Genomic DNA, 144179 nt, shown 5'->3' with positions numbered 1-144179 from the left:
GAACAGCAGCGTGAGATGCACTAGGTTGCTATACACACATTAGCAAGCGATAAGCCATGGGGCAATTAGCCATCCAGAAGTTAGGTTAGGTTCATCGAATGTATGTATTGCATCCCATTATGAAATTCCTCCAGCTATTTACAACCAAGTAAGAAATACAATAAAATCGCATCAACATATTAAAAATGGTTTTAACAATGCAATCCAGGAAAATATGTATTTGCTTGGCATCAAAATTGATGCCTGGTGGGCCTAACATGGGAGAGAAAAGGCCCCAAACCACCTGTGGAAGGCTTTTTTTAATGTTTTTAAAATGTTTTAATATTATTCATTATATTTTAGACACTTTGCTGTTTTGTTAATGCTTGGATTAACTGGCCAGTTTTTAAAACAACAACACTGTTATCTAACTTTTTTTTTACATTTTTCTTGTTTGTAACATGCAATTTTGTGTCTTATTATATTTAAGTGCCTTCCAAGGCATATACCCAAAAATAAGGCCCATAAATAAATTTATAGCCAAATAAAATAATAATAAATGTATTACAAGTGGCACATATTCATTACCATTTTCACCTTCCTGGGGGAGAGGAGAAATCACAAGCATATATAAACCATGAAACATGGCCCCAGGGTCTTGTGATGTTAGAGGCATTGCCCAACAGGTGCTCTTTGCAGCTAGCTGCTCCCAAGTTGATACTCAACGGTGTCAAAAACCTGCAAATCCATCCATCCCCACCTACTGAAAAACAAACCCTCAGGATGAACAATATACACCTAACCTGTACTACAAGGGTAGCAATGTTGCTATCAAATTACTCCAACATGTAAAAATACATTTTTGCCCTAAGCCATATTATATTTTCACAGTCTTCCCCATAAACTGTTCAAATAAGAGCCACCTTTGTTACAAGGCAGTAATAAGTGAGAAGTAAAATACGTACAAGTCACTTGGTTACCAATGACTCACCTGCCGGACAGGTTGGAACAATACTAGCCCATTAAAAATTTCCTCTTGGAAAGGCCAACCTGCCTCCCTATTGTTCCACCTCTGAATCAGGTGTGTAGATATTTATTATCAAAATTGCTGGTGGTTTAAGAGAGAAAGCAAGGGTGCCACCCCTGATGCTTAGTTTTACCAGCTGACAAAAACCAACCGTGTTGTCACCCTGCATTTGCAAATTACCTTTTGGGAAAAACCTGAGAGCGGTGTTTGATCGCGTTTCTTTTTCACCCTGGCTCCCAAAGCGTTCCCTCGTTCTGCCATCCTTCACTAAGAAGCCTTGCTGAACTGCTGTGGCCACCGGTCTCATCACTGCACACTCTGGTGACAGACAAAGCCCAGCAAAACATCCATGTCCGTGGACAGGAAAGCCCAGTTGAAGAGAAGGGATGGGGAGGGGAAGGGAGGGAAAGGCAGGGGAAGGGAAGAAGGGAAGGAAGGGGGAAAGACACGGGAAATAAAACGGATTCTCTGCTCTGCAGGGAACACTAAGCTATGTTGCCATGGAGAAGCGGGGAGCTGTAAAAAATGAACAGAGGTACTCCTTGGAGAGCGAGACTCTGAGGCGGCTTGCAAAGGCACCACTTTGCAGGGGAATAATCCTGAGTGAAAGGCAGGCAGCAAAAGAGGCAATGTCAGAAACAAAAAGAGTCCCAGACTGCAAGAACAAGAGGCTGGAAGGATGAAACAGTGCCCCAAATGGTGCTAATATCTGGAGCACTGGCACTGCCCGTGACAAAAGGTCGCCTTTTGCTTTTTCACCTGTGGGACTTTTTACTAGTTTGCAAATGGTGGGAGTGGGGAGATGACAAAGGGAGGGCAAAGTTTCTACAATCAGACATAGTGTGGAACAAAGTGGGTATTGCTTTATTTTATTTATTTGCGTACCTTCCATTTAACAACGTCTCTAGGCAGCTAATAATAAAAAGTTACAAACCACTAAAAACGAGCCAGTGCGTGAAAAGATTAAAAAATGGAGCAAAACAACCACAGTATTAAAGTAAAAGAACTAAAGAAATAAAATCAGCAACGGCAAAACATAACCCAGCTGAACCTGAAGATGCTGAAGTTTTGTGCTTTTAAAAAAAAAAGATTGGAGGTTTGTTCTTGCTACAGCCAGACATCAGGGTGCTCATTTCTGATCCACTGTGGGAGCCTAATCTTACTGGGGGAGAGTCAAGAAGGGGCAGCCCCCACCACTCCTGCGCCACCCTTTTTTAACACCCCAGGGTCAGGCAGGTAGTGTACTAAGGTGGAGCCCAGTAGTAATGGATAAACTAAAAAAGGTGGTGATACCCACAAATGAATCCTGTGTGCTTAAGGAACTACTGCAGCAGAACTTAAGAAGGACCAAACTGGAGGAGGAAGGGAGGCACACTGCAGGGAGAGCAGAAATCTGAGAATACCTAAGCAGCCAAGGCCCAGCCCAGCCTCTCTCAGACACAGGGAAGCCTTACCCAAGGGCACGGATCTGATTTTCCAGAGCTAAGAGTCACTTGCTCTTCTCCCTACCCACTGAACTGCAGACAGGTACGTCTTCCAGAGCTTAAGAAAACTGGACCCATCGAGTCCAACATCCCGTTCTCACAGTGGCCAGCTCCATGTCCATGGGAGGCCAGTGGCTTTATGAAGAGAATCAGCCAGCCTTCCCCAGCTGCCACATCAGAACTGAAGTTTGGGGCAGCTGCAGACTTGCTGGCAAGCTGCTAAGCATAGGTGTGGAGGATGGCTTCCTTCTCCCTTCTCAAAACAGTCAACCACAAAAATGAAGAACATTCTGTCCAACATTTCTCCCATGAAAATAGGAATGTCCTATTCTATTATTATTATTATTATTATTATTATTATTATTATTATTATTATTATTTCTTCTTCTTCTTCTTCTTCTTCTACTACTACTACTACTACTACTACTACTACTACTATTATTATTATTATTAATTATAATACCTTGCCCATCTGACTGGGTTGCCCCTGCCACTCTGGGCAGCTTCCAACATATATAAATCATAGTAAAACTACCCAGGGCTACCTTCCAATGTCTTCTAGAGGTTGTATAGTTACTTATTTCCTTGGCTTGGGGGGTCACATAACTCTATATCCTCCAACGTTTCTCCGATTAAAATAGGGACTTCCTAAGGAAAAACGGGACATTCCAGGATAAAATCAGAAACTGGGACGGCTTCTGTAAATCCAGGACTGTCCCTGGAAAATGGAGGCACACTTGAAGGGTCTGGAAGAACAGGCATGTGGCTTGCAGTGTTAATATATAAAGTCTGCTGCATGCCTCTAATATGCCGCAGGGAGCCTGGGGTGGGCCACTTCATGCTTGCGTGGTTATATTTGACAAAACACACTGCCTGCACACTCCTGCGTTTGAATCACAAAGAATGAAACACAAAATTTCATTTTAGGTTTCCATACAATGATGTCAGACTATTCTTGTTCCTCCAGGCCAAATAAGTAAGCTAATGAAAAGGCAATTGCTGTGTGATCTTCAATTAATACTTGCAGCCATAGCTTATCTTTGTGGCAGTTTCCGTAACTCCTGCTCTCCCACAGGGCAGGGCAAACTTCCTAACCCCAGGAAACTCTATGAATCCCTCAGCCAATAAACCCCAAGCGTCTTTTGCAGAACCTTTGCACACTTGGGAAAGGGCCAAGGCGCAGTGGCAGAGCAGGGTTTTGCATGCATGATTGAGAAGTCTTATGCAACAAACCTGCTTCCCCAAAAGATCTGACTTTTCGCAGTGAGGAAAGCGACGCAGAAAAACCCAGAAGTGTGAGGTAATACTGGTTTTGAACCAACAGCATTTATCCTCCCTGCAAACAAGTCGGCATCAATGCTCAATAAGCAGGTCACCCTGTGTTCTAATTCAGAGGACTCTGTGACATATTCTAGAGTGTACAGACTCCCATTCGACACCACAACAATCCCCTGTGTTTGTGTAATGCAGGGGGAAGACGAATATTGGTTGGTTCAGTCAATTAAATTAACACTTTTATATGCTGCCCTTCAGTTTTAACTCCTTCCCAGGGTGGCATCCAACAATCATAACTGGTCAACGACTAAATGACACATCAAAACAGCAGAAAAAATAAACAAGATCAAAATTTGTGCAAAACAACAACTTGGATGGCATACACAGGAAGGCTCTGGCCAAAAAGGGAGCACAATCTCAAAATGATGCAGGGAGAACTGAATTTACAGAATAGTAAAATGCCCTCATGGAGCTGCTCTGACTCAGAGTAGACCATGCTCGACTGGGTGGACAAATAGTTTGACCTGGGATAAGGCAGCCTCCCTACCTGGCCCCATCTTTCCTCACTTTTCAGTTGACAGCTAAGAAGGAACCTTTCAAGCAGATTTTTGGAACTTGCCTCTTACCCTGAGTTAATGCTGCTTTATTAACTATTGCTGCTGTTTTAATATGACTGGAGGGGATTTAAACTGTTTGAAGCCACGACATTTGTCTGTAATGCCTTTGTTTATAATATCCCAGCATTGCTCAGGAATTCTACGAATTCTACAAAACCAAAAAAATACTTCCAAAATTTTTGGAATCAGTGATTAAAATCAGTCAGGGCCGGCCTGCCCATGAGGCAGGATGAGGTAGCTGCCTTGGCCAGTGGAACCACAAGAGGTGGTGCCCCACGGATACCTCACTCACCCTGCCACTTCTGCCGCCAGCGAAAAAGGTGTGGCAGTAGCATCCAGTGAGATCTCGTGAGAACCTGCCACCACCATTTTGTGGGCTACTAGACCAGTGTTTCTCAACTGGTGTTCCGCGGCACACTAGTGTGCCGCGAGACGTTGCCTGGTGTGCCATGGGAGGGAGTCGGGCGAGTCGGGCGGCGAGAGGCCTTAGGCGCCCTGCAGAAAGGCGTCCTCTTTGTGGGTGGGTTCTCCCCCCTCCCATAGCGCATCGTATTTAGTTGGGGATTCTGGAGAGGGGGGCGGGGGCGCGCTGGCCCCGAGCGGAACAGACGCGCCGTCGTCCCCACCTCCCTCTCCTCAGTAGCTCCGAGCCGACTGACTGAGGGTGGGACGCGGCCAGCGGCGTCCTCTCTCTCTCTCTCTCTCTCTCTGCCTCCCAGCACCGCTTTTCCCGAGGCGGGCGCGCGCCTAAGGCTGAATGGGAGCAGCCTGGGGGCTTGGCGGCCTCTCAGCGGCTCATGACGGGCGTCCCCGAGGCGGGAGGTGCTGAGCAGGGGCTCTGCGAGAGGGCGCGAGGGATGCGTGGTGGTGCCTGCGCGCGCGTGACTTAAGAGGGCGACCTGCTGCCTCTCCTCTCTCTCCTCTCTCTCCCCTCCCTCCCCTCATGGGCACAGAGTCCCCGGCACAGCTTGGCGCTACTACAGCTACAGCTGCTGCTGCTCCTGCTTGGATGAAGGCGGCTGCTTCTTCCTAACGCCCAGCCTCTGAGGGACCGCAGTCTCCCGCCCTCTTTTTTTGGGGGGGCGGGATGCTGAGGTAAAGGATCCCCTCGCGCGCGGGCGGGCATCTCTTTGGGCAGGGCGCGTGTGGAGGCTTAAGGTGGGGAGTGTGGAGGGGTTGCCGCTTGCGAGGGGAGGATTCATATTGTATTGGGCTGCGGTGTGGGCGACACGGCTCTCCAATGGCCAGCCCGCGGAGGAACATTGAGTTGGAGCATTTCGAGGAGAGGGACAAAAGGCGCACTGAATAAAGTATTTTATAATTTTTCATATTTCTGTTTACTTACTATTTCATAATAAAGTAATTATAAAATACTTTCTTTGTGTTTATTTGATTCCTATTAAAGAGAGTTACTTTATATATAGTCAATATAGGCACAGAGTTAATTTTTTAAACATTTTCTAATGGTGGTGTGCCTCGAGATTTTTTTCATGAAACAAGTGTGCCTTTGCCCAAAAAAGGTTGGGAAACACTGTACTAGACCCAGGTAAGGAAAGCTTCCGTGGCGGGGACGGGGGACAGCAGCTTCCCATTTCTCTTCAGGACAGAAATGGAACCGTCTACCCCTGAAATTAGTGCAGTTTTGAAAAGTTCTGTCCTCCATCTCTATTAAAAATTGTGTCCAACAGTTCCCAAAGAGAGATGAAAAGCTCCTCCTAGACTTTGGGAACTATCATGAATATTTTGGTTACAATATCTTAAGAGGTGTCCAATGCATAGAGGGCAAAAATCTTTTCAAAATATATTGTAGATATTTTATAGTTTCTTTTGTTCTTTTGGATACTTATTGACTGTGGCCATATCTTGACACAGAGATAGTATACAAAAGCCCCCCCCCCCCAATATTAATAAAACATTTTGTTATTTGTTCAACAAAAGCAGAGCTGGGAATGGCCGCTTACCATCAGTGGCGTAGCGTGGGGGGTGCAGGAGGGGTCGGCCACACCGGGTGCAACATCTGGGGGTTAGGGTTAGGGGGCGCAAATCCACGGGTTAGGGGGCGCAAATTACTTGCCTTGCCCCGGGCGCTGACAACCCACGCTACGCCACTGCTTACCATCTTGCCAGTGAGCGGCTACTGCAGCCCAACACAGCACCTCCCCTTTCACCCGGACGCATGGTGCCATTTTAGGAATGTTCTTTCCGCCACTCCAGCTGACACGGAGGCTCACGGGTTCCTGCCACATCTGCAGCAGCCCTGGAGGGGACGGGCCTACCACTCTGCACAGCATCCAGTCGGTGGAGAGCGTCACCCACCCTTCCCCTCCCTTCATTCATACTTGATCACAGTGATACCTCGGGTTAAGAACTTAATTTGTTCTGGAGGTCCGTTCTTAACCTGAAACTGTTCTTAACCTGAGGTACCACTTTAGCTAATGGGGCCTCCCGCTGCCGCTGTGCAATTTCTGTTCTCACCCTGAAGCAAAGTTCTTAATCCGAGGTACTATTTCTGGTTTTGAATTCTGGTGCTGGAGGAGACTCTTGAGAGTCCCATGGACTGCAAGAAGATCCAACCTATCCATTCTGAAGGAAATCAGCCCTGAGTGCTCACTGGAAGGACAGATCCTGAAGCTGAGGCTCCAATACTTTGGGCACCTCATGAGAAGAGAAGACTCCCTGGAAAAGACCCTGATGTTGGGAAAGATGGAGGGCACAAGGAGAAGGGGACGACAGAGGATGAGATGGTGGGACAGTGTTCATGAAGCTACCAGCATGAGTTTGACCAAACTGCGGGAGGCAGTGGAAGACAGGAGTGCCTGACGTGCTCTGGTCCAGGGGGTCACGAAGAGTCGGACACGACTAAACAACAACAACTATTTCTGGGTTAGCCAAGTCTGTAACCTGAAGCGTCTGTAACCCGAGGTACCACTGTACTGCTCTAACCCTTTCCTTTTCAGCTAGGAGCACTTTGCTGAGGTCTTTTGGTGGTTACCGTATTCGGAGCCGGGAAAGAATTTCCCCAGCTCTGCAGGTTTCGCCTTCTCCACAGCACTAGTCAGAACTCTGGCGGTTTGGGCCTTGGGTGGAATCCTATAGCCTTTCATCCACCCCGTGTTCCCTGTGGCGACATTAAAAGGGTACCCCATTAGAGGGGTCTGGAGTGAAGTCTCTGTCCATAAAGCCAAATGCGTAGGGCTAGCGGGCCACAGAGCATCCCTCAGCGTTTGGGGGCCATCCGCGTAAAACTGCGTTTTGTGATGGATTCACCCCTGAATAGAACCTGTCATGCCTCAATCCTCCAGCAGGGGGGCTGAGAGGGACACACACCCAGTGCCTATGCCAAAGCTTCCTACGTCTGAAATCAATAAAAATGTGCCCATTTAAATCCCAGACAGTTGTTGTATCCATTCATTTTCCACTCAGCAGTTAGGCATGCCGGGAAGGGGGACTCTGTGGTTGGGAACCAATTTGAACCATAAACAGATTAACAGACAGAGAGGATGAACAAATGAAAGAAAGGTACATGCAAAACAGAGAACAGGGATCCAACATCTGGGTTATATTCTCCCTGTAATGAGCACACTGTCAACAGGACAGAACCCTGTCAAGCAAATTACAAAGCAATGAGGTTTTATTCACAGGGTGACAAGTCAACAGCCCATCAGTTAATTTTAAGAACTGACTACATAATCAGGCCTTAAATAAAATAAACGAGCTGTCTTCACACATACACACACAAAATTGGAACATAAAACAGAAGGCAACTAGGACTGGTTTTTCTTGATTTGACACCCTGGGATTACAATGGGGGGGGGGGGCCTTTACATCAGTTCAGTCTCTTGACTCCCCATAAGGACTGCTGTGCTTTAAGTACAAAGTCCATTTCAACCACTATATACGGTATTTCAGTCTCACAGCAACTATGCAAGTCCAGCCTCCTTGCCTTTGAAAAGTCATGGAGAACAGCAGTTTCAGCCAGTGTAGCTTAACAGTCAAGGCACCACAGAGGGAAGGAAAGTTACACAGGCTGAAATTCTGTATTTCCCACATTAATTAAAGCTGCAAAAAAATGTCCTCAGTTATAACTGGGTACCTCTTTTTGTTCCCATTTTGCAACAAGGAACTAGGGCTGAGAGAAATAATTGGCCAACATGAATATCACAGCAAACCATATGTATCACAAAGTGCTGTTTGCAAATCCCACTTCAGATTAGGGGTGTTTGGAGAATTTGATATTTGCAAATTTCAACATTAATTGACCTGACCTGTACTTCCCAGACTAATGCACAGGTCAGAATTTAGTTATCCAGTGGCTTTACTGCTTTCTAAATTTTCTGACCCAATTCTAAGCTCAAAAAAAGGTATCAAAATGCAGTTTTTGAAATGGGTGCTTTAAGAGAAAATAGGTTTAAAATATATATTAAATAAATTAAAAATGCAGCTTAATGCAAAAACAGGAGGAAACACGTATAAAAATGGCACAGTCCAGAAATATGCATCTGTCCATTCTTAGTTATGAAGCAACCACAAGCTATGGTTTGTCAGTTGGGATGTCTTGCCAAACCATGGTCAAGCTTCATAAACTATGGTTCATGGTTTGGTTTGACATGTGAGCAGAACTAGTGAACCGTCCAAGTTTACACCAGAAAAACCATTAATATGGTTCAGATATGAGGCCAAACGGTCTGTCATAATGTTTGAACCACCACCATCCAAACCACCATACTTTGTGAGTGGCTATGAAACAAGGTTCTGCAACCATGATTTTCAGCTGCCTTGTATAATACAGTACAGGCCAACTGTACTTTGATGATGCAACTGAACCAACAAATCACAATTTGGGGTGTTGGCACCCTTGGAGACTATCATTTGGCAGGGAAGGAGTGAAGGCAGGGAAGGAGTGAAGCCAACCATGATCTGCCTGGATGACAGAAACAGAAATCATGGTTTGGAGCATAGACACCTGAACTAAAAGTATTGGATTAGGATTTGAATTCAATCAATGTAAATGTAACACTTGTAATTTTTTACCTCCTCACACCTAAAGCAGTTTTACAACTAAAATTAATTATGCTAAAGTTCCTAGCTCACTTGACTACCAGTATCTGCACTAATGGTTGTTGCATGGGGGGGGGGGGGAATTAAACATCTGTAAACACTTTTCTTTCACTGGAAATGATTCTTGTCAGAGCTTACCAGACAGAAAGCATCTTTATTTACAATAAAAACAGAAAGAATTAATGAACAGTTCAATAATAAATTTAGCTCAGTATTCTGAAAAAGCTGAGGGTCGGGGCTTGTCCAATATGGCAGGATAAAGGTAAAGGTAAAGGTACCTGTCAGAGCCACCCGAGGTCCCAGCTCACAAGAGACCAAAATCCAGTCCAAGATATATACAAAAGGTTTTATTGAAGAACATTGTTGTCGTTACATCCAAGCTCCGTGGCTCAGCATCTGTTACCCTTAGATGTTAGAAGTCCCCTCTGAGTCAGTCCCGCCCCTGCACCAGCTTAAGAGGCTTGTACTGCTCCACCTTTTCCTCTCTTTCCTTTTCCGCAGGGTCTTCCTGCCCCCCTGTGCTCCCTCCCTCCGGGACTCCCCCGAGGCTGAGTCTTCTGCCGCCTGCTCCCCCCTCCTTCGTGCTTTGGGACCAGGCTCCTCCTCAGGGCTCTCCTCATTTCCGCGCGCCTCCACATTTGAACTTGGCGCGCGTACGTTGCCTCTGACCTTCCTTTCGACCGTTACGCTACTCTCGGTACTACACTCCTCCCCTTCCGGCAGGACGTTCTGCTCCGAACTCCTTCCCCTCTCTGCTCCCTGTTCTGCTCTTTCTGACACACTGGCAACTCCACCCCCTTCACTCCGTTCCGACGGAGAGGCCGGTCCCGATCTCCAGCCCCCACTGGGGATTCCCCCTTCGTTCGCCTGCTTCTGACTGCCTCCCTCTCTACTGCCCCTTGGCCTGACCAGGGGGGCTCCCTTTTGGGAATCCTCGGATTCACTTGACGGACTCACTGACAACCTCGGGTCGTCGTCGTCCTCTTCCTCGTCGCCCTGGGACCCCTCCCCCTCGCTCTCTGTCCCTGAAACCCTGACAGTACCCCTGCCCGTACGGGCCAGTCTTGACAGACTCTGGGGTTGTGCGCCCATCTCACTTAAGAGGCCAGGGGCCAGCGCTGTCTGGAGACACTTCCGGGTCACGTGGCCAGCGTGACAAAGCTGCATCTGGCGAGCCAGAGCTGCACACGGAAACGCCATTTACCTTCCCGCTAGTAAGCGGTCCCTATTTATCTACTTGCACCCGGAGGTGCTTTCGAACTGCTAGGTTGGCAGGCGCTGGGACCGAGCAGCGGGAGCACACCCCGCCGCAGGGATTTGAACCGCCGACCTTTCAATCGGCAAGTCCTAGGTGCTGAGGCTTTAACCCACAGCGCCACCTGCGTCCCTAATATGGCAGGATACTGCTTAAATATTAAATGCCTAGCAGTGCAAAAATTGTCCTAGGCCAGCAGGACACGGGGCCACCTGCAAGCATGTACACCAAGCTGAGCAGCATGACAAGTTGGATATGTGTATGAAAGATTTCAGATCTGCCAATTCCTTCAGAAGCTGCAAACCCGAGTGGGTGAATGTTAGCATGCGTTGTGCCATCTGCAGCTAAGATTAGGGCTAGCAAGCTGCAGGGAGGTGTAACATCTTCAGCAGCCTGTGCATGGCTCAGAACATCTTCAGCCCAAATGTGCTGCTAATTACAATAGGTTGGGGGGGGGGGATATATATAACCAGATCAACAACACGCAGATGGTCTTCCCCCTCTACCTCCGTCAGATGTGGCAGTGCAGCTATATTCATATTCTCCATCCTCCAGAAGTGACAGCTCTGAACCCAAAAATTCTCTTACATGCATGGGCAATTTAAAAATGGCATTTTGGAGCACGGGGCTTGTGTTTTAAAGTTTCATCAGAGGCAGGGTTCTGAGCCCAAACTCCCCACCCCACCCCTCACCTCTGGGCCACAGCAAGCCCTGCTGCAGACGCAAGACCAGATCTCTGCAAATGGTGATTTGCATTGGATGGGGGCTGGAAGAGGTCTGTCCTTTCACACATACGTGTGCACATGCGTGCACGCGCGCTCGCGCACACACACACACACACACTGCAATGCCACTCTGTGAATGCCAATCCCAAAGCAGCATATTGTTTACTATTACTACTACTAAGAACATCAGAAGTGCTTGCTGGATCAAGCCCCTGGCCCCTCATAGTGCAGGATCATGTTCTCACAGTGGCTGACGAGATGCCTCTGAGAAGCCTGAAAGCAGGAACTAAGCAGAACAGCTTCTCTGTTCAAAACACCTGGCTTGAGAGCAGTACATGTGAAAAGGATCTAGGAGTCTTGGTTGACCACAAACTTGACATGAGCCAACAGTGTGACGCGGCAGCTAAAAAAGCCAATGCAATTCTGGGCTGCATCAATAGGAGTATAGCATCTAGATCAAGGGAAGTAATAGTGCCACTGTATTCTGCTCTGGTCAGACCTCACCTGGAGTACTGTGTCCAGTTCTGGGCACCACAGCTCAAGAAGGACACTGACAAACTGGAACGTGTCCAGAGGAGGGCAACCAAAATGGTCAAAGGCCTGGAAACGATGCCTTATGAGGAACGGCTAAGGGAGCTGGGCATGTTTAGCCTGGAGAAGAGGAGGTTAAGGGGTGATATGATAAAGGTAAAGGTAAAGGTACCCCTGCCCGTACGGGCCAGTCTTGACAGACTCTGGGGTTGTGCGCCCATCTCACTTAAGAGGCCAGGGGCCAGCGCTGTCCGGAGACACTTCCGGGTCACGTGGCCAGCGTGACAAAGCTGCATCTGGCGAGCCAGAGCTGCACACGGAAACGCCGTTTACCTTCCCGCTGGTAAGCGGTCCCTATTTATCTACTTGCACCCGGAGGTGCTTTCGAACTGCTAGGTTGGCAGGCGCTGGGACCGAGCAGCGGGAGCGCACCCCGCCGCAGGGATTCGAACCGCCGACCTTTCGATCGGCAAGTCCTAGGCGCTGAGGCTTTAACCCACAGCGCCACCTGCGGTGATATGATAGCCATGTTCAAATATATAAAAGGATGTCACATAGAGGAGGGAGAAAGGTTGTTTTCTGCTGCTCCAGAGAAGCGGACACGGAGCACTGGTTTCAAACTACAAGAAAGAAGATTCCACCTAAACATTAGGAAGAACTTCCTGACAGCAAGAGCTGTTTGACAGTGGAATTTGCTGCCAAGGAGTGTGGTGGAGTCTCCTTCTTTGGAGGTCTTTAAGCAGAGGCTTGACAACCATATGCCAGGAGTGCTCTGATGGTGTTTCCTGCTTGGCAGGGGGTTGGACTCGATGGCCCTTGTGGTCTCTTCCAACTCTATGATTCTATGATTCTACCCTCTTGGGATTCTCAGCATTCAGAGACATTGTCATCCTCATCTAGTCGATTATAGGCTACTTGCAACACAGAAATTTCAAAATGGTTTACGGGAAGGAAATTTAAAATACATGGAGATGCAATAACCACAATTTCAGATAATTTACATTAAGGTAAATCTAATCATATAAATACACAATAACCATAATAACACATGGTTAGTGAAAACTATTAGGCAGCATGATACAAACTTCCAACCAACATAAAACCCACTATTCACACAACCACCCATCTCACCATCCCACATGGCCAACGCATTCGCCACTTCATACTAAGAGTAGACAAACTGACATTAATGGACATAAATAACTTAGGTCTGTTTCAGAATAAATGTTAGCTGGACACAACCCAATACCTCTACCTCCCACTCTTACTCAACAATACTGAAACCCACATATGGTCACGACACCCTTACGTCCTTCTTGGGCGGGATCACTGTCAAGCCTATTCTCCATGCTGATGCAGCACTAAGGCCCGGCCCCTGTCCCTCTCTCATGGCTAGCATTAAGTGTGATTAGCACTGAATCAAAAACCACTGAAAAGGCAAAAGGGGAAGAGAGAGGGCGATGTGTGGCTCAGAGAGGTGCAGGGATGTGCATTCCCAAGGTTACAAGTTAGTATTTTCCAAAAGCTACCATAACTTCTGCACCCGACCCCACTGAAGACTTTAGTGATAAAATTCCTAAAATTCTGGAGGAAATATATACAAAAGTCAAGGAACAATATATATAAAACCATGAGCAATTACATACTCTCAATAGGATATGCATTATTAATATCAAATTGTTCCAGAATGAGAATTAAACTTTTAATTAAAGAATTTCCTAGTGCAATTAAAAAACAGGGATGGGGAGGACAAAGTAAAAAAAATTAAAGGGGGAACAGGAAAAGAGTAGCAAAACTGGAACATAAGAATGAAAAATTCAAGTATATGGGAAGGTTATTTTACCCGGGTGGTGGTGTTGTTTTAAACTTCCCTCTTTAAATAAGGAATGATTGATTTTACAGATGTTATTTTAGAACGTGCCAATGTCATGCATGGCGCTCTGCAGTACAAGCACAAAAAGACACAGAGTTCTGCCCCAAGCAGCTTACAGTTTAAAGTCAAGAGAGACCAAAGGGCATTGAGATGGATCTAAGTGTTTCCACTTGAAACTGAAACACAGGAGAGGCTCTGCTAGCCAGCAGAAGAGAGAAGGAGAGGGTCCAAATATTTCTGCTAGGCCTGGTCAATCCCAAGGCTTCCTGTTGTCAGCTCATCCCTGGGAAAGGATTCCCTTCAGTGCCTGAAAAGGTCCTGAGCACACTCACTCTCACATCTCTTCCAGACAGCTTGCGTATTGGGCATTCATCCCGATTTGTTTCCAGTGAAGTTAGACAACGAAGTGTCAAGCAATTGTTAACCCCACACTTTCCAATGCAAGTTCCCATCACTTTCTTTACCACAAAACTCCCACCTTTGTGCATGTTTTGTTTTGTTTTTTAATTTTATTTTTTATTTATTCCCTGCCTTTTCCCCCCTGACCCGACACGACTCAAGGCAACCTACAGATGAAAATAAGAACCACTAAAACATAGAAAAAACAATCATTTTAAAAACAACTAAACTTTGATGGAATTAAAACTATACATGTGTACCCTGTATCCATGGGGCCTCTTTTATTAAAGGACTCACCCTGTATAAAATCTATTAAAACCATACCAATAATGACCGTTCATTAGAAGTAGTCAGTTTTCCAAAGCCTTTTGGAACAAGAAAGTCTACATCTGTCAGCAGAAGGACAACAAGGAGGGAGCCAGTCTAGCTTCTCTAGGGTTTCAAAGTCTGGGAGCAGCCACCACGGAGAAGGTCCTCTCCTGTATCCCCACCAATTTGTTTGTGATTGAATCCCACCCAAAAACTGAAACAGTCTGGAAGTGCCCCCATGTGGGGACCATGGCATAAATGGAGGGGAGAGCAGAGAACAATCCCGTGATGAGGAACTTGTAGCCTTTCAGATGCTGTTGGACTTCAACTCCCATCAGCTCCAGCCAGCATGACTAAAGGTCAGGGATGTTGGGAGCTGATGTCCATCAACATCTGGAGACCCAAAAGCTCCTCATCCCTGGGAAAACCCTTCCACCTCCTGATAAAAGTGGTCCAACTCTACAGTTCTCTGATTCTAATCCCTGTGGCTCAGTGGTAAGGCATCTGCCTTGAATGCAGGAGGGCACAGATTTGGACCCCCTAAGTGCCCCTACTTTCCAGGGACAGTCCTGAATTCACAGAGGCCCTGCCAGTTTCTTATTTGATCCCAGAATGCCCCAATTTTCCTTAGGTTGTCCCTATTTTCGTCAGAAAAATGTTGGAGAGTATGCAGATTCCTTCTCTGGCCCTTCTAGAGAGAGCTGGGAGAGATCCCTGCACGGGAGAGCTGCTGCCAGCCAGTGTAGCCAATACTGAGGTGGACAATAGTCTGACTCAGTATACAGCAACTTCCTCTGTTCCTATGAATTTAACGGGCTGTGTTGCTTGCCTCAGGCCATGAATTACAGAATGTTGAAGCCCCGACAGAGCGGGAGAGAATTAGACCCAAGAAGCAGTACTTCCTGCTTAAACAATGACAACAGTCCAGCCTCCTTCTGTCGCTAATGGAACAGGGAGGTTAATGTCTTTACTCAGCAGAAAAAAACCCTTGGTACATGCGACAGAAACAGGGTGGGTGCAGGGACTGAGATCACGCTGGACAAGCTCCAACAACCACAGTTTGCAAACAAAAGAAGGAGAGACCTTTTTTGGGCTGCAATCCAGAAGCAGATTGTGACCTTTAGCTGAGAGAAACGAAGCCTCGGAAGAGAGAGACAGGCAGCTGCTTGTCCTAAGGTACATATGAATCAGGCCTACCATTGTCACTCTGATCTTACCATGAAGCTAGCGCCCCACAAGTGTGGGATTTGAACTCATTGGGTGGAGAATACAGCACCCCGAGAATGTCAGCTTTCACTTTCACTCAGCCCTAGAGCTCTCTGGGTGACCCTGGCCTCCCACCCACATTGCTCAGCCAAGCCTACCTCACTCGGTGGTTCCAAAGATAAACTGGGAGGTGGGAGAGAACCACATCCACAGTCCCAAACTGCTGGAAAAGAGGGCAGATAGTAATAAAACAAATAGCTTTAAAATAAAAAAAACTTTCATTAGGGTTAACATTAGGGTCACCGTCAAAAGTCACAATATGGCTTGGTTCATACAGCACAGTAGTACAAACCAAGGCTTACTGGAAGAGTGTGAATGTGCTCCCAGAGAGAATCTCATGGCCACTTTGCTCCTCCATGGCAAGAGCAGAATTGGAAGGGACCCAAGGGTCATCTAGTCCAACCCCCTGCAACGAACATGGTGGTAGCTGAGACTGTGAGTAAGGTGTCTCTGCCTTAACCATGTTAATCTGCAATAACACACAGTTGGGCTTACCATGGCATATGAGCCAGGCCTGTCACACAAGTAGGTTTCTAAGGCGCCAGGTGCACTATACACTTAAAGTAGCACCATGCCACTGTAAGCAATCATGGGAAAGAATTTTGGGAAGTGTAATTTGTAAAGGATGCTGAGAGTGGTTAGATCCCTATCACTATCCCTAATAGTGCTGTGACTGTTTAAAGTGGTATAATCCTGCTTTATGTACAGTGCCGGGGGGGGGGGCTACAGCTCCTACCCATTGCACTATGCCACCCTCTCTACCACTAGCCGAAACACAAATGGGCAGCTTGTGCAATCCATCAAGCCAAACTCACTTGTCTGTTTTATGCTCAAGTCATGAAAATCTGCCTTTAATATCCCCAGTCAGGATAACACAAGCTGGTTGATTCAGCCCTTGGAAGCCTAACACCATCCATAGTTTGTCAGTGGCTTGGTGGTCATAAATTGGGCAGGCCAGAACAAAATTTCAATCAAACTAAAAACTGAGGCAGGCAGGTGTGCACCATCTCCACTCACACAGACCATAGTCTGAAACAATCCGCTCCCCACCAGACAGAAATAAAAAGCAATATTGTTTCTCTTGCTGTTTCCCCCTGCTTCCCATTAAAAGACTTTTATTGCTTCCTTTGCCCTCACAACCCCAACATCCTCATGGGAGTTCTACCCAGGCAACTGATGGAAAATCAGATATGCTCGAGGATGAAATTTGGACACGACACAGTTTTAAAAGATTTTGGAAGTACAGGGGAGGGGGTGGCAACAGGGAGAAATAATTTAACCAACATTTATGTGATCGCTGTTTCGAAACAAAAAGTCTGAACATACTTATCTTTTATATTACAAAAAGGAAACTGGAGTAAGGCTCTACCTCAAAATATCTAACATAAGAACATAGGAAGAGTGTGCAGGATCAGGCCAGTAGCCTCTCTAGTCCAGGACCCTGTTCTCGCACCAGCCAACGAGATGCACCACTGAGAAGTCTGCAAGCAGGACTTCCCTGCATGTGAAGGCAGGCTCTGGCAGATAGAGAAGACGAGACCAAGAGTGGCTCCAATGGTCAAGAAGGCAGTTTCTGCATTTTCCGTAGAGGGAAGTGAGGGGCAGGTGGGGCTCATCAACCTGGGAAGGTACAGTGGTACCTCGGTTTTTGAATGTAATTCGTTCCATGAAGTCCGTTCGAGTTCCGAAACGTTCAAAAACCGAAAACTGAAAGCGGAAGCCTCAAAATGGAATATTCAAAATGGAAGTCACGTTTCCTGTTCGACTTCTGAGGTGTGTTCAAAAACTGAGGCATTTACTTCCGGGTTTTCGGTGTCCGAGTTCCAAAACGTTCGACTATGGAGGTGTTCTAGGAGAAGGAAAACTCTGATCCTAAACTTGGTGAAGAATTCGGCGGCTAAACTGCGCACCGGGGCAAGACGGTTTGAGCATATAACACCAATCCTGACCCGACTTCACTGGCTGCCAATTAGTTTCCTAGCACAATTCAAAATGCTGGTTTTGACCTAGAAAGCCTTAAACGGCTCAGGACCGCAGAACCTCAAGGACCACTTCTCCCTGCATGAACTGACCCAGACCCTTCGTTCATCATCGGAGGCCCTTCTTTGTGTGCCTCATCTATGAGAGGTCTGGAGGGCAGCAATATGAGAACCAGCAGCACAGCACTTCCAAAGCAGTTTTGACCTACAGAGCCAAAGGTTGACATTGTTATGCATAAATGCTGCATTATAATTTTAAAAATATTGTTACTTTCCCCTAGTCTCTGGGAATAGAGAATGGGTTTCTTTAATGCCCATTAAATATATTTAGAGTGTAATTTAGCCCCATTATGGCTAATGGTAGTTTTGCTATTGACTTCAGTGGGAGGCAAATTACATTGTTTAGTCGTTAAAATTTTTATTTAAAGAGGTGAACTTATCTCCTCAGTCTGCTTGTGGACAGATATACTGTTGCTGCTTCTGGAACACAGGCAATAAATAATGCAAAGAAAATGCATTTTGACTAATTGCAGACACACACACAAATGTGTTTTTATGTGGAAAAAAATAAATCCACAAGCCCTGCTTATTTCAATTTTTATGCTGAAGTATCTTCTGCACATCTTGTAATTGTGGTCGGTGCTGTAGCAAAACAAGCCATGAGAGGATTGGAGAAGGAGATGGTTCACTGGATGTGGTAGAAGCAGAAATGGACTTAAATGGCAACAGCCAAAAGGGCAGCTGAATCCTGCAGACGCCCCCTCACTGCTTTATTATATTCAATTTTGCAAAATTCACTTAATTTCCTTTTTAGATGAAGATGAGCAAGAATCTAAACGAGATTTTGGGTGCTTTCCTGCTCTTATAATGACTGCCTATTTGGCTTGGCTAGGATTCAAAAAACCTTGCTGCATGCCTCATTTCAGTAACCAAATGGGATTGTTCTGTTTCTGATGCAGGAGTCCTGATTTGTGCTTAACATCTAAGAGAGACTTCACTCCTTCCCACTTCATAGAACCACTGAATTCTAGAGATGGAAGGAACCCCAAGTGCCATGTAGTCCAGCCCCTGCAATCGAGATGTCACAGATACCATGAGCTTGTTCAGAAGCAATACCAAACCAAATTTTAGGACCATGTAAATGAGTCTTGGGCTAATGTGCTCCTTCCTACTAATCCTAAGTTTAGAGAAAACCATATTTTGCTGTTTGGTCCAGAGCAATCAAACCATGGTTTTCCAGGTACAAGCCACAGTTTGGCCATTTGAATGAAACAGCAAGCATTGTAAGCTGAGACGGTTCCTGCAGCTCAGCGAACCTCCCTCGCCTACGAAGTCCTCAGTGGGAGCTGCTGTCTGGCAGGCAGAGGCCAATGGGCAACATCTAGGAAGATCGGCAGCAGTTCTCCAGAGTTTCAGATAGGGACTCTTTCCTAGCCCGACCTAGTTCAAAAGCAACCCAGTGCAAGTAGATAAATAGGTACCACTGCAGCAGGAAGGTAAACAGCGTTTCCATGCACTCTGGTTTCCATCACGGTGTTCCATTGCGCCAGTAGCGGTTTAGTCCAGCTGGCCACATGACCTGGAAAGCTGTCTGTGGACAAACGCCGGCTCCCTCGGCCTGAAAGCGAGATGAGCGCCACAACCCCATAGTCACCTTTGACTGGACTGAACCGTCCAGGCGTCCTTTACCTTTTACCTTACCTGGAGATGCTGGGGATTGAACCTGGGACTGTTGCGTGCAAAGCACATGCTCTACCACTTAGCGATGGCCCTTCTTTAAACACCACAGGAACACCATGTTACTTCTGTTCCCAATACAAGACTTAAATGTGATTTTTATTGCCAGGTTCTTTTGTAGACTAAATTTGTGGGGAACAGACCGGGGGTGGAAGTGACTTTAGTTACTGGGTAAACATGACTTTATCTAGAGATAATTTTAGGAGTAATGAATGGGGCTAACCAAAGCGTCATTGAATTGTCTTGGAGTAGGATGATCTGTTGAGAAATTAACTGAACTGAATATGAATTGGTTTGGGATGATCTGGTATGGGGTGCAAGCAAATATAAATTCTACTATGGGGTAATTTTGAATGGGAAATTAGGTGGTTTGCCTTCTGTCAGAGTCAGATTCTAAATTTGCCTGTATACATATTAATTGGCTCTTTTAAATACCAAGCTATGCCTCTGGCCTTCAGCAAACAGGTAGTGGGCACTCAAGAGTTAGCAGCTGATAAAAGTATTTTGCTTATGCATCATCACCATTATTGTTTATATACAAGGTTCTTGTTCATTTTAAGATTTTCCTTAACAATTAATGGCTCTTCTTCCTGCTGCTCAGCTACAGACATACAGTATTGAGGGACTGGGGATAATATTGTGCTCTTTCCTCTCATTCCATTTTTCATCTGCTGATGCAGACCTGCCTTATATTGCGTTTCCAAGAGTCTTTCAAAACCATTAGTGAGTCTCCTCAAAATTACTTTCCCCAAATGCTTTTCAGATGGCCTTGGTTTCCTACTTTAAGTGCACCTGTACTGTATGTTGTAACAATAATATATAAAAAAACTGTAGATAATTTTAATGAAAGCAGCAAAATTAAATTAATGATGTGGATCTTGAAGTCCACAGAGACTGTCCAAATGGCTCGTTCAGGAAATTTATTTTCCTGAAAGCATCTGTGTGCTGGAAGAAAGTGAACAGATCATTTCTTTTATTTCTTTATTTTTAATAAGAATTTATTTAATCAAACAGCTTCCAGATGACTTAAAATGATGAATGCACAATTTTCAGGTTCTCCTTGCCTTAACAGAATTTAAAGAGTGGAATGCAAGAGGCGGGGAAATAGATGAGTGTCATTTTGTTTGAACCCGATGGGCATGGGAGACTGAGGACCTCTCCTCTGAAATACCCATCACCATCAGGAATTAATTTATACACCACATAATTGTACTGGGGCCCAATACTTGGAAGCCATGCCTTCTGCCGGGAAACGCTGACCCTTCAACACTGGCTGTCCAACTCAATCTTGTAGGCTGCTTCAGAAAAACTGTTTCATTCCAAAGCAAAGACCTGAAGCTCTGAAAGCAGGCCAGTGGAGGTGAACCTGCATCCTGTGACAGCTGACTCAACTTCTTCATTTTTGTGTTCGTTTCGATGCCAAGAGTTCCCTTACAAATTAACCCTAACCCTTATTAACACGGGGGGGGGGGGGTTGAAACCGTAATGAGGTAGAAGGAAGTCAACAAGATGATAAATTGAAAAAGGATTCAACCCAAAACGAAACTTACAATGTATAAAAAACACTAACATTGGTTTGAACTATATTAAGTATTACTTATCAATAAATAGGATTTTGAAACATTCTTGTTCACCCAAGAATCATCATCATCATCATCATCATCATCATCATTATTATTATTTTACTATCTTCATTTATTACTTGCCCTTTACCCTAAGGGTCTCAGTGTGGGTTACAGCAACGTTAAAAACTGTTTAAAAACTTACAACCACAAAAATAGGGTTGGCCCTAAAAATATATATCTCACGTGGCAAAGACCAGGATAAAGAGGTGTGTCTTCAGCTGTATCATGAAGTTACCAGATGGGCAACTCTCTGGTAGGCAGAGGATTCCCAGTTTAGGTGCTGCCACAAAGAAGACTTTCCTCCAGATCACCCCCCCCAAAAAAAAAAAACTTCTGAGGAAGGAAGAACTACCACGAAGGGCCCTCTCTGTCGATTTGAACACCCAAGAGAGTCCATAGGGAAAGAGGCAGTCTCTCTCATGAGTTCGTGTTCCTGGCAATACTGAAATTATTAGCTGTGAGGATATGCGGCTCTTTTTAAACATTTCTTATATTCTTAATGTTTTAAATACATTGCTAATGTTTTTTCAAATGTTTTTGATCTTTTTGTTTATTTATTTGATTGTGTGGTTTTTGCTGCTTGGTGGTTTGCTGCCCTAGGCTCTTTTGGGGAGAAAGGCAGGATAGAAATTTAAAAAATAAAAATAAAATACCAGCTCCATACTTCTGGCACCTTCTGGAGCCCTGATAGTTTGCCATGGCACTGAGACCTGCCCTGGACCCTCTGTGACAGGCCGCTGAGTCGAAGCTGCCATTTGAATTTTCCACACTCCTACCAGTGCATTCTTGTTCCGAGGCATCGTGAGAAAACATCATGGCAGCTCAGGCCCAGGTCTGTGGCATGAATGGCAAAGCTGCCATATAAGCCCACTTGGACACAGCAGTGCGTGAGGAGAGGTAGAAGAGGAAGCCGCTTAGATAGCACTTTATTCCATTTTCATGATACTTCCTTACATTATAATTTTCATGCTTTATGTGATCTTTCACACAACACAAGAAGCTCTGGTAATCTAGTGCAAGTTTAGCATTCATGGTCACACTGACTGCTTCAGGGGGGAAATCTGTATACCACCCCACCACGTGCCCCCCCCCAAATCACAGGGTGGTACTCCAGTATACAGCTCCTTCCTGCCATTTTCATGCGTGAATAATGGGGGAACAGAACCGCACGTGGGCATAAAGGGTTTGGGAGGGTGACATGCCTAGTGACATCTGCTGTTGTGTCACACCACACCCACTGGTTGTTTAGTCGTTTAGTCGTGTCCGACTCTTCGTGACCCCATGGGCCAGAGCACACCAGGCACTCCTGTCTTCCACTGCCTCCCGCAGTTTGGTCAAACTCATGCTGGTAACCTCGAAAACACTATCCAACCACCTCGTCCTCTGTCGCCCCCTTCTCCTTGTGCCCTCCATCTTTCCCAACATCAGGGTCTTCTCCAGGGAGTCTTCTCTTCTCATGAGGTGGCCAAAGTACTGGAGCCTCAGCTTCACAATCTGTCCTTCCAGTGAGCACTCAGGGCTGATTTCCTTCAGAATGGAGAGGTTTGATCTTCTTGCAGTCCATGGGACTCTCAAGAGTCTCCTCCAGCACCATAATTCAAAATAAATTTCACCCAGGCCAGTGGGTGTCTCCTGAATTATGGTGCTGGAGGAGACACCCACTGGCCTGGGTGAAATTTAGCATGCCAAGGCAGTATAGCGAGCAAAAAGGCACGGTTCCATCGCAGCAGTGTAAAAGGAAGTACTATAAACAGGACAACTAACACAACAATCCCAACATCTGACTGTACCCCACAAAATAAAACTACCAGCCAAGATAAAACCCCCAAACTATTGGTAACTGGGAGCTCCATGTTCCTGTTCCCTCAACCAATATCAACATAGTGCCCAACTGAAGATATCTCTGCATTTCAAACTAGTTTTTAAAACTGGCTTAGCTGGAAAGGCTTCATGGCTGTTCCCAGAGGAACACTGGGAACTGTAGATTTATTTATTGCTTGGGGTCTTGCGAATTCTCTGTTCATCATCCTTGCTTCCTTCAGAGGGGTTCAATTCTAAGGAATCAGGATTAGGGGAGGGTGGAGAAAGCCTAGACATTTAAACTACAGTCTGTTGAAGCACCATTTAGAGACATATCCTAATCCTATCCCTGGTTAGAAACTAACTTTAAAATGTCAAAGTGTTCCCCTCCCCCCCAAAAAAATTTCTCATTTTAAAAGCAGTTGCTCTACCTTTCCTCCTTACAACAAAATAGCTTATTTTCACCAATCATTCCCACTATTCTGAATTTTTGTTTATTTGATATATAGCCATCAGGGGTCAAACTGTTTCTGAAACCTGAAGGTAATCAATCCAAGCTTCTCCCATTTCCAGGAACCAAAAAAGGAGAAAGTCATGAATTTCTTTGAACTACAAATGCCACATTAAGAAGTAAGCAAGAATGGCTTTGAGAGTTTCTATAGAAACAAAAGTTTGTTTTACTTACTTATTACACAGCTTACGGTTAAAAAAATACTCCAAGCGGTTCACATGAAAACAATAAAAGTACTGCTCTCAATAAAATGTTGACAAGCTGGAAGGTGTGCAGAGGAGGGCAAACAAGCTGATTAAGGCTCTGGAAATCAAGCCTTACGAGGAATGGTTGAAGGCACTGGGTATGTTTAGCCTACTAAAGAGGAGACTGAGAAGAGATATGATAGCTATCTTCAAATATCTCAAGGGCCTTCACATGGAAGATGGAGCAAACTTGTTTTCTCCTGCTCTGGAGGATATGAATCTTACAAGAAAGGAGATTCTGACTAAATATACTGAAAAACATTCCAACAGTAAGAGCTGTTGGACAGTGGAACGGTCTCCCTCGGGAGGTTGTGAATTCTCCTTCCTTGGAGGTTTTCAAGCAGAGATTGGATGGCCATCTGTCATGGAGTCTTTAGCTGAGATTCCTACATTGCAGGGGGTTGGACTAGATGACCCTTGGGTCATTTCCAACTCTACAATTCTATGATTCCTTAAAAAGATATAAAAAGAAGGCAACTGGTTCAGCAGCTAATGGGCAACCAGTGCAGATCTTTCAACATTGATGTAATATGTTTGACTAAGGTCATCCACTGGGGCAAACAAGCCAGATACTGTCTCAAAACTAGGTCTATCAGTTTAATCCTAGAGCATATGCAGTTGAACTGCTACCATCTTCTCAATCCTCCTGCCCTCAAAACCAGTGGCCAGGCATTAGTCAATATAAAACCTCTGGGTTCAGGACGATGGTTTTCCCCAAGAGTGGCTACATCACCGTATCCTTCAAGGCACCTGGGATCACATAACAAAGCATTCACCTCACTCTGGCTCCATCCAATCAACCTTTCATGGCTGATACAAATTAGCCAGGGTGGACCTGGGTCGCCATTTCTCTCCTTTGGTCAACAACCAAGGACTACAGGGCAGACTTCTTTAGCTCATGCTGATAATAATCTTCTGTAATCTTTTTTTAAATTTCCAAAGATATTCTGATTTTTATTAAGGAGAAGGATTGCATTCTGGAGGAATTATAATAGCAGTTTGGATTTTCTCCCAAAATTATTCCCCCCACCCCCTGAAAAATCTGTGGGCTAACAGGATGCTGGACAGGATCAAAGTTAGCTCACCTGTGGCCAACCAGAAGTTGTCAGACTACAATGCCTATTGTCCCTGATCACTGCCCATGCAACAACTCAATCTGGATGCTACTAAAACATGAATGATTATAAGTAGGCCTGTAATTGACAAGGAGACCCAAAAAATTATTTTGTAATTTAGAAAACTATCCTTTTCATTTGCAAACAACTGAAGTACCACAACTTAGCTTGTTGCTGGCAGGCTCAATTAGAAGAAAATGATGTGCCCTAGCTGGATGATGCGGAGCTATACCAAAATTTCGTAGCTGGTGGTGGAGCCTGCTTGCCGTTAAATTTCGGCATAACCCCTATCTACCGCGCTCCGTCCTACTTAACATCGCTTATGGCCGCGTCTCACCGATATGCCTTCATTAGAGCTAGGTTCAATGTCTTTCCAACAAACGTGCTGAGACATAGATTCACTAAGGGCCCTTCAATGTGTGCTTGTGAAATGAAAACATCTGAATCTCTACATCATGTTATGTTTATCTGCCCTTTGTACAGTTCAGCCCGTGCTAGTATACTAAACCCCAAAATCCAGCCTATGGCTGACAAACCAGTAGACCTACAGCTCGCCTGGGTTCTTCAAGATGTGGATCCTTATATTACCCTACAGGTTGCTAAATTCCTAACAGCCGTCCTCTCGTACAAGAGACGGAACGGAATGTTAGCTGATTATTGATAGTCATAAGAATTTTCTATAATGACATCAAATATTGTTTTTAGTGTAGTGCCAAAAATTTTTAATCTTAATCTTAAACTTTTTTATGAATGCCTAATATCCATCCTTGTGAGTTGTGAACTGTGTTATACTACTTGTGGTTTGTACGAGTCCGCTGTTTTCTTTTATTTGTTTTGTTGTGTTGTGTTTCATGATGGGCGTAAAGCCGAATAAATATAAGATGTGCCCTAGCAACTTTGTAGACTTATGTACTTTTCAAATTCAACTGGTTGTTTTATTTAAAACAAAATTTTCACAAACTTTATGGCTCTGTAGCTATTGTTTTTTTAAAGCCCTATAAGGGTAGAACCATCCCAGCGCTAATTTTCCACAATACTGAGAGACATTTTTCCTTCACAACAACCAAAAACTGTTCTGTTTACATTCCTCCCCCCCCCCCTTTCTTGGAGACGCCACATCACAAGAGCGGCAGGACGTGTGACCCGGCCAAGATATTATTTACAACATAGCAAACCGCAAGGGAAGGAGCTGTCCAAGTTTTCCTGCTGGATCAGGAATAGCAAGACAGAACGTGCTCTTACATCCGGAGGCCGTGATATTTTACACATTGCTGGGAGGGGGGATGGAGGGGCACTCCGTGGTGATGTCAGAGTCCAGGGCTCTCTTCTGCTCAGTTACATAACCCTTATGAGAGTGACTTTGGAGTTTATGCTTTTCACAAAAGCCCTTTTTAGGACAATGCCTGGAACTTCCCAAAGAGTTGTCAGAATTGTGTTGCTTACCTCAAAGGCTAGTGAAGGTATCGGTAGCTTTCTGTTTCCAGGTGATTCAAAAAGACATGTCAATGCTCTTGGTATGTGAGATTTGAGTGCAGCTGGCTTTTATTGTCAGGCAGAGGACCAGAGTGCAGGCATCTGCATTCTGGTCCACCACCTAAGTTCCACCTCCCTTGCCTGCCCCTCACTGGGCAGTTCAGATTTTGGTGTTGCTGGGCTATCCCACCATCCACAGTGGTCAGCCAGGGGAGGACCCAAGGGCCGGCTGTGACAGGGAGCCTTTTGGCCCCCGGGAAAAGAGGGAAAGCCCATAACAGGCCACAACCACCACCCACCCTGGAGCCATTATATACCTAAGCGAATGTCGTTATGAACTACCAAGTCACCAAATTCAGTGAGTCAGACGGCCACAAGTACCAGTATGACACTTTCCAAACCAGCAGAGTCAGATTGTTGGCCTCAAAGTCTCTTGCCAAATCTGTGTGAATGGGTAATCCGCTGATATCCTCCCTAATGCTTATATATAAACCAAAAGGTTAAAAAAAGGCACGGCTTGCCTAATGGGCATGTGAGATGCAATTTAGAGTTGGATAAGGTTCAGAAAAGGGCAACTGAAATGATCAGGGGAATGGAGTGGCTCTCCTATAATATTAATACTTTACTGAAATAATTTAAATTATAAAGAAATACAGGGGGGAAAGGGGGAAGTGAGAGGGGGAAAAAGAACGAAGATGCGCACGCGCGCACACACACACACACACAATGTAATATCCTCCCATACATTCTAATATGAATTGATACAGTGTTATTAACCTAATATGTATGTAAAGGTAGAGGGTAAAGGGACCCCTGACCATTAGGTCCGGTCATGACCGACTCTGGGGTTGTGGCGCTCATCTCGCTTTATTGGCCAAGGAAGCCGGCATACAGCTTCCGGGTCATGTGGCCAGCATGACTAAACCACTTCTGGCGAACCAGAGCAGCGCACAGAAACACCATTTACCTTCCCACCAGAGTGGTACCTCTTTATCTACTTGCACTTTGACGTGCTTTCGAACTGCTAGGTTGGCAGGAGCAGGGACCAAGCAATGGGAGTTCACCCCATCGCGGGGATTCGAACCGATGAACTTCTGATCGGCAAGTCCTAGGCTCTGTGGTTTAACCCACAGCACCACCCACATCCCAATATGTATGTAGATAGATATTAATATCCTACTACTGTACTTTCTGTATAAACTCATTGAAAATGTTGTCAGATTTATCCAAACAAAGTCTACATCTGTAAGCGGTCCATTCCTAAGTTGTCATATTGTCGATCCATTGATTAAAGGGTATCATATCTTTATTCTTCCAGTTCATCAGTATCAGTCTCTTGGCCACCATTAGGGCACATAGATAAGTGCCAATTTTGATGGATGGCTGTGTTTTGGTTCTCATATTATTTCAGAAAGGGTCAATTTGATAAATTCAGCTTTCAAAGAAAACTGAATCAAATTTATCCCCATCTCTAATCATTTTGAGCAACTGAATCCTGTCATGACCATCTTTTGCAAAATCACCAGAACTTCTCACAGCATACAAATCTGATTGGGAAATGGAGCTTCAAGGTTTAGAAGGAGGAGGAAACAGATCCTTTGGGAATCTTCTTCTTAGCACTAGCCCAGACGGGGCAAAATGCTTTTTCTAATGTTTAGTTGTATAACCATTTCTATAGCGCATTTGTTCTCTCCTATGGACAGCCCACTACAAGCACGGCAGACATTTCAGGCGTCTGCTTTCAAAGACAGAAGAGAATCCCAGATTAAAAGCAAAAGAATAAATTTAAAACCAGCCAAGTTAGTTGGAGCCTTCTCTTGATAACAGGAAGTACGCAGTCAGACAACGCTGCGCTGGGAGCCCACAGGCATCAACTGACTCTTTCCTCCTTAGTTCTACCCATGAGGTGCCTGAATCATGTGCAGAGCGAGGAGTTTTCACTAGAAAGGAGAGAGATAAGGAAGCAACCCCAAACTAAGCACATTCGGGAGATATATTTAGACCTACAGTACTTCACATGTTGCTGGAATGGCAGAAAGAGCCACTTCGTCACAGGCAGACAAGCTCCACAGAGTTCAGACATTTGTCGAGAGGTTCAGACAAAGTGAAAGGCTCCTTTTGCCCTGGGTGCTGCTGGCCTCCAGCAGAGGGGTAACTTGGAGGTGGCAAGGAATTGTGCCGTCCATCCGCCCTGAAGTTTCCTTTCTATGGGTGTTACAGGGTTTCTGTGGGGCTGGGCCATGGAGAAGTGCCTGCCACGGCTCTCTGGGACTGTATGAATGCTGGACCTTGTAAGAGGGAATGGATTGTGTAAGTAATTCCATCCCATTTCAGTCTCAAAGGCACTCAGTTTTATGTCCTTTCCGTCCAAAACTATCCTCTGCATTTGTTAATTTTTTGGGAAGGCGCACCTGAAAAGTCTACATCTGAATTGTACATGTATTTTATGTAAATGCACATGTTTAAAACATGGAACACGCCCCAAAATAAACATCTTTCATGTATAATACATATTTATGTGCAGACTTCTTCTGCACCGAAGCTGCATCACAAAACCCAAAGAAGTTTGCAGTGCAGAGGTAGTTGCTGTGTTGCGATCTGCATGTTTGGGGGGCATCTGATTGAATCAGCCTGCTGTGAAAAGCAGATCAAATTCCTCCTCCCTCTCTCCCTCCTTAGGAAGTGTTGCTAGAACCTTCTAGCTCTTCTATTATTCCCAGTGAAATCTCAGAAGCCCTGGAGTGGAAGAGGAGGTTAGGGAAGATGGATGGATAGGAATTCCTGCATAAAGGTAACTAACTATGTGTTGTATAGATCTTTGTCCCTTGCCACAATTAGCAGAAGCAAAACAAGATATACAAATAACATTTTCATGATTTATATGGATCGCATTTATTTAAATGTATTTGCTTATTCTGTTTTTTGGTCTCTTTTCTCACAGAGCAACCCAAAGTGACTCACACTGAAACCAAATAAGAACATCCAATGAAGTTCTAAAAACACAGCTGAACAGATCAGGACTTACAGATCCTATCACACTAAACGAGGCCCCAATGTCACCTTTCAAATTAAGGTCTAAAAGCCCCAATAGAGAGAAAATCCTTTGCCTGGAACCTAAAAACAGCACCAGGCGTGCCTCCCTGGAAATAACATTCAACAAGCATGGCCCACTACTGAAAAGGCCCCATCTCAGTTGCATAATTCCACCTTTTTCCGCACTATACACAGCAGAATATTGTTTTCAGACATGCAAGGCTGTCCATATGCTGCAATTCATGAGTGGAGGATCCAAAATGCGTTCCCAGAACAGTTTCATGATATAAAAGCTTTCGTTTTCATTCTTTTTTCAAAAAACGTTTCCCGCCCTTACGACTGTAAAAATATGAAAGCAGGTGGCCAATGCCTGCTGAGGTCTCAAAAGCCAGAAAGGTAGCCAAATGATCAGGGGGAGGGCCAACAAAAAATCTTTGTCACAATCTGTCCTGAACTGCAAGCAGCAAAAGCTGAATAAATGACACAAGGAGAAATTGTAAGTATTTTGTTTACCTTACCTGATTAATGCAGTCACAAAGTTCGTAGATCCTTGTAGCTGGGTGCAGAAAGTAACCCCCCCCCAGCACAAACAATATGCAGCCAGAAATACAGCCTTGCTAGAATTTGGAGGGAGAGGGAAACAAAGGAATCAGATGGCAGAGGATGTACATCTTCTCTTTCTTGAGGTACGGCCACATAACTTACCTCGGGGGCACAAGACAACCACCTGATGTGTCCGTATGCTGGAGTTGCTCAGGGCAGCATTGGCAGTGGAAGATGTCAGCACCAGTCCCTGAACATCAATCTCCTAGAGGGAAGCCAAAGCAACATGGGCTTAACAAGCAAGCAGGAGGGAAATCAGGAGCAGGCAGCAAATGCATTGGCTAATCACCCCTGTGCAAACAAGCAGGAGGCTGCTAGGGAGGCTTTTGAACTCTGCATCATCCAAGAGGCTCGGCAGACTTCCCCCTGGTATGTCAGAAATTCAATACGTGACAGCAGGCGGCCAAAGGAGTGCTTTGGGGATTTCGGCTCGCTCCAAGCTGTGAAACATCGTCATCGCTCTAACTCATGGAAATTTAACCGGGGAGGGGTGAGGCAAGGGACAGCAGCAGAGGGCAGTGGCCACCCTCACGTGCTCCTTTCTCCCTGTCCAAGATCAACAGACAGTCTCCATCCACACAAACTTCTCCAACGCACTTCCACCGCAGAGACCATTTTAAACATGCAGCTGTTAAGTTAGATAGACTGGCTACCTCCATGCCTGGTCATTCTCCACATACCCCACCACACACACACACACACACACACACACACACACACACACACACACGGTCACTAGCTTTCCTGTGCATCTATTATTTATTATTACCTCCCCTTCATCCTAAGGTCCCAGGGCAGGTTGCAACACAGTAGTAAGATAAATTTTAAACTTACAACCCTAGAAAGTAAGGTGGGTTCCAGAAACCTGTCGCTGCTGCTGCTATACCAAATGGTGGTAACCAAGGCAGCCATGGAAATAAGTCCATCAAACTAAGTAGCCCGTAGTAATTTCTGCCTATCCAACTGTATGTGTTCTCTGTCTCTCAGGCTACTCGCGATTGATTTTTGTGGAGCCTCTCTGACTGGTCACCTAGATGCAACTCGTACAAGCCTGCAGTAAGAGCTGGTCTGCACATGGGCTCAGTCCCAGGTGAGGGTGGGATCCTGCACCCATGCAACATCAGCCAGCCCTTCCATATGATTGTGTGGAATGTATATAAACTGGTCTGGGAGGACACGTAGCAACTGGATTTGAAACCAGTAGCATGCAACCTGATACATGAGAGATGAGACTGATACATGAGAGATGCATTTAATGTAGCAAAATTAAATTTAAATAAAAAGATAAGTAAAAAAAATTAAAAACCAAACCCTAACATTTACATTGCCATATATGACATATTTCAGAAACAAATCAATATTGAGGCCATAAACACAGGAGTGATTGCGTGTGTGTCTGGTTTTCCCAGCTGTTTCGCTGACAATAAAACATTTTTACAGCTGGTGTAGATTGATACTGCGAGGACTCCCATTTTACTATGGAAAATTTGAGCCCTTAGCCTCAATCCTATATGCATATATGGAGGAGCAAGTCCCACTGAACTCAGTGGGGTTTACTGCTGAGTAGAGGATTTGCATTGTTAACCTAGCACATGATAAAAACTCTCCTGCAATTTCAAAAACTAAATCATTGCATGGTCCCCTGGCAAACAAAGAGCCCAGTGAATTGACAGGTATAAGTATATGAAGTTCAACAACAACAACAACGAGAAGGAATAAAAAAGAAGGAAATCAGAAATTTAAAAACATGGAGTTATGTTTACAGCAGATTGATGAACCACCTGTTCTAGAGGGGGGGGGGGAGATGTAGAAAGCTCATCCACACAGGCACATTGCAGTAAAGAACCAAGTTTAAAGAAAACATACATGGAAAGACCAGGCACTTTGGTCCTTTTTTTTTACCCATTCCTGCTTGTTATTTATTGGATTTTAATGCTGCTTTATTTTAAATGAGTTCTGAGTAAATGTGCAAACTGAAAGATTTTTTAAAAACACAATGTAAACAATTCACGAGGAAGGGCTGAATGCTGATTTCTGTTTGAAAAATTGTATATTTATTTACAACAGACAGTATCTAGCATGTACATTGCTGTTTAGAGAATGTTTGAAACATTGCAAATGCATGCTGCCTCTGTGGTTTTTCTGAAAAAGGCAAGATACGCTAGTATTATTCATTCTAGCTTCCAATGACTGATTTTGTGACATGAGGAGGGGTAGCAGAGGCAGAAAGAGTCTGGCTTGCCTAAGTCCAAATACTATGTTCAATGCATGCCTGATACATTTGGCTAAATGTTTCAGACTGTTTTGAAAGTGAAAGAGTGATTCAATACTACAGGGTCTAAATAACAAGAACTGACTTTGGACACAGACCAGGAAAAGAGAGTTCTTGCCCCCCCGCCCCGCCCATGAGCATCATATTTTGCAAGTGAAAGTCAATGCAAGGGTGTTTTTCCTGTTAGCAAAGCCACTCAGATAGCACAGATGGAGTCCAGAAAGGGGGGGAAATATTGATAACACTTCACTGAGGGAACTGAACAATATGGTGTATAATTTGAGAAGAAAGAAACAAAGAGATTTTGTCTGGGGAAGGGCTGTAGCTGGGAGAATTTAGTAATAAACTGATTAACATTTTATTTGAGAACTCCAGGACTGCAGACAGATAAATGCATGTATCAAGTACTAGTGGGAAAGTGCCTGCTGTTGCTCATGAATTATAAAAAAGTCCCCCCCCAAAAAAAAAATCAGTGAAGTTTGGAAAGGTTCTGTCCACCATCTTGATTCAAAATGGTGCCCAATTTTATCCAAACACAGATGAAAGCCTGTTCCTTGATCTCAACAACCCAAATGTAAAAATTGGGTTTCAATATCTGAAGATGTGTCCAAATGCGTAGAGGACAACAGCTTTCCAAAATATATACTAGAAGTTAAGAGTTTGAGGGTTTTTATATTCAAAAGCAGTAGTAACTAGCTGATCAATATGAAGTCAAGCTAATCACAGGCCACAGTTGTTGTTGTGATTACAGTTCTCATCATTCCTGACTACTGGCCATGCTGACTGGGGCTGATGAGAGTTGGACACCAGCAAGGTTCTATCTTCCCTTCTCAAGAAAGGAACATGCTGGGTTGCACAGAAGGCCACACAAAATTGGTTTAGACACAAGGAACACCACTGACATCTTGCTTCACATCATGCCTCGTCAATAAGACTTAAGTTGTCCAGAAAAGTTCATTGGTTTTGGAAATTTTTGAAGGCTAACCCGTTTTCTTTGCTCTTCTGCAATAGAAATTATATATTCTGAACTCAACAAGTATAGAGCTGGCAAACTTCTAAGTACTACAGACATTGCATGATCAAGCGCTGCAGTGAAAGTCCCAGATCTCAGCAAACAGTCCTCCTTCCTAGTCTGCTCCCCTGTTTAAGACCTTTTATTTGCACCTCTGATTATTTCTGCGTTAATGTGCCAATTTTATCTCATTTGTGATAAACTCCACCTGTTTCCCAACATGTTCTGCCTCCTGCTTCTCTGGGGGGGGGGGGAGTGCTTTAATGTGTTTCCCCCTCCCCCCACATTACATTTTACTCCAAAAGAACCAAGTCCTGGCAGGGATTTGACAAATTAGTGCTGACTACTGTGCCGTTAAAGCAGACATGTAAATAACCGCCCTCCCAATCGCCTGTGGCGAGCTAAAGGAAACCAGGCGTGTGTGATTTGGTAAACTAGGAGAGAATGGGCTCTTTTTCTTGCCCCTCCCTAGGTCAGAACTGTTTATGGACTCACTTGCAAGGCTGGGTTTTAAATGTGGTATAGTGGGGGATATGGAACAGTTGGCCCCCCGTTAGTGGTGGGCTACAGTGCCCATTACTCTCACCACTGGCCACGTTGGCTGTGTCAAATGGAAGCTGGAGCCCAAGAGAGTTTGAAGGACTACAGGTTACCCACTCTTGCGCTACAGGAAAACTAATCTGCCCTACCTTGAATGGGACTTTCCAAACCAGAGAGGCATGGCGGTAGAGTGGGAGTGTTATAAATTGTGATGATTGATCAATGGCAACTTGCTCCAAAGTAATCTACGTTAAGCATGATGTGTGTGTCATGTGTAGGTAGGAGGTGACTTGAAGGAAGGCCATGTGAGGGGTAAATAGGGCCTTGTTTTACAAGAGTGAGTGATGGGAAATCAATCAAATTTCAGCATAAATTTTAAAGAAGTGAAAAGAATCTTCTCTGGCCCTTCCCCCTTCCTTGGTTTATAGATTATTTCAAAGCAAAGCCAACTCAAGAGTTGAGAGCACCATGGGGAAAATGCCCCCGTTGCAGCAATGGTCTTTACCAACTGTCCTCTGATTAGCATCTGGTGAAGCCTCCATTTTAAATTTAACATAATGCGCTGGTGTAAAGGTAAAAGGTAAAGGACCCCTGGACAGTTACATCCAGTCAAAGGTGACTATGGGGTTGTGGCGCTCATCTCACTTCAGGCTGAGGGAGCCGGTGTTTGTCTGCAGACAGCTTTCCAGGTCACGTGGCTAAACTGCTTCTGGCACAACAGAACACCATGACGGAAGCCAGAGCGTATGGAAACACCGCTTACCTTCCTCCTGCCACCCATTTATCTACTTGCACTGGCATGCTTTTGAACTGCTAGGTTGGCAGGAGCAGGGACAGAGCAATGGGAGCTCACCCCATCATGCATATTCGAACAGCTGACCTTCCGAACTGCAAGCCCATGAGGCTTAGTGGTTTAGACCCCATCACCACCCGCGTCCCTGTGTAACATTATGTCAGGGGGTATTGTGAGAAACTAAAACTGAACTCTCCAGAAGCAGCCACTGATTTGAACATCAGAAAAATAATAATATCATGGTGGGCTAGTAGAGGCATGAGGGGTGGGACCTACTGACCAAGGGCACCCCATGCTGATCCCATGCTTATTTTAAAGGTTGAGATAGCATTGGAGATTGTATTCCTTGCCACTAAAGAAAAGTTGCAAAGCTTGGAAAAACATTGGCCAATAAACCACTGTCAGTGCACCTCAGGGATTTTCTCACTTTTTATTGCCTGTCCTCCTTTCCTTCTCAAGTTGTGGCAGTTGTTATTATTAATAATTATTATTAACAGTACACAACATAAAGCCACCAAAGCAATGCACACAATAAAAACAGAATAAAACACACAAACAGAAACTCTAAGAACAATAAAATCAGTTCAACAAATGCTAGAAACCAAAAAGGCATCCATACAAATTCTAAAAACAACAAAGCAATTTCATCAGATATAAAATAGATGTAACCCACAAATGACTGGGTTACACTGCAAGGAAAGCCTTCCTAAGTTAAACAATGTCTTCAGTGGGTGCCTAAACATCACCACACTAGGCACTGGTCTCATTTCGGCTGGTAACTGATTCCAGAGAGGTGGAGAAGGAACTCTCAATACAGGCTAAGCTCATCTCTGGAGCATACGGTACTCTCCGCCATGCGCCAACTGAGGAGCGCAGTTGCCAAGCAGGGATACGGTGGGCGAGGCAGCCCCTTAGATACCCTGATCTCAAGATTTTCTAGCACTTTAAGTGCTAAAAGCAAAAGCCTGAACTGTGTCCGATTGCATATTAACAGCCGAAGCAGTTTACAGATCCTTTGTCACAAACCATAAAAATAACACTTTCCTACCTCTACTGAAATCAGCTATGTGCTTCCATTCCTTTCGCGGTCGTGCACCCAGGCAACACAGGGAGCTCCCCAATGCCAGATCAGATCAATGATCCCTCCAGTTCAGTCATCCCCACACCAAGCGTCAAAGCAGCTCTCCAGGGTTTCAGACAAAAGTATTAATTCCCCTGTTCTATCTGAAGGCGCCAGGGATTCTGCATGCAGAGCATGTGCTCGGCCACTTCACGGCGGCTCCTCTTCAAGTTCTCAGTGGATTGTGCCCGGTGACACTTCACATTTGTAGAGATCTCTGTTGGCTCTTTAGATTCACCAACAGCTTGCAGAAAAGGTTTTAATCTTTTCAACTGTATACTAAAAATTCCTGTGCTGAAGTGATGCACTTCTGTTCCATTACCCTTACACAACATTGCTTTGTTTATTCAGAGCCAGTCTGAAAGAACATTCAGCTAAGAACATTCAACCAGGCCGGGCTTAGACAAGTCTCCTGCCAACCTCCAATTCTACCATTTTGAAATGAAGTAGAGATTCTAATGAAGTGGGTTAATGGATTAAAGTCAGGTATAGGTGAATCTGGAAGTTTTGGTTTCTCTCAGTTTCTCAATCTTAAATTCAGTTTTCTAGGTTTCCATATCAGTTTATTTTTTAAAGTCCTCAGAACATTTATTAGCATTTTAGGGTGAATTTCTCCTAAAACACCGATTTTGTATGCAGTTTTAGTTTACATGCACATTTTTGCAAAGTGATTTTCCCTAATATAACACGTTTTGCATGTCATATTCACTAATATGTGCATCTATATGCACACCTCATTATAGGTTTTTTATTTAAAAGTTATGAACATATAACTTGACGGGAGCACTCTGTTGTAAAATTCACAAGATTGTGAATTTTGAAAGATGGCAGTTTCAGTTCACACACTGTTTCGGAAAATATGAATTAGGTAGGTTCACTTTTAAATGCAAAGTGAATTGAGGAGTAGAGGAACCAAGAGTGGCAGTCATGAGATGTGAGAGCACCACTTTGGGAAGAAAAACACAACTTTTAATGCAAAATGATTTCCTGTACTGAATATGCACAAACTATTGAGCATGGCTTCCAACCACCAGTTGGAACACTGTGGAATGACACTTTCATCTGACTACCATACATGCAATGAACCACAACGGGGTGGTTTCAGGTTATATTTTCACCTCTTTTTGTGATGGCTCTGTACTCCAATTTGTTGTTACTGTTGATATTATTCTTTCTCTTTCCTTTTTTAAGATATCCAATTCATTTGCAAGTGGGAAATCAATGATTTTTTTTTTAAAGTGGATTAAAGTACTCTGTTGCCCTAGTGTAACAAATTCACTTTTTAATAAATGCACTTAAAATTGTAGGGTGAATTAATGATTAACAGGAAGTGTAAACACATTGCAAGCAAATCTGAAGAGATTCTCATTGTTACATAACCTCCCCATAAACAAAACAAAATTAATGCTCAGTAAAAGTTAAACATAGTCTAACCACCATGTAAGCTCTGTACAAGCAAATCAGAATGATGGCTGAATAAATAAGTTGTCTGAAGAAGCCTTTACTCAAGACATGGTTGCAGTCTAGAGACTTTCCAATGGTGTTCTGGAGTACCATGAGGTTCCTCAGTTTATCAGAGGCTGACAAGATCAGTAGTGGTGAGACTCCAGCATTGAAGGTGGTTGGATTAATGACCCTGAGGACCCCTCCAACTCTATTCTATAATTCTATGATTCAACAACAAATTAGAGAGAGCTTGCTCAGCACTACCAATCCTCCTCCACTTGGGAATTACAAGTAGGGAGCAGGGCTGGGTGATACCTGGTATTCAACATCGTGATATATCACCAGCGACACATCACAATATACCGATATATCATGGTGCTTGAAATAAGGATGGAGCTATGTAGAGGCACTGGCTGGCTTCACAGTTTTCCCCACATCGTGATTTTTGCAGCGCCTTCTCTTGTGATTCACTGCCCCCTTCATGAGGCAGGGGAGAGCTGAGCTGGCAGGGTTAACAGCGGCTGCAGGAATCAAAAGAAGCATTGGCTGGCTTCACGGTTTTCCCCACATCGTGATTTTTGCATAACACACACACACATACATCATGATTCACAATATATTGCCAGGTCAAAATTATGAAACCAATATCACAAAATGGACTTCAAACTGGTTTTGGATGATATACTGATATATCACCAAGTCCTAGTGCTGCTGTTGCACTTGGGTCCTCCTTGTGGGTTCCCTGCGAGCATCTGGTTGGCCTCTGTGAGAAGAGGATGCTGGCCTGAGCCAACAGGCCTCTTATTTCTCCTCATGAAAAGCAGACCACAGAAGTGCTGAGCAATGTCCTAGTTACACTCTCTAAGCTCATGCAGCCAGCAGTGTCAAATCTGCATAAAATTTGCTAATATGTACAGGTGTCTATGTACAGATGTTGAGTATGACATCAAATGTGTCAAAAGACAACCCAAATGATTTCTCATCCAATCACTTGATTGCGGGTAAAATGGAATAGCAAAGGCCATGTATCCCACTCTGTCCCTCTTCTCAGTGGAGTGAAACAGTGATGTGTCTTTGCCTCTACTCTCTTCAATTTTTACATAAATTATTTGGCAGGAAGCCTACCAGTGAAACACACTCACTACCCTAGTCTGTCAAACAAACCCCTGCAGATTTTATTATATGCAGACAATGTAATACTTTTTTCTTTGACAAGTGTGGGCTTGAGGCGTTTGCTGAGAGCTTTGGAGAGTTTCTGAAATAAGGAAACATTACAGATTAACTATGATAAAACTCATCCAAATCACTCAGATAATTTCTCCAATTTGAGCCCCCCTTCCCCAATTCAGATTCTCTTTAATTCATTTACCCCCAATTTATTTCCAATAGATCCAACTCAAAATCATTTCAATTCCCCTTCTATTACTCCCAGTCACTTCTAAAGCAAGTTCAATACCATTAATTCCCCCAAATCAATATTCTACTCCAGTAACTCACCCCCAGTTCAATTTCCACTGAATTCATTACCCACCCAAAATCACCCAGGGCACTTAGATATTCAACATCTGTGCCACAGCTGGGTAAAGAAGGAACAGGCAGGACCCCCAGGCAGGGATGGGGGAGGTTCAATTCAGTTCACATTTAAAAGCAACCTAATGCATACTTTCCAAAACAGTATGTGAATCGAAACCCAGCCATCTCTCAAAATCTGCACTTCTAATTTTATGACACAGTTCTCCAGTCAAGTAATGTGTAAAAAAAATGCAGATCCTTGGGTAAAGTGTGCATATACATGTACTGCATTAGTGAAAACAATAAAAATGCATTGTTAGGGGAAACTGTTCAGCAAAAATGTGTACATTAGGTAAAACTTCATACAAACATGTATATTTGATGAGTGTTCCTGATGACTTTAAAAAAAATCCACAAGTTGATCTGGAATTGTAGGGAACTGAACTGAAAACAGAAAAATGAGAAACCACAACTTAGAGATTCACCCTACCCCACAGTCACTGCCTTGCATACAATGGGTGCAATAAAATGCCGTCTACCAGTTCAGACTACCTGCCTGGCAATGGCTCTCCAGGGCCTCAGACAGCGGCCTCCCCCTCCCCCGCAGCCCGATGCTTTTAATTGGGAGATGCCCCAGGCTGCAGAAACACTATACAATTAAAGGACGCTCCCAAAAAGAAAGAATACTGGGAACTATAGTTTGTTAAGGGAAACATAGTTTGGTAAGCCGGAAATTGAAGCTCTGTTAGGGGTTCCCAATATTATTGGGGGTGAGTGTGCTTTAAATGTATGGGGGGTGTACAGCCCCAGACTTCTTTACAGACCTGCAGTTCCTCAGCACACAAGCTGATGTGGAAATATTATCTTCAACACACTGGCATAGAAATAAATGCTTCGGAAACAACATTTTGATGCTTCCATGGAACAGCAACCAATAAATGTAGCTCAACACCTCCGTCGACTAGACAGGACTTCAGAAGCAGCTGGAGGACGGTGCTAATGGATCATAGTGTGATAAACGCCAGCTCTCCTAGCATCAGCTCTGCCTTTTGTACCTTTATTGATTTTTAATTTGAACAGCCCAAGTATGCCCCTACGTGCAAGGAGACAGAACAGGATTGCCATCTTGTATATCAGGTATAAGATCTGGCCAGTTGCCCATCTAGTCCAGCATCCTGTTCTCACAGTGGCCAACCAAATGTCTGTGGGAAGCCTGCAAGCAGGACCCTAACACCTTGGCTTCTCTCCTCAGACACCCGTGTAGCTGGGAGAAGGAATAAAACACCAGGGTTGTGGCTGTTGATTCAGTCTCATTGCTCCCTTTCAGTTCCACATTTTGGAGGCAAGACCTGCCTCAGGGAGTCTACTCCTCACTGCAGCAAGTCTAGAGAGCTCTTGTCAGTGGGCAAGAGTAGCCATGTCAGTCTTTTGCAAGAAAACAAAGAGTCTTCTGGCACCTTACAGCAGGTGCAGGGAACCTATGGACATCCAGATGTTTTTGGACTACCATAATCCCTGACTACTGGCCATACCAGGGGTTGGGCGTTCAACAACATCTGGAGGGTGCCATGTTCTCCACCCCTAGGGTAAGTGAAATCCACAATTTGTGTATAATTTGGTCTAGAATTCTAGAGAACCATAAAATCAATTATTCCTTTCACAAAGAAGCTTTGAGTCCGTAAGTGTTGCAAAGATAAGCTTCGAAATGCAATGCTGCAGAAAAGTTAACTGATCAGAGACTTCTTTTAAAAAAGAAATCAATCTACATCTAGCTTGAGAAGGAAAGGAAGATCAGCAGTTAAGTTACCTTTTAAAGTAAACATGCACTCACACAAAGGACATAGCTGGATTGGGTTGCCATAGCCCCCTAAAACCTTTCGGACAAAAGCAGTGGCTCTGTAAGCAAAGCAATAAAAGAACGATTCCGGCAAAGGAACATGTGGCATTAAGGAACTGGGAACAAAGCTCTCTTAAAGGCAGGCTACACGACTTGCATGGCACTGCTGCTATTTTTAAGAACCACGCCTACAGTATGCGACTGCTCCACAAAGCAAAACAACTACATTTAAAAATAATACACTTTGAAAAATCAAAAACAATCGCGGAACATGCTCCAGCCGCTGCATTGCCTAAAATGAATAAAGGGTTTGTGCTGGGCAGGCAGATTTCCCCCATGTTCAAGCTTAAGGATCTGGAATCCTGTTCATGGAAAGGAGAAGAAGAAAAGGCCTGAAAATAGAGAACGATTACCGTACATTACACACCTGAAATAAATTATGCCAGGGTGAAGCTTGGCATGTGCCTATCAGCAACTCACATTTGAGATGAAAGAAGTATACTGGTTCTGGAAAATTAATGGCCTTGTCCTCAGGATCAGCCAGCTGACTCACATAGGTAAAGGTAAAGGTACCCCTGCCCGTACGGGCCAGTCGTGACCGACTCTAGGGTTGTGCGCTCATCTCACTTAAGAGGCCGGGAGCCAGCGCTGTCCGCAGACACTTCCGGGTCACGTGGCCAGCGTGACGAAGCTGCTCTGGCGAACCGGCACCAGAGCAGCACACGGAAATGCCGTTTTCCTTCCCGCTATAAAGCGGTACCTATTTATCTACTTGCACTTAAGGGTGATTTCGAACTGCTAGGTTGGCAGGCGCTGGGCCCAAACGACGGGAACGCACCCCGCCGCGGGGATTCGAACCCACAGCGCCACCCGCGTCCCTAGCTGACTCACATACATTGAGGTAAAGATGTTTGGCCGTTTAAAGTGGTATGACACTGCTTTAGGGTGTAGATGAGGCCTACTGTAGGTACATGCAACTGAAATAAATGAAAATATATTTTTTCTCCACCCCTTTACTCTGCCTCCTCCACCTTCCTGAACTTCCTCTGTGTGGTCTCACCTGTTTTGGATTTAGGCTGTAAGATCCTTGAGGGCAGAGGTCTCTATTTTTTATTTATTTATTTATTTTTGCAATAGAGAGAGAGAGAGAGAGCTCAACAACATTGGCCAACGGTTTTCACTTTTTGAAATATAGCAACCCTAATGTAGTCCAGCAGTCTTTTCTCACAGTGGCCAATCAGGTACCTAAGGCCAAGGTGCCAAGTTCCACTTGACATTGGGGGTGTGTATTGGCTTGTCACATGTGCATGACATCATGCGTGCGACACACATGTGTGACGGCACATGTATCGGGAGGAGGCCACAAGGCTGCCACAGTGGGTAGGCATGATGAAGCCCTCTGCCACCGCAGGGAGGCCCAGTGGGGGAGACCCGGTGTGTCCTCGTCCCTTAAGATCGGAGGGGCTCAGCCCCGCATACGGGGGGGGGGGGGGCTGAGCTGTCCTCAGCCCCATAGAGTTGGCACCTATGGCCTAAAGAAGGCTGCAAGCAAAACGTGAGAATAGCAGCACCCAGCTATAAAAAGAAGACATATAGACTCCTGCAGCACCTGAAGTCCTAACACAATTTATTACAGCATAAGCTTTTGTGGACTGGAATGACTTCAGGAGTTGCACATAACAGTAGCCTTCGTTGGCAGGTAGTGTAAAAAGTACAATCTCTGTGTACTTTTAGATCCATAATTAATGTTGTTACGTACGCATGCAAGTAACGTTACACTCGTAACAAATGACCATTTTTAGTAAAGCCATTAATTGTGAGCAGCTTTCAGTAGCTAAAGTATATGTTATATACATGCACAGACAATATTTAACAGTTGGGACAAGCTGTCCAGCCAGAGAACATTATATAGCTATAGCAAGTTGAAGCTGCAACAAAATGTTGCCGTGCAGGGCGGCCCTATTGAGGGTTCCCGATACTTCATTCCACTCCCACTCCCAGCAAAAAAAAAGGCAACCAGTATTCTGAGGCTGGACACTGAGCATACTCAATTTGCTGTGGGCTACTTTGGAGGGGGAGTTCCCACCTCCCCTTAGTTTCCCCTTAATATTTTGGTACTTCTGCAAACTTTGGGGTTGCTATGAGTCTGCTAACAAGGCTGCCATGCTAGCAACTTAGAATTAAAATATAGGATGATTTCTCAGCTCATGGGACACTACCACTGACAGATGGGCGGAAGTGACTTTTGCAAATTCCACCTTCCAGCAGTCCCCAGTGCCACTCCTACACTTTTCTGAAGGGTTGGGTCCACCCACGGAAAACGAAGTCTGGATCCAACCCCATGGACCTTTTCCAAAAGAGGGCATTTTGACTGTTATCATCCCTGTCTGGCTCTGTGACATGACATTTTGCCCTGACAAGGTATCATCATCTCCATGACATCAAACTGGCTTCAGGTGTCAGTTCCCAGGTCCAAATCCTCACTCAGCCATGAAACTCACTGGACAACCTTGAGCCAATCAACACCTCTCAGCTTAACCCACCTCAAAGGTGAGGAGAAAACAGGCAGCTTGGGGAGCCACACTGAGCACCTTAAGCAACTTGCAAAGACGGGCAAGATAAAGACCTAGAGAAAAGACGGGCAAGATAAAGACCTAGAGAAACATTTGGAGTCACAGCCTAAAAGCCCTGAGCTTTGTTGCATCTACCTGAAAATGGAAGAACACCAAAGAAAAGCCTACAGCACTCACTTAAAAGCTTTTGAAATAAATAAAGGAGACAGCCACAATGGGTTGTCATCTCAAGAGATAGTCAGAAGACAGAAAATATTTGGATTTCGATTTTATCTGCAACAAACACGCAACATCGTCTATTTATATGAAAGAAGGCTGGAAGGAGAGAAGATGGAACAAAAATGTAGCATTGAGATAAGTAAGCCACCCACACAGAGAAAACGATTCCATATTGTGTCAGTTCTTTCTAAAATGAGGGTACTTAAAAATATACACAGTGTATTATTTTTTTACCTGGAATGGCATAAAAGGAAAAAGAGTTCCAAGAGAAAGACAACTTCTACTTCAGAAATAGTTTGAGACCTCATCCATTTGCCCCTCTCCTTCCAGGCAGTGTGCTTGTGTCTTTATTGCAGGCAGCAATCCAACAGGCAAAGCTTCCTGCCGCACCAATGCATCCCCATTATCTCTAACCATTGGATTTCTGCCTGTTTAACCACTGTTAGGCTTTGTGGCGCAGAGAAGGGTTAGAGAGGAAATGACAATGCTAACCTGAGCCCATTTGGTTGTCAGGCCAGAGAACCATAAGGAACAACTGTTTTTCCCTCTCTGGAAAGGAAATATTAAAATTATTGTATTATTTGTTTGAAGGTCTAACACATTCTTCCCCAAGGATAGGAAGGAGCCAAGAGTCAGTAGAAGGTCAAGTTAATACCAAGGGAGAGATGAAGCCATCAGTTTCACTTGTCTGTACAGTACTTCTCATTTTCCCAACCTTAAATTTGGTTCACATTTCCACAGAAATTTTCTTTTTCTTTTTTTAACATCCTTATCCAAATTCATCAGCACTTCAGCACTAATTTCTTCTAGCATTTTTGTTTGGTGTTCTGACTAGCACATTTTTATGAGCAATTTTTTCTTATGGTATTTTCACTAACATAACACATTTTTATGAACAAAGATTTTATGAGCAAAATTCTCTTACGGTATTTTCACTAACATATGCCTTTCGTGAATGCTTTCCCCTATTTTTTGTGCACATTGTTTGGTTGGAGAGTGCAAATCTTGAAGGATAGTTGTGCTTTGGTTTGCATATTGGTTCAAGAAGTGTGACACGGACATTTTCTCATTAAAATGCAAACAAAATCAATTTTCTCCTCCATGTTTGGCCACAGATCTGAGAGAGGCTCAGGTGCCAGCCAAATCGTGGGGGCCTTATTGCTCTTTAACTATTAAGCAGTGTTTCCAGAGCAAGTCTTAACATCAGGCAGGACAAGGCAGCTCGACTCAGCCGTGGCAATACTTGGATCCCATTCAACAGCAGGTAATTGCCCTCTATTTAGTTGAACAATTCTCACTATATAATGTATGAAGCCATTTCATTGGCGCCATTTGACTTTTCTGCTACAGATGACAAAACGTCCCAGTCAGTCTCTCTCAAGTGTTTGCCAAATTTTGAGTAGCTAAGGGACCTTTTTTATTTCTTTGCATTAATATGGTAGGCAAGCTTCATTAAGATACCGGTACTTGAAAGGGTTCTTCGTTTAGAGTGGGAAAGTATGATTCACATCTCCGCAGTGGAACTCACCAACCGTAACTCTGTGAGAGTCACTGTTCTGGGCATCTCTCTTCTGAAGGAAGGCAAATCTGCTGCACCTCCACGCCAGGAGTGGTTGAAGGTTCCAGTCAGACCCAAACCGGAGCCTGACCTGAGCCCAAGCCAGAGGTGTGTCCCAGCCTCATCTCAGCAACTTAGGCTCACAGGAGACTTTAAAGAATCAATGCATTTCTTACTGCCCATGCAACTGTTTCTTCACCCCATAATGTTGGAATTGCTGCAGACCCCAAATGGGAAGTAATTACATGGGGGGGGGCTGATTTGTCCCAGGAAGATTAAGACAGATGCAACAGCAACACTGCTGGCTGCTCTAAGAAAGCAGCGCTACTCATGAGCGTAGACGTAAATCTTCCAACAAGCGTGTGACTCACCAGCAGACCTGAAGCCCGAAACCAGATTTTCCAATGATGACTAAACATTTTAAAAGGCGCATGGCTGTAAGCTGACCTGTGAGCTTGGCACAGCCTTAATGTAAAATACAAAGCCAAGTCCTCCCGTTACCCTTTGTTAAGGCCTATAATGGAATTAAAGGACCTTGTGACACATCCTGGGGTTTAAATGGTCTCCTAATGACTTGAATACCCTCCTCTGCAGTGCTTCCCAAATTAGCCTCCTGGGAAAGGAAGGCCAGTGAGGGTGGGGGCACAGATAAGCAAAGGATGCAACCTGGCTGGGAGGACAAAATTAGGTTGGGGGGGGCAGGGACAGCACACAGTGGCAATCACAAATTATATTGGTTGCTCCGTTGCCTGCCAAATGGAACCCCCACTTCCAAATGGAATTCCAATTACTCAGATGTCGTCCTCGCCAAATGCACCAACCAGCCCCACTTTCCCTGGGACATCACTCCCTGCTCAAAACCAACAAAACAGTTTAGACTAGAAGAGGGCTGCAGCCAAAGAGGATCAAGATACTGGAGGTTCTTCGTGCAACGCATAGGCCTTCATTCATTTGTGGAAGCTTAAGCTTTTTAAAAATAAAGATGGCCCAAATGTAGATGGTATAGATTTTGCATGGTTTCAAAGAAGATAGATAGAGCAAAGAACCCAAACTGTGCCTGCATTAAATACTTATACTGATTTCTAATTGTATTTTCTGTTCCTTCTTTCTTTTTTACTGTATTACAATTCTGTGAAATTCAAATTGTAATACAATAAAATGCAATATAAGAAATAAAGGAAGCAAAGAAAACCAATTAAAAATCATACAGCATCTAGCACAGTGTGTGACAATTGCTACAAAAGGCAGAAAAATCAGTATCTGGTCCAACATGACCCTCAGTAATTGTGGGGAAAGTTTGGAAAAGCCAATTCCGGCCTTCCCAAGAGGTGGGGTTGCGGGCTTCACGCCCACCCCACGTGAGCGGGGGCTGGTTGCAGCCCCCGCGAGAGCAGGGGAATCCCCAGCCGGGTCTGCCCCCCGCTGGCTGGAGGGGGGCATGGCCTGCCCTATTTAGAGCCGGCGCAGAGGGGGCTCGCCCTCTTTTTGCCGGCTCCCCCTCACGTTTTCCCACCCTCCCTCCCTTTAGGTATGCTTTAGGTAGGTCTTTGACTTTGCTATGGACTTCAGTCTGTCGCCGCAAGGGGCATGGTAGGAATTTTTCCCAATTGGCGATTTCTAGCCTTTTGGTTTTTCGCCTACCTCGTAGCAACTCGTCACAACTTCTCAGCATTTGGCGGTAGGCATTGGTAAGAAGGGGTTAAGAGGATGTGGGGGGGGAGGAACGCCATCACCCCCCCCCCGGCGAGCGAAGGGTGGTCCGTTAAAGGACTCCGGGGGGCGTGGCCCTGTCCAAAGCCTATGGAGGTGTGGGCCAAAGGCACGCCCCCGAGCGGTGACCCGGGGCGTGCCTCGGCAGGAGACTCCCCCGATATAGTGTTAACCCTTCCCCGTGTCTCCAGCAAATGGGCTGGAGCCGGATAGTCGCTAGGACCAATGCCTAAGCCAATGCCTCTCATTCCTGAATTCAATAAAGTTGTGGCCTAATTCGCCCAATTAACCTTAAATTATGGTGTCTCGTGTCTTTATTTATCCTGGTGGGGGGCGGGAACTCGCCATGCAACCACCCGGACAGAAAGATGTTTTTCTACTTCTCTTGTCTATGAGATAAACAGCAGTCAGAAGGAAGCACTTATCGGTTAACTGTTGAAACTCACTGCCACAAGATGTGGTGACTGGCCATTAGGGAAATTAATGGAGAATTTGGCTATTATCTGCCATTGCTTGTGAATGATAAATGGAACCTCCATCTTTAGGAGTACCACTGAATCAGTGTCCGTAGAGGTTGGCCGCTGTGAATTTCTCCCAGAATTACTAAACTGGTTTGAGAAAGAATCTGTGTGAATGCATCTCCTGTACTTGCAAGTTCAAGGAAAACATTTCTTGGGCTCTTACTCACGACAATCCAGCATGTTTCTTTGGCACATGCAAATCACACAGTCTGCATGCCCAGGGCTGGCTTCCTACAATGAGCGCAGCAACAGCAGCAGCTTCCTGGGGAGGCAGATAACCCGCTTTTTCTCCCAGGTTGCCTCCAGGGCCGGCCACAGGATGTGCCCTGGAGGTCTACTGTCTGTTGACATGAATTCTTCCGGCAACGTCACAACCATTTCTGAGCACAGCTGTCCAAACATAACATGAGTTCAAAACTACAAAAGGGAGGTCATCACGCACCATGTTGCTTGATTTGATCTCCGGAATGCCCCCGCTCTGTGCAGCCTGGAGTCACCAGATCCAGACTGTACAAATCTGAAGCATATTGTCTCAGGACTCCCCATTTCCTCAAGTGGTGGGATGTTCCAAAGGCAGTCTTTTACAGGGTCCATTCACTTGCAAGAATGGAGGCTTACCATGCTGGTCAATTTTATAAATAAATATGCAGAATGGGGCACAGAGGAATAAGACAAGCAAACATCCGAACAGGTAATGCTTGTCTTTATAGTACCATCAGTTCTCACAAAAGCAAACAGCATGCATCAGCAACCCAGCAATCTCCAAAAGGCCACCAGCCACAAAACTCAACTTCTGAATCTTCTGCTGGGTCCACCAGCAAGTGGTTCTTCTCCAGCTCAGAGCCAAGCAGGTGGATGTGCCCTGTACAAAACACCCAACAACCATTCAGGACAATTAGAAATACAAGACGACTATTGCTCCTTGGGGGTTTGATTCCATCACACACTGGAAAATTCAGGTTGTGCAATTATAGTTGACTGGCAGTGTTAGAAACTTAGATATATAAGCTAATTGCCAAATGGCACCTTAAACCTGGGTTACTGTCACCACAACAGAATGCCTGGGTGCCTTTCCCCCGCAATGGGATCTATTTTTATTTGTTTCATTTCTATACTACTTTATATTTTAAAGATAAAATCTCAAAGTCATTTGCACCACATTAAAACATATAACAACCCAGAGTAAAACAAATTCAAGTTTCAAGCAAAATATTTCAGATCCTTCTCTAAGTGACATTTTGTTTTTTCCTTATTTATTTATCTTCTTAATTTATATAGTTGCCCCATAGCCGAAGTACTCTTGGAAGCCAGTGTGGTGTAGTGATTAGAGTGTCAGACAGACTAGGACCTGGGAGATCAGGGTTCAAATCCCCACTCAGTCATGAAGCTCATTGGGTGACCAGTCACAGTCTCTTAACCTACCTCACAGAGATTAACTGAGAAGGCGGGGCGAACCAGGTACTCCTTGAAGAAAAAGGTGGGATATAAATGCAGTTGTAATGGTTATAAGGGGTTGCTCGTGCGTAAGTTGCCGCCACTCCTGGCTAGGTAGCCCGGTTAAACCTTTCCTGGCTGGACAGCCCTTCACTTCGTGGCTGTTCAGTCGCTAGCAGAATCCGTCAGTGGGCGTTTCTTGAACTTCTTCCAGCAAAGAAGTTCTTTGACGCCAAGTCTACGCCTACTTTCCCTGCGCGGAAGTCTTCTGTGCAGGGTGGGTGTGGGTAGCGGAGGACCTGTGCTCTCCCCGCTGGTCTCCAGCGAAGAGTCCTGGAGCCCTCTCTCCGATTCCCCCATCCGCCCCCCTTTATTCCTGGTGTTACGCTGATTTCCTTCCCCAGCTGATGAGTCCCCTCTCTCCCTGCTTGGCCCTTCTCCAGCATCGCTTGGGAGCCCTGCCTCCACTTCTGGCTCCAATGTCAGTTCCCTGACAGCAGTTAAATAAGCTCTTCTGCTTACCTGCTTAAGAAAGCTGGAGGGGCCAGCCAGATGGAGATGTCAGCTGTCAATCTGGCATCCAGAGATCTCCACATGGTCACAATTGGACCCAAGCCAGTCACAAAACGCGCCTGGCACCTGGCTAATTTCAAAGGCTGTTGACTGGGAGTCGTGGAATATATCCACTCCCCCCAAATCAAAGGCTTTTTGTGATCAATAAAATGTACCAAAAAGTGTAGAGTAACTCTTGCTTTGACATATCATCTAACCTCCCTGCAAACAGATCAGGATGAATGCTAAACATTGAAACAGCCAGAGACACATCAGTAGAGTTCATTAGCACATCAAGCTACACACAGAGATAGCCGACTTTCCCTACACTTAATGTAACTCAACAACATTCTCCATTGCAATAACTGTATTTAAGCAGTCTGCTCAATTGGGTAAGCCAGATGTAGTAAATGGGGACAGGTTGGGCAGTTATAAAGGAACATGATGTTAGCAAAAGCCATTTCAATAAGGCACAGGAATGTTCCTAATACTAAAAGTTTAAAAGTTTCCCAGCAAGGGAAGCAAACTGAATTTCTCCCTCCCACTGTCAGCTCTCTATAAAAAGGATGGTTATAAACGAAGCTGTGGCTTCTGAAGAACTATTTTGCGGTATTGTTTCTTGTACAAAATAATTACTGGAAACTGGAGAGCAAACAATGCGACGCCCTGCTGGAGCGAGGAACAGAACAGCGGGTATGCACCATAACGCAGCCCAGAAAAGAGGTCATTTGCAGATACAGATATTGCAACCAGTTTACAAGGAGGAGAAAAGCACACACAGCCTCCTCTAAGGGCTTGATGGGTACACAGAGAGGGACCATGAGGGGTACTTGGCAATACTCTTTGCTGGAGAAAATTGTGTTCCTCCAGGCCAGCATGAGAGACAAAACATAAATACAAAATAGGAACATAGAGAGTCTGTCTTATACCAAGTAAATCCATCTGGCTTAGTATTGTCTGCACTGGCTGGCAGCAGCTGTCCAGGGTCTCAGTCCCTGCAGGCAAAAAGGGCTGCTCTCTGTGGAGTTCTTCTTGGTGGCTGCAATATCCCCCGTCCCCTGCAAATGCCATTGTGATGCCCTTGTGCACATTATTATTATTATTATTATTTAATTTATTAATTCGTTAATCTTCTTTCATATTAAGTCACAAGGTAATTTACAAGCATAAAAGAAAATCAAAGGAAAAATCTCTCTTTCTCTCCAGTTGTGAAAGTTTGTTGAAGCAAACATATCTTAAATTCTTTCCATAAAGTATAAATTGTGGGTGCTCCTGGTGGCTTTTGAGAGGGGAAAAATTTGATCCTCAAACTTTCGGCAAATTAGGTTTCAAAATGCGGCGGCGGAGGGGAGGATTTAAACTCCTTTTTTTTATAGCACTGCTAAACTTCATGTCAGTGTTGTCTGCCTGTCTATACCTGCTCATTTTCACCACCTCTATGCACAGAAAACGGGAGGTTAACCCATAAGAAAAAAATTACGGTATATCCAAAAGTAACAGCAAGTTAATACATTTATTAGAACTAGATAAATATTCACAAATAAGTGAGCAGATTTTTGAATTAACTGACACTTCATAGACTAGAGAAAGGAACAGGTTATGAAGGAAAAAACCTCAGAATGCAGTAAATTATAATGTATTTATTAGATTTCTTACCCACCCTTCACTTTAAGTTCCCAGGGCAGGTTAGAACAATATAATATTAAAATTGTTTAAAACAATGTACAATAAGAGGATCGAAGTGAATCCTAAAAGTAAGAGGTGTGTTTTCACCAAACAACGAAAGCAACAACAATGGAGATGCTGCTTCATTCGTCAGGTGAAGATGAGGAGATTTTACAGAGACTAACAGAACGATCCCTGTGAATCTTTACTCAGAAGTAACTCCCATAATGCTCAACAGGGCGTACTGCAAACGAAATGACTTAAATTTAAATGAAGAAGGCAAACCAGCATGTGAAAAGTGGTGTTAGAAAAATTTGAAGCAAGGGAGAAATTGCTCCGTTAGTTCAATTAGACGTACAAATGTCCCATCATTTTGATGGCTTCCCCAGTCACAAGACGGCTAAAGCACCATTTTCTAACCTGTCCACTCCCTATGAGACTTTCAAGCCCAACTTTCTTTTCCTCTCTTTTTTTAAAGAACTTCTCCATGGTTGAATACTAAATTGCCCCAACTTTTCAGGCAGTTGCCAACGGCCTAAAATTAGGAAAACGACTAAGAACTCCCACATACCAGATGGCCAAAAAAATCACAGCAAACGTTTCGGCTGTTAGATGCACAGCTTCAGTGAACACATGAAAACACACCATGAAAGAAAAACCCAAAATGAATCTGAAATTCGTGTGACACCAAAAAAAGTTGTTGCTGTTCACAGGTGTGTGTGCAGCCCCACCTTGAAGGTAAGGGGGAAGGAGGGATTAGGACCCTTCAATTTTATGTAATATTTAAAAAGCAAAGACTGTTACATGAAGATCTGATAAGAAGTCTATTGCTCCATTCTGAGTAATGGGGCTATGGAATTTTCCCTCCCGAAATGTTGAGGGTATGCAAAGTGGGGGGCACATGCACGGACCATCCCACCCGCCTGATCTCTGCTCTCCGCCCATCCTCCCACTTCCCCCGCACCCTTGCCCACCTGCCACATGAAATCAGGGCGCTCTGAGATGAGAAAGTGGGGCTGTCCCACTTAAAATGGGGCACTTGGCTGATATGAATTTATCACAGTATTATCACGCCAACTAGAAAACTGAAGTTTTGTAACATGCAGCACAGCATTCCTGAGCTGTTTTTGCCCGGGATGATCTTAACTGAGCAGCTGAAATTCAAGGTGCTATTTTTATTTTGCTTATAATGTGTTTTATGGTCTTATGAAGACGAGTGTAGGGAAATGGGAGAGATTCAGCTCACATATTAATGCAAACCTACCTAATTTTCACTTCCTGAAACAATATGCAAACCAAAACGCAGCTTCAAAAATTGAACTTATCTAAATTTTGTACTGTACCTATCTAAGCAAATGATGTAAACAAAAATGCAGATATGATGGGAAAGTATCCATATAAGTGAAAATAGCATACAAAAAGGCATTATGGTGGGGCAAATTGCACACAAAACTTGGCCAATTAAGCAAAGTTGCATTAAAAATGTGGGTATTATGAGAAATTTTCATTAAAATGCTGATTAATTTTCATGAGAAACACTTTAAAAAATCAAAAACCGATGTAGAAATGTGGAGAATAAAACTTAAGTTTGGGGGAAAAAATAAGAAACTGGGAGAAACAGAAGTTAACATTTGTGCCCAACCCCAGCTGACTTTTCTTCAAATTCAAAATCCACAACGGGGCAATACCTTCACTGGGACCAACCAAAGTGTCAAAAGATAGTGGCAAGTTTTCAAGTTCTCCAGATCTTTTCATCAGGCAAGATGCTACACAGCAGGAATTGATGTGGGATGAGCAAAAAAGAAGCCAAGAAAGGACATTAGGTAGCAGGAAGATCACTTTAGACCCCATCATACCACTTTAATGGCTTTCCCCAAAGAATCCTGGGATCTGTAGTTTGCTAAGAGGCCCCCTTCCCCTCACAGAGCTACAATTCCCAGAGTTCCCTGGTAAGAAAGGTTGGCTGTTAAACAGCTCTGGCTGCAGACCTCTAAAACTCTGGGACAAAGAAGCAATGCTTCACCCTGATTTCTGAACACAGAAATACTGGCTGTTACCTAAATCAATCCCATATCTTAAACAACACAGCGGTTTGCTTGAGAGACCACCTTACATCATGTATTCCCAGTAAATCGTTCATTTTGAGATATGACAGACACCCGCTAGGCATACTTTCAAGGAACAACTGAAGACATTTTTGTTTTGAAAACTTTTTTTCAGCTGGATGAAAAGATCTCTGCCTTAGTTGTTCATTTTGTATTGTTTTTAAACGTCTCTTCAACAATTTTTTGCACTAGTTTAACTGTTTTTACATGTTTGTACACACATTTTCATAAATTATGAATTCATACAATCCATAAATTAATTTTTAAAAAATAACTCACAGATTCTGGCTAGGCAAGGAACATAAATTTAAAAAACACATGGGAGTCTATATTTCAGCAAAGGATTAGTTTTTAGGTGGTGTATCACTAGTATAGTACTGTATTACTTAGTGGTTAGAAGGGAGTTAATCTTAAAAAATGTGGTTATTATTATTATTATTATTATCATCATCATCTTCAAGTGGTAGGAAAAAATCAACAGAACTGCAAGATACAAATATTTAATCATTCGCATGTATCTACAAAATATACAAATATTAAATCACCCACCTCTACGAATTGAAAAACTCCCATATTGCAGCACAGCCCAAAGCAGAAAGATAAGAAACTGCTTATGAACAAATCTTAAGGCATCCATGATAATGCAGATTAATTTGTTTAAAGCCTCGTTTCCACACGCCCTGGGCACTTAAATTGCCATCTATGTGATACCTAACCTTAGGGTAATAAACCCACAATGTTTCCTGTAAATACAGCCTCAGCACCATGGCACACGTTCCAGGTTTTTCCTCTTCATTAAAGAGATCTGTTTCACAACACAGTTCTTAATTGTCAAACACAGGTAGAGGGGAGGGGAAAAACAAGTTGCCACTTAAAATAAGTTGTCATGAATGAACAGCTGTTGTTGGATGACATTCAAAACGTCCACAAAAGCAACCACGGACCATTAGAGGAAGTGCTAAAGAATTGCAAAAATATTTTTATTCCCAAATAAAAGTCTTACATACACATATATACATTCATTAAGGCTGGCATCAGCTGGCCATTTAATTTTAAAAGTTAGTTATGAAATCTTAAATAGAATTAGCAGAAACTAACAAGCTAAAAGGACTCTCTTTCAACCTTTTTCAACGGCAAGGAATGCTAATAAGGTAAAATTTCAGTCCTTGAGGCTCAGTTATTTGCTTTCACCCCATTGGATCTTCCAGCCCTCCAGACACCCAACTGATTCTTAATCTTTGTTTCACACTCAGAATTTAAAGGTACAGTGGTACCTCGGGTTAAGAACTTAATTTGTTCTGGAGGTCCGTTCTTAACCTGAAACTGTTCTTAACCTGAAGCACCACTTTAGCTAATGGGGCCTCCTGCTGCGCCGCTGGAGCACAATTTCTGTTCTCATCCTGAAGCAAAGTTCTTAACCCGAGGTACTATTTATGGGTTAGCGGAGTCTGTAACCTGAAGCGTCTGTAACCCGAGGTACCATTGTACTAAGGTTCATATGTGCCTGGAGCTTTACTAAAATATCGACTATATATTTTTGGAAAGCTGTTTGTTCTCTGTGAACTGGACACCTTAAGGTATCCCAAGCAAATTTTGCATAATAGCTCCTGAGACCAAGGAGCAGGTTTTTGTCTATGTTTGGATACAACTGGATGCCATTTTGAATCAAGATGGTAGACTCACCCTTTCAAAACTGCACTGCTTTTAACTGCTGTTTTCAAAACTGCACTGGGTGGGGGCTGTTGTTGTTTTGGCTTCATAGCATCCCCAAGCAATGCTGGCAGAAGGCTGCTAGATGAATCAGAATTGGTATTCTCTAAATCTATCAGTTGCTGGGGGGGCACTGCCAGAAGAGTGCCCTCGCCTTCAGGCTCTCCTTGCGGCCTTCGCAGAGCATCCGCTTGACCACTGCAGGAAACAAGATGCTGAACAAGACTGGCCCTCGCTCTGATCCAGGTGGGCTCTCCTTATGCTCTTATCTCATATTAAACAACACGAGCAGAACTTTTGTATCTCTCCAAATACAAAGGCTTTTCAACAGATGTCTGTTCACACATTCAGCTGTGAATCATCGCTTGTGTCCTTGTAAACCTGCCCTGAGCTGGACTCAGGCCTTAACTCGGGGGTGGAGCGCATACTTTTTTTGCATGCAGGTTCAATCACTGTCATATCTAGGCAATAAAGCATGAGAGGGTGGGAGGTGGGGACCTCCCCCTTGAAGAGCCACTAGCAGTCTCCGTAGACAATGCTATTTGTTATTTATTAAAGAGTGTCACTGTACTGCTTGTGGGATAATTGGCCTCATATAACCAGCGTGCTTAAGTCGAATTAATGCACGAAGGGGTTAAAACCATAGAGGAAGCTGTCCTGCCAGACTTAGTTATGTCACTTTCCCTCACCTTGGGAGGAAATAGGCAATCAAGTCTTGGCTTCATTCAGTCTACCTGAGAATTCGGTGTGTGAGGAGGTCTGGGATGGTTGCTCCAGCTCAGCTCCATGGCTTTAACCAGCCTCTTTTTCCAGACAAGAACAGAGTGTGAAATGAACATTCTCCTATACCAATAGTTTAGGAACTTGAACCATTTTGTAACCAAGCTCCACTTTACAGCCTTTGCAACCATCTGTGAAATAGTTCAGTTGGTGGAGCAGGAGACTCTTAATCTCAGGGTTGTGGGTTTGAGCCCCACATTGGGCAAAAGATTCCTGCCTTGCAGGGGGTTGGACTAGATGACCCTCGTGGTCCTTCCAACTCTACAATTCTATGATTCTGTATGGAAAAGTACATGACTCTGACCTTTGGAGAGTTTGTAAGTAAACCATTCTTAAATTACCAGATGTGTGGTATCTTTCTATGCTAGGGGAAGTGGGAAACTTTGGTAGGAACTTTAAAGGGCGCTTTTAAGGTTTAACAGCCTATATGCGCACGCTTTATTTGCTGCATGTTTTGTGATTCTGAATCTCTGCTGGAGTTCTTTTACCAAAGAGCACTTGCCCCAAACCTGGATCTTGGCATCCAGGAATTAATTGTTTTCCCCCACACTGCTTCCCCTTAAAACCCGGGACAGGGTTTACACACCACTCAAACACAACTTAATGTTTGGTGTTTCATTATGTTTTATATATGTTGTGAGCTGCCCAGAGTGGCTGGGGAAACCCAGCCAGATGGGCAGGGTGTAAATAATAAAATTATTATTAACAGCAGCCTTGGATGAGAGAAAACGATGGGCTGCACATGAGGAAGACACAGGACCCGATGATTCACTTATTCACAATGGTATCCCTCCCTTTTCAGGTATCCCTCCCTTTTCTGGGCATAATGTGGGGCTTTATCATCACAAGAGCCCTGTGAGGTAGGTCAGGCTGAGAAAAAAGGGAGTGTGAGTTGCTCTACAGCACAATGTGAAACTCCAAAATTGAGGTTGTATGGCCATCTGTAATGCAACCTCAGCATGCTTTAGCTGAGATTCCTGCATCACGGTGGTTGGACTATATGACTCTCAAGGTCCCTTCCAATTCTACAAGTCTTTGTTTCTATGAACTGGGAGGATTTCCTCAGTCTGACACTCTTATCTGACCCAAGTATGAAATTCCAAAAGAGCCCTACAGGTATCCCACACCTGCCAGAAAAGCCAAGGGTGCCCAGAAGATTTCAAAGAGGCAAGCAGGGCTCTGAAGGGCTACCCATTGTCCTAGAAGGAGGTGCTGAAGTGGACCCAGAAGTTATCATTAACACAAGAATTGGTGGCCAGTTACCCTGGGAGAGCGTCTCTTAGCAACCCATGAAGCCTCCTTTGTTTCCACTGCATAAATAAGAAAGGAGTCTTATAGGGGCAAAGCGAGTTTAGGAATAAACAAAAAGGGAAATAGCACTGGATCTATCAGTGCCTCACACTTCCCCTCAGGGCAAGGTTAAGAATCATGAATTTAGTGGAAAGAACCATAAAGTGAGCAGTATGCAACACAAAGGAGAAAATGAACAACAACAGAAATAAACCTGGAGTTATGCAACTCCATACAAAACAAGGAAAGAGACAAGACAGCCACTCGACTTTTTCTTACTTTGCTTCTCAATTGTTCTTCAGTGTGCAGCGCAGCAAACTTAAGACCCAGTTCACACATGACACTGGGCAAACCTGGGTTTGTAATATTGAAAACACACTGTGCTGAGGGATACAAAAGTCACACACCACACATTTACAGCACACTTCTACCACTTTAACAGTAAGGGTTCCCCGCAAAAAAGCCTGGGAACCATAGTTCATCCAATTTCATAATTCCCAGTAGCCTTAAACAAGCTACAGTTCCCAAGACTTTTGTGGGGAAGGAGTGTGCTTTAAATGTAAGGTGCAGATGTGACCACCCATGATTCACTATCGGCAGATGTTTGCAAATGGTACCCGGTATGTTTGTCCCTAACTGATCTTTGCAGTTTGCATTTTCAATTATACATCTAAGGCATCTTTATGGCACAACCTTTTTAAAAAGATTAACTGGAAATCAGGAAGTACTGGGTTAATAAGCTGCCTTAAGCAGGATCTGATTCTTGATCCATCTTGCTCAGTATTGCTGATACTGGGCATACTATATATAATTAATATTGGTAAGGTCATTTCCCTTTATTCCCCTCTCTGACCCTGATTCTCCTTTAAAGCGTATTCAAGCATGGGCTTAGCCAGGGTTTTTGTTGCGGGGGACACACAGAACCTCAATTAGCTATGTATTTTTATTGACTGATTTGGGGGGGGGGAGCTGCCCCCCCGCCCCCTCTTGGCTACACCCATGTATTCAAAAGACATTCTTTCCCTCAATTATTTCTGGGCATTGTAGTCTACTGCTCTGGGAGTTACAGTTCCCAGGAACCATTAACGAACGACAGTGCCCAGAATTCTTCGAGGAAAAGGATGTGCTTTGCACCTTGAACACATCATCTGTACCCAGTCCGAGTGGCGGCAGCAATCTAGGTTTCTGGCACGGATCCCTACCTCAAGATGCTGGGACTGAATTAGGGACCTTCTGCCACAAAGATGCAGAGCTCTCCTCCTGTGGCCCTTTCGTTTCATTTCACAAAAAGCTAGCCTGAATTGTTGGATGAGTTTTTAGTTGGTTAACTGGTTAATTTGTCAGCTGGGGCCACAACCACAACTATGGTGCCACTTTAGACCGTCATGCCTTCTCCCCAAAGAATTCGGGGAGATGTAGTTTCTTAAAGGTGCTCAGGGTTTTTAGGAGACCCCTATTCCTCTCCCTGAGCTACAATTTCTAGAATGATACAACAGCCAATCCCTCTTCACAGGGAGTTCTGGGAATTGTAGCTCTGTGAAGGGTCTCCTCTCAGCACTCTTAGCAAAGTGCAGCTCCCAGGATTCTTTGGGGGGGAGCCATTTCTGTTTAAAGTGCTTTCAATATATGGCGTCAATGTGGACTAAATCTAGAATGTTGTTGTTCTATTACAGGCTTCACAACTCCCACCAGCCCCAGCCAGTACTACTTGTGGGGCTGAGGGGGTTGTGGGGGGAGGAAGTTAAGGCTTTTCTTTTTAAAGAACCCTTCTGAGCCCTCCTCAATATTTTAGCTACTATGCTAGCTTTGGTGTTTCCTACTGTTCATTTATAAAGCTTTACTGTTTTCAGTGCATGCTAGAATAATCTCCTTAGAGAGGAACGGCAGTATATAAATGATTTTTAAAAAAAGAAATGAACTGTAAATCACACCCACACCATAAATTTAAAGCAGATATAATGCTGCTTAAAGCACATAGCTTCCCCCAAGGAATCCTGGGAGTTGTAGTTTGCTCCCCAAAGAGCAACAATTCCTGGCGATGTGACAGCATCATCCACTCCACCTGAAGCACACTCCCCCCCCCCACAGAATTATGTACACCACAGTTTGTTCAGTATTGCTGGGAATTGGGAACTCTGTGAGGGCTAAATGACAGTGCCCAGAATCTTTTGAGGGAAAGAATGTGCTTTAAATGCCTCAGTGTGTCCATTCTGCACCTAAGACCATCCTACAGAAACCAGGATCCATTTCACTCGCATACTTCGCTCAGTTACCAAATGCCTAGTGGCTCATGCTTGAGTTAGTTCCACTGTGAAAGGCCTCTGGGCCTCATTTTGTGCGCCTCCCAATATTCCATCAGAGTTCTTTCCTTCCTGTTAATTTCCTCTTCATTTTTACCAGCTTCTTAACATTTCCCGTACCCCCAGCTGTCAGAGAACAAAATGGCAGGCGTCTGCACACATACTCCGTGTGTATATAGATCACCAACAGTGTGGCGTAGTGGTTAGACTGCTGCACTATAACCTGGCAGACCTACTTCATAAGGTTGTTGGTTCTCAGACTTGGGTCTCCAGCTTTTGTTGGACTACAACTCCCATCATCCCTGGCTACTGGTCCTACTAGCTAGGGATTGATGGGAGTTGTAGTCCAACAACAGCTGGAGACCCAAGTCTGAGAAAGAATAAAAATGAGGAGGAAGAGAACCACATACATTTGATGTTTGTTGTTTGTTTGTTTGTTTGTTTGTTTGTTTGTTTGTTTGTTTGTTTGTTTTTGTGATTTTAGTTAGTCTTTTATTGGTTGTTAACTTTTGTAAAATCTAATAAAATATGATTTAAAAAAATAATAATAAATAAACAACAGAGCATAGGACTTGCCGATCAGAAGGTCAGCAGTTCGAATCCCTGCGACGAGGTGAGCTCCCGTTGCTCCTGCCAACCTAGCAGTTCGAAAGCACGTCAAAGTGCAAGTAGATAAATAGGTACCACTCCAGCGGGAAGGTAAACAGCATTTCCGTGTGCTGCTCTGGTTCGCCAGAAGCGGCTTAGTCCTGCTGGCCACATGACTCGGAAGCTGTACACCGGCTCCCTTGGCCATTAAAGCGAGATGAGCGCCACAACCCCAGAGCTGGCCACGACTGGACCTAATGGTCAGGGGTCCCTTTACCTGTACAGTGGTTCATTCACATGCAAGGCCAGAACTCAAGAGGCCAGAGGGTTCAAACCCCGGAAACTACGGTTAAAATCCCAATAAGAAGTGATGGATATGGCACTTCTTTGACTGAGCAGCTGGCCTGGCAGGAGGTGGCTTCCTATGCATGGCCAGCCCACCTATGAGGCAAGCTGAGCTAGCTGCCTCAAGCAGCAAAATGCAGAGAGACAGCAGATTCCAATGTGGATCTTTATTCAGGGCCAGCCTCCCCATGAGGCAAGGTGAGGTGACCCCCTCATTTTGCAGGGTCCACAAAGGCAGCAGATCCCAATGTAGATCTTTCTTTTTGCTCTTGTTTTTGATGTAGATTTCTTACCTGGCGGGTAGGGGGGTACCATTTTGGGGTCTGCCTCAGGTGCCAAAGGGGCGCATATTGCTTGCTAAATAGGGGAAATTTTCAGCTCACCTAAGCCCCACTAAAGATGGATTTGTGCTTCTTTCATTTTTCTATCCCAGGGTCCTTGGAACTCCCTGCCACAAAAACTCAAGTTCCTGCACATGACCCTTTCCTGCTGCCGCCATTCCCGCAGCTACATCCTATTGGATTCCGGGAAAGAAACCCTGGATTCACCCGGTGATTCCCTTTCTGGCTTCCCCCGGCGCACCTGGCACGGGCGCATCAGGGCAGCCGCCTGGAAGCGGCCAAACACGACAGAGGCAGCAGCCGGACGGGGCTCCAGTTCCTGCGCGCCGCTGCCACCAAACCCTTTTTCGAAGCTTTTCCGAGGCACCGCAAGGCGCCCCGTGGGCGGGCTGCCCCCCCCCCACTTTTCTTCTTTTCCTTTCCAGCGTCACGTGAGAACGCTCCTCCTCCAAGCGAGCAGCGGGCGCGTGTCTTCCCTCCCCCGCCCTCGCCTCGGAAAAAGAGAGAGGGGGTCGGCGGCGGCGGCGCCCCGTCCCCCCGTCCAGCCCCAGCCCTCCTCCGGGCGCCCACTCACCTCGGCGCCGGGGCATCGCGTCCTTCACCTTCGCGGCCGGCCGGCCGACCGGCCTGCTCTGCCTTCTCGGGCGGCGCACCAGCCGGCTGCCGGCTCCCTCCGGGGCGCGCGGCTCGGGCTGGCAGGCTCCTTGTCTATCCGGCGGGGGCCAGCTCCATGCAAAGAGCAGCCCGGGCAGGAGGGCGAGCCGCCTTCTTCTCGGGCTGGCCGGGGGGCGCCTGGTGGCCCCCCTCCTGCTCCTCCTGCTCCTGCTCCGGGGCGGCAAGAGCAGCAGCAGGGAGCGCGCTGACAGCTCCGGCGCGGCGGCGGCGGCGGCGGCAGCGGCTGCTACTTCCTTCTCCTTTGCGCACATTCCCGCACTGGGCGCCGCTGGGCTGCGGGGAAGAGAGCGGCGCGCGCGCGCCCCTTGCTGGCAAAGCGGGCGGGTGGAACTTGGGAGCCCTCCCGGCTGCAGGTTATTACGGTGGCTGCCAGGAGTACGAAAACAGAACACATGCATATTAGTATTTCATTCGAATTATAGGCAAAACCGTGGACAGTGCAATGGATGCAACGCATCTGAAGGAATACTTTTCTATGTGCAGTGCATTTGGCAAAGTTTCTATGGTTAAAACTGCTCATCTTAAATCAATTGTGCAGTTAACAATTCCTCACTGCATTGGAAAAGTTAAAAACCACAAGAAGCAAAGCAAACCAGAACACTGTTATAGGCCAGACAGTGTGTTAGAACTAAATCAGAAACATCAAGGATATCTGATTGTACAACAGTTGAATGTTAACTCTTGGTTTTGCTGTTTTCCTTCTTTTAATTTTGTTTGTAAACTAACATACAAGCACTGACCGTAGATGATGAACTCTAAGTGGTGAAGATGCCACAGTAAACCTAATGTGTTACACCTTGTCATCTGTGAATGACACCAGGCTGTACAGTCTGTTCATTTGTATTACCTATCTATCTGTACTTTATAAAATCCAATATGAACAAACCAGACCACTAACCCTTAAGCAGGAGGGGCTGCAATCCTACCCCCGTACCCACTTATGCCCAGCTCACTATGTTGGTGGCGGGGGGGGGGGGGGTAGGAGTGGTTTAGGATGCAGCAGAGAGGAGGGCAGTTAATGCAGTGTGTGTGTGTGTGTGTGTGTGTGTGTGTGTGTGTGTGTGTGTTGATGTTCCACTCCAGCAGAGCCCAAGCAGGCAGTAAGTTTATAAACCTGTAGCAGCCTACAGAAAGCCCCCAAAAAGGTGTTTCAGGACTTAGACACTTTCATTAAAGCATAGGTAAAGTCACCTGTGGCAAATAGGCCTTGGACCTATTTATCTGGACTTGGCAGTTTTCTTACCCAGAGATGCATCTTGCAAGTGTCAAGTTTTCAAATTGATTCCATTAAGGAATGCTAAAAGGATGTTGGAATGATGTAATGTGGCTTTTGCAGTAATGTTATATAGGGTTAAGGAAGAATGGATTGTTAACAGGTCAGAATGTAAAGTTACAATATATTAAGATAAATTAGTAAGATAAAAACAAGAATGGAAAGAATTTGCTGAAATAATTAACTGAACTAGAATACAAAAAAGGGAGGTGTGAGGAGGTCAAGGAAACAAGTAAATGAAAGACAAGACATGGAAAGATGGAATTTGTTTTTACTTTCTCTGTATTTTGTATTTTCTGTTTTTCTTTTTTTTCTTTTTGTAATCTTTTTGAAACTTTAAGAAATATTATTTTCTTAAAAAAAGTTTTCAAATTGATTCCTCACCTGCATTTTTCTGAAATTGGATGTCATCAGAAGGGGCGACCATGCCTGCAATTTGCATCTACCAGTAAGTCTGGAAGAAAAATTAAAAAGTTAGAGAAATGTCCTTTAAAAAGAAATTGGCGGAGGGATTCCTGCCTGAAATTTGGCAAAGAAAATAAACTGTATACAGTATAGGCAATTTTAGATTCCCCATTGCAGTTGATGTGGAGGAAACACAGCTTTAGATTTAACAAATCAGACCCAAATAATTAATGAGAACACAGATCAGGTCTGAAACAGATCAGACTGCTTCCAAATGCTTAGAGATACAAGGTGAATGCACTGGTCACTTGCACACCCCTGATAAATAATTGTAATTAATTAATTTGCATTTGGGGCACTCATGGTTTGAAGTAGGAGTTCACCATGCTTTCTGTTCCACCACCAATGTTCCAGTCGTGTGCCAGCCCCAGCCAACAGCCATGCATTGTTGCTCTTAGGGGCACTTGTGCAGATTGTGTGGGGTCCCTGTGCACAAACAGATGCTCACATGTAAGGCCTCTTCTGCAGATAACGGTGCTTAGTGCATTGATGACAGAGGGTGGGGTCTCTCCGTTAGACTGTGAGTACCTTACACACTATTATTATCCCCCTCCATTTCACCCAAGATCCCATGGCTGGGTGCAACAATTAAAACATACATCTCAAGTGTCGAAAGCCTGGTTGAAGAGGTACATCTTCACATTTGCCAAAATCTGTATGGTGAAGGTGCCAGTCACACTTCTGTGGGAAGGGAGTTACACAACAGGGGCCACCACAGAGAAGGCCCTCTCCCATTAGTTTCTGAGGCAGCAGAACAACCAGAGAGGGCCTCCTCTGCCAATCTTGGCACCTGAAAGGGTCCAAAGGCAGGAAGCCACTTCAGATAAGCTCCAAAATGAGCAGCTGGAAATGGGCCTGGAAATGAACGGGCAAACAGTATGCCTGTTTTAAAATGGGGGTTATATTACATCCAAATGGACCCCCCCCCCCAGTAATTTGGCTGTTGCATTTTGGATGAATAAAGTTTAAAAGGTTAAGAGTCCCTTAGGGTTGTAGCCAACATGTTCACTTCAGAGTAGACCCATTTAAATTACTGGGCATGACTCACTTAGATCCATTAATTGTAATGTATCCACTCTGAGCAGAACTTAGCTGAATTAAACTCATATATTGATGTGCTTTGGTAGGAGCACTGTTGAAACATAAAGAAAATGATCATTCACTTGAGAGCCAGCTTGGTGTAGTGGTTAAGAGCGATAGACTCGTAATCTGGTGAACCAGGTTCGCGTCTCCGCTCCTCCACCTGCAGCTGCTGGGTGACCTTGGGCTCGTCACACTTCTCTGAAGTCTCTCAGCCCCACTCACCTCACAGAATGTTTGTTGTGGGGGAGGAAGGGAAAGGAGAATGTTAGCCGCTTTGAGACTCCTTTGGGTAGTGATAAAGCGGGATATCAAATCCAAACTCCTCCTCTTATTATTATTATTGCAGGCTAAGGAAAGGTGGTTGTTTATTGGTGGAATACACAGGGCAGAACCTGAAAGAAAGTGGGGCTGAAGAGGTCATGAGGGTGAAGTTTTGCTCCTGTAGTCTTTGTCTAGGCCGGACGTTGCTTTACCTCGGTGACCCCACCATGTTGAAAAGTGTGCAAGAGAGGGGTTGTCTTCTGTCCTTTCCATAAACACACGCGAAGAAAGTGAAACACTGAACAGAAACCTGTGGCTCCTTTTAGGTTGCAGTGAAATCCTTCTGCATATCTAAAAGTGAAGATACATCCTTTGCACCATGAGCATGCATTTATAAAAATAACCAAATCATGCATAACTGTTGCATGTGCAAATCTAAGAAAATACCTGACTTTGACATTAATGCTCAGTGTGCGTCCCATGGAGAGTCTCATTGGGGAGGATGAAGAGCAGGGCACCTTCTTCCCATGTGAGGCTGTAGAGGTAGACTATGACAACCTCAGCTACTGTACAGCAACACCCACAGAGGACAGGGGAGGAGAAGCCCGCCCTATCTTGGCTATGAGTGTTCAAACCAGCAAACATCTCACCCATCTACCCTGCAAGAGGCAAATTGGGGGCGGGCAGGAAGTTTCCTTTGGTTGTAGGGATTGCTGCTTCTGCAACAAGGAGACAAAACTGTCCAGCTGCCCAACAATCTTTCCGGTTCCAGGTTACAAAATGTTATTTGCCCAGGGATGGTGTGGTCTCTGCTTCACCTCAATACTTCATGTCTTTATTATGTTGTTCCATTACCCCTAATTTTTATGACTGGACACTGGCACTGGAGGAAGGGTGGCCGATAACATTTAAAAATAAAACAAAACAGCTCAATCCCTATGAATAAAAATAAGATCAATGCCCGTGGTGGAGCAAGGCCGCTAAAGTAACCGTGGCATGTCCTCCATTGTGACACGTCCGCCCACTGGATGACTTGGTGGAACTTTGGTAAGAGCAACTCTTTGAGGAGAGTAAGGTGAAAAAGAGTGAGGCGCTGTGTGTGGTGGAGTTCTTAAGTGCTGTTTGTATTCTGGTTCTATCTAGACTGTGCTTGTCATATGATTTGCCAGGGACAAGTGCTCAGTCCCTTCGTCTGCCTGTGTGCAAGGCCTGAGCAGAACCAAGTGGAGAGTATACATCAGCTGGTATGAAACCCCTAGGAGATTTTGTGACTAAGCCTCTTGAATTACTGGAATAAAAGGCAAAGAGTTTGCTACAAGGAGTGTGTGATGGAGGTAAATTTAGGCCTGGGATGACAGGAAGGGAGAGGTAATGGAAACTGGTATCTGAGGCCCAAAAAGCTTTGAAGGACTATTTTGAGATAAATTTGAACACTACAGTGGAAAAAAGAGTCATCTGGGATGCAAGTAAAGCGGTTATGAGGGGGTTTCTGATACAACAGAACACTATAAAAAAAAGAGCACAGAATGAGAAAAAAGACAAGATTTTGGAGAAAATTAAAGAATGTGAGAAGAAGTTAAGATCGAGACCCAAATCACAGGAGATTTTGAGAGAAATTAAACTTTATCAAGCACAATACTCCAAATTGATAAATCAGGAAGTGGAGTGGAAAGTTAAGTTAATGAAACAAAGATCATTTGAATCGGCAAACAAATGTGGAAAACTGTTAGCATGGCAGTTGAAAAAGAGACAAAAATTAAATACGGTTACAAATCTAGAGATTGAAGGAAGAAATATTCAGAATCCTGTGGAGATCAGAAAGTGCTTCCAGAGATATTTCAAACAATTATATACTCAAGGGCCGCAAAATGAGGTTGAGATAGAACAATTTTTGATAAGGAATGGATTACCAAAGTTGTCTCAAGAAAATAGGACAATCCTGAATTATAAAATAACACAACAAGAGATTGAAGAAGCCGTTCAGAATATGCAATTGGGCAAATCTCCAGGGCCAGATGGGCTTACCTCCAAATATTATAAGACATTGAAAGATTATTTGATACATCCATTAATGGAGGTTTGCAACGAAATCATAGAGGGAAAGAAGGCACCGGAATCGTGGAAAGAAGCTTTCATCACATTGATACCCAAATTAGAATCTGAAAAGACACAACTTAAGAACTACCGTCCCATCTCCCTCCTAAATGTGGATTATAAAATATTTGCAGACATTTTAGTAAGTAGATTTTTAAAAGTTCTGAACGAAGTGATTCATAAGGACCAGGCAGGCTTTCTCCCAGGTAGACATTTGTTTGCTAACACAAGGAACATTATTGATATTTTGGAACTTTTGCAAACAAATATTAATACAAAAGCAGTGTTAATATTTATAGATGCGGAGAAGGCCTTTGACAATATTTCATGGAAGTTTATGAAGAAAAACTTGGAAGGGATGGGAGTGGGACGGGGATTTGAAAATGGGATAGATGCAATCTACTCAGAACAAAAGGCTAAATTGATAGTTAACAATGTGGTGACGGAAGAGTTCAAAATTGAAAAAGGAACACGACAAGGTTGCCCTATTTCTCCTTTGTTATTCATTTCGGTCCTGGAGGTGCTCTTGAATATGATTAGAGGGGACCGGTTGGTTGAAGGAATTCAGGTCGGAGCGAAACAGTATAAACTTAAAGCTTTTGCAGATGACCTGGTTTTGACCCTACAGGAGCCAGAATCTAGTACGAAAAGGGTATTACAATTGATTAATGAGTTTGGTCGGGTGGCGGGATTTAAACTAAACAAGCAAAAAACTAAGGTATTGGAAAAAAAATTGACATCTTCAGAATCAGAAAGGTTTCAGAAAGAGACAGAGTTAAATGTGGTTAAAAAAGTAAGATACCTAGGGGTAAACATAACAGCCAAAAATCTGAGCTTATTTAAGGATAACTATGAAAAGTGTTGGTCAGAAATTAAAAGGGATCTAGAAGGTTGGTCAAGATTGAAACTTTCCTTGTTGGGCCGAATTGCTGCTATAAAGATGAATGTATTGCCAAAAATGCTGTTTCTGTTCCAGACTTTACAGATTGTGGATAAAGTGGAGTGTTTCGGGAGGTGGCAAAGAGATATCTCCAAATTTGTCTGGCAGGGCAAAAAGCCCAGAATTAAGTTTAAGATATTAACTGATGCTAAAGAAAGAGGGGGCTTTGCCCTGCCAGACTTAAGGTTGTATTATGAATCAGCAGCTTTTTGCTGGTTGAAAGATTGGCTGCTTCTTGAAAACACTGATGTTTTAGATCTGGAAGGTTTTAACAATGCTTATGGTTGGCATGCATATTTGTGGTATGACAAGGTTAAAAGTCATAAAGCTTTCAAGAACCATATTGTCAGGAAAGCAGTGTTTAATGTCTGGACAAAATATAAAGACTTATTGGAAAACAAGACCCCCAAGGTGGTTATCACCAATGGAAGCTAAGGCTCGGAAAACACTCAATATGGAGGCCAAATGGCCGAAATATTGGGAAATATTAGAAAAAGATGGAGATAATTGGAGGCTGCAGAGTTTGGAGAAATTAAAAGATAAAGTGCGAGATTGGCTACATTATGCTCAGATCAAAGAGGTTTTTAATTTGGATAAAAAGATAGGATTCCAGGTGGAAAAATCGAAGTTAGAAACAGAATTGTTAGAACCTAAGACTAAGGTACTTTCAAGAATGTACAACTTGCTGTTAAAATGGAACACACAAGATGAAATGGTTAAATCAGCTATGATAAAATGGGCACAGGACATTGGGTATAATATCATGTTTGCTGACTGGGAAAGGTTATGGACCACCGGTATGAAGTTCACGGCATGTAATGCCTTGAAAGAAAATATTATGAAAATGATATATAGGTGGTACATGACTCCAGTCAAGCTTGCAAAAATATATCATCTGTCTGACAATAAATGTTGGAAATGTAAAGAAACCGAAGGAATGTTCTTTCACCTCTGGTGGACTTGCCCTAGAGTTAAGGCTTTCTGGGAAATGATATATAATGAGTTGAAAAAGGTATTTAAGTATACCTTTCCTAAGAAACCAGAGGCCTTCCTTTTAGGCATTGTTGGCCAGAGGGTGTTAAAGAAGGACCGAACATTCTTTATGTATGCAACAACAGCAGCAAGGATTCTTGTAGCCAAACACTGGAAAACCCAAGACTTGCCCACACTGGAAGAATGGCAGATGCAACTGATAGACTACATGGAACTTGCAGAAATGACTGGCAGAATCCGAGACCTGGGAGAGGAAGTAGTGGAAGAGGACTGGAAGAAATTTAAGGACTATTTACAAAAACATTGCAAATTGTATGAGTGTTAAGAAAGATGCAAGATTGTAAATAACATGGCACCACTAAGCTAGTTGAAAATATTATGAACATAAGTGAAATTTAAGAAAAGATAAGTTTTGGATAAATATTATGTCTAAATTAAGTATTTAAGGTTTGGATAAAAGTATCTAAAGCTAGGGACACAATATTGGAAAATTATAAAATAAGAATTGAAATAAGATGATAATTTGCTGGTTAAAGTTTTATAAACCAGGAACGAGAGATGTGAGGAAGTCCAAAAAGCGAAGAAAATATGTTTATTGTCTAATGGATTCGGTTGTGGTATGCTTTTTGTATAAGATGTAAGTGCTTTTTCTTTTTTTTTCTTTTTTGTTGTTCTTTTGTTTCTTTTCTTTATTGTACTAAGAAAATCTTTAATAAATATATATATTTTTTAAAAAGGAAACTGGTATCTGAAATTGGAAAGCAGTGGGCATATCCATTACCCAAAGAAGATTAGTTTGGCTGCAGAACTGAGGGAATGAGGCCACAATAAAAAACAAGATGACAAGGAATGGAGACCAATCCAGAGAGAGATTCCTCAGAGACAAAGGTTTCTGAAATGGAATTTTAATAGCACAACAAAAATCACGACAGGGCTGACCATTATGTGCTGATTTCCCCATGCCTGCAAACTGGAATTCATGCAATTGTGCTTTTCTCTAATATCTTTGCTATTGGCCTGTTGCATTGTATATGTCTGGTTGTCTTTCTAATTCCCCAGAGCTCAGAATACAATAGGCCAATGTGGTGCAGTCCAGATGTTGCTGGACTACTGCTCCCATCATCCATGGCAGCTAGTCAAGTTGGATGGGGCTGATGGGAATTGGAGTCCAGCACTAACTTGAGGGTCACAGTTGCCCATCTCTGACAACTCTCCCATATTTAGTGGCAAATATGGAGAGAGCCAGTGTGGTGTAGTGGTTAAGAGCGGTGGACTCGTAATCTGGGGAACCAGGTTCGTGTCTCCGCTCCTCCACATGCAGCTGCTGGGTGACCTTGGGCCAGTCACACTTCTCTGAAGTCTCTCAGCCCCACTCACCTCACAGAGTGTTTGTTGCGGGGGAGGAAGGGAAAGGAGAATGTTAGCCACTTTGAGACTCCTGAAGGGGAGTGAAAGGCGGGATATCAAGTCCAAACTCTTCTTCTTCTTCTTCAAACACATGGCTTTCAAAACAATCACATTTCTTGTGGTTTGGAAAACTGCATCTCCCATCCTTGCTTTGTCCCACTTTGATTCATTTTACACACACCTTTCCTGAAATAATCATTATTGCCAACTGGCTGAGAAGTAGAGCTGGGTCTGGAACCCTCAAATGAAAACATGGGCTAAGCAGCAGTGTGAATGCTCACTTACCTTACCTATAATCCCAGAAGTAGCCAGGGAAGTGGGTCCCATGCCTTCAAATCGGCTAAATTATGCCCTAACGGTTCAGGTGGCATATAGCGAGAACTATGAACTTGGACAGCATCAAAAGGGATTAGACAAATTAATGGAAGCTAAAAGCGGCTACTAGTCTCAATGGCGATGGAGATAGCCTCAGAATGTTAGTTGCTGGGAATTGCAGCCTGGTGTACTGGTTAGGAGTCTTTCTCAACTTTGGGTCCCCAAAAGTTGTTGAACTACAACTTCAATCACTGTTGGCCCTTCTCACTGGGGATGATGGGAGTTGTAGCTCAACAACTTTTGGGGACCCAAGGTTGAAAAAGGCTGGGTTAATGTGTTGGACTAGGACCAGGAGACCCACGATCATAGAATCATAGTATTGTAGAGCTGGAGGGGACCCTGTTAAGGTCAGCCTGAATCCCTATTCTGTCTTCTGTGGCATTAGGTACCCCTTCCAGTTTGGTGTCACTTGTAGAGTTCATGAGCACCCCCTCAATTTCTTTGTCTGATGGACACAGGACAGAACCCTTTGGCAGCCTGCTTGCCACTTTTTTTCCCAGGATGATGAAGATCCATTAATGAGTATTCTGGGTTTGGCCAGTCAACCTAATAAATCCACCTAATAGCAAGCCCAAAGAGGGAGGCAGCTACCTGTCAGAATCAAAACATCACTTTGACACAAATCCCTGCACAGCCAGGATGCTCACTGGGTGACACTGGGCAAGCCAAGCTCTCTCAGCCTATTACTAGTATTACTATTTAGGAAATTTCTATACTACTCTTAATTCAAGGATCACAGGACAGTATACAATATTAAAACATAAAAATGCATAACATAGGTAAAGGTAAAGGTACCCCTGCCCGTACGGGCCAGTCTTGCCAGACTCTGGGGTTGTGCGCCCATCTCACTCAAGAGGCCAGGGGCCAGTGCTGTCTGAAGACACTTCTGGGTCACATGGCCAGCGTGACATCGCTGCTCTGGCGAGCCAGAGCTGCACACGGAAACGCCGTTTACCTTCCCGCTAGAAAGCGGTCCCTATTTATCTACTTGCACCCGAGGGTGCTTTCGAACTGCTAGGTTGGCAGGCGCTGGGACCGAGCAACGGGAGCGCACCCCGCCACGGGGATTCGAACCGCCGACCTTTCGATCGGCAAGCCCTAGGCGCTGAGGCTTTTACCCACAGCGCCACCCGCGTCCCCGGGTGCATAACATAGTAAGAATATGCATAACATAGTAACATAGTAAGAAAGTAACATAGTAACATAGTAAGAAAGTAAAATAGTAACATAGTAAGAAACAAAACAATACCCCACAGCTTAAGAGACTGTTTAATTAGCCAAAGACCTAACCCACTTCACTGGGTGGGCAAAGGGGTGAACTGTGTGGGCTACTTTGAGCTGCTTGGGGGATGGGTGGGATAGAAATATAATAAACAAAAAAACTGTTCAGCTTGTGGGCTTCCCTAGTTGGCCACTTCAGGAGTTTGATGCTGGACTAGATGGTCAGATTGAGCAGGGCTGCCCTCAGGGCCAGGAAGAAGAGGAGGAGTTTGGATTTGATATCCTGCCTTTCACTCCGTCTCAAAGTGGGACTGGCCCAAGGTCACCCAGTAGCTGCATGTGGAGACGCCAACCCGGTTCACCAGGTTACGAGACTACCGCTCTTAACCACTACACCACACTGGCTCTCACTGGCAAGAACATCAGTGCCCTGTTCAGCACCAGCAGATCACCAAAGCAAGTGAGCCACCACGAAATGGCCAGTGGGTTGCATCAAAAGTAATTAATAAACTATTGCTTATCTGTGGTGCTGGTGGAAGACTGGAATAAAAAGTTACACAGCTGATTTTTTTAAGACAAATGAAAACACTTGGCTGATTTGCGCCAAGTCTCCAAGGAGAAAAATAAATAACAATTTACATTAACTGTATGTATTTATAATGTATGAAAGCGCTCCACTGGGGACAGAGACAGGCCTGCACTTGTGATTTGCCTCTCTGCTGCACATCTATAGCACCCAGGCTCAGACTAAAGTGTGAACACAGCCGCTGGCACTTAATTGATGCCATTGGCCTCCCTTAGCAAGGTCTGGGTAACCTTTGCCACAAGCATCTCCAAGATGTCCGGCGGGATCTGTGAGTCAGTTTTCCATTTCCAGTTCATAGATATTTTTGTAATTTACTGTTAAGGTGTCTTTTGCTTTTCATTTATAAATCTCAAAGACAGTTCACAATCTAACGCTAGTTGTTTTGCTTTGGGTGCTATTATAAAGCATTAACTCACTTAGGGATGCAAGCGCAAACTCGACAGGAAACAAAAGCTGCCATTACAAGGTGTGTCTGAACCCACATGGGTATGCAGGACTTGTGTGCAATGGAGAGGTAGTTTGCTCAGCAGAAAGGGTCAGCGGGAGCATTTGTTTTGGGAAGGAAATAATGCAGAATAATCTAGCTGCTTTAGAGCCCCCCTCAGGTCCTGCTTACAGGCTTCCCATTGGGGAATCTGATTGGTCAGTGAGAAGAGGATGCTGAGTTTAGATGGGCTCTTCTTAGCAGCTGGCCTTTTGTCCATAATAACCTTAGAAATAGGCACAGAGTAAATAAATAGCAGGAACCTGCTTGTACTGAGATTTATGGTGCCAAAATGTTGTGGATTTTATCACTTGAGAAGGCAAGGTCTCCAGCCTGGTTGATATACAGCAAAGGGACGGGGATCACTCTTACAAGTGTCCTTCTTGGTGTTTAAACCTGACCCCTTGAGCCACCATCTTCTGAAATTGGAAGAAGAGTTTGGATTTGATATCCAGCCTTATCACTACCTGAAGGAGTCTCAAAGCGGCTCACATTCTCCTTTCACTCCCCCCCCCCAACACTCTGTGAGGTGAGTGGGGCTGAGAGACTTCAGAGAAGTGTGACTGGCCCAAGGTCACCCAGCAGCTGCATGTGGAGGAGCGGAGACGCGAACCCGGTTCACCAGATTACGAGTCCACCGCTCTTAACCACTACACCACACTGGCTCTCTTCCCAATGCATTTGCAGATGTGCATTATATATGGGGAAAGCCCAACACTGGTCAGATATAAAGAACTTCCAGCATTCTTCCACTGATGAAGAATGTGTTCTTCTGGTGTGTGAGCTAAAGTTTGGGCCAGTTCAGATATGTGCATGCATTACTTCAGCCACCCACTGCTCAGTTGATTTGGGGGTAGAGGGCACACCTGAAAGTCATGTTTAAGGTCACATGACAGTTCTGCATTAGCTGGCATGGGTCATTCACACATGCATATCTTCCTATTTTTTATTGCATTGATATCCCATCTTTTCTCCAAGGAGCTCAAGGTGACTTATTTGGTTCTCCCTAGTCTCACTTAATTCCCACAACCTTGTGAGGCAAGCTAGGCTGAGTGAATGATTGGCCCAAGGCCACCCAGCAAGCTTCATGGTGATTCAACACTGGTCCCCCATGTTCTAGTTTGACAATCTAACCACTACCACACTGGCTCTCAAATCAAGAAAAGATAAAACACTCCCAGTCCACAACTACCATCAGTCCTAGCCAGCCTAGCTAATGGTCAGAGGTGATGGAAGTTTAAACCATCATCATCTGGAGGGCCACAGGATCCCCATCCCCGCTTTAAAGAGTGGTTCTAGCCAAGAGGTAATTCTAGGTAAGAAAAGATGGATGCAAAGCCTATCTTATTCCAGTCACGTATTTCTAGCACCACTTGACCTCTTGATGTCCAACAACTGCCCAGTCCATTATAGGATTTCACCCAACAAAGTATGACTGAGTAGGGAAAGGTCATTACTCAGTGGAACAACACAAACTTTGCATGCAAAAAGGTCCAAGCTGTAATCCTTGGCATCTCACAGAAAGAGAACGACCCCTGTCTGAAATTTAGAGCTACTGTTATTGGTTTAACCCTGGAAGACCAGGGTTAAATTCCTCAGCCATCAAGTTCACTGGATGACCTTGGACCAGTCACTGTCTCACAGGGTTGTTTTGGTTAACAATGGGATAAGCATAGCAGATGGGTTAGGTTTGTAATAAAATAATAAAAATCCTGGAGAGCCCCTTCAATCCAAGAATACTAAGCTAGATGGACTAATGATTTGTCTCAAGACATACGTTGCCAGAAGGCGGTGTAAAAGGCACCATCCAACCACCTGAGGGACTCCACTCTGGATTTGCGTAAGGGTTTACTCCTTAGCCTTTTTTCCTCTCACAATATCTTGCAAGGTACAAATTTAGCTACCTTATACCTCCAAATATCACACGAGTCAAACAATAACATTTAGAAGAGTTCAAGCACCCACTTGGACATGTTCACTCCAGAGAGTTCAGTATGCTCAGGATTGCAGCCTGAGGGGATGTAGCGTGTATTTCAGTGTCTCCAAATGGTGCTGCTAAGATGACAGAGGCAGAAGGGAGGGGAAGAAACAATATCAAGTGTACTTGGGGACACACTTCGTTAAATTTTATGACGACCAATTCAGAAACGCTGTTAGCAGCACCTGCTACCGTAGAACATTTTATCAAGGAAGAGAGGCCTTTGTGGGATCTTCTATTTAAATGATTATAGCAATAGTTATTTCTAAATGATTCCAGGTGGAGTCTTTAATTGGAAAATATGGAAGGTAGGGGTGTGTGTGCCAATGACTTACTTTTCCAACTGACTTAAAGAAGAATCAATAAAAGAAAGATTCAAGGGAAACAGCAGGGTTCTGCATTTTAGACTACGACAGATCTGTGGGGTGGAGAAGGCTAATTTGCTAAGTTCTATAAATAACAATCGCTTAATTACAGATGCAGCCCTATATGCTGTTTCACTGGGTGCCTTGACTATTGGAGGGAGAGAGAAAGAAAGCAAAAGTGCCAAGGGACACAAACTGCTAGGAAGATAGCAACCATATGGTTGCCATCAGGGCCAGAGAAGCCTCTTAATGGCGCTGCTTAGGCGCTTTTGCCCATAGTTGCTGATGAGCAAGGAGCTGCATGCTTTCTCTTTTGGTGGATAATGATGAAATACTTGATCATGCAAAGGTCTTCATGCTTTGTGGATCCACTCCAAGTAGCCAGAAATAAAAGTTACCCCCACCCCCAGTAATGTTTCCACTGAGATCCACCCCCCACAAATGACAGACAACTTCATTTTAGACAATTCAGTTTTAATTAATATTTGAGTGACAAAACATGCAAAATAAAAACTCTTTTAAAAAAGAGAAACATTATTTTTGCCTTTCTAAAACCCCTTGCTGTGCATACTGTTATTTAAACTGACATTTGCAAACTGGACTTGTGCAGCTGTGGAAAATACTGTCTGCAATTGAGCAAGAAGTTGAAGAAAGGATATGCAATTTCTGAACTAGAAGGTGTGTAGCATTCACTTCACAACAAGAAGCTATGTGTGCGTCATGTTTAGCATAAATAAAAATTCAATACTTCATTGTAACCTACTTTGCAAGACAGGCTACAAGCTCTATGAAAACAGTGAGCCTGCTGCACCACAAAATCGATTTCAGCATGATCACATTTTGAAAATAAGCTGCTCCTGTTCTTATAAAGAATTCATGTTCAAGGTTTCAAAAAAACTATTAACACTTCTTCAAAAGTAGCAAAATACAGAATTGACAGATTGATCCCTTCAGGTGTAACAAAAATAGGTTTTAAAATATATGTGGCTCAATACAAAATAGTGTGTAAAGGGTAACATGATTGCAAAACTGCTGCACAGGGCTTACAAAAGATACAAAACAATTTGCATTTTCAGAGTGCATAATTATTATACTTTTAGTGCAAACAAAAGGATATCTAAATTTAAACAGAGACATCTCAAATATTTGCAGAGGTACGTAAAACATGAAATCTCTTCAGGATCATGCGGATTGAGCCCAATTCTCTATTGACCTTTTCCAAGCGATCTTCCAAGGCTTCCTAAACAAAATATTCAAACACACACATTAAAGACCAGGAAAAGGCAAAACCCAGCTCTTCCAAAATGGAAACTCTGTATGTACTCTTTACCCCACAAGAACAACCCAGTTAGAAATTTTGCTGCCCATTGGTAGAATTTGGGGAAATGTGAGAATCCCAACCACCTCCAAATTGTTCTTCATTTAGTTTGTAAGATTCTGCAGTGGCAAATATCCCTCATAAAGGCTAAAGGGACATCCTTCAACTCCACTGTGAACAAAGCATGAATACAAAAAACTGTGCTTGAGACAAATATAAAAATAAATCTGCAGTGGTTCATTCCCACATGGAAGAAGTCAAACATTAGAATTCCCAAATGAGGCACATGCTTAGAAGAGAGAAAGGAAATATACTTTTACTATCGTTTTCAGTTCCGCGCAAGATTTAACTTTCCCCCTCCCCATCAGGATTTCAACATGAGAATTTAAACCTGATTTAGTCTTGCCTGCAGAGTCATTCTCCCTCCAGCACAAGGTATTCGACTCAGCTGGCACTCAATCTGGGAAAACAAAATAAATGCCAGTGAAAATTATGAAAGCTACAAGAGTCGGAATAAAACTACCTTGGAATTTCATCTGCAAGGAAGCCACAAACTACTTTTCCAGCTCAACAGATCTTAGGATAGTACCATCCTGGGTTGTGTTAACAGATATGCCCACATCTGGATATCCCATTTCACTTCCCATTTGAAGTTTTATTACCCAAAAGGCAGTTTTGAAATAGATACAACCACTGGGTGGCTTGAAACAAGAACTGCTGCGTTGCACCAGCCCAGGTCCTGTTCAGGGTCATAGCCAGTTAATTCAGCCAAGCAGGGTAAAGGCTTCCCATTCCTCTTCCTGCCCCTCAGTTTGGCTTTCCTTTTTCCAAAAGCCACTCTACAGTTTGTAGCTCAGACCTTACTGGGCAATTATTTTGCGGAGGGCTGCCCCTTATCTGCAAGCCTTGGGGTTTCCCCCAAGTGTACATAAAACTTTCCTCTGGTTTCTCAGTGGCCATGTTTTGGTTACAATCCTGCTGTCATGCATACAAATCAGAAGATATAATGGGGTAGAGGGGTCGAGAGGGCACAGAGCAAATCAAAGTGACACCACAGCAAACATAGGCTTGCCCACATGGACACTATTCAAATTAGAAGAGGGCATTGCCACACTTCATTATTGGTTGAGGCAAGCCAAGTTTACTTGGCATGGGTGCAACCGTAACCCGGCTTAAAAAACAGATAACCAAGTTTAACATACTTGCCTCCTTTTCCTTGAGCAAGAATGAATTAGTCTGCTGAGACCATGTATTTTGCTTAGTAGGCATTTAAGGCCATACTGTGAGATAAGAATATCAGAACAGAAGTCATGGATGAGGCCAAAGGCCCACCTAACATAACACACTGTAATCACAGCAGGCAACCAGATGCCTCTGGGAAGCCTGCAAACAGGACCCGAGTGCAGCAGTGCTCTCCTCACTTGCAATTCCCAACTACTGGAATTCAGAGACATACTGCCTTGGATGAAGTTTCTGATACTGAATATTAATATACAGTACCTTAAAGACAGGTACTGCAGTGGTAGACATTTTTCCAAAACACAGAACTTTAACAAGAAATGTAAGAAGTCAAAGCACTTGGTTTCTACCTGCTGCTTTTCCTGTGTGAGCTCATCAAAGAGTCTCTCTGTTTCGGTCAATGTCTTAATCCTTGACATGTATTTGAACTCCGTCTCATAAGGTGCTGGTGCTGCTGAAGACAGGCTTGTATGCACAGAGCTCTCGTCTTCCCACGTTCGCCCTGCCATACCTCTCTTTGCTTCTGCATGCAAAGAATCTGTGGAAGAGGAAGGCTTGGCACGGCTGCCTTTGCCAGAGCCAACATGCTCCAGTTCTGATCCACCACCAAAAAGAAAAGAGCAGAAATCAGATTTTAAGCTCTTCATGGAAAAATTATTAGTACATAGAATATATTGGACAAGCAAGAAAAAATTGAACATGAACATCTTCTGACTTCAGCAAAGCCCTCAAGAAGGTCTCGGACACTTCGAATTTAGTCAGCTCCATGGCATGTGGCAAAGTCTTTTGGAGCACGTAGCATCTTCTGAGAGTCAAATCACCAGCAAAAAAGAAACAATCCAATAAATGATTTTGGATGCATGTTTCCAAAGAGCCTCTTTGATGTCTCTCCAATGCTATGCCACGGACTCAAGCCAAATTATAGCACCTCTGAACTGAGTAACTAACCAAAACGAAGTCAACACACAAACATGTAAAGTAAGTAAGTAAGTAAGTACGTAAGTAAATAGAACATTAACTACCTTAGAGCTGGGTCAAGACTAAAGCTGCAGTCCTAATCCTGGTTACCAGGAAGTAAGCCCCACTGAATTCAGTGGGACTTACAACTGACAGGCTCTGTTTGTCAGTTTGTCACTAGTGTAACAGAGCCCTCATCCTGCCTCGGCTCACGCAAGCCAGAGGCAAAGTGGGGGTTCTGCTACACTTCTCTGCTGAGGGGCAAGCAGCCAGGCACCCCTGAACGGAGAGGTTTAAAGCAGCCGCCTGCCCAAACAAGCAGCTGAGGCAGGAACAAGCTATATCAGCCCCAGATGATGTAGCTTGTTCCTCCCTCAGCAGTATGAGGGCCAGAGGCGATGGCTGCTTCACCTGGCAGTATACTGCGGGTGAAACTGCCACTGCTCCTGAGCCGCTCTGCCACCAGCGCTTGGCTGTAGCTTGTTTCTCCCTCACGTGCTGGTGGCACTCAGCAGATGTGGTTTCACCCACAATATAGTGCCAGGTGAAGTAGTCATCATGGTTTGGCCCAATATCAGTCCTGGGCAATGTATCGATACATCGCCCAGGCCTAGAACTGTGCAATTACTTTACTTTGGATCCAACCCTATATATTTAATCCTGAAAAATATAAAACATGACTGATGTAAATTCAAAAGCCTCTATTACTCTAGAGGTACACCTGTCATTATACAAAACAGATAAGAGCGGCAGAGATTAATTAAAGCAGGAGCCCCAAAATGCAAATTGTGCCACAGGTTTTGTCAATTTAATCTCTGAAAAAATTAAACAGTAGAATTTTATAAAGAATATACCATATTTTTCGCCCTATAGGACACACTTTTTCCCCTCCAAAAATGAAGGGGAAATCTGGGTGCGTCCTATGGGGCGAATGCAGGCTTTCGCTGAAGCTTGGAGAGCGAGAGGGGTTGGTGCGTAGAGAAAAGTGCCAAAATCCACAGAAACAGACTGAAGGAGAGAGACTCCAAACATGATGTTGCTCCAAGCTGAGACAGCAAATGAACTGAACTTCAAGAGCAGAAAATTATTTTGTGGAAGTTTTGGGCATTTCCTGCCTCTGAGCTGCAGGGTAGGCAACACAACCCACTTGGAGACCTGTTACATCCCGAGGTAAGTAGACCTTTATTATATTTATAGTTCTCTTGATCATGTCTGATGTTAACAGCAAAAGCGACTATCAATTTTTATACTTCTAGACAGCATCTGCTGGGTACAGCTGCAAAGAGGGAGGCGTTGGAAATGCAAAAGAATATTTATTCCAAGGAACAGAATCCTAGCTATTGTGAAGTGTTACCTTCAGTATCACCTACTGAGCGAAACTGGAGCCTTTTCCTTGGATTGCTGTATTGCGATGTAGGTGTGGGAGCAGTTTCCAACTCATCAAGCAGAATATCAAATCTAGTATTTTAGGGAGAAAAGACAAAAGCACTTGTAAAATATTTCTCAGTTTCCACATCACTGAGTCCTGGTGAGATTTACCCCTTGTGGTCACAGGAAATGGCTAAATGGAAGGATTCCAAAGGCCATTTCTGGTCAGTTAAAAAAGGAAGAAAGAAAAACAACTAAATATGAGCTTGAGAAATAAGACTAAGGTCTGCTTGTGCAAAATTCTTACTTGAATGGCAATTGCTCCAATCCAGTAAATGCAAGCCACAGGTGGACTGGCAGTATAAGCTATATCCAAAGCTTGCTGAGTAAGGGACAACAACAGAGTAATGTAAGAACAATTGTTTCGTGCATTTTCCTACAATGGAGGTGGCTGTCCTCCCAAAGGGTTACTCCTCCTCCTATCTCCAAAACAAAGGGTCATTCCATCCTCCATCATCGTTACTGACACACAGAGTTCCAAAAGGAAGAGTTCCAAAAGGAAAAACAAAACATTTACCACTCTCAACTGGAGCTACTGAAAAAACAGAAAAACAAGAAACTCTCTAACCTTTCCAACCTACAGGCTACAAATCAAAACAAGATCAACAATATTGTCAATCTCTCACAGCAAGCACTCAGCCCAGCTGAGGAATCAGTCCTTTCACGTGGACTGTCATTCTGCCCTGCCAAATCCCCACACATGATCCAGTTCTGCGGGGACTTGGAAGCATTTTCCCGCCGTTTACGCCTGAAGGAGTATTTTCAACACACACAACAACAAGACAAAGCAGAACAAGCAACAACTTCACAACACAACACCTCTCAACCCACTGGAGAACAACAACCACCCTCCCAACAGAACACTGACCACCAACTACCACCGAAAAAGTGTTACACAAAAAGGGACTCCACATGGACCCCTCCTGATGGACGCAATACCACACTGGACTTGTACATTGACTGCTTCCGCCACAGAATCCAAACAGATGTGACCAGAAAACACCATCACTTACAACAAAATCTAAACCATGCTGAAAGGAGAGCCATAGATAATCTCAGAAACAACCCAGACATTATAATTAAAGAAGCGGACAAAGGTGGAGCTGTCGTCATCATGAACAAAACTGACTACATTCAGGAGGCTCACAGACAACTTTCCAATACTGCCTTTTACATAAAATTGGACTCAGACCCCACACAAGAATACAAAAAAGAACTGAACAAGATTGTTAAGGAGCTACCCCCACACATCCAAGAACAGATCCTCACTAACACACCAACAGAACCTTGACCAGGAACTTTCTATCTTCTACCTAAAATACACAAACCAGGAAATCCAGGACGCCCCATCATTTCAGGTATTGGCACTATTACAGTGGGTGTCTCCGGTTATACGGACTCTGTTCTGAAACCATATGCCATCAGTGCTCCCAGCTATGTACGTGACACCACAGATTTTCTGAGGAAAATACAATCTTTAAATAATCTTTCCAACAATACTATACTAGCTACTATGGATGTGGAATCTCTGTATACCAACATCCCACACAACGATGGTTTACAAGCTATAAGGAACACCATTTCAGATAAAACCACAGCGGACTTTGCCGCCAAACTCTGCCAATTTGTCCTTACCCACAACAACTTCAAATTCGGTGATGACCTGTTCCTTCAGATCAGCGGCACAGCAATGGGCACCCGCATGGCCCCACAGTATGCCAACATCTTCATGGCAGATTTAGAACAACGTTTCCTAAACTCCTACCCACTCAAACCTCTCTTGTACCGGCGATACATTGACGATATTTTTATCATCTGGACACATGGTCAACAGACCCTGAACACCTTCCACCAGAAATTCAATGATTTTCACCCCACAATCAACCTAACTATGAATCAATCTATGCAAGAAATACATTTTTTGGACACTACTATAAAAATACAGGATGGGCACATAGACACCACCTTATACCGTAAACCAACTGACCGACAAACATATCTACGTGCCTCTAGCTACCATCCCAAACATACCAAACAGTCCATTGTATATAGCCAGGCACTACGTTACAGCCGCATCTGTTCCAATTCTACAGACAGAGACTCTCACCTAAGAGATCTACAGCAAACCTTTTTAGAACTAAAATACCCAACAGATGAAGTTAGACAACAGATCAACAGAGCCAGACTGATACCCAGAGAGAACTTGCTGCAAGACAGACCCAAAAAAGAAAATAACAGAACACCTCTAGTCATCACATACAGCTCCCAAGTTAAAACAGTACAACGCATCATCAGAGATCTACAACCTCTCCTGGACAATGACAGTTCTCTTTCTCAAGCTCTGGGAGGAAGACCTTTCATTGCCTACAGACAGCCACCCAGTCTTAAACAACTCCTAACCCACAATAATACTACAACCAGACCTAACACGGACACTGGCACCAGAGCCTGAAATAAACCCAGATGCCAACTTTGCTGCCACATACACCCGGACAACACCATTACTGGCCCCAACAACATCACACATACCATCTCGGGACTATTTAATTGCTCATCGTCTAACATTGTGTATGCCATCAAATGCCAACAGTGTCCTTCAGCTCTCTATATTGGACAAACAGGCCAGACCTTACGCCAAAGAATAAACGGACATAAATCGGACATCAGGAATCACAAGACAGAGAAACCAGTAGGAGAACACTTCAATCTCCCAGGACATTCTATACAAGATCTCAAAGTAGCTGTTTTACTACAAAGGAATTTCAGAAATAGACTGGAAAGAGAAGCTGCTGAATTGCAACTTATCACCAAACTTAAAACCATGGAGAAACCTGGTCTGAACAAAGACCTTGGATTCTTATCTCATTATACATGACAAAGCCATTTTTCACCTTTTCGCCCCTTGCTTTTTCCTGTAAGACCTATTGCAGTCGTTAAGAGTCGTCAACAGGCTCATCACAGCTATCTGCCAATCACCCAATCCCACCACCCTTCTGAGTAATACCCCTCCCCACCTTCTCACTATGTAGAAGGGTCTGGAAACTTCTGTTTCAGTGTATCTGAAGAAGTGTGCATGCACACGAAAGCTCATACCAAGAACTGACTTAGTTGGTCTTTAAGGTGCTACTGGAAGGAAATTTTTTTGTTTTGACTATGGCAGACCAACACGGCTACCTATCTGTAACTGGAACTGACACACAGGTTGAAGAAAGCAGCCTGTCCATTGTGTATCCAGGGACGCAGAAGCAGATGAGCAGCTTTTTGTTGCTCCTGTGGTTTGTTTTATACAACTATTTGTGCAGATTGTGAAAATATTTTTAACACCACACAAGCCCAACTCTCTCCCCTACAGCCCTTAAATGAGTATTGACAGACAGTTACCTTGTCACCATGTTCTCAGTTTTGCTGAGCAAGTGGCTAAATCCTGGAGACAGGTTCTCTTTTGGAGACCGCTTTGGGCTGTAGGTCACAGCAACTGGAGTCAACATTATCTCTCTCCTTGCTGCCAAGAGAAATAGCTTATTAGAATTTAGTTATGTCTTAGAACAAGCATCTGATGCTTTGTAATAATATTATGCTCCTGTTGCCTTTGCCAAAAAAACGTGTTATTCAAGCATTTTCCCACAATACCTTCTGCTTAAATAGTATGCTATTGTAGGGAGCTGGAAGCCTATGGTCCAATTCCATCTCCCAAGAGGTGTATTGGCAGCCCCCTCCAGCTGCTAAAAAAGGTACATGGAGGAAGGGGTTGCTGTGGAAATGGACTTCCTGGTAATTTACTGTGGGGCAACCTTGCTGCTCCCCCCACCCTCAGTGTAGTTCATATTAAGGTTAGCTGGATTGATCAAGGTTGTGTGGGAGCAGTCATTAAATATCATAGCACCTTCCTGCTCTGTTTATTTACAGGATTTAAAAACAAAGCCTTTGCCACTCCTTGAAAGTTCAAATTTTAAAAGAACAAGAGCAGCAGAATAAGACATCTTCTACAATAGCATGGGCACAGCAAAAACAGAAGCCATGGAGCTATGAAACACTCTTAACATCACTAAGTAAGATGGCTCTGTACACCCTAATTATAAGCTGGGCAGCCTGCAGCTGCAATTCCTACTTGGAGTGTTTGACTTCCTGTTTGAAGGTGGAAGAGATGAGGACCTCTGACCATTAGGTGAGCTGTATCTTTTGTGTCTGAATTGGTCTTTGCCTTTCTCTGGGGAGCGGCTGGCACTGAGAGCTGTTTCATCAAATCCAACAGTGGGACGTCGAGTGGTTGCTTCTGAAATATACAAGCAATGCAAGAAAGTGGCTTTATTTTTCTTAGGATTTCCCGTCCTGCTTTCCCCCTAGAAAAAAAAAGGAGTGTTCCCAAATCAGCTTAAGAAAATTAAAACTAACAAGACAAAGATAATCAAACCAATATCAAAAATTAAACAAACTTGGAAGATGCTTTCAAATTGGAGGGGAATAATAACACATTATTGAAAGCAAGAAAAAGATCAAAAGCTCACTGAAAAAACATGTATGAGTCCTGTGCTATGGGTTCTCAAGACCTCCCTACTTCTGGAAAACGTGCCAAAGAATGAGTGATCCAGAATAAGCTGAAGGAACGGCACCAGGGGTTTCTTAGAAAAGGTCTGAAGAGTCTTGCTAGGGAGAGAAGAATCAGGAAAATGAACACCCACCACTACACTTCCTGTTTTAGGCACACAAAAGCTTGCATCTCATTTATCAGTTAAAAAGCTGGCTTTCAGCTGACTTGGCTAGCAACCTCATACAACTCACTTTTTGATCCCTCTCCTGCCTTCTCCTCTTATTAACAAGACCAGCTACTTTTATAAGGCTAGCTTCCTTAATACAGTTGAATGACTGGGTCCATCTAGCTTAGTATTGTTGACACCAACTGGCAGTGGCTCACCATAGTTTCAGACAGACATTCCCAGGCCTATCTGGAGAGGCAGAGGGTTGAGCCTGGGCCCTTCTGCATACAGATAGATGCTCTGCTGTTCTTGCATATTACATCGCGGCTCTCTGTCCTTTAAAGACTGAGCCAGGCTTATTCTAATCCCTGGGAAGAAAGAAGTAGCAGCAAAACCCTGGGACTGAGGAAGCCAAGGAGAATTCAAGGTGACTTACTTGTGGGAGCAGCTGCTTCCTCTTTCTCTGTCTGAGTGGCCCAGTTTTTCAACGTCTTCCTTCCTTCAAGTTCTTTAAAGGCTTTTATGATGGGTGTTTCTGTGACTTGCGTTTCTTTTTTTGAAATTTCACTTGTCAGTGACGGATCTGGTGAAGAATCCTTTTCTGGAGGTGTATGGTATCTAGAAGCATACAATGGGATGACACACGTTCAGCATGGGCTGTAAGCATGTTGATGACCTGTCAATAGTGGTGCATTCAAAGGATGAAGAAATTTCATAAGCACCAATTCAAATACTTGGGGTTGGAGCCACACTAAGGCTGCAATTCTAGTCCAATTTACCTAGCAGTAAGACCTATTGAATTCAACATGGTTATGGTTTTTCTGCTGCGTCCCATTGAAATCAGAGGCACTGAACTTTCAAGCTAATTCAATTCTATCCACTTAGGATTTTGGAGTGAAGGGAGATGTACTGGATTATTTGAATTTCTGTCACTGCTGTTGTAAATGTATTTCCACTGTGGGACTGTCAGGTAAAGGGTGGATTATAAATATTTTAAATAAATAAAATAAACTCAGTCTGGATCCAACCCACAGCATACAAAGGAGACAAAGGGACAAAAGGGCACAGAAAATGTTTTCTGAATTCCCACCTAGCTGCAACGAAGTCACAGCAGGCTCATTTTATATCTCCTCCCTGATACAAAGCCCATGAGTGGTGGATTAGGATGAGCCACCAGTGGAAGAGCTCTCCTTATGCTAACAGAGTCCTCTCCTTGGGGAAGAGATTATTTGCCAATTTAGCATTCAAAGCCCCCCTACCTGCAAGAAGTGTATGTTTCTTCCAAACGATTATCTTTGGAGCTCTCTTGGGCTTCTAACGGCTGGCCTGTGAAGATTGAATACTCTGATCCTGGTATCAACCATTTCCTTCTGCTCACATCAGAGCTTGCTAGCTTGCTTCTAGGCAGAAAACTTGAGAATTAATGGAAAGCTCACGTTTCATTTCTCGTACAGTACAGCATTTTACTAGCCAAAATTAATATGAACAATCATTCCCACACCCTCACAGAGCTAGCTGAGGAAAACAGCTTTAGGAAGCCACTTTGGAAAGTACACAGTAACTAAATTCAAGTGGGAGAAATCTATAGGAAGGACAAACAGTCACAGGGGTGGAGCATGGTGGGGGCTGCTGGGGAGACTGTCCCAGGCACATTTTTCTGAGGGTACACACTACTCCTGCTGCCCTCTCTGAGCCATTCCTGCACCACTTTGTGAGACCCGTTTGGGGAGGGCTGTGTGGGAGGAATGTGGTCGCCATGTGCCCTTCGATCCCAGCCTCCCCAGCAAAAGCAAGGCTGGAATCAGGGGTACATGACTATTGTGTACCCCTCCTTGTGCTGCCCTCTCATGATCCCAGCCATGCAAGGCTGCTGGAGGCAGCCTCACGCAAGCCTGGGATCGAGGTGTGCATGGCTGCCATGTTCTCACACTGCCCTCTCTGAGCAGCTTTCCAAGGTTCGGATCCGGGAAGGATGGTGTGAGGATGACGCAACACCCGTGTTGCTTGGGGCTGGTGTTGCTCTAGCGGTGGCAGGTGCGGTGGGCTCCATTTGTCCTCTGCCCTTTGCCCTGCCCCTGGAGTGGGTGTGCACACACACTCCCTGGGTGGCATGGAGTCACGCTCCACCACTGAACAGTCATTTGTCTTTTCTCTACTTTTGGTGTAATGTTTGCTTGACTTTAAGAGGCCAATAATTTTTCAGTTCTCAACAAATTTTATAAAAATACAGTATAGTTCTGTAACAATGTGAAGCTATCATCAGTACCTGCTAAGGGACCTCATTGAGACAGGCGTCCAATAAATGTTAGTTCTTATCTCTTTTGCTTTCCTATAAATTGCCTAATGTACGAAAGGGGTCTATTTCATAATATTTCAGTCCTTTCGCTTTCCTAGAGGTTTGGGACAATCTCATTTTCTTTTTTAAACTAGCCCTCTACATACCACTCTTCATGGCAGTCAGTGTTAAGCACAATATGAAAGGTCCATATAAAGAAGTCTTAAGATGCAAAAATCAGCAGAATTTCTTTATAGGGAAATGCAGAATTTATTTACCAATAGACATCCTGAAGGCACCAATTTTAGTAAATGTTCTATCATTTTAGCCAAGTATTATTAAACTTAAGCCAGAATGCTAGAAATAATTCATTTGGGGGACTGAAGAGTTGATGTAAGGAGCAAGTGCACATGATAATTTATACACCAGAGGTTCGTAGGTAGTGTATTAAGACTGAAATGAAATATTGCTGGGTGTCAAGCATAGCAACCAGGTCTGAGACTATCTGAAGAATAGTCAACATCCAAAAGTTGAAGTAAAGAACTTTCAGAGATAGTTTGAGAACTGATTTGCTGTAACTCATTAAAATTACTGTTTGGGGGCTGAGTTCTGTGGGGTAGGAGAGAAAACATTTTTAGAGAAGTACTTGTTACCCCCTAGAGCTGTGGTGGGGTGGGAACTTCAAGCCCAGGGATCAAATGCAGCTTCCCAGCCTCTAGCCTTCTCCAGGCCACACTCCTCACTGGCTGTAGTCTGTGCCCTCTTAGAGCTCCTGCCTCTTGTGAAGGGACCTTCACTAAGGACCTGCTAAGGACACCTCATTAAAGGCACCTCTTCATGCCTCTTGCTGGCCTGGAAAGAGATGGGGTGGGCGTATGCTGGAGCCTCTGGTGTTTACATGGCTAGAATGTAGGCCACTATTCCAAAATGTAGGTGCAACATCCATTTATCCACCTGCTTGTGCCTTTGGTACCCAAGTGGTTTCTCCAGGAGTGGAATAAACAATAATAATAATGTGGATTTTTTGGGGAGGGGGGCTATTGGGTTGTTGATTTATTTTTATTATAAAAAAATAAATAAATGACTTTTTATTCTGTACAAAATGCTTGTTTAACCTGGAGGTAGGCTGTATGAACTGTGTATTGCTTTGTAACGATTTGTTGGGTCTCTGGACTGTAATAAAGATTGTTGTTGTTGTTTATTTTTATTATGTATTTTGTGGTTTTATATCTTGATTTTATTCAGTGAACTGCCCTGAGACCCCCGGGGTATAGGGGGGGTATATAAATTCAATAAATAATACTAATAATACCAATAATAAATGTGACCATTGGCCTGAAAAATATCACTTAACCCTGTCTGAGAGTCTTCCCTGGCTGAAACAACGCCTACCTCAAGATGATCTTGCATGGTTCATACAATAGACAATCAGACCACTGTACATACAGCAAGAACACATAGTATCATTGCTACATTACTGAAAATTGATAATTGCAGTAAGTCAGTGGGGATTTTGCTATATCCAGAAAGCCTCTTATTAATGCTTTATTGTGCATCTGTTTTGTTGTGATTATTCTGTATCAAGGAAAACTGACTAATAGCTACGTTTATCCGTCTCAAAAATCACAGTCTTGTAAGACACGTATCCTTTCCTTTCTCACAAGGTCATATTTATTATTTGCTTACTTGGCATAGGATGTTCTGAAGTGACTGTCTGCAAAATGACGAAATTTGAGCAAGTTTTCATGTTCTAACTGCTTGATCTGAGCTTCAAGTTTCGAGACAGTTCTATAATGGAAGCAAAAATATATTCAGAAACAATGTCGTAAAATAAGTTTGCTCCAACAACTCTGCCAATCACTGTCAATGCAGATATTTTATAAGCTGGTCTGACTCAGTGCAAGGCAGCTGCTGATGTTCTCACACATTTGTTGTGCCTGGACCAGGAAACTCAAAGTTTTGAAATTACCACCAAAGTGTCATTGGACTTCCACACACTTTTTTAAACAGTCAAAAAGAACAAAGTGTTGTACACAATTTGAGCTGCACTTCTAGGTGCAAGTACCACAAAACTGTGGGGTTTACTTCTGAGAAGAGCTACATAGTACCGTATTTTTCGCCCTATAGGACGCACTTTTTCCCCTCCAAAAATGAAGGGGAAATGTGTGTGCGTCCTATGGGGCAAATGCAGGCTTTCGCTGAAGCCTGGAGAGCGAGAGGGGTCGGTGTGCACCGACCCCTCTCGCTCTCCAGGCTTCAGGAGAGCCGCAGCGTCAGCCCCACAAGGTCGGGGGACAGCGGGGAGGCGGAACGCCGCCATCCCGCTGTCTCCCGATGTGGTTTGGAGGCTGACGGCGGGGAGACGCGTGCTTCTCCCCGCCGCCAGCCCCGCAAGCTCCGGGGACAGCCGGGAGGCGCAGCGCGTCTTCCTGCTGTCCCCGGACCTGGTCTGCAGGCGGGCGGCGGGGTGAAGAGCGCTTCTCCCCGCTGCTGGCCCCACAAGCGCCTGGGGGGGGGGGGAATAATTTTTTTTCTTTATTTGCCCCCCAAAAAACTTGGTGTGTCCTATGGGCCAGTGCGTCCTATGGGGCGAAAAATATGGTAGTTTAAATATGTGGCATGGTATAAATGCTGCAAATGAATAAATAAATCATAGAATTGTAAGGGACCCCAAGGATTACTTAGTCCAACCCCCTGCAATGTAAAAAATCTCAACTAAAGCATCCATGACAGATGGCCTTCCAACCTCTGCTTAAAAACCTCCAAGGAAGGAGAGTTCACCACCTTCTGAGGCAGTCTGTTCCACTGTCAAACAGCTCTTACCACCAGAAAGTTCTTCCTGATTACAGGCAAGCCAAGTGTTTGCCATCTTATATTTGTGCATCTGGTTTTTGTGCCTTACATTTGTCCTTGCTGAAATTCATTGTTAGCTTGGGCCCAGTTCTGTTAAGGTGATTTTGAAATTTTTACAACATTATTTGAAGAAGTAACATTTCCCCTCACACAGGATTAAATGGCACATTTACCTTTTCAAATCAGAAATCTGAGTTTGTGCATCCAACAATTTGTTCTCAGTGATGTTTAAGGTATCCTGTAGGGAGGCAGAAAAGGTCACATGCTAAGCGTGCATAAAGTGTAAAGCAAATACAGAATTGGTCTCTCTACTAATCTTGAAAGATTACAACGTGTAACTACCATTTATAGGGGCATCAATCCAATTTGGCTTGAGCTTCCTCTGGAGTAAGTTCAGTGCATGTTTTGCTTCACTGTCACTTACCAATAATTAATCTTCATACTTGTACTCTGTCAGGATTGCTGCAGACCAGCAGATCATCTTGGGCCTGCCTTTCTTTCTGGCTTCCTACATGCAACCATGTTCACTTGCTGAAGCAATCTGTCTTCCTAAATGATTCTCTGGTGCTAAGCACCTTCAGTGCAGGCCTATCTAGCTCCCTGCTGCTCTCTCAGATGAGAGACACTATAATCTGCACAAGATGGCTAAATGAATAAGAAGCTTGGTACACAACAAATTCTATTTATGGCTGGATTAGTGACCACTGGGTAGTTATCATTTCTGATATAGTTAAAATGTCTTGCAGAAAGGCTGAATTCTGAGGAGTAAAAAATAATAATTCACCCTCCCTCCATAATGTATCAGTTTATGTTGACAGTACAATGCACATCTGGAAGATGTCCCTTATGAATTTAAGGCAATAATCTAGAGAGTATACAACCCAGTGAACTCAGTAAGGCTTTCTTCCAAACAGACTTCCCTGCATAAGACTTCAGCCCTCCAAAACCCCTCCAGCTTTTAGTCCTCTCTATTTAAATACACAGAAAATTCCATAGAATAAAATTTTGGTACAAAGTGAATTTGCTTCTCACCTTTACTCTTTCATGCTCCTTCCCAAGGGATTCATATTCTCCTAAAAGCTACAAAGAAATAAAAGTAATTACATTTTCCTCCCTCAGTTAGTGATTATACTTTGAAATAGACATCATAGAAAGAAAATGTTTTGGGTGGATAGGATCAAGGTGCTTGGGCAAGAACCCTGCCCTACTAAAAATAACAGCAAATGTTCAAATAGGCAAGGATGTTACCTTTGTGGTGAATATGAATACTAATGATCTGCTCCCCTCTAACATTAGAGAAAATTCCTCAAGACTACAGATTTCAACAACTGCAGAGCTATACAGATAACCTACTAAGCTTTACTCAGTTCCATTATCAGGCATGTCCAACAAAGCAGAATTGAAACAAATTCCCTCAACTTTTTGATGAATTTCAGCCTACCCCTAGTTGTTCTAAAAAAAAAATACCCCAAGGAGGAACCTAGAATTAGTTTAGAAATACCAGAAATACAGAGTGTGAACTAAGACAGCACATCTACTTAGCTGCTAGAGACAGAAAAGAAACTGAGTAGGCAGAGACACCAAAGATCTGCCTCCCCAGCTGCTGAATATCAACACTTAGCCATCTGGAATTAAACAGAATAGAAAAATGCTCCCCCCAATACCTTTAGAAGTCACAATTTCTTTGTTAAAAGCAGCATACCACAAAGGTACTATTGTTTTAATAGAGACAATTGTAATACAAGTACGGAGACATTTCCATTAAGGGGTAGCCAAATCTGCAGTGTCCAGAAAGCGGTTCCTATTACAAAGTTCCAGGAATATCATCTCAATTAGAGGTTCATTCAAGCAGCTGCTTGATTATAGTGGGGCTCTCATTTGACCTCACAAATGGATTGTTCAGCTGAATTTACTCAAGCATCCAAGTTACCCTGTTTTTTCCAACCTACATTTTGGAACATTTTATTTTCTTCCTTTAACTTGGCATCTTTATTATCTGAGAGCTTATAGGCTTTTTCAAATGCTTCTTCTAGATCTTTAAGCCTCCTCTTCAGGCGGCTGATGGTGTTATCTTTCTCTTTACCACTGGTGCGCATTTCTTCAATACGTTCCTGCAAAGCCTTGGTGGTATTGCTGACAGCACAGAAGCGCTCTTTCCAGTCTGTCTGAAACAAAAGAAGGCCAAGTATCAGACAGGTACACACATAAACAGAAAACAGAAGCCTACTTTGAAAACAGAAGCAGAACCAAAGCTAAGGAATATAATGTTTTGAGACACAAGATATAAGATTCAGACAAAACATGTTCTCGTTTTTATTATTACTCGCAAGCTTTAGGAGATACCAGTAATATGCAGTGGATATAAACACAACATACTAACAGACCTGATCCAGTAGAGGGTAGATACATCGTCTGCAGAGAGCTCACACAGGGCCCAATAGAGCTGTTTCCCTGTTTTCTCCCACATGTAAGCTCACAGGCACAACAAGGGGACACTGCAGTCCTCCCTCTATGTGCTGTGGTGGGTCAGCTGGGAACAACAACCATTGGATTCCTCTCCCAGGAAAATCTCCTGAGTTGCTATTCCACATGGGCATTAAGAAATAGTTGCATTTTCATTCTATTTGTTTCTTCTCTTCCCTCCCAATACAGTGGTACCTAGATTCATTCTGGAATCTCCGTTCTTAACCTGAGGTACCACTTTAGCTAATGGGGCCTCCCGCTGCTGCTGTGCCACCACTGTGCTATTTCTGTTCTCATCCTGAAACAAAGTTCTTAACCTGAGGTACTACTTCTGGGTTAGCGGGGTCTGTAACCTGAAGCATCTGTAACCTGAGGTACCACTGTATTGCTTTCCTTTTCTATCAAACCTTTTAGAGTGAAAGTCTGGGGCCTGGGCCATTTTTAGTCTTTATACAGCACCTAGAAAAACATTAAGTGCTTTAGAAATAATAAAATTATCCACACTTTAAGTCGTAAAGGGTTGTATTAAGGTTTATTATCAATTATATTTTAGTGCTTATATTGCAAATAAGAAGCTTTCTGGTGAAAGGCAAGATTGACTGATTATTTATTTATTTAAAGCCAAACCTAATAACTAGGATTCTAGTAGGGAATCAAGGAGTCCCCAGGGAAAGGAGGGATCTCTACAAGAACCGCTGACTTGTGCCACATAAGGACTCCCAAGTTCCAGCATAAAAACATACAGCTCAGAGGGCTGACAGATCAGACTTGTATCGTCTCACTTGGTAATCTTTCTATATAACTGAGCTCAATTTGACTCATGACATGCACTTACCACTTCTGTTTCCAGAGTGCTATTTTTATCTTCAAGGGCTCTCATGCGATTATTAGCTTTATCCAATGCTGCCTGTAATTGGTCACATCTAAAAATGAAAATAAAGTCATGAAAATGATAGAAATGAAAACAAGATTTTTCAGTATTTTTAGCTGAGTTGCCTAACTAGGCTATGAGAGTGTGACCAAAACTGCATTTGAAAATGATTTGAACCCAGGCACTGTATAGCTAGTTTCTAAAGCTACAATAGTCTTTCCAAAAGTGGCATGTACAACAAACATTGAAGAAATAGTTCCACTTCCAGCTAAGCAGCATAAACAAGTTACCTTGAAGATTCGTGCTAGAGGAATTCTGTATGTGAATAACAGCATTTATCTCTTTTCTCTGTCTAAAACTCACCCCTAATTAACGGGCATCTCAAAGATTCCACATTATGTATTTTCATGTAGCCATCAATATCTGTGCCCTAGATCTTAAAAGTGAAGGAAGCAATATACAGAAAGAGTTGCTCCAGGAAACAATTTTGAAAGGAGACAGAGACAGAGAGACAGACATACACGGGGGGGGGGGGGGGGGCTGAGAAATATGCACATTGTTCCAAGCAGCTCTATTACCTGTCAGTAAGATTTTGATTGATCTTCTCAAAGTCTTCTGAATGAGGTTTATGGCTTGCCTCCAGCTGCTGTTTTAAGCTTTGAATTTCTGAATCATAATAAGCTCGTAGATCAGCAATATGCCGGGCATGTTTTTCTCTCAAATTCTGCCTAATCCTGTTTTTAAGATTAAAAATATGTCATAATGCATTTGCAACACTATTTTTTAGAGACAGAAAATGACCATCCTGGCACGTGTTTTCCACAGATGGTGAACTACAGCTACTGAAATTTGCCTCCACAAACAGATGCCAAGTGATTTTCCCCACCAAAGCACTTGTATAACAGGGCATGTGTACAACTAGTTCTGAATACAGAAGCTTTGATGGGTGTTTCTTGAACAGTAGTGTCCCAATGGTACATGGCAAGCCTTTTTTGAAAGAGAGAAGTTAAAAAGCATCTTGATATAGCAGAAGATGTGGGACGCTCTACTGTTCAAGGCAAACAAGCCAGAGTCTCGTTCAAGCTCAGACATTCTGAACTAACTCTCCAAATTAAGTACCACGGCTGGAATATCTGTGCAATCCAATGACAATATAAAGCGAAACCAAATGCTTGTTTCTAGTCTCTGGTTCTCAAATTTTTCATGTAAGAATGGTAGTCACAAATCAAGAGTTTATTTCTTTCCTTTTCCTATGCATAAGAACCACATAATTAGTCCTGCTAGATAAAAAGCAAATCTGCCAAGTCATAGGAAGATGTCAGACCAACTGGTGCATCTAGTTCAGTATTCTCTACACTGTCTGCAAGTGGCTCTCCAGGATTTTAGCCAGGGCTTTCGTCCAGCTCTATCTAAAAATGCTGGAGATTGAACCTGGGATTGAACCACACACTGCACAAACTGAGACTGGAAGTCTCAGTAAAAAGAACAGCCTGTATTTCCAATTGCAGAGATACTGCTTTTTCTGCTAAGTAGCAAAGCTTTCAATTGAAGCAAATGCATTTCCTTCTTTGAAGTACAATACAAAGTATTTTGAAGTTTTCTTGTAGTCTGTAAGCAAAAGACACTTCAACTGGGCTTCCCTTGCTGCAAACAATTGGCGAATCGGGGCAAAATATATTCTAATAAAAAAATAAATCTGAAAGACAGCCCGGGGAGGTTGCTACTTAAGAAAAAACTGCAATCTGAAAATCACTATTGGGAAAAATACCTTGTGAGGGTTCTGAGGAATGACAGCCATTGAGGAAAAGGCAATGCACCTCCAATTTCTACTCAAAATTGCAGTTCCCTAGGCTGCTTTTGATTATGAACATTCTGAGCCATTCTTACATATATTTTTAAGGTGTAGCTTGCCTGCAGGGTGGTAGGTGTGCTTTTTTAATTGGTTAAAACAGACATGATAGCAGAAGACTTGTTCATTTAAATCCAGGTCTGCCCAATAATGTTTAAAGTAGATAGGGGAGTGAGTGGTGTTTAGAGCAAAATGGTGGCACAGATGAAGAGTGCTTACCCACCTCCTCCCAGTTTAACTCCCCAACTAAGTTCCAAGTATCCAGAAGGGACACAGCTCAGCTCCCTTTGTCCACGTTTCCCTGTGTTCTACACAGGAAGGTCTGTTGGCATCATGTCTAGTCTGGTCCTTAGTCTGACATCTCCTCAAATGACATAATCCAGCCTGAATCCAAGTTAGCCACTTTCCACAAAACTGAAACTCAAGCCTTGCAAATAAATTTAGAATAAGTTACCGAGTGCGGTCTGAAGGCACATAAGACTTTAGCACTTTGCAGAAAGACTTCATGAGACCTCCTGTGAATCACAAGTATGCCACTTTGGGTTCCATGATGGAAGAACAGTTGAATATAAATGTAGAAAAATAGATAAGCTACATGCTTTCTAGCCCCCCCCCCAATGTTTACTAAAATATTTGGTCTCTAAAGAAAATTTCGCCAGGTTTTGTGGCCTGGTCACCTGACTACAATTCAAACTCATCACAGGCAGCCAGAAGTGACTGCTTTCAGGCCTGTAATAATGCTTAGTATTTTCATTTAACTCAACGGAAGGCTTCAGGAAAGGAAAGGAAGCAGAAGTTTCAAATTACAGTGGTACCTCAGGTTAAGTACTTAATTTGTTCCGGAGGTCCGTTCTTAACCTGAAGCACCACTTTAGCTAATGGGGCCTCCTGCTGCTGCCACGCCACCGGAGCACGATTTCTGTTCTCATCCTGAAGAAAAGTTCTTAACCCAAAGTACTATTTCTGGGTTAGCGGAGTCTGTAACCTGAAGCGTATATAACCTGAAGCATATGTAACCCGAGGTACCACTGTACTGAATACTGCAATGCTTATTTAAAGGTCAACATTCTTACTGACATCAGCCTTACTTGGAGAAAACCACAGGATCTTCCATACATGTCACTGAAATGTTGTATTCCTGCAAACTATTACTGGCAGATGGAGGCTGGGAGTGGGCAGCTGAAGATGGCGTGAGTGTCAAGTTGTCATCCTCTTCAGTGTTTAAGAACTCATTGCTTGGACGACAAGAACTGCTGGCATTAGTTTCATTCTGGAACATGCAAGTATTCCAGGGGTCACTGTGCAAAGCTGTTGCACTCAGAGTGTATTTTGGAGACCCAGGAGACAGAGGTGATGTTACTGTGCTTATGTGAGACAATGAATCGGAGTCTGAATGCATGAAAAAAGGAGGATCTGCCATAGAGTCTGGAGAAAACATAACCCTGTCAGGTGTGCCGTAGAAGGAGGGCGGAGGCGGTCCTGGATTCTGATGGCCAGGTTTCATGTGCAATGTTGGGTCGAGGGTCAGGATCTGGGAAACAAAGATCACAGTGATTAGAATTGAAAAATATCTGTGGTCAACTATCTGGTGAAGCAGCTTCCATTTTGATATAAAAAACAGGAAGCTTTTGAAATTTTTAAGAGATAAGTTACAGCTGTAATTTCATAATAGTATGTGCATAGCTGGGGAGAGAACAATGTTAGTTACTTAAATCTGTGAGCTGCATTTAAGCTTGCAGCTTCTGCTTGAAAGTTAAGCTGTTCATTTTTTGCCATGTTTTGTTAATTGTGGAAGGTGAAATTATTGACAACGCCCCCCCCCCATTGTTGCGTGTTCCTGATTTAATAAGGAACAAAGAACCATCTGATTTTGTGATCAATAGCACAGGGGTGTGTGTGTGTGTGTGTGTGTGTGTGTGTGTGTGTATACACACACACACACACACACACTTTGCAAATATCTAATTATTGGGCTTGTGTATTTCACTGTATTTTGGAGTCTGTCACAGATGAGTTTTGTTAGGGAAAAAGGTATAGGTATATAAAAATATCACCCATCTATCTATCTATCTATCTATCTATCTATCTATCTATAGACACACACACACACACACACACACACACACACACACACACACAAAATCTTAAGTGTGAGGAAGCATGGAAGGCTTCCAATCCAACCTATGGCACTGAAATACAAACAATTACCTCAGGAGGGTGAGTTGATTGTGAGGGGGAAAGGTTCCAGTCTACAAACTGTTTACATTCCCTTTGTTTCTTATGATAAATTTCCTTTAAGGATGATGGCTTCATCTCATCACCAGAAGACAACTAAAAAAAAAAAGTAATTAAGATTTGTTTAAAATAATACCAAACACCCATCATATTTAATGCAAAGATGTCAAAGTGAACTTAAACATTTGGGGGACGGGGAAGTGAACACAGTAGTGCCAATTCAAGTTCCAATGTGTGGTCTAAAGTATTATTGTTATATAATAATAATAATAATAACAATAATAATAATAATAATAATAATTAATAATTTGTTGTTGTTATTGTTGTTATATTTGTCATGTGCTTTTCTCACAAAGTGACTCAAAGCAAGTTACATTAAAAACATTTAAGAACAATCAGTTACAAATCTAAACACACACACAGCTATTTTATGTGCCTGCCCATTCATACCAACAGCTCTAGATACATATGATGCTAAATCAAAGTCTGAAATAAATCTTGGTTTACCATGAACAAGCAGCATGCTAGTGCCTGCTGCTCAATCGTGCCTGCTTTACTCTTCCCCTTTCAAAGAGTAGAAACAAGCCGCAGAGGACCTGGCTTACTGCTATGTGTGAAAGCTCCTAACAAACCAAGAATAAGGGATTGTACACAATGCTAAGCTAGTAACTTCATAGTTTGTTTTCTCATGCAATAAAAGGAGACACAAAGTAGGCGCAATTGAGATGTTGGCCCTAGCATGCTGCTTGTTCAAGGTAAACCATTATTTATTTCTGATTATGACTTACCTTTAGGGCCATGAGTAGGCTCCTCCTACTTTAGGGAAATGGGAAAGTATGTGCCCACAGTAATTCTATGAGAACATAGCCAAAAAAGGGGTGGGCTGTTGTAAATTAATGATAAAAATATTATTTTATTATTTATTATTATTTATTATTATTTTTTATTATTATTATTATTATTATTATTATTATTATTATTATTATTATTATTTCAGTTTATATTCTGTCTTTCCCACTGAAGGTGCCCAGGGTAGCAAGCACATCAATGAGCAATTTAAAAAAATACTCTGAATAAAATCTTGGAAATTTTCTAAGACCTTTCCTGGAACTGTCAACTTTAATAAATAAATAAAGGGAATAAACCAATAGCCTAGGAGTAGCTCACATAACACCTTCTGGATATTGCTGGACTACAGCTCCCATCATCCCTGACAATTAGGCCATGTTGCCTGGGGCTGGAGCTAGGAATCCCAACAACAACTGAAGGGCACAACGTTAGCTACTTCTGCTGTAGCCCTTTCATTTATGGAGATGTACGAAAAAGCAGAAGTCTACCTCGATTCTTAGTAAGACACAAAGCTGCTTCTGCCTCCTAGTGTTCTGGACAGTAAGTGCAAGGATACTTTGATTTGCTTGGATTGCCTTAATCAATCAATCAATCAAACAAACAAACAAACAAACAAACATAAGGGCTCCCTACAATCAGGTTTCTCTTGTTTTGTATTGACTTACAATGCCCCACTCCTGCGTATGTTCACATTCCTCCAGCCCAATCCCCCACAAAATTTCTAGCCATAGGCATGGAGCAATATATGGCAACCAGAGCATATGTAAATGTCAAGGATCCCTGGATCAGGCCAATTTCATTCAGTTTTAGCAAAACCAGTTTTCTCCTCTTTTATCTGGGTTGTTTTTTAAAAAAGAAGGGTACATAATGCTTTTAGTTGATAGTGCAGCAAATTCTGCTCAAAAGGAAAGCAGAGCTCAGCAACTCAAGTACTTGTTGTATAGTTTCTTTTTAAAAACAAGGAGTGATAATAAATGAAGAAGAGGCAAGCATAACTTTAAACAGGGCCAAACCAGAGGAAACACTGATCATGTAAATTTAAAAAGCCATTCATAGAATTCTTGAAGTAAATGGGAGGCAAGGGGGAGACTGATCTGGAGTAAGAGCTCGGGGGTATAGAAATGATGTAATACTCTCCACCCCCACCCTGATATGGACCAGCCACCCTACACCTGCTATTTATTTTATTTATTCCTTTTCCATATATGCAGGATTAGAATGACAGAAGCAAACTGCTAAGTGAAAACCACTGTTCCAAGGCATGATTGGCCGAAAAGGGGAAAAGGGAAATCATGACACTTTTCTTAGCACTGAAATTTATCCATCTAGGTAAACATAATAATACTGTAAATCACAGAAATGACAAGGCCTTCAGAATTGTTTAAAGGTCAGCTATTATTATCTGCTGTAGCCAGAATTCAATTATTTGAAAGCATTTCCTTTCATGTTTTCTGCCTCTTTTTATTATAGATTTGCTTAGTTTTTAAGAAAGGTGCATCAAAGTCTCATGAAACAGAACTTCAGAAACCATCCATTCCAGTCAACAGCCAACTTATAGCAAAGAATTACAATTAGAAGCTTGGCACAAGAGCTACTGGAGACAATATATTCATTTTAAGTGAGCCCTGAAGGTCTTGAAACCCTTTTGCTAAGGCCATGTCTCGCCTTCTCCTGTCTTGTATTGGCTCCCTGCCACCTTTTCCAACACTCCTGAGTTGCCACATGGATAGTTCTCCTCTCTCATTCCCCTTCATTCCCCTCCCTAGTCACTCTACACAAGTATATCCATTTTTATTTTCCAACTCCTATGGAAGTTCTGAGTAAAAAATAATAAAATGATTAGTCACATTTATCAGAACCTATCAGTTACGAACACTAAATAAAAGTTTCAGGAGGTGGCTAAGAAAGCACACAAAAACTGTTCCTGCGTTAACTGCTAGAAACAGACATGTTCATTAAGGCTGTCCAAGAAAATATCAACAGCTAATGAACCCAATTATGACCCATAGCCATTTGCTTTTTAATAATATTATTTTATTTATATCCCGCCCTCCCCAGCCGAAGTCGGGCTCAGAGCGGCTAACAACAATAAATGTAACACAGCATTCTAAAATCAATTCATTTTAAAATCAATTCAAAATCGAATTAATGGCAACCATTGCGCTAGAGTTCTGTGAGGATTACCAAAGGAGGGGGTCAGATTGTGCCTTGGCCAAAGGCCTGGTGGAACAGCTCCGTCTTGCAGGCCCTGCAGAAAGATGTCAAGTCCCACAGGGCCCTAGTCTTTCGTATTTATCCTGCCTTTGGGCCTGAGTCAAATGTCTCTTACTGAAAACAATCCTTAACCCTGCAGCAGGTAATTCAAACTCACCCATCCACAACAACTTGAACAACGGTCCACTTTCTCAAATGCCCTAGATCCTTGAAGCAATAGGAGAGAGAAAAGGAGCCTGTTTCTCAGCTCCCCTAAATAAACTGGCTGTGTGGCAAATGCCTGCCAACCGATCCAAACAGCAACAGTGACTGAACAGGGGGAAAACATTCTAACATGCATTAAACTACCAAAGCAAGACACTACACAAAAGATACCTGGTCCGAGGACATCTTTGTTGCAAACGCACTAAATTCATTTCTGAAGTTCTCAGGCAAAGTATGGTACGTTTCCTTCTCATCTAGTTTCCAGTATGTCAATCCTGAAATGGAGAAATATATCAAAGTTTACTTCTGTACAGAAAAAAGCTGTGAAGCCTGACATTACTTTTTTTGATTTTCACATTACGGGTGCAAATTCGCAACATTATGAAAACTCATGTCTGAAATGTTATGCTTCAGAGCTTTAGCAGTAATAGGGTTTGACATGAAATAATGCTAAAGATAATGTATTAATATTGCAAGGAACTCTGGGGAAACTAGTGCTGAGGATGTAATGAGAATATTTGTCCTTAACCATATTTTAACATGATCTCCATCTAAATCAGTCCTTCCTTATCCTGATTTAAACAGCAACACTAGTTCATTGAATCTGAATAAAAAACAGTTGGCCTCCTTGCACTTTTCACTCACATTTGCAACATGAGAAGCAACATCAAAGCCGTTTGCTATGAAAATGGGGCATAAATACTATAACAAAAGGATTACATTTTAAAAACAATTGGCATTCTTCTTGTTTTTTCTCTGATCCTAATCTCCCAAGCTTATTGTGCTTGGGGCAAAATAAAGTCGTTTGCTAGTTTTAATAGTTAGAAGGTGTACATGCACAAGTTACAAGCTGACTGTATAGGGCAGGGGTAGTCAACCCTTTTATACCTACTGTCCACTAATGCATCTTTCTTTATGGTAAAATTTCCTTACCGCCCACTGGTACTCGATGGAAGGAGGATTCAGCTTGTGCTGCAGAACCCCTTTCCGCCCACCTAGCAGGTTTGACAACCCCTGGTATAGGATTTATTTTTGGGACTATGTTCTTAATCTTACCAAACTGCAACATACAGAGTCACCAAAAATAAGGAGAAACAGACACAAAATCGGTCACAACACAATTTACATCTAGTTGCAATTTTGAAATAGTAACAGCAGAAGCAAAATAGAAAGCAATTAACTATACCTGAAGTACCAGAACTGAAAGACATTTGGCTTCCGTTTTGTTCATTGAGGTAAAAAGTGTAAGATGATGATGGAGCAGCTGCAGTAGGATTAGTCTACAATTCCACAAAAGGGGGGGGGGGACACAATGATTTATAGACCAATAAAAAAGTTACATAAATTATATCAAGTAAAAAGAAAAAGTCAGCATCAACTACAAAATATTGAAAAAATATTTTACAAGCGATTGTCTATAGCCATTTAACCAAAGTTCTCACTGAGGTCTATGACCTCACTCCCAGGAGGCAGTGATGGCTTTAAACAAGGATTAGACAAATTCATGGAGGAGAGGGCTAGCCATGCTTGAGAATAGAATGCTAGACTGGATGGGCCACTGGCCTGATCCAGGAGACTCTTCTTATGTTCACTAAGCGCATATATTATATTAAATCCTATTGTATTTGTTACAGAGAAGCTCAGGTGAACTGTAACTCGTCACATGAAAGTGGTGGAGATTTCAAAACCAGTTTGCAATAAGGAACAGGTGAGGAGAGGAACCTCAATGCTGTTCAAAAACTGATGACAGCGGGTTACTGTTGGGCATGTGCACATATACTTGGCCACATCTAAAAGTAGCTCTTTGGATCCCAGAAAGAAAATGTAGCTCAATCCTATATACATTTACTATTCCAATGAAGGGGTTTAGGTGGAATGGTGGTCCACTTACATTCTCCAATGTTACAGTCTGTGAGTGCTCTTTTACTTGCACAGAATGCATATCCCCTTCCTCCACATTTGTTCTTTTCAGCTGGTTTTGCTTTAACTTTTGAGCCCATGATGTTAAAGATTTACTACATAAGGGAATAGAAAAAGAGAAAGAAACATGTTTGCCCCAGCAACATTTATTTTAGATCTATTTCATGCTACAGCCTGTAAGGTACTATGGCCTTGTGCAGGGGAGCCTGGACAAACCCCCCCTCCCCACCACCACAGAATGGTTTTCAACAAATAATATTGGCAAGAAAGCAATTGTTCCCTGGAGTCTACAACAGGACATCCTGCAATTTATTTAAAATAAGATCTGTACCAAAATGAAGAGATGATGCAACTCAAACCCTGAGGTAGCTCAAATTTCTGGGCAACTGTAAAAAACTAACCATACTGAAACACTTACAGAACTTGCAGAATATGAGTAAAAAGACTCAAGAAAACAATGGTCAGATCCAAAGTACAAATGACTAGCTCCACCTTAACCAAGGGAGCCTTTGGATTTTTGTTTTTTGAATAAAAATAGTCTTCCATGCCATGTAGCAATCCCAACTAAAGGGAGCAAAAGCAGTATGTCACAAGGGAGGTCTGCTGATCAGTAGAAAAATATCAGAAGTCCCACTAATTGCATCCCAAACTCTAAGCATCATAGTGAAGACATGCACACACACAAACACAAGAGAATGTGTTTTAGAAACTTCACCATGCTATAAATATCAGTGTGAAGAAAACCAAATATAAATATAAAATATAAACCAAAAACAATCCAGATAAAATAATGGCACAACACTAGAAGATAATCAGGAGACTCATTCAGAAAAGAATTAGGGAAATGAAAAGGTATGAAGTCTGTGTCTGAAAGAGTAGATTGTTGAAGCTGCTTGTCTCCTCCTTGCTTAGTGTTATGTTCAAACCAATGAGTGTGTCTTCTTCCAACTAACAAAGCCAAGAGCAAACATCAGTTACAGAATTTTTGTTGTTGAGAGCAAGTTTGTTTCCTTCCAGTGTGAACAGAGAGGAGCTATGAGGTCACGGCCATGCATTCACAACAAACAGTTAACTATGGTTTATCAGGATGTGTGAATGAGGCCACTGAATATTCATATTTCTTAAGTATAGAAGAGAAGCCTTGAAGGTTAAGGCTATATAGACACGGATGACATTCTAACAATGGCCAGTCAGATGCCTTGGAGAAGGGCCATAAAAAGACCAGGAGGGCAATCGCCCCTCCCCCTCACAGTGCCCTACTGCCCTCCAACACCGACTCTTGTTTTTTAATCTGTGATGACTAAATTGCCACTGATACAACTATCCTCCAGGAATTAGCCTAATCTTCTTTAAAACGCTATTTGCAGCTAGTGACCATCTTGCCACTGCAAATTTCTAAAGATTAATAATTCCCTGTGCAAAGCAGCACTTTCTTTCGCCTGTCTTGAACGTACCGAGAATCAGTTTCATTGGAGGACCTAGTATTTAAAAGACCACATCATATAGATTATTATTAAATTTAAACCAATTTAGAGCCCATTTTAAACATGTTTAGAGTCTGCAGCTTACGCTTCCCTCCTATTTGGACTTTCAGTCACATCAGGCAGTTATCCAATGGGTCTAGCAAGCGGAACGTTCAAATCTTAGGAGCACACATCCACTTTTTAGCATCAAAAGGCTAGGTTGCCACATTCAGCAGTTAGGTTATCTGTACCAGCAGAGCTTAAAATGAAGCAAGTATATATGCAATTGATGTTTTCTTAAGTGCCATAGAAAAAAATATGAATAAAGAATAATGACCCTATGAGTCAGCTTAGTAATTTCTTTCTTTTTCATAGAATTAATGAACAATCACATGTCCCCATCACTGTTTCCTTGGAAATAATGTGCAGGTGAAGGCATAATGGCATTCTGTCCATTAAAAAAAAGTCATCAGACTGCATATACTAAACTAACTGGTTGACAGCATGTAATTGTCACATTTCAGTTCATTCACAACAGAATGTATATTTCATCTCAAGAATTCTGAGGGCTAAGCACACCCAGAACATGCTCTCTTTGCTATATAGTTTACAGCTGAATCAGCTGCTTTTCAGCCAGGTCCTCTCAGACTTCAGGGTGTACATATAAGTAAGTTCCTTTCGTCTTTAAACCTCCACAATCCAATCTTGGGCTACTTCTAAAGCTTTAGAGGATGAAACTGTTTGAAGAAAGTGCTAGACTGAAGCAGGCTATACTATTTCACATTTGTAAGAACTCAATCATTTTGTGTGGCAGCAACACCACTTTGGAACTCCCTACCTATTGATATCAAGCAGGGATACAGTCTTTACTGTATGCTTCCTGCTGAAAACATTCAGATCCAGATACTTAGAAAGTTGAGGTGACTTAAATATGTTTTAATATTTGTGTTGTGTATTGAGTCAAAGCATTAGGGTAAAGTAACTGCCTTTTGGTTCCAGAGGGTACAGCTACTATTGGTTCATTTAAGCTGCTGTATTTGGATCCTCTGTCTTATTGGTTTCCTCCAAAAGGCAGGACTGTGATTGCCTGAGATTGTTCCCTCCAAAATGTATCCTTTCTAGCTTGTTCCCTGTCCCTATAAATGTAGCTCTCCCCTCCTCAAGTCTCAGTCTTGTTTGCTTTAATAAAGAAGTGTTACTAGAGAACTGTCTCCAGCATATTATGTCAAGAGAGCTGAAATCACAAACCCCACGTTACAACAATTTTAATGTACTGTTTATTTTTTCTTGATTTTATTGTTTTAACTTTTTGTAAACCATTTTGAGGTTTTTGTAATAAAGTGGTGTATAAATTTTATGAAATAAAATAAATGGGTAGCTCAGTAGCAGAGTACATGTTTTGCCTGCAGAAAGGCCTGGGTTCAGTCTTTGGCACCTCCAGGTAAGGCTGGTAAAGACACGTCTGAAACCCTGGAGACACATTGCCAATCAGTGTAGAATAGACGCTGTTAACCTAGGTAGATCAGTGGTCTCACTCAACAAAAAGAAGCTTCCTGTTATTTTAACACCTCTCTCCTCGTAGACTTTCAATGCAGAATAGCAAGATTCCACACACCTACCAGGAAATGAAGTGCCAGGAACATTTCTGCCTACTTAACAAAATAATAATAATAATAATAATAATAATAATAATAAGCCTGAAAATTTCCCTGGGAATAAGCAAGATTTTTAAATATAGACACCCTCATTACATCAGTGATACTCTCATCAGGTATCACAAATGCGAGGGATGTATCATAGATTTTAACATAAGCAAACTCAATTGCATGCTGAGTGGCATATATAGGCAAGTAGTGAAACTACCTTTCCAAACACTACTGCCTGTGTTAAAAGCAGAGTAGACATACTAAAACCTTACCAACTCTAAATATAAACCTAATGACTCCAAGAATGGCCACTTACCAGTTTGTTTTTCCACAATGACCTTCGCCGATCTTATGCTCAGATTCATCAGAAAAACCTTTATCATCTTTTTTCAGTGATGGACAATGTTCACCTGTTTGTGTATATTCTCTTGTGTTCTGAATACTGGCTGTAACTAGACTTTCCGGCACTGGTGAGGCACCTTCCTTTCCTTTGGTAATCTCCTCTAGGTCTTCCATGCACGCCTGAATGTCTTGATATTTGCTAGGGCTCAGTTCTGCGGCAGAACATGTGCCATAGCCACTGCTTATTGAAACACTATTCGTGAGGCACTCCGGAGGCATGGCCGAGGCTTCCAGATGACTCTCATGATCACTGGTTTTGAGATGACTGGTAAAGAGCTCATTTTCTTCAGAGGTTTCAGACTGCAACCCCATTTGACTTTCTAATGAAGAGGAACTGTTCACAAATTTGACCTGAGATGTTTGTTTCTTGCACGAACACACATTCTGGCTTTGCAGCTTCATCAAGTGTTTGATTTCATTCTGTATGCGCTACAAATAAAAATATGTGATTTAAAATAAAAATTGGAAATCATTGTGGAAATTGCACACAAGGGTTATTTTAACCTTAACTTCCACAAGACCAAGCTACAGACGTAACATGCAGAAATGTGTTATGGGATACAAATGAACACCCTGAGTTGTTCCACTTTTGCCATTAAAACACATGCGTGTGCACATTCAGTGTTGCTTGGTTAAGACTATATTAAAGGTAAGTACAAGAAACAAATGGAGAGTGGGAGAGTCCATCCCATACAACTTTAAATGAAACAAGGAAACCTTCATGTCCAGAAATAAGTGTTACTCACCCTGCAAAGTTGACCTAATAAATAAAATTAGTAAAGTTTTAAAGCCATGGAAGCCAGCTTTTCCAGTGAGACTCATAGCACATCCATGGGCAATTCTGGAGAGACGCAATGCCACTAACCACTCCTAATTTGCTTTTTCTGCTAGCCTGCCTCAAAATCCATGTATAGTACTTAAAATATCCACAATTCTTATTCCCAATCTCTACCACTTTCCCCCGGCTATCTCCACCTCCCCAAGCAGACAAATAGCAGCTACAAGCCTCCAATTAGAATTACTTGTTTAATGAAACCACTGGTTTGCTCAGGACCAATGATTGCTATATGTGAATTGTGTCTCTAAATTCGGAATGAAGACCCATTAATTTTAATTAAGCATATTCCACAACAGGCATAGTTATGGTTGCATTTATTCTTCAAAACAGAATGCTTAGAAGACGTGAAGCTGCTCATCTTTTAAAACATTTCTGGACCAGACCTAGCAAAAAAATGTTCAATTTTAATATGAGGTTTTGTGGTCTCATTGGCAAAAACAAAACATATCTTCATGGGAATTAGCCAAATGCAAATACAACCATTAAGTTTTCAGCCTAATATATAACATGATTGCCACATGTAACCAACATGTTTCCGTAAGGCCATGAATAATGAGAACATTTCTATCTTCCAGAAAACTCAAAATACAGAACCAGTCTCTCATCCTAAGAAATGGTGTTCGGGTGTGACCAACGCTTTTCAGAATTACACACAACAACTTCAATGAATCTGCATAAGAAATGCCAAGTGTTGATGAGGCAAACTTTGTGCATCAGCGGCGCTTCCACCGGGTTAGTTTTGAAAACCAGCAAACCCCGGCAAGCACCCTTCAGTGAGCAATCAGGCCTCTCCATAGCAACACATGATCGTAGACGCCTAACACAGAGAAGAAATAACAACATGGATGAAAAAAGATGCAAGACAAAAAGAAAGGAAGGAGGAAGGAAACAGGAAGGGCGGAAAAAGAATGAAAAAGAACAATACCTCTTTGTTATTTGTTTCAGGAGCTGTTGGTTACTATTAGTGCAGAGGACCATCAGGAAATGGAAGGGAAAAACAGTAACCAAAAGGGTATAAATATTAAAAATGTACTGAAACATCTATTAAATGTATCAAATATCGGTTTTCACATACGGAAAGTGACTCATATATGCTGACTTTATTGTGAAATAGGCATGAGGGAGAATTTGAACTTAAGAGAAAAATATATTATTTATGCCAAGTAACAGTTTTCACATATTATAGTAAAGAAATATCCCAAGCATCTGGTCACCCAGATAGCAAGACAGTTTGCTGAAACATGTCTTCAATTCAGTGCAGAGCTTATGTCTAAATAATTGGTACCTAGGAATTGAACTACTTTTGTAGTCATTATTAGAATGGCTACTATACCATGCTAAGCTCCATATGGCCCTACATAGCTAATGAGAGAGTTGAGGCTGGAGACGTACCACTGCTCTTGAACAGGACCTCTCCAAAAGGCATTTAGTTGAACTCTTATTCTTGTGTTAAAGACTCAGTTCATCCTACTCAGCTATTCTAGATCTGTACTCCTGATGCCCTGCAATTATGGGATAGCAAGATGAGAAAATTTAATTCAGGACGGTAAAGGACAAAATATTCCTTTTTATATACCACATGGTGGCAAAAGCATGCATTTGGTCTCTCAGAATACTGCAAATTCAAAAGCACATTATCACTTTCCTTCTTTAAAAAAGTCAAGGATATGCTACCAAGAACTCTTTATAGTACACCAAAAATGAATAAGAGTTATTCACTTCTCTACCGCGCACACGCACGAGCGCGCACACACAAACAAACAAACATACAAACCTGCTAACACCTAAAACTATGTACAGTTAAGCAGTTAAAACGGGATCACAATTATGGTCCAGAAGACAAAGTACTGTGGTCCACAGTGAAGAGAAAAATGATTGCAAAAAATTGACTGCTAACTCCATGCACCAGAAAGCAAGAATGCTTTCTACGATGCAATAATCAGGCTAACTTCAAGATACCAGCAAATATATTGAAATAAAAACTTTCAAAGAGAGAGATAATTTCAACAGGTGTATGAAATGGTATCCTAGGCTGACAGGAGTGCATGTGCTGGTACACAAAGCTGTTACAATTATAAACATTTTTATCTGTACCTATGCACACACATCTCTGCCAGCTTAGGACATGTCATGCATCTTATGTACTAGGAAAGCACAGGAAGGAGCATTCACATCACTAACAGCTGTCTTCGCCTCTGTAATGACACCAACCTCACACTAATGAGAAACTGCTTCAATTTAAAACAGTCAAGCAAACCAAAATACCGTATTTTTCGCCCTATAGGACGCCCTTTTTCCCCTCCAAAAATGAAGGGGAAATGTGTGTGCGTCCTATGGGGCGAATGCAGGCTTTCGCTGAAGCCTGGAGAGCGACAGGGGTCGGTGCGCACCGACCCCTCTTGCTCTCCAGGCTTCGCGGACCTCTCCGCAAACAGCGGGAGCGCTCCCGCTGCTTGTGGAGAGTCGCCTACATGCAGAAGCCTGCGCGTGCTGAGATCAGCGCATCCAGCCTTCGTGGACCTCTCCGCAAGCAGCGGGAGCCGGCGCTTGCCTCCCACGGCTTGCAGAGAGCTGCCTGTTTGGGGGCTGGGGTCGAGGGAAGCTCGGGCCTCCCCCGCCCCAGCCCCACGCCTGGGGGGGAAATAATTTTTTCCCCTTTATTTCCCCCCCAAAAAACTAGGTGCGCCTTATGGGACAGTGCGTCCTATAGGGCGAAAAATACGGTACTTACATGGATCTGATGATAGAACACTTTTTGCTGGGCAACTATTTGTTCTTGGCATTGCTTCTCCACCAGCTGGAACAATCGCAGCCACCTGATCTATTAAATATGAATTAAAAGAAAAAAGATGAAAACCACATTTTCTTCCATTTTTGTCTTACATCTAGCATAGGAGAGGCAGACAATGAAATCTCTCGTGCTGTCTAGGACTGCTATGGAAGCCCTGACAATCAGTGGTGTCTGCAACCCAGCCACTTCTTTACCTGTCATCATGTGTAGGTTAACTGGGTTGGCCAAAATGGCCTTACAAGCCTAATTGGACCTGTGGACTGGAGGTTCCCCAATTAAAAACAAACCATGGTTTAATGGTGAATATGCAGCATGCTATTGCATGCTGCTGAAAAATTCTCAACCTATTCCTCCCTCTCTGCACTGCCAGGAAACAAGTTAGAGTCTGGCTTGTTGAGAAGTTCAAACCTTGGCTAACAGTTTGTTTCTCCCTAAGTAAACTACCAGTAGAAGCGACAAGTTGAGAACAGACCTTGAGTTCTCTATCAGCTGAGAGATAGAGAGAGCTGCTGATTGAACAAGAGGGAAACTTAAAATTGAAAGAATATAATGAAATAAAAGAACATCTACAAAGCTGGCTACATCATAGACAATTAAAGGATATCTTTAAAGAGGATAATAAAAAGGCTTCTCATATTCGGTTTCCAAATTCCAAAAGGAAGTGATAGAAGAAAACCCAAAATTATTGAAAAAGGCATACAATATTCTTTTGGAATGGGAAACAAAGAATGAAGAAGTAAAATTGGTAATGATTAAATGGGCGCAAGATATAGGCCATAACAGGATACAGGACTGGATAAAATTGTGGAAAGTAAATTTGAAATTTACAGATTGCATATTACTGAGAGAATTATATGAAAATGATGTATGATGTGAAGCAGAAGGCACATTTTATCATATGCGGTGGGATTGTAAAAAGGTAAAAGCTTATTGGGAAATGATATATAATGAATTGAAGAAAATGTTGGAAATAACTTTTGTAAAAAACCAGAAGCCTTTCTATTAGGTATTTTAGGCCAAGATATACCAAAAGAAAAGAGGGCTTTATTTATGTATGCCACTACAGCAGCGAGAATGTTGATCGCACAAAATTGGAAGACTGGAGAAATACCAACTAAAGAACAATGGCAAGAGAAGTTGATGAACTATGCAGAACTGGCAAAAATGACAAACAGATTAAGAGAAAAAGACAGCAGTGACTTTGAAAAAGAATAGGAACCATTTATATTATACGTGAAGAAACAAAGAAAGTCTATAGACTTGATGGCAGGATTTAAATAAACATTCACATTGCTAGTATTAGAAAATGTGTAGAAGATAGAGAAATAATATGGTGTATTCATTGTTATTTTTATTTTTTTAGGTTTGATGTTATTGTATAAATATGTTATTAGTAGCCTTTTCTTTTAAGAGGCAGCAAAGTGGGTAAAAGGAGAAACAAACCAGAAGCGGAAGTTGGGGGAAGCCTAGGAGGGGAGGGAGGAATGCATAGTAAATGTTATGAATAAAAGATGTGTAATGAATGAAAAAGAAAAATGAATAAATTTTTTAAAAAGAAAAAAAGAGGGGGGGAAAGAGAACAGACCTTGAGTGTGTTTGGAGGGGAAAACTTCAAGCACTGGACATCACAACAAGCTAGAGTCTGGCTTATTTCCGGGGGGTGCAACGGCAGGGGCAGGGGTTTTGAGCAGTGTGCACTAGCATGCTTTGCGTTCACATTAAAACTTTTTTTTTCTCCAAAACTATGCTTCAATGTGAGATTGAAACCAGTCCTGGAGATTGTGTTCACAGCAAATTAATAGAGTTACATACTTTCCCCCTACAATCACAGTATAGACTCTTACAATTTTTCATAACACGATGCTTTTGTAAGATTTCTTTTAATGTTTAAATGTTCTTGATCACTGAGAAAAAACGTTACCTACCTCACAGTTTTTCAATAGTTCTGAGTCACTATTCTGTTGAGCGTTTTGCATGAAGGAAGACAGAGGACCAGCATCACAATGTATTACTGGAGGGATGGTTTTCCCTGAGAAACTGGAGATGCCATTTGGGCTTGAGAAGGGACTGCTGCTGCTGAAGAAAATATAAGTGAATTATTTATTACGCCAAATGCCAGACAAAGCCATCTCTATAGTATTATGCTAGCAGCATAGCTGCTTTGTGCTGAAAACAAAAAAGAACAGACCACAGGAAACACCTACAAAGAGGTAAAGAATTTCCCAACCTTGACAAGAAAGTTGTTAAACAGTGAAAATAACTGTCTGATCAATGCGAATGAGTGTATAGCACTCAAAATGTACAATTATTACCTTACTATTAATATCCAATAGTGTGGCTTCATTAGCAAACTAGTCTTTAGTGAGACCAGTGTGGTTCAGACATAACTAGGGACACACACATTCCAATGAAATTCATGAGACAGAGCTACTTAAGAAGATCTCTTCCCATTGAGTTTTCCCTCACACACCGCTCTAATTCTTCACAGCAGAAAATATAGGGCAGATCTCTGTACCTAAACTAACCTCCTTGGAAAGGGCTTCTAAGACAAATAATGGTGACAAGAGATGGGAGTTCTAGGCCTTACTGACCAATTTAAGAATTGACAAATTAATTTGGTTAAAAACAAAACAAAACAATACAGATGCAAGAAATGTGAACAATTGTGAAAACATGAAAATTTCCAGAAAGGTTGAAGGAAGTCTGAAAGTGGAAAGATTAGAATTGGATGTATAATTCAAATGGAATGTTTTTCTTTTATTGTTAAAGTTGAAAATTTTATAAATAAAAAATTCAAAAAAAAAAAAAAAAGAATTGACAAATTACCAGGCCTGGATAGCATCCCCTTGAGTGTTCTTAAAGAACTCAAATAGAAAACTGCTGATCTTTTAACAAAAATATGCAACTTGCCTCCAAGATCAGCCTCCATACCAAAAGACTTTTTTCTTGATGACTGACACATACGGTATTTTTTCGAGTATAAATATGCCCCCATGCATAAGACGACCCCTACTTTTTGAACCCAAAATCAAGAAATCAATATTTTAAACATCAAACAGAACTATGACATTTAATAAAATATTCAAAGTTGTTAAGCCAAGCCCACGGGACAGACAGTTCCACCCTGAGGCCCAGGTACGCCCAGTGGCACCCCCACGCCCGCCTACCTACACAACTGAGGACCGGTATATTTACTGCCGTATATTTAAACATCAGCAGTGGCAGTAATGGTTAGCTGAGGTGCATGCATTGGTTGGCAGAAGTGGTTAAGTGAAATGACTGGTTGTTCCAGCAGCTTCTTCACGGCAGCCACAGGAAGGTAAGTGGTGCTTTTTTAAACTCCTGTGCATTCATCATCTGTGTATAAGATGACCCCCAATTTTTGACTAATATTTTAAACAAAACATCATCTTATACATAGAAAAATATATTAAGTTGCACTGAGTGTTGCACTTTTTGCTGAAATGACTGTCTGTGCTAGAGTGCCTTTCTACTCTATTTGAAAAAAATCAGCCTATCACATTTACCTGTTATTACTGACATCACAGGCAACAGAGTTCTGATCATCTCTGGTATTGGTGTCTACAGAAGCAGCCTCTTGCTCAATTTTCACCAAGTCCAGGTTTTCCATAGCTCATGCTTGCAAAGCATGTGGTTATCCTTTCAAAAATAAAAAGAAAAATACGTGACACATCCACTTCAAAAAGAAGGAAGGAAAAGAAGGTACATCAACATTCAGTGTTCGAAATCATGGAAACTATTTAGAAGTCCAACTTCATTAAGGTGCTTTCAGAATCTAGGCTTGAAACTAGTATCTTCAAAGCTACAGAAATCAAGCTGTTACTTGGCTGAACCCAAGCAATTGTTCCACGTTTTCCTACAAACGTCAGTCAAAACTGAGTAGTTGATTATTTTCATCAAAAAGAGTGACTTCAGCAATTCAGCTGAATATTCCCATGTCATAGATGAAGCTAAGAAACAGTTCTAAAAAGTCCCCTAAAACAGTTAATTGCTCCATTTTGATTTGAGCCTCATCCATTCTTCCTACTACCCCACATGCACATCAACACCTGCTATATTCTCATGACCAGTCAACATCTCCTGGGAAAATCATTTATTTAAACTAACATTTTCTAAGCACAATAAAACAATTCTACCCATCATGGATATCCACAGCATTCTAACCAAATTCCCTGTCATTTTCGTCAATCTACCAATGTAGCTGAATACATGAATGCCACATCACCAACAAAGAAGAATCCTTAGAGATTAAGACACCACATTAAGAAAGCAGGAATTAACCATTTTCCAACACATAATGGCTGACCTACTTCTTCCCTTCCTCAATTCTGTGTGCATTAATTATTTGTGCTACATCCTCAGTTTCTCACCATACTGCAAACATAACATTTCCCTTCAAAAATGTAGCTAAACCAATGCAATGATAGTTGAACACAAGATTAGCCAAGAAATTAAACTATAAAAGCAAATTGTAAACTGGTTGCCAAATGTCTCCTAGGCCCACCTCAAGTTACTTGCACTGATTTTGAAAGCCCTAAACAACTGACTTTAACAATATGGGGTTGCAACATTAGACAACATTGGAGGAGGGATGTGGTTTGAGAAAATGAAAAAGGCCCACTCATATCCTGAGCCCAAGGGCTTCCTGAAACATGGAGCCACCCCTTGCTGTATGGTAGGCAGAAATTCAACAGGTTAAGCTTTCTCTAGTGGGGAAAAAGCTTTACTATTACTGTGCTCTCTGATTTTATGTTTTTGTCATACCCCCTAATCAGCAGCCATTTTGTGACTGGCACCAAGAGAACTCTTTCAAAAGTTGTGCACTGCATGTGCACTGGTCCAAAAAGGTTGGCAACCCTTGTATAAATATAAGGGTCAAGTTATGCCTCTTGCACAAAAAGTTTCAAAAGTCCTAACAAAGATTAGAAATGTAATATATAATACAACTGTTTATCAAAGGCAATGCAAACAACAGGGTGATTGAAATGGATAAAAAGCTTCCTATCTCAATGAAGAAGGGGAGAAGAATGATAAATCATTCAGGTACAAACACCCCTTCAGTATAAGAAATAACCACTTATGGCAAAGGAACCAGGTTACCAGCCAAAGAAATGATCACATCCCTACATTTTCTCTACCTCAGTGTATCTGAAGAAGTGTGCATGCACACGAAAGCTCATACCAAGAACTAACTTAGTTGGTCTTTAAGGTGCTACTGGAAGGAATTTTTTTTTGTTTTGACTATGGCAGACCAACACCTATCTGTAACTGGAACTGAAATATCCAGTTAGTGATTAAGCTTGCTGGGTGACCTTGAGCTAGTCACTCTCTTAGCCTAACTTACCTCACGGGGTTGTTGAAAGGATAAAATGGAGTGGGGGAACCTTGTATGTTGCCTTGAGCTCCTTGGAGAAAAATGGAATAGAAATGTAATTAATAAATAATAAAATAAATTTGTGGTAAGCACTGGCATAAGAGGGGGAGGACAGTGGTGCTTTGCCTTCACTTATTTACCTGGAAAAGATACACGGAAAGACTTAACAGACTGAAGTTAGACAAAGTTGTTTTCCTTCCATCATGCCAACAGCAAAATCTTTACCTGCTTAATTTCTACCAGTGAGAAAGCTGTTGAATGCATATGAGCAGAGCCGATTTTCTAAAAGTGGCTTGAGTGTATAACAGCAGTTAAAAATTGAGCCTGCAATCCAATTCATACTGATTTGGGAGCAAATTCCATTGAATTCAGAGCAGCCAACTTCTGAATCAACCATGAAACTGCACAAATGGAAGAAAGGTCCCTGTTCTAACTTCCCCTCAGTCATTACAAAGAAATGGCCTTAGGTCACAGATTCCCATTTACAATATGGAGAGAAAAGTATTGGTCTTCCTTATAAGGTAGTTGCGGCTCCCAGTACTTTTCTTCTAGGAAAAAAGGGGTGCTGGTACTGCGTACAATTTACCTCCAGGAAAAAAAGCAGTGGACTGGCCTCTATATGTTAAACTGCAAGTCTCATCATCCCTGACCACTGGCTATGCTGGCTGGGGCTGATAAAATCTAAAGTTCAATAAAAATATTTTAGGCCCCCCCAAGTTCCCCACTCCTATTGCATACAGTCTACAGGAAGTGCTCTGAAAAATCTAAAGCAGTTGAAGTATTATTAAACATGCTCTTTTAACATTCCTGCAGTATCAGTACTTTCCTTCAATAATTTTTTTTTATTCTTATCGTATTTATTGATCCAGTTCATTTCAGACCCTACTGATCCTTCAATACATGCATTTTTAACGACGAAGTGGGTTTTTTTGCTTCCGCTTCCCCCCTTCTGTCTTTAAATCCATTTTTTTAAAGAACGCATGTCCCTACTCACCAAGTTCATTGTTTTTAACTATCACAGCATGTCACGTTTGAGGCATTTTATAATTACTGCTGCTTCCATCTTATCTTGCCCTTTTCCCTCTAATGGCTCTAATTCAAGTAACTTGTATTTAGTATGTATATACCGCCATCCACATACAGGGCACCGTATAAAGAACAGTCATCACTATTTCCTACCCCAAAAGGGCTTATCATATAAAAATAGATATCAGAAGCAAAAGGGGGAAGGCAGTGGGAAAGGGAAGCAGGGACAAACAGAAGAATAAATGATCGTTACAATATAGCATATAAGGGATGATCTTATATAAGATAAAGAAAGAACTAGAAAGCATGAAAACAAAAACAATAGAAGCACTTAAAAAACAACCTTCCTCTCCATCTACACTATAGTATATTATTATTAGTATTATTATTATTAAACTCACATATCCTCTCATCAAAGAGCTCAGGAGTGGAATCCCGCCCCCTTTCCCCGTCAAGTTGTTTATTTTCCCTTTGACCCTCCTCTCAAGAACCCGGCGAGGCAGGCAGTGCTGAGGCAGCAGCCGGCTCGAATTCACCCAGCGAGAGTCGGAGGCTGAGGGGAGAGAGGACTCGAACCCGGGCCGCCTCGCTCTTCCTATTACACGCGCGCCCCCCTCGCTCCGAGGCTTCCGCGAGACCCTCTTCGCGAAGATGTTGTCTCCCAATTCTGCAGCCCAACCTTCCTGCGTCCTGATTGGCTGGCTCCGGAATGTTGACGAGCGAGGCCAAGCGTTGATTGGCTAACGGGAGCGCCGCTCTGCAGCCCGAGGGCTCGTCCGAAGGCCCTGGCCAAACCCACCCTCGTCAAAAGGCCAACAGCCGTCACATTCCAGAAACATCCGGTCGCTTACCTGCATTTCGAATCGCTGGCCTAGTGGGGGGGGGGCGGGGAGAAAAACAGCGGCTCCCGCGTTTTTTCCTTCCCCCACCTCAGAGAGACGTCAGGCTGTAAACAACGGCGAGGGCGACGGCGGCGGGCTCTTTCCCCTCGAGCCCCCTCCCCTCAGGGTTGGCGGTTGAGATTCGAAGCTTTTTCAAAGCAGACGCAAGAGGCTCGCGAAGCGGCTTCACCCGGGCGGTTATTGGCTGCTCTGAGCCGCGCGCCGGGGTGGGACGCGGGATTCGATTGGCTACCTAACAACGGGGGCGGGAGCGGAGGGGCGTGGATTAGGAGCTTCGCGGCCATTGGGCGGTGGCAAGGAGAAAGGCTCGTCGCGTAACGGGTCGTGCTCTGTGATTGGCTTTCCTCCGCCCCTGTTGGAGTGGAACCTTCATGGAGTGGCGGGCGGGGGCGCTCTCTCTTTCTCTCCCTCGGCTCAGCGAAGTAAATAGGCGGCGCATGCGCACACAGGCTGGGGCCTTCTTCCCTCAGGCGAGCTGACCCGAACCGCAGTAGGTAAGAGGCGTCAGCACAGCGGTTTTCTGCTTTTCCTCCGGCCTAGGTGGAGGTGCAGCGTGCGGGGTTCCCGGTCCCCACCTCGGCCATCGATTGAGAGGCCTTTCGCTCAGTTGCTGAAGAAACCCAGGAGTCCTGCGCCCCCGCCCCCAAACCTCCCCCCCTACAAAACCGGAATCTAGTAGCCCTTCACCAAGGAGGACCCAGGAGCCCCAACCTTAGTCGTGTATTTTTTGCATTTATAGCCCACCCTTTTGTTCATGGAGCTCAACGTGACGAGCACATGATTCTTCCCGCCTTCCTTTAATCACCACCACAAGCCTGTGAGGTAGGTCAGCGACTGGCCCAAGATCATTCAGGGAGCTTCATGCTTGGGGGGGGGGGGATTTGAAGTTGGGTCTGTGAGGTCCTCGTCTGACACACCAACCCAGACTTCCTCGATCTTGGGTCCCCAGATGTTGTTGGACTTCAATTCCCATCATCCCTAATGAGAAGGGCCAGCAGTCAGGAATGATGGGAGTTGTAGTCCAACCACGTCTGGGGACCAGAGATTGAGAAAGTCTGCTCTAACCACTGCACCACCTGGCTCTCAAACTTCTCACCCCTCCAAAAAAAAAAAAGACCCCTCGCTTTCTGTGCCCAGCACCATCCACAACCAGGAGAGACCCAGGAGCCTTTCCTCCACACTGCATCATTTGAAAAGGCAGGACTCAGCATTCTTTCTCCCCCTTCCCACCCTCACCTCCAAAACAAAGAGCTTTTCTATTCTCCCCGCAAAAACTACAAAGTCAATGAATCCTCTTCCCCTGCAATCACCTTTAAGCCCCAGGAGTACTGACTACCTGTCCCAGCCCACAAAAACAGGAGTCCCACCCTGTCTCTTGTGTGTCAGGGATGGAATATAGAAGTTCTGCTGCATCTTCACCTCAGATGTGGAGCTGGAATTGCAACCCAGAGTCTTGCTGCCCAAGCACGTCCAGAGCCAAGAATTGAGCCCAGGAGTCTTCTTGTTGCACCTACAGCATGTAGCCTGGAGTCTTCCACTTATAAAACAGGGGCAGGAACATGACAGGCAGGATGCCTGTTCCTTTTGACTTAGAAACCAAACCCTTAAAATTGCACCATGGAAACCATGTCACCAGGACATCAAGGGAGACTGGGAGCAATTGGGCTACTAGAGCAGCATTAGGCTGGAAGGGTCAGCAGACAAGTTTGTATTTTCCCCTGGCAGCTGCCTAGCTGTTTGCAGAGCCTTACCTCGTTTTGAAAACCCAGACACAAAAGTATAGCAACATCTACTCACTCTTGCCATGATGAACGGTGGCCAACTTGTGTTTAATCTAGCATTTGGTTGCAATGCCTTGCAGTCTTCCTAGGAGGTCCTACAGAGGAAATCCTGATGCAGCCTTTTCCCCTGGCAACTGATGTGGCCAGCAGTGGATTGTGACTTCAGCACAGAGTGAAATGGGGTGGGTGGATGGGAAGATGAGCAGTGGGGAACGTGTCTTCAAAGCAGCGTACTTCATTTCAAACAAAATGCTTGAGGGGGTATGTTTTGTTCATTTTTTATTTTATTTTTAATTGTTTAAATTGGCATCAGAAATGCATCATCATCTGGAAGACCGCATTTCTTGAACAGAGAAGCTGGAGTTTTGTGGCTGGTGGACACATTCTGTTTTATGATGGTGTTGCTCTGGAATGGAGCCTTCAAATTGGAAATGCTCTGCTGGTATCTTGGGGGCAGGAGAGAGCAGAATATCATTAACAGATGCTGGCATCAGTGAAACCTTAGAAGGGAGGTGTACTTTAACGTTTTTTGTTTTTTAATTGCCTTCTTAAACTAGAAGGTATGGTATATATTTATTTAAAAAACTCAGTACCATTATTTATCAAATCTCATTATTCCATTGTTTGACTTCAGTAACCTATTTTGGCTGCTGCTGCTTTTTAAAAAAGCTGAATCAACTATATTCCATTTTTGGCTAAGCTTTTCTTTCTTCCACCCACTACTTATTTCTTGGCAGTATCCTGAAATTCAGTTTAAAGTTACTGGGATTAGTTGCCCTATTAATTTAATACTGTGGGTGGTAAGAGGAGGAAGAAACCTGCACTATGTATTTAAATTTCCAAATGCACTGAGAGATGAAAAAGCAATATGATCTCCTGTCCTCTCTCCTTTCAGTTCTTGTTATGTACTCCCTCACCTGCCTGTCACATTATTTATTACAGTAGACATGGGAGGGACTGGACAACAGAATAAGAACATAAGAGGAGCCTGTTGGATCAGGCCAGTGCCCCATCTAATCCAGCATCTTCTCACAGTGACAAACCCACATGCAGGACCTAAGCACAAGAAGACTCCCCTCCTGCAGTATTCAACTTGTCTAGGTAGCCTTTGCCATCATAGTGCTTTTCAGATGTTACAGATTACAATCACCATCACCTGGCTCAGTCTAATGGGAGTTGTAGTCCAAGAAATCTGGATAGTAGAGCTGTAAGGCATTGTTTTCTATTTCACCCTTTATTCATTGCAAGCAGCGCTGTTTCTGTTGCACTGCAGCTTGTCTTCCACCAAAACCCACATTATTCATCTTGCTGTCCACTGTAGCAAAATTACATAACTTAAGTAACTGATGATGTAAGTGACATATCCATGCAAATGGAAAGGGGAGTAATCAGTTGCATATTGTTTGTGGAGTGAAAGCAACAGCAACAACAGTGAATAATATTCGCTGGATTGATTTGTGTGCTGGATGGGGCATATAATTGGCAATTCCTGTTTCCATTTCTTTTTGGTCAGAATTCTCCAGCATCCCCTGTGAAAGGTACTGTGCTAGCAAAGGTTGGGATAGGGGAAGGATTTGGTGGAAGAAAAAGGGTTGAATCTGTTTTCACTGCATTGTCAGGGAAAATAAAGTTACTTCGTAGACCAAGTTGCAGCCTGGCAGTCCTAAGGAAGAGCAAAGAGCTGCTTTATTCCCGTTGCTTGATCACTTTCTTTGAAAACTGTTTTATTACTTTTGCCAAATCCAGACATACTTAAGCTGGAAACCCAAAAGGCATATATTTAGAATCATTTTAGCAAAATGAAGCGCCTCTGTTTGCCCACAGACCAGTTCAGGGTTAAGCATTCCAGGGCAGTGCCATCATGGAACATGTGACCAGCAGCTGCAGCATGACCTCCTACTTATCTGTATAATCAGTGCTCTTCTGGGTGAAGATGTGTTTTCCACTTCTGACTATTGCTTGGAATTTGTCCAGACAAATCAGTAGTGATATTGGTGATTTCTATAGCCCTGTCATTTTATAATAATTACAATTCTGGTTTTGCAAGGAAGCATTTACTTCCTCCCCTATCTCTTGGTTTCTGGTGCCACCAAGTGAGCATTTTGGCTCATTGAAAATATTTGGTTTTTCTGTACCCTTTGGATTAGCAATTGCTAAGGGGTACTGTGAGCAGAAACCTGTTTGGTCTTCCTCTACAGAAATGGAAGTCCTTTCAGTTTGTGTTTTTAATTTAAGCAAATAAATGATTTACAATTGGTCCAATATACATAAAACAGATGGTTGGATAAATCGCTCAAATAAAGCAAAAGGTTCCTAATAATGTGTGTGTAGCAGCATTATCTTGACCCCGAAGCCTTTTCAATTTGATCATGGTGAAGATTGGAGTACCTGTGGATAAATACTTCCAAGGCCACATTCCACGATTTGTGTGCTGGCACAGTGGCCAAGTGAGTGTTCAGATGTGGCAGGTGTTAGAATCAGGCTGTTAGTCTTGCTCCCTTAATCATAGAGTGGCTTTGTTCTCAGAAAAAGAGACATCAAGCTGGAAAGGTTAATTGCCACTTGTCTGAGTAACAGAAAAAGACCGTGGCCAGTTTTTTTACTCCTCTCTTTTTTTTCCAGGAAAAGATTAACTTCAGCCAGAAGTTGGAAAAGCACCCTGTACTGTTTAGTAACAAGATGGTATTTCAGTTTGGGGACTGGGAGGGGGAGAGACTTCAGGGGTGGAGAAGGCTCAAAGGGAGGATAGCAACTATATCACAGCCCTACCCGCATCATATGAGATGTTGGTGTTGTGTGGTGTCATGGGTGGGATTAAATCATCAGACAGGATATCATTTCTTTTGACAGTTAAGTCCTCTCCTGCTACCCTGGAATGTAATGTGAAGTCAGCAGAGTCAATGAAAACAGACAGCTTGCATTCCACACTGCAGTGGTGTAGTCTGAGAAAAATTAAAAAAAAATGGGTCCCATCCTCCACCACCAAAAGCACAGCACCATAAAGTGCATGTGTACAAAAGGCTGTGGCTGAATAGTAAGCAACTGCTTTGTGCCTTCATGGTCACAGGGTCAATCCCTGGCAGCTTCAGATAGGGCTGGGCAAGAACCCTGCCTGAAATCATGGAGAGCCTCTGCCAGTCAGTGAAGACAGTACTGAGCTAGATAGACCAATGGTCTCACTCAGTATAATTCTTCTTCCTATGTTCCACTGAATGTTAGGGCCAGATATATTGACAGTTACTTATGAGTATTTTCTTGGCTTCTCTCCTATTGTTTAAATTAGGAGTCCTCATCTCCAGAGTTTTCTATGCCTCCCTCAAGTTTACCGCTCTTGACAAACACATTGAATGGACTAAGTGGTTTCCCTTTGGCATCAAGGCTTTGGTGGAAGTCACGTTTTTTAATGCCTTGGTGGCCCAGACCATTGCTCCTTGAAGTGGGAAAAAAGAGCTTCAGAGACCTCCTTCCTCTAGACGAGGCTGACCTAGAAGAGCAGTTTGTCCGTGGCTCTGGACCCGGAGGCCAAGCAACCAATAAAACCAGTAACTGTGTGGTCCTGAAACATCTTCCTTCAGGAATTGTAGTCAAGGTGAGTTGCTTGACTTTGCTCCACGTCTGCTTCTGTGGCAAGTTTCACTAGTTTTCTGCTTCACATAATACAGTGTTTAGTACAACAGAGGTTTGTAAAAAGCTTGTCCACTGGAGTGAGAGTCGTGCTCAGGTGATCAGCCAGGAAGCTTTCATACCACGAAAAACTATATACTGTTGGATAGGCATATGGGCTAATAAGGCTGAGGTGTGCGTTCTTCACATTCCTGAGAAGCCCCATGTGTAGCATCCAGGTCATAGCAGCTAGAATGGGTAGAGCAGGGATAACTCACATGGTGCCCTTCATACATTTTGGACAATAATTCCATTTTCATAAAATTTGTGTATCACTTGATTGTAGAAATAACCTCAAAGCAGTCTTCCCTGACAGTGATGTTGCAGCGATCCTGGGAAATGTAATCCAAAACATCTGGTGAGCACCATGTTGGCTATCTCCAGTCAGATTCATGAGAAAATCCGTTTTGGGAGTCTAATCCAAAGGAATTGTCAGCATGTGGTGCATCCACCAAGAGTCTATAGGTAGTTCTTGAAATCATGATTCTGTGAGGTAGGAAACAGATGACAAAGGCACCTTTCAACAGGCGGAGACTGAACTGCCATTTCATCAGTAGAGTAGGGGTGGGCAGTGTCAGGTTTTCAACACTGCAATGTATCACCAGGCAAACGTTGTGATCTGGTGGTACATCGCAATGTTCAAAACCCTGCTTTCTACCACAGCGCTACAAGATGGGGTGAAATCACTCTTTCAAGCTTCTAGAGTCCTTTTGTGCCTCTCTAGCCTTCTCATCTGCTTCCTTCTCTGAGAATTATCTTTCCCAGACAAAGTAGTTCTGTATCACCAGGCCTGCAATAGCATTCTAACTTTCAGGTTGGGGCTGGCTCCAATCCCCTAAGCAAATTATTTTTTCTCCCCGCCCTCCTTCTAGTGCCATCAGACAAGATCAGTGGAGCAGAACCGTAAAAAAGCTAGAGAGATCCTCCAGGAGAAAGTGGATGTTTTCTACAAAGGTGAAACCAGTGACGTCGTTAAGGAGAAACAGGAATTTCAGAAGAAAAAGCAAGAGAAGAAGAGGCGAGCGAAAGAAAATCTTGAAAGGAAAAGGCATTTGAAAGAAATGCAAGCATTAGAGGACAAATAAACAGGATTGGGTAGTTGTGGGTTTTGTTTAAAATAAACCTCATCCAATTTGGTGTGCCTGGGAGGGGGACACTTGCTTGGCTGTGGTTTTTTAGAATTGTGAGAAAAACTGCTTGCAGTTCAGAGGCAGAAATGCAAGTGATGGTACACTGTGACGTTTGTAGATGTTCATCATTCCATCATTTCAGATGGAAAAGAGCTTTTCTACCTTTGCGGTAACCAGCAATTGAGCCTACAAACCAACCTTGCCTCACTCTTAAGAAGTTACATGTTCAAACATGTTCCAGATGGAACCAGATGGATGCCCCTTGTTTTAAGGCAGGAGTAGGGAGACTTCCTGTCCACACTTTCAGGAATTGGTGCCCAGTTGCCTTTCGGTAATAACACATCAGTGGTTTTGTGGTTGTGGACAAGCAACGCTTAGCTGCAAGCCCTGCCCTAGCCTCTGTCATCAGGTCATTACCCAAAATAGGCCATGCGTGTGTTGGCCACTCTACTCTGCAGCCATGAAGCAGTGGGTGTGGCGTGTTCCCAGCATTGTGTCAGCATTCGGCACAAGGCATGCAAAATGAGAACTGCACGACACCCAAGCAGAGCCATAAAACTAGAACAGCATGGGATGCAGTGGAGTGGCAAAGCCACCAAGTATGTGGTGTCTAACCCTGGGTTCTTCAACCTTGAGTTCTCAGGTGTATGTGTGTTGGGAGCCCCCGTTTTCCCATCATCCCCAGCCATCTTAGCCAATGATCAGGGATGATGGAAGTTGTAGTTCAACAACAGCTGAGAATCCAAGGTTGAAAAAGAGTGGCCTAGCCCAGGATTAGCTGGATCTCTTACTTTGCCGCCTGCAGAATATAGCAGCGAGGCATTAATCTCAAGCACTACAGCAGGGATGGAGAACCTGTCGTGCTCTAGTGGCTTTTGGACTTCTTTCCCCATCAACCCCAATCATTGGCCTTGCTGAAAGAGGCTGAAGAGGGTTGGGAGTCTGACAACATCTGGAAGGCCATATGTTCCCTCCATAAATGTTCTGCTTTGCCTCAACAGTGCTGGAGTGGATGTCCAGTGGGTCCTATCTGTGGCAGAGACAAGTGAACAAGCAAGTATGGATGCTGAAACAAACAAACCAAAAACCTCAAGCTGAAAGTTGCTTTCAACCAAGGTGGAATGATACTTCATTATAGGGACATGCTAGAACAGTGGTCCCTTTTTGTCACCTGCTGCTGAACTTGAAGCTCACTCTGGCTAACCGATGGCCTAAACACAGCAGAGAACAGAGCAGCAACTCCCTTTCCTGGCAAATGGTGGTGGCACTTTATGGGACCAGTGGAACCCTCTAAGGCAAGGATGTGGCCCTCCATATTTTGTTGGGCTCCAATCAGCCCTGTTCATCAAGGTCCAATGGAAAAGGGTGAAGGGAACTGTAGTCTGATAGCTGGAGTGTCCCAAATTTTCCACCCCTGCTCTATATAATGTATAATGAAAGCCAGTTCTGCTAAGGCTTCTCAGCTCAAGTGAAGGTGTCAAGGTGGCTTCTGCCACTTCTTCCAGCATTCCTCAAGAGTTTTTGGGTGGTTGCATACACTCTGGTGAGGTAGAGGTCGTCAGTCAGGAAGGTTGAACACCCACCAGCAGAAGCCTCCATCTCTTTAAAGCAACCGTTGACAATGCTGGAAAGTGGATTTGGAGGGAAACGGGAACCCATGAGTAGTACCGGCTGACCACCAACTATGTCATAGACCAGAGCTTTTCAATCTTCGCATGTTGGTGACAAACTTTTTAGACATGCATATTTCGCAACAGGGTAATTCAGTTTTACTAGCAAACTGACAGCCAAACTAACCCCCTTATTAGAGCATTCGTGCAACACACCTACACTTTGCAGCCAACACACTAACGTGTTGTGACACAGTTTGGAAAGCTCTTTTATAGACCAATGAAGTTCACTGAGCTCAATGGGTCTGTGTGATGTCACTGGATATTGCATGTTCAGAATGGTGTAAGGGGTAATTCCCCCATCATGCTTGCTTACCTTATTTTTATCCTTTATGCTTCCACATCACCAAGTTCCTATGCTGGATTTCCTGAGGGATCTCTCAGATGTTCCAATAATTCTATGCTTTAATGCTTTTGAGTAATTGGGCCTCTGCTGCTTAACAGTACCAAATTGTTAATGAAAATAAGCTTTATTACGTCAAGTAATAAATACATACAAAGATGCAAATAACAGTTTTAGTCACTTATTTGGATTTTTTTTTTTTTTGGCAAAGTTACAATTTAAATCTGGGGGAATAGAGTTGCTTTTGGGGCCTGTGACAGGTTAGAATAGTCTTTTTGTAGAACTCATGCACTTTTAATGGAAACACTAACAATCATGCAAAATGGTGGGGCGGGGGGATAATTTTTGAACAAAATTTATGGTGCGTGCACCAAATTAGAAATTAGGCTGTCAGCTGGTGAAACAAAAAACAATATCTGTACTCAAAATTAAAGGAGTCTGGTAAGAAATGGTTTAGTGGTGAAGCCAAATGAATGCTTGAGGATTAAGGCAGCTGTTTTCAAATTTTGCTTTCAAGGAGCCCTTTACTCCTCTGCTGTTCTGCAAAGGCTGATTGTTTGCCATAGGAAGTCTGCTGCACTGCAGAGGACTCTGGGGTGCGTACACCCAATCCATGGGGTGTGATGTCTGGAGCTGCTTAGCTTTGCCAATGCCCCACATAACCATACCTTGCAACCTAGAACATAACCAGTGCTCCTTTTACATTACACAGGAATACTGGCGGCAGCAGAGGAGCTCCCTTTTCAGGGGAGCGTGTCCAACATTACTGATATTGTTACTGAGAAGTCCCTAGAAAGCTAAGGAGCCATAGACCTTTCCTAGAATGCAGTTTGAAAACCACTGGATATGGGGAACACTGTTAGTTGAAGGAGCAACCTGAGGCAGAACAGAGAATTAAGTGAGAGGAATGCAGTTGTTTTTAAATAAAAAAAATCAGCTAATTCAGGGAATGCTTCAAATGATATACTGCAAACTCCACTTTAAATAAGAGGAAGGATAATCTTCTTGACTATGGCCAGGATCCAGAAGAAAAAAAGACAGCACATGTTTTATCCACCTAAGGGGACCTTTGGACTTTCTCAAACCAATGCCCCCCATGCTGGATGGTGAGCTGCTTTTGAAACCAAGCGGCATTTCAAAAGCCGATTGAAGTATGGCACAGGGTGGATGTATTAGTTGGGGGGATTCAAACTTTCCACTGGGCACAGAAGCCCTTGGTTGCCTCCCAAGTGCTACTTTGGATTGCGGCCCACATTCTTGGAAATGGCAGTGGGGGGGGGAGTGGTAGAGTCAAATTAAGGGATCTCTCTGAATGCCTTCTGTAGTCTCCAAAGGAACTGGTGTCCCTTTTTCATAAGAGGTGGAAAAATCTTGCAGCCACGGGAAGAGATGCTAGGATCTTGCATTGCGCTCAGTCTCTGCCAAACACTCTCGGACTAGTCCTCTGGCGTGAATGATGCCTGCAAAATAAGTAACATAAAGTCTGCTTGTGTTTACTTTTACAAAAGCAATACAGTGGTACCTCAGTTTAAGAACACTCCTGTTTACGAACAATTCGGTTTACGAACTCTGCGAAACTGGAAGAAGTGTCCCGCTTTGCGAACTTTACCTTGGTCTAAGAACAGAATCCAAACGGTGGAAGGGCACCGGCGGCAGGAGGCCTCATTAAGGAAAGTGCGCCTCGGTTTAAGAACTATATACAGTTTGGGAGGCACTGACTTTTTGCCAGCTTCATATGAAGGAATAGCTGTTTTTTTCATTTCACTGGGACATTTGCCGGAGAACTTCCTTGGTGTAGCATGCCTTTGAGTTATATATTTCCCCCTTTTTCTGAAGCGGTTCAGTGACCATTGCAGCATTTTTTGTAAGGAAGAAAGTATTATCTTTAAATACTTTTGGAGAGGGGCAAAGCATGTTTCTAGGTGGCCAGGGCAACAGGCGCATAGCAACCCATTAATCCAGGTGTATCCAAGATGGTGCCATCCAAATGTTGCTGAACTGCAACTCTCATTAGCCCTGATCATTGGCTATGCTGACTGGGGCTGGGAGGAGTTGCCAGGTATCAGAACAGTCAGTCTTCAGTCATGGTAAAGGGACCCCTGACTGTTAGTCGTGGCTGTCTCTGGAGTTGCGGCACTCATCTCACTTTATTAACTGAGGGAGCCAGCAAACAGCTTCCGGGTCATGTGGCCAGCATGACTAAGCCGCTTCGGGCAAACCAGAGCAGCGCACGGAAAAGCCGTTTACCTTCCCACCAGAGCAGTACCTATTTATCTACTTGCAGTTTGATGTGCTTTCGAACTGCTAGGTGGGCAGGAGAAGGGACTGAGCAACAGGAGCTCACCCCGTTGTTGGGATTCGAACTGCCAACCTTCTGATTGGCAAGTCCGAGGCTCTGTGGTTTAACCCACAGCGCCTATACGTTAAAAGTCATCTATTACCGTATTTTTCGCCCTATAAGACGCACTTTTTCCCCTCCAAAAATGAAGGGGAAATGTGTGTGCGTCTTATCGGGCGAATGCAGGCTCCTTGGCTTCAGCAATAGCAACGCGAAGCCTCTGAAGCCTGCGCTCCGGAGGCTTCGCGTTGCTTCCCTGAAGCCAGGAGAGTCTGCTCTTTGAGGCTGGCGGTGGGGAAAGCAGCGCTTCCCCCATTGCCGCCCCAGAGGATGGGGGGCAGCAGAAAGGCGCGCGACGCCTTCCCGCTACTCTCCAACCTGGCTTTGAGGCTGACGGTGGGGAAAGCAGCGCTTCCCCCATCGCCAGCCGCAGAGGATGGGGGGCAGCAGGAAGGCGCACGACGCCTTCCCGCTACTCTCCATGCCTCCTGCAGGCTTTTCTAGGAGGTAGGGGAATGCCCCCACCTCCCGCAAAAGCAGGCAAAAGCCGTGCACTCTTTAAAGGGGCTCCGCGGCTTCTGCTGGCTTTTCTACGGGGGGGGGGAATTCCCCCACCTCCTAGAAAAGCCTGCAGGAGCCGCACACCCTTTAAAAGAGCGCACCGCTCTTGGGGGCTTTTCCTAGAGGAGGGAGAAGGGACTGACTGGCCGTTTCAGTCCCTTCTCCCTCCTGGTCGAAAAGCCTGCAGGAGTCACGCTGGGCTCCTGTGGGCTTTTGCGGGAGGTGGGGGAATTCCGCCACTTCCCACAAAAGCAGGGAGAAGGTCTTGGAGTAGCGCACAGGCTGCGTGCAGCCTGTCCACTGCTCCCAGAACTGCGGGGGGGAAATCATATTTTTTTACTTGATTTCCCCCCCTGAAAACTAGGTGCGTCCTATGGGCCGGTGCGTCCTATAGGGCGAAAAATACGGTACTTCATATGCTCTTGGTATGAACTGCACAGGTTAGAAGTGGGTGGCCTTCTCTTTGGGTGGGACTAGGTGGCGTTTTCGTTTCTACGCTGGCTTAAAGTGGGAGCTCCTGGGCCACTAGAAGCCCAACCTGGACCACTCTTATTAATAAACCTTTATCAGATACTGTGTTTTTGACCTTTTCCTCATAGTCTTGTGGACTAGGTCCTTAAGTCAAGTGATTTAGTGTAAATGATACGGCCTAAAATATTTCTCTCAATATTAGCTTCATTACCTCGTTTTAACCTTTCCATGGCACTTTTACTTCCAGCATATGTAGGCCTGATTTCTTTTCCTAATTCTTCTATGATGGCCAAAAGTTCTGCATACTTGCTCTGTGGTACTTGACTGCTACTTGTTCCCTGGCAGCAGAAAGAGATGGGGTCTGAATTAGAGCAGAGCAAATCACAAGAACCAACACACCACAATAAAGCTCAAATCAATCAGTTCATTAATTGCAGGGTGACAGTGCAATCCTACACATGCTCTGATTAGTGGGGATTACTCTTGGGAAAAAGGTAAAGGTACCCCTGCCCGTACGGGCCAGTCTTGACAGACTCTGGGGTTGTGCGCCCATCTCACTTAAGAGGCCAGGGGCCAGCGCTGTCCGGAGACACTTCCGGGTCACGTGGCCAGCGTGACATCGCTGCTCTGGCGAGCCAGAGCCGCACACGGAAACGCCGTTTACCTTCCCGCTAGTAAGCGGCCCCTATTTATCTACTTGCACCCGGGGGTGCTTTCGAACTGCTAGGTTGGCAGGCGCTGGGACTGAACGACTGGAGCGCACCCCGCCACGGGGATTCGAACCGCCGACCATGCGATCGGCAAGTCCTAGGCGCTGAGGCTTTAACCCACAGCGCCACCTAAAGCATGCATAGAATTGCAGTCTAAAAGTGGCTGTTTAGTGCAGGCTATATTGGGATGGGAGGGTTTTCCCCTCATTATTTTATTTATTTACTGTACTTGAAAAAACATATATTGCTTGATTGTAAGAAATCCTATTAAGCAGCTTACAAAATTATCAAATATTAACATTATCAATAAAAACAGTTAAAAACGGGTCCTTTAAAATATTTAAAAGATCATTAAAATCAATAGTAGCTAAAACGAAGAAAGACATCAACATTTCACATAGAATATTAGAGTGGGAAGGGACCCCAAATGCCATCTAGTCCAACGCCCTGCAATACAGGAATCCTGCCCACAGCCATCTGCATAGGCTTGCCTAAACAAAAATGTTTCAATCAGACGTCTGTCTGGTGTTGACAGGCTGGGAGTTACAATGTGTAACCCCTCCCCCCAAAGATAACTATTTCTTACAGGTGTTCCAGTTCCACATATCACAACAGTTGAGTGGGCATGTAAGGGGTAAGGCGACCCTGCAAGTAAACTGGTTCCCAGGTTGTTGAGGGCTTAATATGTTAATAACAACACACTGAGCTTGTCTGGGTAGCTGCTGGGAAATTGGCAACTAATGCAGATCCCTGAGCAGAGGGGTTCTATGCAGACATTCGTGACAGCAGCCGTGCTGAAGCATTCTGCACTAGCTGCAGCTTCCGGATCAAGCCCGAGGGAAGCCCCAAATAGGGAGCACTGCGCCTTTAAAGCAACTTGAACGTGAAAGCTGCAATATTTATTAATGCCATCATTGAAGCGAGCAGGTCAACGCTTGTGAAAAACAGAAGCTTGTTAACAAATAAACATGAACCCTTAAATGCCACACCCACAGCAAAAACGCCATGTACCTGAATCACATAATCACTCAGTGCTGAATTTGGTCAATATCACTTCTGTTTGGAAACTGTAATATTTATTTTAATCCATCCACTTAAATTTAATCCATTAAATGACATCACGACCAGTTTGTTGACTTACACAGGCATTTCCTCGATTTCTCAGCCCATCTCCAGATTTTAACTGCTGCACTGTTTTAATTGGGGACATTTATATTCTAACTTTTCTGTCACTCTGTTTTCATATTTTGCAAACTACTAATTTGGAACTGTATGTGGTGTACGTATATAAATTAATAATATAGACAACTTCCCTTTTTTCCAACAAGTCTTTTCAAATGAGGTTCTTATCCCAGTCTGTTTCTGTCGGATTTGTAATTGTCCTTATATATGTTTTTTATTGTCAAACCCTTGGGGATGTTTCAAGGGAACTCGTTCATAAATGAATGAATAAATGGCATAAGAGACACACTGCTGGCAGCCCAGAATGTTGGAAGTTTTTACCTGCACTCCTTGTGTGTAACCTAGAGATGGGGGTCCGTAGTCATTTATAAGCTGTCTGTATTGCCCTGAGCCTGCCATGCTGGTGGAGGGAGAGTGGACGTTCCCAGCTTTGGAAAAAGAAAACATACAAAGTGAGAATGATTACCAAATGTTGAGTAAGATACAAAGCTAGCAGGTTAAACATTCTGGTTTGGAAAGGTCAGTACCTGTCTTCCTCATTCCGCTAATAGTTGCCAGCTATGCTAATGCAGTGGTAAAAATAAACACCATATTGTCCTGATCAGTAGAAGCACGAGACACCATGGCAATCGTAACACATTGACATTTGCTGAAAGCTTTTCCCAAGCACTCAGAGTTCTTCACATAGATTATCTTGGACATCCTAACAGGAACCCTGTAAAGTAGGTCACCATTATTCTCCCCATATTGCAGATGGAGAGACCGTCCAACAAGTGAACAGCTCACCTAAAGTCTATATGTGGTATAAAAATAACCGTTTATTTATTTAACTGATGTGGCAAGGTTAATAGGCCTTTGTCAGAAATGGTGGTCTCTTGTAGGAGCAGAAGGGGAAAGGGAAGTGGATGGGAATAAATAAAATGTTATTTGTAGCCTTGGCATCTGTGTCCCAGACTGGGTGCTGCTTCGCTATCCCCTGATCTATCGCTGCAAAACTCCTCACCTGGCCAGGCTAGCCCTTCCCCATGACTGCCAATGAGTGCTGCCAAAATGGAGAACACCAGCCATTTGTTGGAGAGGTGTGCCCACATAGGCAGCCTGTTGTTCAGCTATACACATGAAGACCAAAACAAACCACCGGTCTGTCTAACTCAGTTTTAGCCATGCTGATGGTCAGCAGATCTCCCCACCGAAAGAGGCTGGGGATTGAACCCCAGACTTTCTGCATACAAAGCAGATACAATGGTACCTTGGGTTAATAACTTAATTCGTTCTGGAGGTCCGTTCTTACCCTGAAACTGTTCTTAACCTGAGGTACCACTTTAGTTAATGGGGCCTCCTGCCGCAGCACGATTTCTGTTCTCATCCTGAAGCAAAGTTCTTAACCCGAGGTACTATTTCTGGGTTAGCAGAGTCTGTAACCTGAAGCGTCTGTAACTCGAGGTACCACTGTACTCTTCACCAATAAGGAGCTAGGGCCTCTTCCCTTTGTAAAACAGAGCGCAACATGCAATGTTCAGGAAACATGCGGGGTGGGGGAGGCAATACGGTGAGAAGGGAGGCCCTGAAGATCTCCAACCGGACTGGCATGTCATCCCCCCCCCCCCCGCACCTTCTCCTGGGGCCATCTTCCCCCGAAGCGCACCTAAGCTTGCCCTAGAGGCTGCTGATGAGTTTAAGCCAGCGTCCCTGTCCCCCCAAAGCTCCCCCCCCCGATGCCAAGCCACTGGGTAACCTTGGGTGCCTTTACCTGATCCTTTGCCGTCTGCCTCGAAGACGTAGTAAGACATAGTGGCCAACACAGAGCGCGCCTTATCAGCACCGCAGCAGCAGGCCCCGAGAACAAAAGGAGGGTTTTGGACTTGGCTGCGGTGCCAGCCCTCCTTGCACAGTGCAGATGGCCGCATTAGTCGCTGTGCCAGCTCAGCTCAGATGGAGGGTGCGGGTGGGAGGGTGGAAGGAAGGAAGGAAGGAAAGAAAGAAAAACATAGCCATGCTTGCTTTGAAAGCCCCGGATCCTGAAAGGGTTCCTGCACCCCAAAAAGGACATCAAATCCAGGCCAAACTTTTAAAGGGCAACCCTGCTCCGAGATGTGGCCAGCTTTGGAAAGCAGCAAAGTATGGTAGGAGTTACCGAGGCAGATTTCGGATGGTTTCTGGCAGTCAAAGGCATAGCATGGGCTTGGCTTTGCTCTAGCAAAGGGCCCCTCGCTCAGTGGCAGCCCCCACCTGCTTGCCTTCCTCCTTACAGCTAGTCTTTTTTTTGGGGGGTGGCACTGGCATTCCCTGTCGGCTGCTGTCTCATCACCCTCAGCGCTGCCCTTGCAGAACTCAGCAGGGAAAAGGAGGCCCCCCCGTGGACAAAGGTAGCATGAATTGCCTGTGCCTGCCATTGGCTCAGGTGCTGCCTACTATTTAAGCTTGCCACCTTCTGCCCCACCAGTCTCAACGAACATCAGCTACTCCTGATTCTTTGCGTGCAGACGGCCCCAGGATCCACCCCTCCCTGGCATCTCCAGCAAAGGCTGGGAGAGAACCCAGCCTGAAGTTCTGGCAGGCTGCTGCCACACAGCAGAGACCACCCTGAACGAGGGGAACCAATGGTCTGACTTAAGGCAGTTTCCTATGTTCTTTCATAGACTGGTCATAGCTCAGGGGCACTGTTGTTCTTGACACCCGTCTGCCTCGAGACAATGCACTGCGCCTCCAGGAATCAAAGCAAACGGCTATATTAGCGGCACCAAAGCAACCTCCTTGGGGAACAAGGCTGGGCTACATGCGGAGGTCCTGGGCTGCCCAGACAACAAGACACACACACACACTCACACTCGGGTCTCACTGATGTGGTCCAAAGGAAAGGAAAGCAAGACATTTGGCACCAGGTTGGCTTGGAGGAGATGCTGAAAGGAGGCGTAGAAGGCACCTTCCAGGTGGACGAACCCTCATTTTTCTCTACAGCATGTGCAGAAACCACCTTATTAACCATTGGACCTGGGTGTAGCCGATTCATATTAGGGTGGGCTGGATCAATGTTAGGGGGGACAGAACCAATCTATCTGTGACACAATTGGTCACTTAGTTAAGTATTATTATTTTTTTATTTGATTTAGGGGGAGGCAGTTGCCCCCCCTTTTGCTACGCCCATCTTTGGACCCACTATTGGTCCTATCCATTCAATCCACCAGAGTCCGTCTTTGCATGCAGGTAAGGTAAAGGTAAAGGTACCCCTGCCCGTACGGGCCAGTCTTGACAGACTCTGGGGTTGTGCGCCCATCTCACTCAAGAGGCCAGGGGCCAGCGCTGTCCGGAGACACTTCCGGGTCACGTGGCCAGCGTGACATCGCTGCTCTGGCGAGCCAGAGCTGCACACGGAAACGCCGTTTACCTTCCCGCTAGTAAGCGGTCCCTATTTATCTACTTGCACCCGAGGGTGCTTTCGAACTGCTAGGTTGGCAGGCGCTGGGACCGAGCAACGGGAGCGCACCCCGCCGCAGGGATTCGAACCGCCGACCTTTTGATTGGCAAGCCCTAGGCGCTGAGGCTTGCAGAGAAGTCCCTAATTCACTGAGGGTTTGTGACCCATCAGCTACCCATGCCTGGTTTAGCCAACCAGTCAAAGCCATTCCTGGGCTGTGGCAGCTGTTGCATATTGACAGCTTCCAGGAGCTACAGGTGAGAGCTGAGTGCAGAGTGGGGACCATTGGTGGACAAACCACCCCAGGAGGAGAATGATGCATCTCCCACCAGAGGGAAGCCTAACACCCCATACACTGGGGCATTACTCTCTTATTATTGCTGCTGTTTCCATTTATAGACCGCTTTACGATCTGAAAGATCCATAGCAAGTGATTTGCGCAACAAAATACATAAACAATATCCATAACCATAAAATAAAAAATATCATAAAAAATAATATACAACTGTATCTTAAAAATATATCGTAGCAGTTTGCAACAATATAAAAACATAAAGCCAGACAATAAAATCAAAAAAAATTAAAAGCAAAGAGAAATGAAAAACAAACATCAGTAGACCATTGTGAGGGGGTGTACGTCTCATCTGCCTGCCTAAGCCTGGAGGAATAGATAAGTTTTCAGCAAGCGTTTAAAAGTTGGCAACTTACAACTACCTAAATTGTAGTTGGGAATTTCCGCTGATGTAGCTGCCTATTAAACATGCAGGAGCCCCACCCCCACTTGCCCCCAGCTACTTGGTACAAGACCCAGAAGCCAGCCGGCACTCTGTCCCAAGCAATCCAGAATGAAGCATGTCCAAAACTACTGCTGGGAGGAACAAAACAAGCCCCTCTTGAGCAAGGATGCCAAGGTGGAGAGGGAGGACAGGAGCCCACCCCCCAAAACTACTGCTGGGAGGAACAAAACAAGCCCCTCTTGAGCAAGGATGCCAAGGTGGAGAGGGAGGACAGGAGCCCACCCAGGCCAGATGCACCAGTCAGTTCATTTCAGTGGGGAATCCGTGTCCACGGTAATATACCTTAGGCAAAGGTAAGGTATATAAAACTAATAAATAAATAATTTGGGCAGGCAGCCTAGTTAGTGGCTTCCAGCTAGGATTTCCACTCTCTTTTTTGATAGGGTTCCTGTGCTATTAACAGCCACATGACTGGCAAATTATTATTGTTAATTACCTGTCCTTCACCATAAGTTCCCAGGGCATGTACTGTATTACATTGGCAGCAGTACCATAAATAGTAATAGTATATTTTGTATAGCACCCTTCATCTGAAGATCACAGGTTTATCAACACAAAAATACATCATAAAACAGAAACAAACCACAACTCCTCTCTCCCACAAACACATTTTTAAGAACCATAGAATGTTAATTAGCCAAACACCTGGTCATAGAGAAACGTTTTTACCTGGCACCTAAATACATGTAATGAAGGCGCCAGATGAGCCTCCTCAGGGAGATTTCTACAAATGAGGGGCCACTGCAGAAAAGGCCTGTTCTTGTGTTGCCACCCTCCAGACCTCTTGTAGGGAAGGCACACAAAGAAGGGCCTCAGAGGATGGTTGCAGGGTCCAGGTCGGTTCATATGGGGAGAGGCAGGCCTTGAGGTGTTATGGTCCTGAGCTGCTTAGGGATTTATAGATCAAAACCAGCACTTTGAATTGGACCAGGAAACTAAATGGCAGCCAGTGCATTTGGGCCAGGATTGGCATTAGATGCTGAAACCGTCTGGCCCGGTGAGCAACTGAATTCTGCACCAGCTGGTTTCTGAACCATCTGCAGAAGCAGCCCTACTTAAAAGGCATTGCAGTTATCTAACCTAGAAGTTACCACAGTATAGACAACAGAAGTTAGGCTGTCCCTGTCCGGATAAGGGTACAGCTGGGCCATCAGTCAAAGCTGACAGAAGACGTTCTGTGCCATCAAGGCTGCCTCAGCCTCAAGCGACAGCAAAGGATCCAGGAGGACCTCCAAGTTGTGCACCCGACTCCTTCAGAACCAATGTTACTCCATCAAGAGCAGACAACCCCTCCGCCATCTGGTCTAGGGAACCACCAACTAGCAGCGTCTCCGTCTTATCTGGATTGAGCTTCAGTTTGAGGCTCTCATCCAGGCCATGACCAAGGCAAGAAATTTGCTAGATGCTTTATTTATACAAATGCACATGACTCAATGTGACTTAAGAAAATAATATGAAAGATATATTCCACAGGTGTTGCTTACTATCAAACAACTGCAGCATAGCAATGGAAAAAGGTTTGCCTGCTGCATTTCTCCCTCTAAGGCTCAGGAGTCCTGCCAGAACGGAAAGTGGCTATTCTTGCAGGGGAACCATGAAGAGAAGGAAAATAACTGGTATTGCCAGCTTTTATTTCTTTTTACTGTTAAGTGTTGGTGCTCCTGTGCCTTCAACAGCAGCCTGATACAGACAAATTCTGCCTTTCCATTGTTTTGCTCCCTGCAAAGAAAAGCCCCACTTAATTTCCATATGCTGGGCTGTTTATAAAGCCACAGGAGCAGGAATTTTTTTTAATGTTGGCACCTCAAACTGGTGTTAATGAGGAACTTTGCCAGAGTGATGGGCAACCAATGGGGGGGCAGGGGGGCGAGCATACATCAAGGTCCAATGGGGACACTCCTAAGAGAGGTTATACACATCAGTATAGTAAATTTTCCCTTCTGCAGAGCTTGGGAGCTGCCTTCTCTCTGCTTCCTAATTGATGGGGAAATCAAAGTTAAGTGGGTAATTAACAGCAGCAAAAAAGCCCTTTAAAAGCCTCCCCCCCCTCACACACATCATAGCCACCTGGAATGCATAAGGACACTCAGATGCAGGATGACACTGGGGTAGAGGAGAGAAAAGACATTACTGAGCCTACAGTGGCCTTCAAAACTTTCCAGCCCCACAACGGTGGGTGGGTCACAGCTGATGATTATTGGCTTTGGATTTCCCACACATTTGGCTTGAAGAAGGGGCTGGGGTTAAGTCCCCCCCCCCTCTGAAAACCAGAATTCCTGTGTCTTTAATATTAGCACAACAGGCAGAAATTTGACCAGGAAAGCATTCTTTCTTCAGCCTTTTTCAGGCTAAGAGAGTAAAGGAAGCCACAGCAATCACTCTTAATTCCTGCTACATTTAAAAAGCGAAATCTGCCTTCATATCTGCAAACAAAGTTAGAGTTTACAGGTCTGAATCTGGGGGGTGTGTGTGTTAAGGGGGGGTAGTATTTCATTTGGATGGCTGAGAGAGGCCCCCTCCAGCCCTGAACGCTCAAGCCAAGCTGCCTAATCAGAGAGAGGGAGCATTTGCAGTCATATCACTGAGAATCCGAGATATTCAATTGCCAGGGCTCCTTTGTCTAACTCCCTTGGCCTTACGCCAGGGTGCTGGCATTAGCGCTTAGCGAGAGGAAGGGCTGGTGTACAAAGCAGACAGAGAAACCATTTTGGAAACTGATGAGTGCTATTTACTTCCCTTCCCCCCTCCCCAATTCCACCTAAAGAGTTTCTCTATAGAATGGATGAGGCACAAAGAAGCAGTACAGGTGAAATGGGGACAGGCTGAGCATCCCTGGAAATGGTTGTGGAAGGGCCTTCAATAACAATGCAATTATTATATTATCAGGTTTCGTTAAAGAGCATAAGAGATTTGGGGAGAGACTGGTTCCAGTTGCCTCGGTCAACTCTTGAAGGATGTCCCTTGTCCAAGCACATCTAAAACATCACAATTATTCTTCTGTCCAAAACACAGGACAAAAGCAAATGTTTTGCTGGGGGCGGGGGGATAGATGGGCAACCAAACCAGCATCCCTACACAAGAAACTGGAATTAAAAACGGGCTTCCACTGACACCCAAGAGACTCTGTTGCCACCACACGTCTTCTCTCCAAATACCTTGTTTCCACTCAGATTTAGGTGTTTTTTTTAAAAAAGACATAAAATGTTGCTTCTGCTCACTGTAAGGGGTCCTATTTAGAAGCTCCAAAGCCAAAATGAGGCATCTGAAGAAAAACATTTGCAAATCCAAGGCTCCAAGCATATGAACACACAAGGCTCAGACAAGGGGTCTTGAAGGGCACAACCCGTCAGGACATTCTCCTGCACAAAACCCATTGCAAATCACCAGGACGACGCATGAAGGGAGGGTGTTCCACAGGGAGGGCGCGACTACCGAGAAGGCCGTCTGCCTGATCCCTTTGGACATCACTGGTTCAAATAGTGCAGACTGAAAATGTTCAGTCCACCATCTTGATTCAAAATGGTGTCCAGCTGAATCCAAACATGGGTGAAAACCTGCAGCTTGATCTTAGGAGCCAACATGCAATATTTGGTTATGGTATCTTAAGGGGTGTTCAAATGCATAGTAAACAAACAATTAGACACACAGAGTGAGAGAAAGAGAGAGAACTACAAATTAATTTTCAAATGTGCTCAAACAACTCTTTAATCAGCAGCATTTGCTTTAAGAAACCAAAGTCTAAGTTTCTGCTAAGTTTCTGCTACAACAATAGATAGTCCCAATTATTAATTTCAACAGGACAGCTTAAACCTTGAAGCAGAGGGGTCTGCAAACTTTCTACCTCCAGGGCCCACTTAAGAGAGCTGAAAACAGCAGTCACAAGATACTGGCACATGGAGGACAGGGCTAATCAAGCCGTGCCCTGGCGACTACCGATAGAATTTTCTACAGATGCCCAATCCATCTTTGGAAATTGGTAAATTCTTTGCCACTGTTTTTTCTTCAAAAACATTTGCTTTGGAGCTACTGTGACAACCCAACCTCAGTTTTGAGCAGATTTTTCTGAGCCAGAGGCAGTAAATGGAGCAGCTTTTCTTTTATATTTTCCCCTTCCCACCCCACACCTCTCAAAGTATTTTTTACCCATGTCCTATAATTTCTTCACCCATTTTCCTTTCACACTCAACTTGTAAGTTATTCCCTCCTCTTCAAAAAAACTGTCAGTCTTTCCTCCTTCCTCACCTTTTCCATTCATTCATTTCTTCTATTAGAGTTTCCCCCTCTTGTTCTCTTTTCAATTCCTTATTTATTTGACTCCATCCTATTCTTGCGATTGCAATTTGTTCTAAACTGTTTTTGATGTTGTATCTTAAATTGCTGAGACCCACCCTGGGACCTTCAGGCCAAGGGTGGGTAAATAACAGCCAAGGTGGCTTTATATTATTATTATTATTATTATTATTATTATTATTATTATTATTATTATTATTTTATTAAATACTAGTGTTTTCTCTCACTTCCTAATTTCCTTCAACACCTCCTCTGGCCCTTTTCCCTCAGTCTCCCCCTAAGCCTCTCTGTCTCTTGATCACCTTTCCTCAGCATGGAAGGAGTTGCTGGTGCTGGCACTGCTCCAGCCAAAAAGCTGTGGGCGGCAGCGACAAGGTGGGCAAGTGGGCAGGTTGTGGCATTGAGGCCTATTGGCAAGTCCTGACCCACTGCCTCACAGCGGGTGTGGGGACTGTTTGGCCCTCCAGTCGCTGATGAACTACAAGTCCCATCAGTCCAGCAAGCATGGCCAACGGCCAGGGATGGTGGGAGTTGTAGCACCACCGGGAGGGACAAAGGTTCTCCACACGTGCCTTCAAGGACATGCTTCAAAAAAGCGATTCCGCTTGCTTTGGAAAGAGAGGTGGAATAGTGGACTCAGACTTCAGGGGAATGTGACTCAGATGCCAACTCAGCCGTAAAGCTCACTGCGTGTCACAGGCCCACCACACTCTCCGATCCTAATTTGCCTCAGAGTTGTAGGAACACCAAAACGCCAGACCAATTTAGCCTTGGAGACAGAGAGACAGAGGAAATCCCAAATGGCAATTTGAGGCAGATATTCATTCTCAGGGTCCTCTCTCAGTCACAAAAATCTGCATCTGACAGGGGATCTGGTTATAGTAGTAACTCTGCTGAACTTGCCTGGTTTTGCCCACACAGCGGAACTGACTTCTGAGTCCACGTGCAGAGGGCTGAGCTGTGCATGGCAGAGAGCACTGCCAGGCCAGGGGACCCAGGCTCCGGGGCAGAAAACAGGCTTTCCGCGCAGAAAGCCCCAGGTCCAATCCTCAGCCTCTCCAATGACAAGACTCTCAGGTAGCAGCCAAGAAATGGAGGCAAATGGAAATTGTCCATCAAGAAGTCCCCCAGAGCAACTTTGCATACACTCCCCCCCCCACCCCTTTGCTTATGGTTGGAGCAATTTCTCTTTAAAGTCTGGATGACCACAGAAATAATTACACTTGCCTCAGAGGACCTCAGTGGGAGCGGTTGCCTGGCAATTCCCAGCAAAGGCAGGCTTGCCTCTCTCTCGGCCTGAAGAGCTTCCAGCTGCAGTGATGGCCAGACCCCCCTGGGACCAGCAGCGCAGAAGGGGGGGAACCGACAGGAGGGTGAAGCCAAGGAGGGGCAGAGCCAACTGGTTCTAGGTTTCTGCCCACCTTCTTCCCCGGTGAGGAAGCTGGCTGGCAGTGGACCCTGCCAACTGTACAATTCTATGATTCTAAGAAGACGGGGGGGGGGGGGGGCAAAACTGCAGGGAGCTGGTGGGGCAGTGACCCATTTGCCCTAATAAAGCAGCTTCCATAGCTCAGCTGCTCCCCCCCCCTTGCCTCAAAGGACTTCAGGGGGCTCTGTTGCCTAGTAGGCAGAGGCTGGAGGGCAATCAAGGAAATCCCACATGAATACGCCATAGAGACACCACACTATTTCTGTTCCCAATAGCAGCCTCAAATGCAACTTTTAGTGTGAGGATCTTTGGAAAAGCTGATGTGAGAGTCTTTCAGGACTCAAGTATGCTAAACCAGGAGTCGGGAAATTTTGGGCCTGCTGAATTTACTTTGTCTTTTGCTGGAAACTCAAGATCAATCAACCAGAGCCATGTGTAAAAGACATACTGTATTGTTTAAAAACAAAGATCAGGGTTCTGTGTGTATTCTGCATATTCTGTGTGTTTTATTCAAGTGGTATATAAGCAGAGCTTTTTTTCAGCCGAAACTTCCAGCACCTCTCAGGTGGTCGCCATTACCATTCTAAGAGAATGAGGTGAGTTCCAGCACCTCTTTTTCCAGAAAAATAGCACTGGATATAAGTATTGTAAAACACAGAGAGAGTTTTCTGCAGTTTGCAAGAGGAAAGTTAAACCGAAGGAAACTTTTTTGTGTGTGTGTGGAAGGGGAAGATGTGGAAGAGAAAGGCAAAATAAAGTAAAACAGTAGAAACAAAAGTGAAAGTGAAACACAGGGTTTTCTCCAATGAAGTTCTACTCAAAAGCGGACCCAGTGAAATTAATGGACCTTTGTAATGTTTATTCATTTCAATGGGACTACTAGGAGTATGACTAACACTGAAAACAACCCAGGCTCTCTCTTCACACAAATGACAAGTTTAACTGATAAGAAGATTAAGGTCAAAACACCCAGCTTTTCTAAACAGTAAAGTCTTGTTTAAGGGGCAGTTTACACATCCATGAACATCACTTGGTCACAAGAGGCAGCTGGATGTGAGAACATGCACTGAAGTAGATATTGGTGACAATGAAGTTTCACCTGGGGCAATGCCCATCAGTCAGATGCACACATCTCCTGAATGGCACACTCAGCAAGCAGTGAGCCTGCCTTGCAGCATGCCACTCTCAAGGCGTCTCAGAGCACCAGTTCCTAAACTTTTCTGCTAAAGGACCACTTGAAAACTGCTGACAGTCTTGGTGAACTACTTAATGCTTTTCTGGCCTGTCCTAGCAATTCACAATGAAATGCAATATATAATAATAATAATAATAATAATAATAATAATAATATGCTCTTAAATCACAAATCCATGGACACACTGTCTGAAGCTTGCTGACTGAAGCAGCTGGGGGAACCCTGGGTTACAGCAAACGCTTTGCCTGCAGGTCCCAGGTCCCTCTGCCACACCTTCAGTTAAGAGGCTCTCAGGTACCAGCTGATGGGGAGAAAAGACATAGTGATTTGCAATAAGGCCGCTTCCAAAGGTTCTCATCTTCAGGAGGGTGCATGAGATCAGAGACAGTGTGGTGTAGTGGTGAGAGTGTCGACTAGGACCTGGGAGAGGCCCCGGTGCGAATCCCCTCCACCCCACTCAGCCACGAAGAAGCTCCCTGGATGCGACCCTTGGGGAGCCTACCTCCCAGGGTTGTCGTGGAAGTTAAACGCGGAGAGTTGGCAGTGAACCCTGAGCTCCTTGGAGGAAAAGGTGGGAGATTTTATATATATATATATGCAATAAATAAATGAAAACCGTATCATTTGCGGGGCGCATGCACGTGGCCGGCTCCCCGAACCCCTCTCCCTCCTCCGCCCGGCTCCTCGCGCACTTGCGCCCCGCCACCAGCAGCGGCCCTCGCCGAGGCGTGCAGCGCGCCTCGCTTCCTGCCTTGATCCGAATCAATCAGCCGCTCTAGGGAGGCGATCATGGAGGGGAAGGGGGGGGAGGAGGCGTCAGGACCGATCCTCCACCCGCCGCTCCTTGATCCCCTTCTTCCCCCCCCCCGCCCAGCCCCCGAGCCCCCCTCGCCCAGGCGCCGCCAATGCCGCCGCCTTCCCGGGGCGCAGCCTGGCCGGGGGAGGGGGCTTGGCCGCCCAGCCAAACTTTGCACCCGCTCGGGTGTCCCCCCCCCGCCCCGGCGCCCCCCAAAAGTGCATAATGGCGGAGATGAATCAGCTCGGCGGATCTGACCTGAGCGGGGAGGGAGGCGAGAGCCCGTCTCCGGGCGGCGGGGCTCCCCCAGGTATCTCTCCAAGGGCGCAGCGCGGCGCTTGCTTCGCCTCCGGGGCCAGCGGGGCTCCCCTCCCCCCCCCTTGCAAAAGGCGAGCCGGTGCCGGATAGCGATCCTCCGTGCGCTTAAGCCGCCGCGCCGAGAAGCCCCGGAGAGGGACCGGCGGAGTTGGCGCCTTACCTTGGCTGATGGGGGGAGCCGCCGCCGCGATGTGCGCGGTCAAGTTTGGCTTGTAAGACATGCCGAGCAGCAGCAGCGACATGGGCGAGGGGAGGCGGCGAAATGTCCTGAAATTCCACGGCGCGGCTCCCTCGGGCTCCGTCTGCCTGTCCGTCGCTCCGTCTGTCTTGCCCGAGACTTTGGGGCTTGTTTACTGCCAGAGACGAGCGCACGCCGCAAATATGGCCGCGTCACATATGGAGAGAGAGAGAGAGAGAGACATCTATATGTACACAGATTGCCGCTCGCTCTTGGGCAGCGCAGGATCGCATCCATGCATCGCGAGGAGGAGGAGGAGGAGGAAGAAGGGGGGGGGCAGAAAGAGGGGAGAGGAGGAGGGAAAAGTTGAACCTCAGCCCAGGGAGTTCTGGAATCCCGTGCAGAAAACGTGCAAGATTTCCCTCCCTCCTCTATTATTGGAAGGAATGAATTCCATCTACTGCCTAGAGAGGTGCAAGCTTTATTATCACCATCAGTTTTTTTTACCCCCTTAAAATAAGTTTTCAGAGTTTTAAAAACAAACATTTTGGAAAGAAGTTTTCAGATGCAGCCATTCTTGGAGGGATGTTTCAGAAAATTAGGGAGCGCGGGAAGAGAAATTAAAGGGTGGGCAGGGAACGGTTGAAAAACGTGTACATACTGCTTGGTTGTTTAATCTCCCCACCAATACAAAAAAAAAGAAGCTCAATATTTGCAACAATTTAAAATAAATAAATGCAACCATGGTTTAGGATACAGGAAAGGCTTTAAAGATATTGAATAATAAACACAGTAGGCTATAAATAAAAATGTCGTGCTACTTGTGTGGGTGGTACCAAATCCTTTGCTTTTTATATTTTATTCACTTTCAGAACCTATCTGTTTTGTTCCAATAGTTTTATTTTCTCATAGTTTTATTTTATCACCTGTTTGGTCATCTATTTGTAAATTTATTAATCAATACCAGAAATTAATATGGAAATTTTAATGGAAATTTATATAATTAACACAAAACATGACCAAGTCTTAAATATTTAACATCTTGTTTGTAGCAAGGTCCTTGAGAGGGTGGGGCAGGTAGCTTCTATTCGGCTTGGCAGAAGCTGGTTGTCCTTGACTAGCTTCAAACATGGGTTTGTTGATGAAAGAGTTTTGGTAACCCTGATAGATGACTTGCAGTGGGAAGACAGGGAGAGCCTTCTCCTTGCTCTCTCAGTGGGGTTTCATACCATTGAGCATGTATTTTCCTCAAGCGCTGTACGGGTTGAGAGTTTGAAGGACGGTGTTCAGGTGGTCCTGCCCCAACCTAGAGATGACTTCTACTCAACTCCTTGGCAGTTGTCCCAGGAGGGGTCCATCTTGCTCTCCAACTACACAAAGCTATTTGGAGGTGACACCCAGCTGTTTCTCCTTTTCATTGGAATCAGATGAGGCTACTTAATCTCTGAAGGCAGCGATGGGCCACACGATGAGAAATAAACTGGAGGTAAATCCTGACAAGATGCTGTGGGCTGATGGCTCCCAAGCCCAGGAATTCAGTGGGTCACCTGTTCTGGAGGGGGCCTGAGGGCACTGCACCAACAGAGGAACAGGTAGCCCCGGAAGGCTGTCCATGAGGCAATGTGACCTCAGCTGAGAAGGTTCTCCACCTTGGCTTATGGCTTTCATGGTTAAAACCAGCAATTTGAAAGGGGCCCAAAATTGGACTGGAAACCAGTGCAGATGACAGAGCCCCAGA

The 144179-nt window shown here is 43.9% G+C and overlaps 4 protein-coding genes and 1 long non-coding RNA gene across 35 annotated transcripts in view; 2 read left to right on the top strand and 3 right to left on the bottom strand.

Annotated features, from left to right (window-relative positions):
• Positions 1-61077, bottom strand: part of PITPNM2 (phosphatidylinositol transfer protein membrane associated 2) — a 205865-nt gene extending 144788 nt beyond the window's left edge. For 3 of the 12 annotated variants that reach the window (XM_083716878.1, XM_083716882.1, XM_083716876.1), the window contains exons 1-2: positions 60717-61076; positions 30022-30124 (exon numbers count right to left, since the gene is read on the bottom strand). The gene's annotated coding sequence lies outside the window, so the exon portion shown is untranslated. Of the gene's footprint in view, positions 1-1186; positions 1455-30021; positions 30162-35584; positions 35748-60716 lie in introns of those variants that run through there. The other 9 variants (XM_083716874.1, XM_083716881.1, XM_083716883.1 and 6 more) reach the window with 6 other exon arrangements.
• A 13722-nt stretch (positions 61078-74799) lies between these two features.
• On the bottom strand, positions 74800-117781 carry MPHOSPH9 (M-phase phosphoprotein 9). Of its 15 annotated transcripts, none has more exons than XM_083716965.1 (25): positions 117594-117781; positions 114217-114277; positions 112379-112511; positions 110777-110927; positions 108792-108881; positions 105137-105651; positions 101683-101806; positions 100978-101071; positions 99963-100066; positions 96498-96620; positions 95378-95820; positions 93019-93174; positions 92405-92492; positions 91056-91271; positions 90139-90186; positions 89280-89344; positions 87940-88041; positions 85238-85390; positions 84415-84596; positions 83393-83557; positions 82666-82786; positions 79211-79314; positions 77250-77494; positions 76052-76120; positions 74800-75582 (listed from the first exon to the last, which is right to left on the bottom strand). In XM_083716965.1, exons 3-25 carry the CDS (start codon positions 112480-112482, stop codon positions 75481-75483), a joined length of 3564 nt encoding a protein of 1187 aa, XP_083573091.1. In that variant the 5' UTR covers positions 112483-112511; positions 114217-114277; positions 117594-117781; the 3' UTR covers positions 74800-75480. The 15 variants fall into 15 exon arrangements, 14 of the variants coding, with proteins under 14 accessions (XP_083573091.1, XP_083573085.1, XP_083573098.1 ...); XM_083716959.1 differs by lacking the exon at positions 117594-117781 and adding an exon at positions 116124-116382; XM_083716972.1 differs by lacking the exon at positions 117594-117781 and adding an exon at positions 116124-116382 and having other exon boundaries at positions 76067-76120.
• Positions 78834-85005, top strand: LOC310834347. Its single transcript, XR_014559211.1, has 2 exons — positions 78834-79026; positions 83191-85005. It is a non-coding gene; the product is annotated as an uncharacterized lncRNA (long non-coding RNA).
• Positions 116627-124926, top strand: MTRFR (mitochondrial translation release factor in rescue). 4 transcript variants are annotated; one of them, XM_083717767.1, is made up of 3 exons: positions 116627-116668; positions 121239-121544; positions 122491-124926. In XM_083717767.1, the coding sequence occupies exons 2-3, from the start codon at positions 121263-121265 to the stop codon at positions 122701-122703; spliced, it is 495 nt and encodes a 164-aa protein (XP_083573893.1). In that variant the 5' UTR covers positions 116627-116668; positions 121239-121262; the 3' UTR covers positions 122704-124926. The 4 variants fall into 4 exon arrangements, with proteins under 4 accessions (XP_083573893.1, XP_083573894.1, XP_083573891.1 ...); XM_083717768.1 differs by lacking the exon at positions 116627-116668 and adding an exon at positions 116755-116996; XM_083717765.1 differs by lacking the exon at positions 116627-116668 and adding an exon at positions 118115-118216.
• Positions 124870-142782, bottom strand: CDK2AP1 (cyclin dependent kinase 2 associated protein 1). Of its 3 annotated transcripts, XR_014559121.1 has the most exons (5): positions 131774-132164; positions 130345-130451; positions 128343-128469; positions 125922-126221; positions 124870-125875 (listed from the first exon to the last, which is right to left on the bottom strand). XR_014559121.1 is itself a non-coding variant. In XM_083717795.1 (4 exons), the coding sequence occupies exons 1-4, from the start codon at positions 142503-142505 to the stop codon at positions 126154-126156; spliced, it is 384 nt and encodes a 127-aa protein (XP_083573921.1). In that variant the 5' UTR covers positions 142506-142782; the 3' UTR covers positions 124870-126153. The 3 variants fall into 3 exon arrangements, 2 of the variants coding, with proteins under 2 accessions (XP_083573921.1, XP_083573920.1); XM_083717795.1 differs by lacking the exon at positions 131774-132164 and adding an exon at positions 142424-142782 and having other exon boundaries at positions 124870-126221; XM_083717794.1 differs by having other exon boundaries at positions 124870-126221.
• Positions 142783-144179: the final 1397 nt, after the last annotated feature.

Source organism: Podarcis gaigeae (genome assembly GCF_964106915.1).
Source record: "Podarcis gaigeae genome assembly, chromosome: 16".
NCBI lineage: Eukaryota > Metazoa > Chordata > Lepidosauria > Squamata > Lacertidae > Podarcis > Podarcis gaigeae.
Note: the sequence above shows the minus strand (reverse complement) of the source record. Positions and strands in the feature narration are given on the sequence as shown.

Excerpts from the sequence above, each read along its gene's own strand:
- MPHOSPH9 (XM_083716965.1), bottom strand. The coding sequence starts at position 112,482 with ATGGAAAACCTGGACTTGGTGAAAATTGAGCAAGAGGCTGCTTCTGTA. Across the intron at positions 101,807-105,136 it reads CATTGTGGAAAAACAAACTG|TAAATCTTTAACATCATGGG; the intron begins GTAAGTGGCCAT and ends TCCCTTATGTAG. Across the intron at positions 92,493-93,018 it reads AATCAAAATCTTACTGACAG|ATGTGACCAATTACAGGCAG; the intron begins GTAATAGAGCTG and ends TTTCATTTTTAG.
- MTRFR (XM_083717765.1), top strand. The coding sequence starts at position 118,133 with ATGGGGTGGGTGGATGGGAAGATGAGCAGTGGGGAACGTGTCTTCAAA. Across the intron at positions 118,217-121,238 it reads CAAACAAAATGCTTGAGGGG|GAGTCCTCATCTCCAGAGTT; the intron begins GTATGTTTTGTT and ends TGTTTAAATTAG. Across the intron at positions 121,545-122,490 it reads CTTCAGGAATTGTAGTCAAG|TGCCATCAGACAAGATCAGT; the intron begins GTGAGTTGCTTG and ends CCCTCCTTCTAG.
- CDK2AP1 (XM_083717794.1), bottom strand. The coding sequence starts at position 131,930 with ATGCGGCCATCTGCACTGTGCAAGGAGGGCTGGCACCGCAGCCAAGTC. Across the intron at positions 128,470-130,344 it reads GTTACACACAAGGAGTGCAG|GGAACAAGTAGCAGTCAAGT; the intron begins GTAAAAACTTCC and ends TTCTGCTGCCAG. Across the intron at positions 126,222-128,342 it reads CATGGAAAGGTTAAAACGAG|GCATCATTCACGCCAGAGGA; the intron begins GTAATGAAGCTA and ends CTTATTTTGCAG.